Genomic DNA, 144179 nt, shown 5'->3' on the forward strand with positions numbered 1-144179 from the left:
CCACTATAAGTGACCTGAACACAGAACCATGGTCTGTTTCAGCAGGTTAATACTCAGGCAGGGCCGTCTGCTGGGTTAGGGTTTATCTGGTGGTGGAGTTATAGAAAATCAGAACCAATTTTATTATTGCTGACTGAGATGACACAAAATCAGTTGTTTTGCAGCCATGGAATGGCTCAAAGGCAGAAAAACACGAAAGAATTAAAAAATAAATAAACAGTGAAACAGAAAAGGAGTTAGTGACCATGGGTTCACAAACCATTCAGAAATCTGATGGCGGAGGGGAAGAATCTGTTGCCAAGTGATTAAGTGTATATCTCCAGGCTCCTGTTCCTCCTTCCTGATGGTGATAATGAGAAGAGGACAGGTCCAGGATGCTGATGGTCCTTAATGGTGGGTGCCACTTTCCTGAGGCACTGCCTTTTGATGATGTCCTTGATGGTGGGAAGGTTGTGCCTGTGATGGAGCTGCTGAGTTTACAATCCTCTTGTGACCCTGTGCATTGGAGCTTCCGTACCAGACAGTGATGCAAGCTGTCAGGATGCTTTTCTTCACATGTCAAGAGAAAATTGTAAGAGTATTTGGCAACGTACTGAATCTACTCAAACTCCTAACAGAGAGCTACTGGAGGGGAAGAGAAGATTAGTCCCATGGTGGATCTCCCTTTTTGTTATCTTAAACCTAAGGCAAAAAATAAAACTCATCAATGAAAATTAGTAGCAGAATGGTGCAATGTCCCACTCCACAGAGTGAATAAACTGTAGCTCCTCCTTCCCCTCTGTCCTCCATGTCTGATTCTTACACACACACACACACACACACACACACACACACGCATACTTCCCAAAACTTACTAAGGCCCGTCATCCCTACTGGTGCATGGGCCACTGACAGCAGCCTTTCAAGTTGTTCCCCAAGTGTAGTCCATCTACCCCTTCCAGGTGAAGATCCTTCCTTTCCCAGGGATGAGGTCTTCGGAGCTTGTGTTGGCGTTTTGGTAACTCTAGGGTTTTATGGGATGGGGTTGCCAGCACCATGTCCAAACCTCCTTCTTTCTCAGCCACGCTTGGGATGTTTCCCAATACCAATGAGAAATTAACCCTCCATAATGGTTCAAAACCTTCAAAAATATTCTCAAAACATCTAAGGTCGCTCAAGACAAGGGAGCCCATTTCATGCGATATCTGGTGACTCAGTGGCACATTTTTCCCTGCCATGGTCAACAATTGGGTTTGTGTTGTAATTCAAGTCTGAAAGGATGTCTACATTAAATTGAGTTGATACTGAAGAATAATCCTGTTGCACTACACTGAAGCAATGCAGGAGAGTATTGCCAATTTGCTTGGATATCATAAAATTGCTAAATCAGATGGTTTCTTCCAAAATTACAACAGTAACAAGATCTTAAAAGTTCTTAAAATATCTTTTGACAGATATTACCTGACCTGATGAGTATTTCCAGCATTGCCTGCTCTTTGTCTCTGACGACAGAGTTCACTGCCTGTAAAGTATTGATTGCTCAAGAATTCATTGCCTGTTAAGGGAACATCTTTATAAAGGTAAACAAGTTTACTATTGTCACTCGTACTGAGGTACAGGTAAAGCTTTGTTTCGCATGCCATCCATACGGATCATTTCACAACACCAGTCCACTGAGGTAGTACAAGGGAAAGCTGTAACAGAATGTTACGGTTACAGTTACAGAGAGAGTGCACTGCAGGTCGACAATAAGGCACAGGGCCAGAACCAGGTGGGCTGTGAATTTAAGGGTCCATTTGAACATGTGATGGAATTTGTCCAGCCTGGTAGTATGTACTTTCAGGCTTTTGTATAAGACTGTGAAATGTGCAATACAAACGTAAGACTTCTCCTCAAACCGCTTGAAACAGGATAACAACTCTCTTGGTTTCCGGGATGCGGAGAAGATTCCTCTTTCCTGATGGAATCAATGACAGTGTTCTGCAGATTGGGCACCATTTCTCTATCTGGAAATAAAGCTGCTAGTTTGCCTTATGTGCTGCTAGTGTGAAGTACTCCCAACACCTGCGCTTGACGCAGAGAATCTCTGGGGTAGCGCTATAATATTTACATAGATGAATTTATAAATAATTAGTTTTGGGCTTTAGAGTGTCACTGCGTTCAGGTGTTTAAACTTACAGGATAAGACTGCAGAATTTTCACTTCAACCGGAATGTTAATGGAGTTAATTGGTCCTTGTATGTTATCCTGTGATTAGGAGGGTTGAATAGATTGGCTGCTGGGTGGTGTGGCTTGTTGGACCAGAGGGGTCTGTTATGCACTGTGTCTCTAAATAACTAAAATATAATGCCAAAACCTATACAGTACATTTGTGGGTAAAAGGCAGGTTTACGTGCTGTGGATACAGCTTCATTTAAAAGTACTCTCATTGCCCTCTCATCCTCCTACCGTCATTGGAACGTTGCAGTGCCCAGGAAGAGTGGATAAGCACTGTGCTGTAAGTTTTACTCTGAATGTCACAAGTCACAACCTTTGATCTTTGAATGTGGGGATGGTGGGCAGTGAAATGGGTTTAAATATTGGGAAGAAAAACTAACAATAAAGTGGATAACTTCACAGCATCTGATGAGTCACATTATCTTGAAGAACAAAAGAAAATAGACACAGGAACAATCCAATTGGTCCTTGAGTGCCTTTTATAACAACAGCAAAACACCCACAGCCCACAGAATGCTTCAAGTGTAGTTACAATTGAAATGTAGGAAACCCAGCGCCCAGGCGAGCTTTCCCAAACAGCAAGGTGATTTTGCATTTTGCAGTGGTGATTGAGTCCAAAGTTCAAATTTCAAAGTACATATACGTCAACATATCCTGCCCTGAGATTCATTTTTCTTGTGGGCATTCAGAAAAACTTCACACACACACACACACACACACACACACACACGCACGCAGGCACACATGCATGCACATACAAATACACACACACGCGTGTGCGCGCGCACACACACACACACACACACACACACACAAAGACTGACAGACAGTCTGCAAGGTAAAGTGGAGCCAGGATTTACTGCTCATTCAAGAGGCAGTGACTCACAATGCAATTTCCACTGCAGTATCAGTCAAGATTTTACACACAAGCCTTTGGAGTGAATAGAACACACATAGAACATTGCAACACAGTACAGACCTTCGGCTCACTTGCTGTGCTGATCTAAGATCAATCTAACCCTTCCCTCCTCCATCGCCCTCCATTTTTCTATCATCCGTGTGCCTATCTAAGAGTTTCTTAAGTGTTCCAAAGATATCTGCCTCTACCACTACCCCCTGGCTGGGCACTCCATGCATCCACCAATCTGTGTGTGAAGTATTTACTCCAATCACTTTACATTTTTGCTTATAGTCATAGTCATACTTTATTGATCCCGGGGGAAATTGGTTTTCGTTACAGTTGCACCATAAATAATAAATAGTAATAGAACCATAAATAGTTAAATAGTAATATGTAAATTATGCCAGTAAATTATGAAATAAGTCCAGGACCAGCCTATTGGCTCAGGGTGTCTGACCCTCCAAGGGAGGAGTTGTAAAGTTTGATGGCCACTGGCAGGAATGACTTCCTATGACGCTCTGTGTTGCATCTCGGTGGAATGAGTCTCTGGCTGAATGTACTCCTGTGCCCACCCAGTACATTATGTAGTTGATGGGGGACATTGACCAAGATGGCATGCAACTTAGACAGCATCCTCTTTTCAGACACCACCGTGAGAGAGTCCAGTTCCATCCCCACAACATCACTGGCCTTACGAATGAGTTTGTTGATTCTGTTGGTGTCTGCTACCCTCAGCCTGCTGCCCCAGCACACAACAGCAAACATGATAGCACTGGCCACCACAGACTCGTAGAACATCCTCAACATCGTCTGGCAGATGTTAAAGGACCTCAGTCTCCTCAGGAAATAGAGACGGCTCTGACCCTTCTTGTAGACAGCCTCAGTGTTCTTAGACCAGTCCAGTTTATTGTCAATTCGTATCCCCAGGTATTTGTAATCCTCCACCATCTTCTTCATATTAGTCAGTTCTGCTCTGGAAAAAAAGTCTCTGTCGCTCCACCTGATCTATGCCTCTTATCATTTTGTACACCTCTATCGAGTCACCTCTCATCCAGAGCTTGTGCAATCTTTCTGAATCAGGAATCAGGATAATTGCATTACATAATAATAACTGTAAATTGCCGTAGGAAGTATGCACGCATTCAAAAAAGTAACATCAATTAAGTCGTGCAAAAAGAGAAAATTAAAGTAGTGAGGTGGTGTTCACTGTCCATTCAGAAATCTGATAACAGAGGGGAAGATGTCATGCTCATAAGTCGTAAGTTATGCTCTCCAATCCAGACGTTGGCACAAAATGGAGGTGATTCAATGATCCACATCTGGCACCAATTCGTGGATCTCCACTGAATGTATTTCAGTTTTCATGATTTCTTGCCTTTTCTCAGTTCCTTCATCTCCACCATTTCTGTTCCCAGGATGAGGTTTTCCTTTCCTAGACTTCCGTGATCAGAATCAGGTTTAATATCACAGGTATATGCCATGAGGTTTGTTAACTTAGCAGCAGCAGTTCAATGCAATAAATGAGGGGAAGAATTTTCTCCTGAATCACCGAGTGTATGCTTTTAGCCTTCTGAAGATGTTTTCTTCCTCCACTGATGCTGCCCTCACCCACATCTCCTCCCATTTCCGGACATACGCATTCACCCCATCTCCCCACCACCTTAACAGGGGTAGAGTTCCTCTTGTCCTCACCTACCACCCCATGAGCCTCCACATCCTGCACATCATCCTGCTCAACTTCTGTCATCTTCAATAGGATCCTATCATCAAGCACATCTTTACCTCCACCCCCCCACACACATCACTCTCTATTTTCAGCAAGGACCACTCCCTCTGTGATTCTTTGTCCATGTATCCCTCCCCATTAATCTCCCTCCCGGCACTTATCCCACCAAGCACCTCATTCACCTCTCATTCACCTCTTCTCTTACTTCCTTTGTAGGGTCCCACACTGTCCTTCCAAGGGAGGCAGCACCTCACCTGCGAATCTGTTGGAGGCATCTATTGTATTCAGTGCTCCTGAGGCAGCCTCCTCTACATTGATGAGACCCAACTTAAATTTGGGTCTGCTTTGTCGAGTAGCTGCCTTCCATCCGCCATAAAGGGAATTTCCCAGTAGCCATCAATTTAAATTCCTATCCCCATTCTCGTTCTGACATTCCATGGCCTCTTCTTTTGCCACAATGAGGCCACACTCAGGGTGGAGGAGCAACACCTCATTTTCTGTCTAGATAGCCTCCAACCTGATGGCATGAACATTGATTTCTCCTTCCAGTAAATTTTCCCCTCCCCTTCCGTCTTCTTCTATTCCCCTCTCTGGCCTATTACTTTGTTTCCCCACCTGCCTGTTACCTTCCCCCGTGCCCCTCCTCCATCTTTCGCCATGGTCCTCTCTCTTCTCCTATCAGATTTCTTCTTTTCCAGCCTTTCACCTTTCCCACATGCCCGGCTTCACCAATCACCTTCCAGTTAGTCGTCCTTCCCCTCCCTCTACCTTTCTGTCCTGGCCACTTCCTCCTTTCTTCCCAGACCCGAAGAAGGGCTCTGCCCATACCGCTGACTGTTCATTTCCATTTAATGCTGCCTGACCTGCTGAGTTCCCTTAGAATTTTGTGTGTGTGTAGCTCTGGATTTCCAGCATCTGCAAAATCTCTTGTGTTTTTTGATTAATTCCTCTACTCACTAACTCACCCCCACCATCCTTTCCTGTCAGAGTCATTTTATGTACAGACACTCCTGTGCCTAGCGTCTGTTTACGGATATACAATCAACCTATGTATACAAGATATCTTATGTATTTATAGTCGCTGCAGTAGACCCAACACTGAACCCTGCGGAACACTGTTGGTCACTGGCAGCCAACCAAAAAATGCCCCTTTTATTCTCAGTCTTTGCCTTCCGTCCGTCAGCCGGTCTGACATCCATGCTAGTATCTTTCTTGTAATACTTTGGGCTCTTATCTGGTTTAGCAGCCTCGTGTGTGGCACCTGGTCAACGGCCTTCTGAAAATCCAAGTAAACAGCATTCACTGACTATCCTTTGTCTATCCTGCCTATTATTTCCTCAAATAATTCCAACAGATTTGTCAGGGAAGATTTTCTCTTAAGGAAAGCATGTTGACTTTGGCTTATTTTATCATGTGCCTCCAAGTATGCTGTAGCAGGTAGCGAACCTTTGAAAGAATTAGTCCCAGCCTGGATTTTGTTTTCTTTTTCCATGTAGAGCCCACAGTTCCCTGCAGAATCTGTATCCACTGCCATGTTTGATAATCTATTTCAAATTTATTTTATTTGGTATTTTTTACCAGTTGTTTTTCATCTTTTATTGTTCTTCCTATTACCAATGGAAACAGTGCTCTTATCAAAACCTTTCTGAATTTTGAACACCCTTATCTTCCTAAAGTTTTGCTGTTGCAGAAGAATTGCGGGTTCCTCAAGGTTTTTGTTAAACACTGAGCAACCTCATCACAGGCAACGCTTCTTTGCAGTAGCTCCAAGGATTTGATATCTTTAAAGTTCAAAGTTCAAAGTTCAAAGTAGATTTATTATTAAAGTACATATACGTCACCAAATACAGCACTGAGATTCATATTCTCGTAGGAATCCGTAGTAGAACAAAGAAATACAATGGAATTTAAGAAAAACTATACATAAAAAGGGCTGATAAACAACCAATGTGCAAAAGAAGATAAATTGTGTACATAACTATACAGATGTTCAGACAGAGAGGCAAGTACATCCATATGTAAATACATATATACATATTGTAGAGCCCTTGAAAGTGAGTCCATAGGTTGTCGAATCAGTTCATGTTTGATCTGAGTGAAGTTATCCATGTTGGTTCAGGAGCCTGATGCTTATAGGATAATAACTACCTGAACCTCGTGGTGTGGGACCTAAGGCTTCTGGACCTCTCTTCCAATGGCAGCAGGGAGAGGAGAGTGTGGCCTGGATGGTGGGGTCTTTCTGATGGATGCTGCTTTCTTGTGGCAGTGCTCCTTGTAGATGTGCTCAGTGGTGGGGAATGCATTGCCTGTGATGGACTGGGCTGTGTCCACCCTTTTGCTTTCTTGGGCATTGGTGCTTCCATACCAGGCCATGATGAAACCAATCAGGACACTTACAATGTGCATCTATAAAAGTTTGTTGGAGTTTTAGATGATGTATTGAATCTGCACAAACTTTTCAGAAGATAGAGGCACTGTTGTGCCTTTTTGTGGTGGCACTTAACGTGCTGGTCCCAGAACAAATCCTCTGGCGTGATAATGGCAAAAATTATCACATCAGATCATTATTACTGAGAAAGAGTATCTAAAACTAGATGCAGTGAACCTTCAGAGTCCTCAGGCAGTGAATTATAAAACCTTAGCACAGCTCTCTTGTGTTTGTACTCAAGGTTTCTACTTATTAAGTCCAGGATTTCATATACTTTTAATCCTCACACATCAAAGTTGCTGGTGAACGCAGCAGGCCAGGCAGCATCTCTAGGAAGAGGTGCAGTCGACGTTTCAGGCCGAGACCCTTCGTCATCCTGTTCGTTATCCTTAATCCTGTTCGTTTTCTCTGGTAAGATGTGTGTACCTGCTGTCAGGTTTCTCTTTATCATGGTGATAATCAGTGCAATGACATAAGCACTGTAAAAATTAAATGGAGAAAGATATATTGGATGATGATTGAGCACATTAAATATATGGAAATTGAAGTAACAACAACCAGGTTGGAGGACATCTAAAACGTCAATAAAGTTGTTTAGATTCTCAGTGCACCCCACTGTGGAATTAGAGTACTTAAGCCACAGAGTGAGGTGTTGAGGAAGAGCTTAGGTTTATAAGGCAGGCCAGCCATCCAGGTATGGGTAGGAGAGGTAAAGTCAGAGGGTGAAAAGGTATGGCTGAGGGTCTGAGTAACATGTGGGTTAAGGTGATGTGACTGAGGTGGAACGAGGTGATCTTAGCAAAAGGTTATTGCGTTCACTCAACGTCAAACACAACACCCAGTTTTGGAGAGCTCTGGGTCTTCTGGCATCTGGCATCTACTAACGGTTGTGTGGGGAATGAGAGGTGACAATCTTAATGTTGAGGAGTATCATGTCAAAGTTCACTGTGCACTGAGTGTGGCGATACAGTTAGACAGGCAGGAGAAGAAGGCATTTGGAATGCTTGCCTTAATAGGTCAGAGTTCGGAGCAAAGCAGTTGGGACTACACGTGGGCACTGAAAAGTCGTTATAATGGCCACATTTGCATCCCCGCGTACAATTCCAATTGCCTTGCTATAGAAATTATGTCATTAAACCAGAGAGGTGCAGAAATGATTTACAAAGATGTTACTGGAGGGTGTGATTTATAAGGAGAAGCTAGTTAGGCTGAGAAAGGTACATGAGTAGAACATAGAATATAGAACACAGAACACAGAACATAAAACACAGGACACAGAACACAGAACACAGAACATAGAATATTGAGACAGGCCCTTTGGACCAATGTTGTGCCAAACCAATTATATTAGTAATCAAATATCCAACATTTCTCTTCTGCCTATACAGAGTCCATCTCCTTCCATTTTTCTCACATTCATGTGTCTATCTAAATCTCTGTTAAAAGCCTCTCATGTTTCTGGCCCTACCACCACCCCAGACACCACATTTCAGGCACCCGCCACTCTGTATGTAAAAACTTGCCCCTCACATCTCCTTTGAACTTACCTCCTCTCACCTTAAAAACATGCCCTCTGGTGTTAGCCATTTCAGCTCTGGGAAAAAGATTTTGTCTGTCTAACCTTATAGACCCTTATTAGATCTCCCTTCCGCCTCCTCTGCTCCAGAGAAAAAGCAACTACCTCTTGTTTAGCATGCACCCTGTAATCCAGGCAGCATTCTGGGAAGCCTGTTCTGCACCCTCTCCAAAGACTTGACATCCTTCCTATAATAGAGCGACCAGACCTGATAGGAAAGGTTTAGAACGGTATCTGGCAAAAGAGACCAGCTTGGATGGTTACCTTGGTTAGTATGAATCAGTTGGGCCGAAGGGCCTATTTCGTCGTTGTACAATTTCACCTTTCCCTCCCTCACCTGGCTCCATCTGCCAAATACCCTCTTCACCTGTCAGCTCTTGCCCTACCCCTTCAGCTCACCTCTTTACGCTGGCTGTCTCCCTTCTAATCTTTCAGTTCAGATGAAGAGTCTCTATCCAAAAGGCCAGCTGTCTATTTCCCTCCATGGGTGCTGCCTGACCCACTGAGTGATGGTCTGATAAATAATTGCAAGGCTTTACAAATGTACAACAAGCTACCAAGTTTTTGTGTTCAATTGTGTGCCTGAAACATCAGTTTTGATTTTAAAACATAGCCACCATGGGGTACAATGGCATAGTGGACCAGCAGCTGGAGTTCTCAACCATTGATCCAGGGTCAGAGTTCGAATCCCACCACTGCAGCTGCGAAACTTAAATTCAAGTAAATAATTAAATCTGGAATTTTACATGAAACAAGGAAGCCTACAGGACACATTGGCTCATGCTTGTGTGATAACCCAAGATGAAAATACAGGTGCTTTGAGAGTCTATCTGCCAGCTTTGACAAGCTGACTGTGCTTCTGGTCAGAGAGTGTGGTGGAGGGAAGCATTCTGGGAAATCCAACAAGGTCCTGGTGGTGTGTGGCTGGCTCACAATCACCAGACGTTTTGTCCCATTGTTGACGTTGTAAGGTTGGGGGAGAAGTTTCTCAGTCCCATAAACATCAGTGTGATAATCTGACCAAGTGCGCAGGTGTGACTCCATTTTCTTCACTCATTTCTCATGTGGGAAATCCTGGCCTGGCTTGCGTTTATTGTCCATCTCCATCTGCCCTTGAACGGAAATGCTTGCCAGGCTATTTCAAAGTCAGCTATATTAATGGAACCGGGGTCACAAATAGACCAGGTCGCTGATTTCCTCCTTTGCAGGCTGTAAGTGAATCAGGCGGGTGTTTATTACAGTGCAGTTCTTGTCATTAGTGCTAATGACTAACTTTTAAAAGTCAACAGCTGGCATGCTGGGATTTGACCTGGGATCTCCGGACTGGTAATCTGGGTGCCTGGTTACTCATCTGCAAGAAACTACTGCATATCCATGAAGCGCAACACATCTTCAGAGTGGGGCTTGAACCCCCACAACTTTGAGACTCAGAGGAGACAGCTGAAACAAGATTGACGTAAGGGCATGTGGGCAAGATCATAACTCCATCACAGCCCAACGAAGTTTTATGACAGTGGCTGGCATTTGGGATAAACAATGAGAGACTTCCAAGATGACACAGAAGATATATGGTGACAGGAAAGTGCAGGATAGTAACACCCCAAAGAAGAAGTATTTTGACGGGAGGATGAGGCAACCGTGGCTGACAAGAAAAGTCAAAAGCAGCATGAAAGCAAAAGAGAGGGCATCTAATATAGCAAAAATTAGTCAGAAGTTAGAGGAACTGGAAGCTTTCAAAAGCCGACAGAAGGCAACTAAAAAGCCATAAGGAGACAAAAGATGAAATATGAAGGTAAGCTAGCCGGTAATATGATAGAGAATACCAAAAGCATTTTCAGATAAATAAAGAGTTAAAGAGAGGCGACAGTAGACATCAGACCACTGAGAAATGGCTTTAGAGAGGCAGTAATAGGGGACAAGGAAATGGCAGATGAACATAAGTATTTTGCATCAGTCTTCACTGTGAGACACTGGCAGTATGCCAAAAATTTGACAGTGTTGTGGGACAGAAATGATTGTATTTGCTATTACTAAGGAGAAGGTACCTGCGAAGCTGAAAGGTCTGAAGGTAGATAAATCACCTGGACCAGATGCACCACACACCAGGATTCTGAAAAAGGTAGCTGAGGAGATTGTGGAGGCATTAGCAGTGATCCTTCGAGAATCACTACTTTCTGGAATGGTTCCAGAGGAGAGGAAAATTGCAAATGCCACTCCACTCTTTAAGAAGGGAGGGAGACAGAAGAAAGGAAACTATAGTCCAGAGACCCTGACCTCAGTGAGTGGGGAAGATATTGGAGTCCATTACTGAGGTTGATATTTCATGGTACATGAAGATATCTGATAAAATAGGATGGGAAATCTTGCCTGGCCAACCAGTTGGAATTCTTTGAGGAAATAACATACAGGATGTTGTACATATAAGACTGCTAAATAGAATAAGAGTCCATAGTATCACAGGAAAGGCACCAGTACGGATAGAGGATTGGCTGATTGGCAGGAGGCAAAGAGTGGGAATAAAGGGAGCCTTTTCTGATTGTCTGCCCGTGTCTAGTGATGTCCAACAGGGGTCAGTAGAGGGACCACACTTTTTCACATTATAAAGGAATTGATGGCTTCCTGGACAAGATTGCAGGTGTAATGAAGCTAAGTGTAGGGGTAGGTAGTGTCGAGGAAGCAGGGAGTCTGCAGAAGGACTTACGCAGATTGGGAGAACAGGCAAAAAGAAGTGGCAGATGGAATACAGTGCAGGGAAGTGTATGGCCAGGCACTTTGGTAGGAGGAATTAGGGCGTAGTCTATTTTATAATCGGAGTGAAAATTCAGAAATCATGAAAGCAAAGTGATTTAGGAGTCCTTGTGCAGGATTCCCTAAAGGTTAACTTGCAGGTTGAGTTGGTGATATGGAAGGCAATTGTGATGTTAGCATTCATTTTGAGAGGACTAGAATTTAAGAGCAAGCATGTAATGTCCAGTGTTTATGAGACATCAGTCAGACCCCACTTGGGGTATTGTGAGAAATGTTGGGTCCCTTATTTAAAAAAGGATGTGCTGGAAGTGGAGAGGGTCCAGTGGAGGTTCACGAGAATGATTCCAGGAATGAAAGTGTTAACATATGAGGAATGTTTGGTCGCTCTGGGCCTGTACTCGCTGGAATTTAGAAGAATGAGATGAAATCTCATTGAAACCTATCCAATATTGAAAGTCCTAGAGAGCGTGGATGTGGAGAGAATGTTTCCTATGGTGGGGGAGTCTAGGACCGGAGGGCACAGCCTCAGAATAGAGGGATATCCATTTAGAAGAGAGATGAGGAGAAATTTCATTAGCCAGAGGGTGGTGAATCTGTGGAATTTATTGCCACAAATGGCTCTGAAGGCCAAGTCATTGAGTATATTTAAAGCACAGGTAGATAGGTATTTGATTAGCCAGGGTGTCAAAGGCAGGAGATTGAGGTCATGTGGGATAATATTTCAGCCATGATTAGGCCAAATGATCTAATTCTGCTCCTGTGTCGTACGGTCTCCTAATGTCCAGTCGATACCCTCTTATCAACATGAAGAGTTAATGCCCACCTAACGTCCAGTCAATACCCTCCTATCAACATGAAGAGTTAATGCCCTCCTAATGTCCAGTCAATGTCCCCATACCAACATGAAAGGTTAATGCCCTTCTGTTTCAGTGTCGTAACTTACCTGCTCATCGAGAGCCACTGCCCTGTGGGAGGAGAGGACTGGTCCATGTACAGAGCATTTCAGCCCCTCCCACTAGCTTCCATTTTGCTGATGATGTCACAGTGCAGGTACGCTTTAAATCTAGTGCGCATTAGTAATGGGGTCTCCTTCCCTCTTGGCTGGCCTTGGAGCACATAGACAAGGGTTCCACAGACACAATAGACATAGAAACATAGAAACAGAAAATAGGTGCAGGAGTAGGCCATTCGGCCCTTCGAGCCTGCACCGCCATTTATTATGATCATGGCTGATCATCCAACTCAGAACCCTGCCCCAGCCTTCCCTCCATACCCCCTGACCCCCGTAGCCACAAGGGTCATATCTAACTCCCTCTTAAATATAGCCAATGAACTGGCCTCAACTGTTTCCTGTGGCAGAGAATTCCACAGATTCACCACTGTCTGTGTGAAGAAGTTTTTCCTAATCTCGGTCCTAAAAGGCTTCCCCTCTATCCTCAAACTGTGGCCCCTCGTTCTGGACTTCCCCAACATCGGGAACAATCTTCCTGCATCTAGCCTGTCCAATCCCTTTAGGATCTTATACGTTTCAATCAGATCCCCCCTCAATCTTCTAAATTCCAATGAGTACAAGCCCAGTCCATCCAGTCTTTCTTCATATTAAAGTCCTGCCATCCCAGGAATCAATCTGGTGAACCTTCTTTGTACTCCCTCTAAGGCAAGGATGTCTTTCCTCAGATTAGGGGACCAAAACTGCACACAATACTCCAGGTGTGGTCTCACCAAGGCCTTGTACAACTGCAGTAGTACCTCCCTGCTCCTGTACTCGAATCCTCTCGCTATAAATGCCAGCATACCATTCGCCTTTTTCACCGCCTGCTGTACCTGCATGCCCACTTTCAATGACTGGTGTATAATGACACCCAGGTCTTGTTGCACCTCCCCTTTTCCTAATCGGCCACCATTCAGATAATAATCTGTTTTCCTATTTTTGCCACCAAAGTGGATAACTTCACATTTATCCACATTAAATTGCATCTGCCATGAATTTGCCCACTCACCCAACCTATCCAAGTCACCCTGCATCCTCTTAGCATCCTCCTCACTGCTAACACTGCCACCCAGCTTCGTGTCATCCGCAAACTTAGAGATGCTGCATTTAATTCCCTCATCCAAGTCATTAATATATATTGTAAACAACTGGGGTCCCAGCACTGAGCCTTGCGGTACCCCACTAGTCACCGCCTGCCATTCTGAAAAGGTCCCGTTTATTCCCACCCTTTGCTTCCTGTCTGCTAACCAATTCTCCACCCACACCAATACCTTACCCCCAATACCGTGTGCTTTAAGTTTGCACACTAATCTCCTGTGTGGGACCTTGTCAAAAGCCTTTTGAAAATCCAAATATACCACATCCACTGGTTCTCCCCTATCCACTCTACTATTTACATCCTCAAAAAATTCTGAGATTCGTCAGACATGATTTTCCTTTCACAAATCCATGCTGACTTTGTCCGATCATTTCACCGCTTTCCAAATGTGCTGTTATCACATCCTTGATAACTGACTCCAGCAGTTTCCCCACCACTGATGTTAGGCTAACCAGTCTATAATTCCCCGGTTTCTCTCTCCCTCCTTTTTTAAAAAGTGGGGTTACATTAGCCACCCTCCAATCCTCAGGAACTAGTCCAGAATCTAACGAGTTTTGAAAAATTATCACTAATGCATCCACTATTTCTTGGGCTACTTCCTTAAGCACTCTAGGATGCAGACCATCTGGCCCTGGGGATTTATCTGCCTTTAATCCCTTCAATTTACCTAACACCACTTCCCTACTAACATGTATTTCGCTCAGTTCCTCCATCTCACTGGACCCTCTGTCCCCTACTATTTCTGGAAGATTATTTATGTCCTCCTTAGTGAAGACAGAACCAAAGTAGTTATTCAATTGGTCTGCCATGTCCTTGCTCCCCATAATCAATTCACCTGTTTCTGTCTGCAGGAGATGGTGGGAGTGTGCGGGATTGCAGTAGGCCTGGGCACAGGCTCACACTTTGGTTATGTATTTGCCGCTGTGTGTACATTCAGTGTCTGTTTTGCCCTGCCATATCAGGCACCCAGCTTAGTATCTGTAACCGAGTTTAGCTTGAAGGGTTTGCTGAATGATTACTGTCTGTAAATAAGTGGTTACTCTACTACTGGTAGTAGGTGCCTTCTGTCCCCATTCACCAAACTCGTGAACCAGATTTCCCACAAGTGGTGCTGTGAGCAGCGTTTGGTGTTTAAGAAGATGAGTTTCTTTAGAAGAAAAAAATAAGAGAGAGAACCCCTTGTATGAGGAGGGCAGAGTCCTGGGATAGACCGACAACACTGGGAGTCTTACCAAACTGGTTGTGGACTTCAGGACCTCTGTAGGCTGGTCAGACATGTTGGGCTCCAGTGGGGTGAAAATCAGACACCACGTCTTGTGCATACTTGACATGGCAGGGCTTCCCAAGGGGAAGGGGAGCTGGAGGGATGACTGTGGGTTTCCCAAGGGGAAGGGGAGCTGGAGGGATGACTGTGGGCTTCCCAAGGGGAAGGGGAGCTGGAGGGATGACTGTGGGCTTCCCAAGGGGAAGGGGAGCCGGAGGGATGACTGTGGGCTTCCCAAGGGGAAGGGGAGCCGGAGGGATGACTGTGGGCTTCCCAAGGGGAAGGGGAGCCGGAGGGATGACTGTGGGCTTCCCAAGGGGAAGGGGAGCCGGAGGGATGACTGTGGGCTTCCCAAGGGGAAGGGGAGCTGGAGGGATGACTGTGGGCTTCCCAAGGGGAAGGGGAGCTGGAGGGATGACTGTGGGCTTCCCAAGGGGAAGGGGAGCCGGAGGGATGGTTTCTGGCTGCTGGAAGCCGGAGTAAGACAGTGGCATGAGATAATCTCGCGAAAGGAGAAAGAGGGAGATAGTTTGAAGAATGAGATGGAATCAATAAACCAGCAATGTGTTACTATGGGGGAGGCTGCCCAGTCAGTGCAGACTTAGGCCAGGAAATTAGAGAACCAGCGCACAGAGATATTGAAGGACAGCAGTTCGAGGCTGGCCGCAGGGCTAATTGGCAACCAGACCCCCATTAGGTCTGAGTTCTGATGTTGCAGGGAGATCATCCCCAGCACGTGAATGGGATGGGGACATTTGGTTAGATATGAGGATGGGCATTAGAAGAGAACCTTGGTGTTCCTATTCTAAGGGAGTGCCCTTGCCCCTCTGCAGCCGCACCTCGAAAGACCAGGAGAGTGGCCACGTGGCTCCAGAGCCAACAGGGGGCCACCAGCCTCCAAGGAAAAGCAGCAGGCCGGGGGAGAGGGGCAGCAGGAGCAAGAGTGACCAGGAGAGGACAGCACAGCAGCTCGCACTGAGACAACTATCGCCAGGGAGTTCTCCGTTAAGGAGCTGGCGGAGATGGCAGGCAGGGATAGGCAGAACCCAGGGGAGCCTCTGCCCACACGCTGAGGATCTGGGATGCCAAGGGTGCTGGAGTGAGTCTACCTAGCAGGGATATGGGTTTCCAAGGGGGGGCTGTCACTGCATCACACGATCAGCAATGCCCTGAGAGTGCCACCGGCTTCCCACAGGGGTGGGGAATCACTGTGGGGCAGAGTGATAGCAGGAGTGAAGATCAGCTATCCCTCACTCTTCGAGTGGGATTTGCAGCCCCGGGAAGAGTGGAACACAATGGAGGAAGGGACCAGAGCCCTTCTGCAATGGGCTGTGATCACTGGGGTAAATCCCAACAGCGAAGACCCCCCAGAGGATCATCGGTTAACCTTGATCTCGGTAGGCATTTAGTTAAAGCAGCAGCTTTAAGATGGTGCCAGCAAACTACGTGACTAATGATGACATACTGCTGACAGTTCACAAAACTATTTCTTTTACTTCTTTGTCTTTCATACATGCATGTGTTCCTGGATCCTGGTTACTTTTTTTTTGCTGTTTCTGAGCATTTTGATGGGGACAATCAATGTGGTCTGCTGTGCTTCAGCAAAGAATACTTTGCTCTGCGACCTGCAGTGATCAAGGGGCGTGATGCTGAACTGATCTAAACTGAACCCTCCCGGTCTCCTGGGTTGATGTTCGATGTTCTATGTGTCGTCCAGTTGCTTTTTGCCATTTACGCAGTTTGTTCGGGTCATTATTGTTGGGTGTGCAAGTTAGATAAGTGCCCAGAGGGTGGGTAAGCAAGTGTTATTGGCATTGCTCAGAACTGGAGTCCCAAAGGAGTAGGTAAATTGTGTTTCCACTCTCATCCACTATGCCATGTCGAGGGAGAATATCCAGGGGAAGGGAGGTCGGGCGGCCATTAAGGGGGAAGGGTCATTCTTCAAACCCTCTCCTGATAAGAGCTCCTTCTATTCTCCACAGGATGCCTCACATTCCACTCAGAATTCCCTGTATTCCTTGCTGGAGGCTCCGCAAAAGGCACTGGAGAAGCTTCAGTGGCGGCAGGGGTGGGACGGCGGGTGGCAAATATCCATATCCTCCCCCTTGTTCCTTGAAAAATTTGTTAAAGTTTTCCACTGTGGAAATAAGTAGTTTGTTCTAAATTTGCAGTTACTTGCGTAGACTCTGAAGGAAGGAGAGTAGAAGCATGGATTAAATTTGTTTTTGGAAGGAGACGAGTCTGACAGTCTGTGGGTGGTTCACATCCGCTACTACTCACAGGTGCCAGAGATGACCTCGTGCATGAATGGGCTGTCGAAACAGCAGAAAAAGATCTATTGCTTTTTCTAGTTAAGTGATTAACCCTCAGGGGTGGCTGAGATGCACCACCCGAACTCCCGGCTGGGGTGCCCAAGAGGGTCCCTAGTGTTCTGCTGCCTGTCAGGGTCTGATCCTCCAAGGGCGGAAGAAGTGGAGTTGGAGAAGGAATCGGGTAAGGTTTGAGTGCAGCACCCACAGGGGGCACCAGGACGCAGGGAGATGGTGCACGCGGTCTGGGGAATAGGCGGTTGATGGCATTACTGGGAGCCCAAAGAATAAATACCCAGCCACGACCCAGAGGTGAGCGAGTTTGTATCTCTGTAGTTTACAGAATGGTAAAGTGGTGGTGATGATGGCGGTCGGTGTCAGACCCTACAATGCGTTCCTACAGATGGCGTAGGTGTATACGAACTACATCAGCGCTTTGGAGTGTTGGGTCTGCATGACGGCGTGATCACACGTTGCAGAAGGGGAGCCACTGATACCGATCCCCTTTAATGAAGATCAGGACTGTTGGAGGAACTTGTCCAGCGTCTCGGGTTCTGGCATTCTGTTTTGGGGAAAGCTGGGAGGGGATTGTCCAGTCCAGCCCATCACACCCCATAGTATAGGAATGGCCTTAAGGAACCTGAATCTCAGTAACCCGCGGTGGAGTAAGTGTTTTAAGGACTGGAACTTCCTTACTTATGATTTGTCTCATCTTTCCGTCACCATTGCCTGATCTGTGGCTGAGCCCCTTCTCCCTTATTCAGTAACAGTCAAGTCAAGTCAAATTTATTTATATAGCACATTTAAAAACAACCCACGTTGACCAAAGTGCTGTACAGATCAGAGCAGAATAGCTAAAATTACAAATACGAGAAACACAGACATAACCAACAAGGCAAACAGCTTACAGGCACAAAAGAAACAGCACCAGCCAAAAGTCAGTCACATCAGGAGGATTCAAACACCAGTGAATAAAAGTAAGATTTGAGCCTGGATTTAAAAGAGTCGATGGAGGAGGAAGATCGGATAGGGAGGGGAATGCTGATCTACAGTTTATGGCTACAATAGGAAAGGCGTGGTCACCCCTGAGTTTAAGTTTAGATCGCGGGACAGCCAGGAGTCCCAAGTCAGCCAGCCCGAGGGACCTGGAAGTAGAATAAGAGATTAGAAGGTCTGTGATATAAGAGGGAGCCAGTCCATTTAGGGCTTTATGTCGAATGTTTTCAGTTCTCCAGACCTCAGGCACCTCTCCCTGTGGCCTGATATGACTGGTACATCCTCCCCTTAGAGACACAGCGCAGAATGGGCCCTCCCAGCTCTTCGAGCCACGCTGCCCAGCAACCTCTGACAACCCCTGATTTAACCGCAGCCTAATCACAGGACCACTTACAATGACCGATTAACCTACTAACTAGTACTAACCTACTAACCGGTATGCCTGTGGACCGTGGGAGGAAACTGGAGCAGCTGGTGGAAATCTACGCGTTCCACGGGGCGGACCTACAGACGTCTTACAGAGGACGCTGGACTGAACTTTGAACCCCAGTGCCCCGAGCTGTAATAGAGTCGCGTTAAGCGCTGTGCCACTGATTCCTGTTGGAGTGCGCTACAAATTTTGATTCACGAGCAGCAGAAGAGTTAAAGCCCTAGGAGTGTCGATGCACATGCAGTGTTCTGGATCCTGACTCTGAGCAGCTGGTGATTTTACATTCAAGTCCTTAAGTCAATGTGGACTGTGTCACTCTTGGTAACAGTGACTAAGAAACCACTAGGTTGTTGTATAAAGCCACCTGGTTTACTGATGTCCTGCAGGGTAGGAAATCTCCCTCCTTGCCTGCTCTGGCAGAATGTGGCTCCAGACCCAGACACAGTAATGTGGTTGACTCCTGCATTTTGAGGGTAATTAGGGAATAAGGCTAGAGCTGTGGCTTTTAGGTCTGGGGATACCAGTCGCTACACGGGATCCAGGCGTGAACTCTGGAAAGCCATTAAGGGCGCCAAGAGGCAATATCGAGCCAAGTTGGAAGCCCAGGCTAACCACTGGGTTGCCAGTAGACTATGGCAGGGTCTAAATGAGATCATTGGGTGCAAAGAAAAGGCTGGGAATATCAATAACTGTGGTGCTTCTCTTCCTGATGAATTTAACGTATTCTACGCAAGATTCGAACAGGAGAGGAGCATCCCGCTCCCTCCGGATGAACCGGACCTGGTGGCATCAAGATTCATCATCACTGAGGAGGACGTTAGAAGGGCCTTCCTGAAGATAAATCCAAGGAAGGCGATGGGCCCAGATGCCATCCCGGGACGGGTTCTCTGGGCCTGTGCAAGCGAGCTAGCTGGAGTGTTTGCTGACATCTTCAACTGCTCCTTGCTTCAGTCCAAGATCCCCTCGTGTTTTAAGAAGGCAACGATAATCCCAGTGCCGAAGAAGAGCAAGGTGGCATGCCTGAATGACTATTGACCTGTAGCTCTGACATCAGTTGCTATGAAGTGCTTCGAGAGATTGGTTATGGCACACATCAACCACAGCCTACCGGTCAACCTTTGCAATTCGTCTACCGGCAACAGGTCAACGGCAGATGCCATCTCTCTGGCCCTACATTCCTCCTTAGAACACCTGGAGAATAAAGACGCATACATAAGGCTCCTTTTCATTGACTGCAGCTCTGCCTTTAATACCATCATTCCAAATAAACTGATTCCTAAGCTCTGGAACCTGGGCCTTAACACTCAGATCTGCACCTGGATCTTCAACTTCCTCACAGACAGGACCCAGGCTGTAAAAATAGGGGACAAGCTCTCCTCAACAATCGCTCTGAGCACCGGTGCCCCACAAGGCTGTGTACCCAGCCCCCTGCTGTACTCACTGTACACCCATGATTGTGTAGCCAAGTTTCCATCAAACTCAATATATAAGTTTGCTGATGACACAACAATTGTAGGCCGTATCTCGGGTAATGATGAGTTTGAGTACAGAGAGGAAGTTAAGAACCTGGTGGCATGGTGCAAGGAAAATAATCTATCCCTCAACGTCAGCAAGACAAAAGAATTGGTTGTTGACTTCAGAAGGAGTAGCGGACCGCACGACCCAATATACATCAGTGGTGCGCAAGTGGAACAGGTCAAAAGCTTTAAGTTCCTTGGGGTCAATATCACAAATGACCTGACTTGGTCCAACCAAGCAGAGTCCACTGCCAAGAAGGCCCACAAGTGCCTTTACTTCCTGAGAAAACTAAAGAAATTTGGCCTGTCCCCTAAAACCCTCACTAATTTTTATAGATGCACTGTAGAAAGCATTCTTCTAGGGTGCATCACAACCTGGTATGGAAGTTGTCCTGTCCAAGACTGGAAGAAGCTGCAGAAGATCGTGAACACGGCGCAGCACATCACACAAACCAATCTTCCGTCCGTGGACTCACTTTACACCGCACGCTGTCGGAGCAGTGCTGCCAGGATAATCAAGGACATGACCCACCCAGCCAACACACTTTTCGTCCCTCTTCCCTCCGGGTGAAGGCTCAGGAGCTTGAAGACTCGTAAAGCCAGATTTGAGAACAGCTTCTTTCCAACTGTGATAAGACTGCTAAACAGATCCTGACCCGGATCTGGGCCGTACCCTCCAAATATCCGGACCCACATCTCAGTTTTTTTGCACTACCTTACTTTCCATTTTTATATTTTCTATTTCTGATTTATAATTTAAATTTTTAATATTTACTATTGATGTGTAATCCAGGGAGTGGGAAGTGCAGATTCAAATATCGCTGTGATGATTGTACGTTCTAGTATCAATTGTTTGGCGACAATAACGTATAAAGTATAATAGGTATTAAATGCTGGCATGCACAGCAACCTCCACAACCTGTGAACGAATAAGTAAAACCAATACTGCTGCACAAGAGCATAAAATTGAGGAATCAAAACATGACCACCAACGTTACACACTCAGTGGCCATTTTACTAGGTACATTTGTACATCTGCTCATTATTACAAATATCTAAACATGGCAGCAGCTCAGTGCATAACAGCATGCAGGCATGGTCAGGAGGGTCAGTTACTGCTTAGAGCAAACACTAGAATGGTGAAGAAATGCGATCTAAGTGATTGTTTGTTGGAATGATAGTTGGTGCAAGGCAGGGTGGTTTGAGTATCTCAGAATCTGCTGACGGGTTCTTGCACAACAGTCTCTAGAGGTTACAGAGAACAGTACGAAAAACAAAATAAAAACATTTAGTGAGCGGCAGTTCTGTGGGTGAACTGTTAAGGAGTGACGTCAGAGGAGAATGGCCAGACTGCTTCAAGTTGACAGGAAATTGACAGTAACCCAAATAACCAAGTGCTATAACAGTTAGTGATGCTTGTTCGTACCATTGGACCCAGACCTCTGAGGGTGAGAGAGTGGAACTGCCCCAGGTTTCCCACTTTAAAATCTCTCCTGCACAGGTTTCCTGTCATCATCGAACATGAAGGACAACTACAAAAGTGATATGCAGAAGAGCATCTGTGGACACACAACACGTCAACCTTGAAATGGATGTCCACACTCAGTATCTTATTATGTACTCCTTGTACCTAAGAAAGTGTATGTTACATAATTGTACTGAAAGCAGAATAAAAACGTGAGTTTCCTGGGAAATTTATCAACTTGTTTTCTCCTTGTTTATCGTAGTTGATTCAACTGCTTCCTCCAGCTGATATTAAAATCGTGCACACTTATTGGCCAACTTGAGGCCCCGTGGGCAGTACAACATTGATCTTCAGACTTTAGTCCATTTTGCATGTAGTGATCTTGCATCTTTCTTTTGTACTTCCCTTCAGGATCTCTCTGAGCTCGCCTTGTCTAAGAGATCCATCTTCCTTGTAGAAGTTAACCATCACCCTCCTTTCTCCAGGCTCACACTACCAGTGGGTCAGGCAGCATCTGTGGAGAGGTATGGACTGTCAAAATCTTGGGTTGAGGCCTTTTATCTGGACTGAAAGGTAGACCATTACATATAGGTAGACCATTACTTAGAGCTGATTTCTCCCCCCAATATAATTTTCTCATCTTCACCCCATTACCAATAAAGAACCTATCAATCTCTGCCTTCAATGACTTGGCCTCCTCAACCATTGTGGCAATGAATTCCGAGACTCACCAATCTTTGGGTGAAAAAAATTATCCTCACCTCAGTTTAAAGTGACACCCTTTTATTCTGAGGCTGTGCCCTTGGATATTAGACTCTATTATTAATGGTAACATCGTCTCCACATCCACTCTGTCTAGGCCTTTCAGTATCAGGTAAGTTCCACTGAGATCCTCTCCTAATCCTTCCGAACTTTATTGAATGCAGGCCCTGACAAATAGTGCAAATTTAAAAAAATATATATACTGTCTATAATACTGAGAACATGAACTGCAGAGTTGTTGAAAGTGAATCTGTAGGTTGTGGAATCAGTTCAGAGTTGAGATGAGTGAAGTTCTTCATGCTCGTTGAAGAGCAATAAGTGCACCTGGACTGGGTGGTGTGGGGCCTAAGGCTCCTGTATTTCCTACCCGCTGACAGTAGCAAGAAGAAACAGCCTAGGTGGATGAGATTCTTGGTGACGGATGTTGCTTTCTTGTGGCCGTGCACCTTGTAAATGTGTTTAATGCTGCTTCGCCTGTGATGGATTGGCCTGTATCTACCACTTGGTGTCAAGTTTTCTGCTCCTTGTGTCACTCAGACCCTGATTATCTCCAGCCGAGCACACGTTTTCCCTCATATTTCTCCAACTCAGCAGCCCCGCCTTTTCTGTAACACATTTTATTGACCCAAACCAATAAAAAACAACAAACTTTCTCAGTTCAGATCAAAGGTCCTCGACCTAAAATAACTGTTTCTCTCCACTCAGACGTTGCTTCAGTTACCTGCAGTTTTCTTCTACTTCATGCATTTAGTTCTGAATTAAATATCAGCAATCAGAAGTAATTTAGTTTATAAGTAACCACACAGTGATTTTTAAGAGAACATATCTTTTGTAACTCAGCAACTGAGGGCCAGAAAATAGTGATTTTCTTTTCCCCTGGTCCATGACCAATTTTCCCTCATTTTGCATTCCCCACCAATGCTTCTTTCATTGCCTGTGTACTTGGCACAATCACAAGCCTCTTCTGTCAACTCGTAATTCTGATAGATAGATGATAAAATACCAGTTGTGGAGGCTTTATGTCAGCACCTGATACAATTAATAACTGACAGATGGGTCCAGACTTTGAGGAAGATTGAAGATGCACTTACTGAGTTCCTTTCATCATCTTGGTATATCACAAAGACCTTTACAGCTGTCACGGCTGTCAACTTTGGTTTCGATCAGGTAAGGGGTGCAGAGGAGAATGTTACAGAATAAACTGCCTTTTTTTTCCCTTTTTTCTGCTACGCCTTTTCCTATGTGTTCAGATTATGGTGAGAAACACAGACAAGGTAAAGTGCTTCAAAAGGGAGGTGGGTATTTGTGCACAGCTAACCAGAGCACAGACTGATTCGTTCACTCATGTCAGGTTTTGTATTTCTCTGAACCTCAGTCACATTGATGTTGGGTGGGGACCAAAATAAACTTGCCACAACCTACCAGCACCCTGACAACCCACAAACACCACCACAACCCACCAACACCCCTACAGCCCACCAACATCCACACAACCCACCAACACCCACACAACCCACAAACACCCCCACAACCTACAAACATCCCCACAACCCACCAACACCACCACAACCCACCAACACCCCCACAACCCACAAATACCCCCACAACCCACCAACACCCCTACAACCCACCAACACCACCACAACACAATAACTCATCAACACCCCCACAACCTACCAACATCCCCACAACCCACCAACACCACCACAACCCACAAATACCCCCACAACCCACCAACACCCCTACAACCCACCAAAACCCACAAACATCCCAAAACCCACAAACATCCCAAAACCCACAAACATCCCAAAACCCACAAACACCCCCACAACCTACCAAAATCCACAAACATCCCAAAACCCATAAACACCCCCACAACCCACAAATACCCCCACAACCCACAAATACCCCCACAACCCACAAACACCCCCACAACCCACAAACACCCCCACAACACAATAACTCATCAACACCCCCACAACCTACCAACATCCCCACAACCCACCAACACCACCACAACCCACAAATACCCCCACAACCCACAAATACCCCCACAACCCACAAATACCCCCACAAACATCCCAAAACCCACAAACACCCCCACAACCCACCAAAATCCACAAACATCCCAAAACCCACCAACACCCCCACAACCCACCAACACCCCCACAACACAATAACTCATTAACACCCCCACAACCTACCAACATCCCCACAACCCACCAACACCCCTACAACCCATAAACATCCCCACCACCCACAAACACCCCTACAACACACCAACACCACCACAACCCGCCAACACCACCACAACCCGCCAACACCACCACAACCCGCCAACACCACCACAACCTGCCAACACCACCACAACCTGCCAACACCCCCACAACCCGTCAACACCACCACAACCCGCCAACACCCCCACAACCTGCCAACACCCCCACAACCCGCCAACACCCCCACAACCCGCCAACACCCCCACAACCTGCCAACACCACCACAACCCGCCAACACCACCACAACCCACAAATACCACACAGCCCACCAACACCCCCAAAACCCACAAATACCCCCAAATCCCAACATCACCACAACACACCAACACCCCCACAGCCCACCAACATCTCCACAACCCACCAACTCCCCTACACTCCACAACCCCCCAACACCCCACTGCCCACTAACATCCCCACAACCCACCAACATCCCCACAACCCACCAACATCCCCACAACCCACCAACATCCCCACAACAAACCATCTCCACAACACACCAACACCCGCACAACTCACCAGTTTCTCCACAACCCACCAACATCCCTACAATCCTCTGACAATCCGGCAACCCACATGCACATCCGTATCACCCCAACATGCCCACAACCCCCCAATGAATCCACATCACACCAGCTCCCCCACAAACGACCAACATACCTACAACATGCCATCAGGCTGTTCCTGATTTGAACTGTGTTATGTGGATGAGAGTGATCAATAAAACTGTAGGCACACAAAATTGTGTTTGGATATGAAATTGGATGGGATGTTTGAAGAAAAATAATGAAAGTTGTCAAAGAGCATCAGCAAATGGACTGAGGGAGTAGGCACATTAGCATCCCTTCGTGTTGTATAATTACCATGCTCCACATTAAAATCTGAATCTTTATAGAGTCAAGGTCTTCAGAAGTAGAGAGGATTCTTGATATTTTCTGTTACAGTTCAGAGGGAAATTCAGGCCAGAAGAGAGTGAAGTATGACATTTATCTTGGTGAATATGTAGGGAGGCTTCAGGAAGACCTCATTCAGAGAACTATTGGAATTTTTTTGTGTTGATTCCCATGAGAGTATATTCTTGCCTTAAGACTATTAGACCATGATACACGGGAAACGAATTAGACCATTTCACTCATCTGCTCCAGTATTTCATCATAGCTGATTTATTATCCATCTGAACCTCATTCTCCTGCTTTCTCTCTATAACCTTTGATGTCCTGACTAATGAAGAACCTATCAATCTCCACTATGAACATACACATCTGTCCGTGGCAATGAATTCCACAGATTCACCACCCTCCGGCTAAAGAAATGCCTCCTCATCTCTGTTATAAATGGACATCTCTCTATTCTGAGGCTATGCCCTTTGGTTCTAGACTCCTCCACTATAGGAAACATCCTCTTCACATCCACTCTTATCTAGGCCTTTTAATGTTCCTCTTTTAAACTCCAGCAAGCACAGGCCCAGAGGCATCAAATGCTCCTCATACTTTCATTCCCAGTGTCATTCTCGTGAACCTCTTCTGAACCCTCTCCAATGACATCACATCTTTTCTTAGATAAGGGGCCAATAATTGCTCACAATTCTCCAAGTGCAGTCTGACCAAAGCCTCAGTCAGTCTTGGAGTCAGTGCAGCATTCATTCACAGCATGGGTCAAGGGTGCTGTCCGACAAAAGGCATTGTGGGACATTGCCCAACACGCACTCTCATTTAGAAGAATGATTGACCTCAGTGAAAGATAAGATTCTAAAAGGAGTCACTGAGAAGCAATCCAGGTGGTATATTCCTTGGATATGGATCGAGCCATTTAGTGTTTTCTACTTCAAGAGGCCTGTGAGCTCACATCACAGAGAATTTTCAAGCCCAAGTTGACACAGTAGATCAGCTTGGAGTATTTTGGAGGTCAAAAGCTTTAAGTTCCTCGGGGTCAATATCACAAATGACCTGACTTGGTCGAACCAAGCAGAGTTTGCTGCCAAGAAGGCCCACCAGCGCCTTTACTTCCTGAGAAAGCTAAAGAAATTTGCCCTATCTCCTAAACCCTCACCAATTTTTTATAGATGCACCGTAGAAAGCATTCTTCTGGGGTGAATCATAACCTGGTATGGAAGTTGTCTTGTCCAAGACTGGAAGAAGCTGCAGAAGATTGTGAACATAGCCCAGCACATCACACAAACCAATCTTCCGCCCGTGGACTCACTTTACACTGCACGCTGTCGGAGCAGTGCTGCCAGGGTAATCAAGGACACGACCCACCCAGCCAACACACTTTTTATCCCTCTTCCCTCCGGGAGAAGGCTCAGGAGCTTGAAGACTCATACGGCTAGATTTGGGAACAGCTTCTTTCCAACTGTGATAAGACTGTTGAATGGATCCTGACCCGGATCTGGGCCGTACCTCCAAATATCTGGACCTGCCTCTCAGTTTTTTTGCACTACCTTACTTTCCCTTTTCTATTTTCTATTTATGATTTATGATTTAAATTTTAATATTTACTATCGATCTGTACTCCAGGGACCACGAAGAGCAGAATCAAATATCACTGTGATGATTGTACGCTCTAGTATCAATTGTTTGGCGACAATGAAGTATAAAGTATTGTGATCAGGTCTTGTTACCCTACCATAGGAAGGATGTTTCAAGAGTTTGAGGGGCTGAGTTATTGAGTGAGATTGTACAGGCTAAGACTATATACCCTGGAACATAGAGAAATGGGCTTAGAAAGGGAGAATGCACAGCCTTTTCTCAGGGATGGGGAGTCACGAGCTAGAGAGCGTATATTTAAGGTGAGAGAAGAGAGATGTAATAGGAACTTGAGGGGAAACCATTTTTACACAAAGGGTTGTATGTATGTGGAATAAGCTTCTAGAGGTAGTAGCTAAGACAGGTACAATAACAACTTTTAAAAGACAGTCGTGTGGCTAGACATAGCTCAAATACCATCTATAAATTTGCTGACGATACAACCATTGTTGGTAGAATCTCAGATGGTGATGAGCTGGTGTACAGGAGTGAGATATGCCAACTAGTGGAGTGGTGCTGCAGCAGCAACCTGGCACTCAATGTCAGTAAGACAAAAGAGCTGATTGTGGACTTCAGGAAGGGTAAGACGAAGGAACACGTACCAATCCTCATAGAGGGATCAGAAGTGGAGAGAGTGAGCAGTTTCAAGTTCCTGGGTGTCAAGGTCTCTGAGGACCTAACCTGGTCCCAACATATCGATGCAGTTATAACGGAGGCAAGGCAGCGACTATACTTCATTTGGAGTTTGAAGAAGTTTGGTATGTTAACAAAAACACTCAAAAACTTCTATACATATACTGTGGAGAGCATTCTGACAGGCTGCATCACTGTCTGGTATGGAGGGGCTACTGCACAGGACCGAAAGAAGCTGCAGAAGGTTGGAAATCTAGTCAGCTCCAACTTTGTCATAAGGTGGGTGCTGGGAGCAGACCCAAATGCAAGACACAGACACTGAAGTATTAGGAACAGGACTAGGTGTTTCAGGAAAGCAAGGGAAGTAGGGAAGAAACGATGCTGGACGAGATTAGGATATAGGGCCTGTGCTAAGACTAGACTAGGAAAGTGGGACCTGGACAAAGAACTAGGAACTTGGAACCTGGACAAGGACTCCAAGCCAGAGACAGGACAGGGACCCGGAACCTGGGTCTTGACTTGGGCTCGGACTCCGGATCTAGGCGAGGGCAAGACATGGCAAGGCAATAGGACTGGATGTGGTTGCAGAACGTGGGACCAGAACTGGATGAGGACACGAAGCTCAGACTTGGTCTTGGGAGACAGGAATGCAAAACACAGAGCCTTGGTCTTAGGAGACAGGAACGCAGAACACGGAGCCGGGACCCCTCCTTAGGAACAGGATGTAGGGCTGGGACTCATACACAGAACGCTGAACACGATGAGACAGTCCCCAACACAAGGTAGCAGAAAACGGCTGGACCTACCTAGCAAAGGCATGGACACAGAGATAGTTCCCTACACAAGGTAGCGGCAAACAGCCAGACCTACCTAGCAAAGGCATGGACACAGAGACAGTTCCCAACTTAAGGTAGCAGCAAACGGCCTGACCTACCTAGCAAAGGCGAGGACACAAAGAGGCAGTTCCAAACAATGTAAGACAGTTCCTTATCTAGACACAGCAAAGCTCCAGTCTTGCTCCGGCGGTAGAACTTGACAGCGATACAGGTGAGGACAAGGCTTAGGCTTAGGTTTAGGCTTAGGCTTAGGCTTAGGCTTAGGCTTAGGCTTAGGCTTCAGGAGGAAGGGGAAGGGAAGGGAACAGTCCAGCAAATGAAGCCGAACCCAGGAGCTATTTATGTAGCCAGCCCGAAATGAGAATCAGGTGCCTCAATTAGAGCACCCAACAGAACAAGGGAAAACCAGAAAACCTGGAATAAGGAACGATGGACTGGACCATGAACTGGAATGCAGATTTCACGGACCAGACCATGACAATCTTGGGCACAAGCCTACAAAGTAGCCAGGACATCTTCAGGGAGCGCTGTCTCAGAAAGGCAGCATCCATTGTTAAAAACCTCCAGCACCCAAGGCATGCCTTTTTCTCACTGTTACCTTCAGGTAGGAGGTACAGAAGCCTGAAGGCACACCCTCAGTGATTTTGGAACAGCTTCTTCCCCTCTGCCATCCGATTCCTAAATGGACATTGAACCCTTGGACACTACCTCACTTTTTTAATATACAGTATTCTTTTTTTTGCACAATTTTTAATCTATTCAATATACATATACATTAATTGATTTACTTATTTATTATTCTTCTTCTATATTATGTATTGCATTGAACTGCTGCTGGTAAGTTAACAAATTTCACGATACATGCTGGTGATAATAAACCTGATTCTGATCCTGGCAGTTGGGCAGGTACAGTACAGTGCACAATCCTTAGGCACATATATATACAGTAGCTAGGGTGCCTGAGACTTTTGCACAGTACTGTAGTAATTTTATGTATTGCACTCTACTGCTTCCGCAAAGAAAACTAATTTCATGATATGTGTAAGTGATGATAAACCTGATTCTGAAACGGGTCTCCACTGTGGTCTGAGAGTGGGAAGGGAGCAGGGAGAGGGGAGTCATGGTTGAGAAAAGGGGAAGGGAGAGAAGGGAAGCACCAGAGAGACATTCTGTAATGATCAATAAACCAGTTGTCTGGAATCAAATGACCTTGCCTGGTGTCTCAGGACTGGGTGTGTCTGCACCCGCACACCCCCCCACCCCTCGTGCTCCTTCTCTGCCTTCTGTCCCACACCCCTCCCAAAGCACCCCACCTTCACCATTTCCAATGCCTTTGCTTCCGCCAGATTTACAAACTCGCTCTCTGCTCCGCGTTGACAAACACAGCACTGTACAAAAGTCTCAGACACCCTAGCTATATAGTATATATACAACTATTATTGGCAGAATTTCAGATGGTGACGCGGGGGCGTAAAGGAACAAGATATACCAGTCAGTTGAGTGGTGTCACAGCAATAGCCTTGCACTCAATGTCAGCAAGACCAAAGAACGGATTGTGGATGGCAGAAAGGGGAAGATGTGTGAACACACATAGAGAGATCAGAAGTGGAAAGGGAGAGCAATTTCAAGTTCCTGGGTGTTAGCCTCTCTGAGGATCTACCCTGGGCCCAACATATCAATACAGCTACAAAGAAAGCACTGCAGTACATATATTTTATAAGCAGTTTGAAGAGATTCAGTATGCCACCATAGACGCTGACAAATAGATGTACCTTGGAGGACATTCTAATTGGCTGTGTCACTGTCTGAAAAGGAGGAGGGGTGTCTACTGCATGGGATCAAAGCAAGCTGCAGGGAGTTGTAAATTTAGTCAGCTCCACCATGGGCACTAGCCTCCTTAGTATGCAGGACATCTTCAAAAAGCAATGCGTCAGAAAGGCGGCATTCATCATTAAGGACCCCCATCACCCAACTCATGTCCTGTTCTCATTGCTATCATCAGGAAGGAGGTACAAGAGCCTGAAGGCACACACTCAATGATTCAGGAACAGCTTCTTCCCCTCTGACATCCGATTACTGAAGTACTTTTTTATTTACAATTTTGTACTACTTATTTAATTTAACTATTTAATCTATATATACGTATCGTAATTCACATTTTTCTCTATTATTATGTATTTCGTTGTACTGCTGGTGCAAAGGCAACAAACTCAGTGACATATGCTGGTGATATGAAACCTGATTCTGAGACGGATAAGGACAGGAAAGGTTCAGAGGGATATGGGCCAATGTGGGCAAATGGGACTAGCTTGGATGTGGCATTTTGGTCAGCACGGAGCAGGAGGAACGAATGGCCTATTTCTGTGCTGTGTGACTCTATGTCTCCAAGGGGCCAGGTCAGCCACATTGCTGATGGATGGAGAAACCGAGTCGTCAATTCTCACTTATAATCCTTGTATAGGTGTTATCAAATATAAGAATCAAATAGAGTAGGTAATGTATAATTTATATGTCAGAGCTGGTGCATACAATATTTCTATCTCTGTGATTCACTTCCATTGAATAAAATTAATTGAAGAGTAGTGAAAGCATGTTGCAACTAATCCATCACACATACAGGCTCCCGTGGTACCTGCTTAGGCAGCAGGCAACACAGCAGGGCAGGTCATATTTCTGTTCCAATGCTCCTCACTGCTTCCTTCGGCCAAAGTGATGAAGAACTGCTGAATCAGGACCCTCCCCCTTCCCCTCCTCTTGCAGCCGTGTCCCTCAGAGCATTGCGTAGTGAACACAGGACCTGCTTCAGAGATTTTGATGCTCCAGTCTGAATCCAGATTGGGACACAAAGTCAATGTCACTGGCACCGGCCAGGACTATTCAATGTCCAAGTGAGAATGAAAGAACCCCAGGCAACAACAAGAGAAAGACATTCAGAACGGAGGTGAGGAGGTACTTCATCAGCCAGAAGGTGGCTAATCTGTGGTGTTCATTGTGGAAGACAAGATATCAGGAATATTGAAAGCAGACATTGATAGGTTCTAAATTAGCACAGGTGTTAACAGTTAAAAGGAGAAGGCAGGAGAACATGGTTGAGAGGGATAATAAATTGGTCATGACAGAATTTTGGAGCTGACATAACTCTGCTGCTGCATCTTACAGTGTTCAGACTGGATGAGTACTTGGCAGTGGCATAACCTACATTAGTCAATCAGCAGACTGCTTATCTGCAGGGTTATTATTAAGGCATCCGTAAGTCTTGCGAGACCATGGATCTGCACCTGGAAAGTCTTCACTCTCCAGGGTGCAGGCCTGGGCAAGGTTGTATGGAAGACCCGCAGTTGCCCATGCTGCAAGTCTCCCCTCTCCGCGACATTGATGTTGTCCAAGGGAAGGGCAAGGGCCAATATAGCTTGGCACCAGTGTCGTCACGGAATACTGTGTGGTTAAGTGCCTTGCTCAAGGACACAACACGCTGCCTCAGCTGGGGCTCGAACTCACAACCTTCAGGTCACTAGTCGAATGCCTTAACCACTTGGCCACATGTCCATGTGCAGGATACGGCAAGAATATACGGCTAACACCAGTACATAACCCAGACAGCTGCCAGGTCAGGACTGCAAAAGCGAAGGGGTGATGGAGTTTGGAGGAACGAGGGAAAGCAAATGGGGGGCAGAAAGGGAATGGTTAAACAGAATTACAAGAAATCAGTGTTTGTGCTATCTCATTGGAAATAACCCAGGAGGAATGTGAGGTCCCATTGCTTTATACCCTACTGAGCCCTCTCGATCTGTTCAAGACCCACATGATCCTCCCTTTGGTTCCTCTCCTCAACTCCTTGGCTGCATTCATCATCTCCCTCTCCAATCAGACTCCAGGTTCTTCAGTCCTCAGTCACTCTCCTAATGTATCCCATATTTTTCAGTCCTCAGTCACCGTCACCCATCGTACCTCAGATTCTTCAGTCCTCAGTCACTGTCACCCATCGTATCCCAGATTCTTCATTCCTCAGTCACTCTCCCATCGTATCCCAGATTCTTCAGTCCTTAGTCACCGTTACCCATTGTATCCCAGATTCTTCAGTCCTTAGTCACCGTTACCCATTGTATCCCAGATTCTTCAGTCCTTAGTCACCGTTACCCATTGTATCCCAGATTCTTCAGTCCTCAGTCACCGTCACCCATCGTATCCCAGACTCTTCATTCCTCAGTCACTCTCCCATCGTATCCCAGATTCTTCAGTCCTCAGTCACCGTTACCCATCGTATCCCAGATTCTTCATTCCTCAGTCACTCTCCCATCGTATCCCAGATTCTTCAGTCCTTAGTCACCGTTACCCATCATATCCCAGATTCTTCATTCCTCAGTCACTCTCCCATCGTATGCCAGATTCTTCAGTCCTCAGTCACCGTTACCCATTGTATCCTAGATTCTTCATTCCTCAGTCACTCTCCCATCGTATCCCAGATTCTTCAGCCCTCAGTCACCGTTACCCATCGTATCCCAGATTCTTCATTCCTCAGTCACTGTCTCCCATCATATCCCAGATTCTTCAGTCCTGTGTCACTCTCACCCATCACTTCCGAGCTTCTTATATCTTTCTCAATCTTCCCAGTGCCCACCTGCCCATCTTCCCCATCTACACTGGATTCTCCTATCTTCCACCAGGTCTTGCTCCAGCCCCTCTCCCTACTCTGATACCGGCTTCTTCACTTTCTTTCTGTCTTGATGAAGGCGCTCTACCTGAAATGTCAGCTGACCATTTAAATCCATTGACTGTTTATTCTTTTCCATGGATGATGCCTGAACTACCGCGTTCCTCCAGCATTTTGTGAGTGTTGCTTTGGATTTCCAGCACCTTAAGCATCTCTTTGGTTCATGATTTTCTGCTGTGATGTCCTTTCAAGGGACGTAGAAGTTTAAATCTTCCCTTTGATAGGTGTGATTTCGGCTTTCTGTCTCTTTGGCCATGTACTCACCCAGTCGGGCTACCACATTCATGTATGTAGCTCGTCCTCCTGCACCCTCCTCCCACCTTTCTATTCTGGTGTCTTTCCCATTCCTTTCTAATCCTGAGGAAGGGGCTCAGCTTGAAACATTGACTGGTCAGTTCCATAGCTGCTGCATTTCCTGGTGAGTTCCTACAGCAGTTTGCATATTGGGCCACAAATTATTGTGTCAGCTGCAAACTTATGGACTCCCCTGACATATTTGCATCCAGATCATTTATATATACCACAAAAATAGCAGAGGTCCCAGTATATATTCCAGAGGAATGCTACTCGGGACAGAATGAGACTCATTGACTACTAACCTCTGTCCTCTCTTGGTTCATCAATGAAGAATGGAATTATAGTTAATGGTCTTCAGCAAGCATGAAAACTCAAGACACTCTGATGGTTTATGACAGTGTTGAAGTTTTAATACTGAGTGTAAGTTGAAGTCTTAATACTGAGTGTAAATATAGCAGTGCTGCTCTGATAAGATCAAAACAGTTCCAATACCAAATCCACTTGTAAACATGGCAGCTGCTGGTTAATATGAGATGACAAAAGATATTTATTCATTGAGAAACAGAACCCTTTTGATTTTGGGCAACTTAAGAACAGATGCGCATGTAATTTCTGCCAGATTGGACACTTACCGACAGAACCACTCCATGACAGATCTCATAAAAACCAGGGTGTAACGTTGAGGCTTTATAAAGCACTGTTGAGGCCTCACTTGGAGTACTGTGAGCAGCTTTGGGCCGCTTATCTTAGAAAGGATGTGCTGACACTCGAGAGTGTTCAAAGGAAGTTCACAAAAATGATTCCAAGATTGAATGGCTTGTTTTATGAAGAGCGCTTGATGGCTCTGGGTCTGTATTCACTAGAATTCAGAAGAACGACCTCGTTGAAACCTATTGAATGTTGAAAGGCCTCAATAGGGTGGATTATACTTCCTATGGTGAGGGAGTCTAAGACCAGGGGACACAGCCTCAGAATAGAACTGTCCTTTTAGAATGGAGATGAGTAGAAATTTCTTTGGCCAGAGAGTGACGAATCTGTGGAATTCATTGGCCACAGGCGGCTGTGGAGGCCAAGTCTTTATGTATATTTAAGGCAGAAGTTGATAGATTTTTGATTGGTCAGATCATGAAGGGATACAGGGAGAAGGCAGGAGACTGGGGCGGAGAAGGAAATTGGATCAGTCATGATGAAATGGCTGAGCAGACTCGATGGGCCAAATGGCCTAACTCTCCTATATCTTATGGTCTTATCACATCTGTCATGCAGCTGGCCTTGACACACCTAGAAAACAATGACATTTATGGCAGGATGCTGCTTCTGGGTTTCAGTTCACCATTCAACACTATTGTCCCGCAGACCCTGGTGAACAAACTCCTTCTCCTTGGTCTAAATAGGCCCCTGTGCAACTGGGTGTTGGACCTCCTAAACAACAGACCTAAACCACTCTCCCTCCCCATCATCCCCAACACGGGTGCCTCCCCCCACCCCCCGGGCTGTGTGCTGAGCCCGTTGCTGTACACTCTGCTCACACACGACGGCACGGACAAACACCCGAGTGATCACATTGTCACGTTCACTGATGACACCAGAGTGGTGAGGCTCATCACCAACAATGACGAGGCAGCCAACACAGAGGAGGTGGAAGAGCTCGAGGCCTGGTGCCAGGCAAATAACCTCTTCCTCAACGTCAACAAGACAAAGGAGATGGTTACTGACTTCAGGAGAACTCGCACCATTCCCGCCCCTCTTTACATCGGTGCACAGCAGTGGAAACTGTGAGCAGTTTCAAATCCCTGGGAGTGCACATCTCACACAACCTCCCAAGGTCCCAGAGCACATCCGACACAATTAGGAAAGCTCACCAAAGCCTCTATTTTCTGAGGAGGCTGAAGGGAGCTGGACTATGCACATCTAGTCCTTCTACAGATGCACAGTAGAGAGCATCCTAACAAGCTACATCTCTGCATGTTACAGAAACTGCACAATGGTGGACAGGAAGGCTCTGCAAAGGGTAATCAAAACTGTCCCACACATCACCAGCCCCAGCACCAACCTACCCACATTCAAGGACAAGAAAGGAGCCGGAAAAGGGCCAGTAGCATCATGAAGGATCCCACCCACCCTGACCATGAAGTACTTGTCCCACTCCCATCAGGGAGGAGGCTACATAGAATCCACACCAGGACCACCAGGCACAAAAACAGTTACTGTTCCCAAGGAGTAAGGCTGATCAACACCTCTACCCACTAACCCACCCGTCTGCACCTCCAACTATCTCTTCTCTATCATTTCCTGTCACCTCACGTACAAACACCACTGTGCTTACCGTCGGTTGTAGACATATAACCAATCTCTCTGTGAAAATCTGTCTGGAAGGAAAAAAACCCCGGTTTGAATGTTGTATGAAAAAGGAGCAACATACAGTCTGCTCCAGGAACTCAGCAGGTGAAGCAGTGGGGTTAGGGAGGGGTGACAGGGTGTTGGGTTGTGGAATGATGTTTCCTCATTAGTTAAGTCTTGCTGATTCACAGTCCTATTTGTGACACTCTTCTCTCAGGTTAGCCTAGCCTATCCTCCAACCTGATGACATGAACAATAACTTCTGGTAATTTCTCTGCCCTCTCTCCTTCTCTCTTTTTTTCATTCCTTATTCTAGTTCCTCTCACACCCCTTCTCATTTCCTCACCTGCCTGGTACGGGAACACCAATGCCTTTGAAGGGAAAATCCGACAAAAGGTAGTGGATTCGGCCCAGTGCATCATGGGTAAAGCCCTCCCAACCATTGAGCACATCTACATGAAACACTGTCATAGGAAAGCAGCATCCAGCATCAGAGATCCCCCCCACCCAGGCCATGCTCTCTTCTTGCTGCTGCCATCAGGTAGAAAGTGCAGGTACCTCAGGACTCACACCACCAGGTTTGAAGAACAGTTACTACCCCTCAACCATCAGGCTCTTGAACAAAAGGGGACAACCACACTCATCTATTAAGATGTTCCTGCAACCAGTGATCTCACTTTAAGGACTTTTTATCTTTCTCATGCTCTCGTTATTTATTGCTATTAATTTATAGTTGAATTGCAAAACCTCGTTGTCTTCTATGTTCTTGCTCTTTCATTGATCCTGTTTACAGTTACTATTCTATAGATTTGCTGAGTATGCCCGCAGGAAAAAGAACCTCAGGGTTGTATCTGGTGACATATATGTACTCTGATAATAAATTTTCCTTTGAACTTTGAACCTGCCTGTCATCTCCCTCTGGTGTTCCTACTCCTTCCCTTTCTCCCTTGGTCCACTCACCTTTTTCGTCAGTGCTTTACTTTTTCCAGCTCCCAGGTTCTCAATCATCCCTCCCCTTCCCCACCCATCTATCTTCCCCCTCACCCAGCTTCACCTATCACCTGCCAGATTATACTCCTTCCACACCCCCCTCCCACCACTGGCTGCCTCCTCCCTTCCTTTCCAGACCTGATTCAGTGTGTCCGCTCAAAATGTCGCCAGTTTGTCCCTCAGCAGCTGAGTTCTAGCTCTTTTGTGTGTGGGTTGTCTGTCCTATCACCGCATAGCTTATGATTCTGTGAACTAAACTCTCACTGCTGACACCTCGGTGCACAAGCCAGGCGCACAAAGCAGAGCTTCTGACTTTCTAACTTATGGTTTGAACTTAAGCTTGACCACATAACTGAACAGATGCTTCATTCTCTCTTGGAAGAGTTTATTACGTGTACATGTGCATGTATATATGACAATAAATAATTGTGAGTGTTCATTCATTTATCCTGCTTGTTAAATATTGTGCTGCAGCCAAAACAGATTTCAGAATCAGATTCAGGTTTGTTATCACTGACACCTGTCGTGAAATTTGTCCCTTTGAGGCTTATGTCAGTGAATCAAATCCAATTCTTATTTAGAAGGTAAAAATTACATATCCACCCTGTTTTCCTCACAGTTAGCTTTACTATTTTTATTAAGATTAGGACGATTTGAAGGCTTGGCTGGAAGTGCAGGCTGAAGACGAGGGAGATACAAACTGGTGTGCAGCACTACGTCGAGAAGCAGGAAGTGTTTAAATCTAAGTTGCTGGTGAACGCAGCAGGCCTGGCAGCATCTCTAGGAAGAGGCACAGTCGACGCTTCAGGCCGAGACCTTTCGTCCTGAAACATCGACTGTACCTCTTCCTAGAGATGCTGCCTGGCCTGCTGCGTTCATCAGCAACTTTGATGTGTGTTGCTTGAATTTCCAGCATCTGCAGAATTCCTCATGTTTAAGTGTTTAAATCTGATACTTTAATTTCGGGGATGCCTATTATGAATATTTATAATGGGAAAGGTAGAACACAGTCAAACCCGTAGTCTGACGAATCACCAAGATTAGGAAATACTTCAATAGCAGCCGACCCTGACTCCCATCACTGCCTGATGGGTGTTGAGCATCTTCATTCACTTCGATACACTCTGAGATTAGAAACCAAGGATGGTGTGCTGGTGGCTACAGAAGCAACAAGGGATCGTGACTGATGGGAAACAGAGTTGTAAGCTGACCATGTTCGTCGGTGGTACTGTAAGTCAAACAGTTCATTACCACCCACAACCCCACCCAGCCCCCAGCCCCAGCTTCTGAATCCACAAGTCAGCAGGCGAGCCAGAGACTTGACTGGCATAAGTCAGCCCAGAGCTGAAAGGGGCCAGTCAGTCCTACAGCAACTGAAAATGAGTAAAAGCAAAGTACCTCATTGCGTTGAGGATGCTCAGGGGCTGCGGCCACTCGTGTGAGGCTGCTCCTGAATCTCTCAGCGGAGGGCAGTGAGTAGCCAGAGACGTATAGTCCACCCCAACAACTGGAATGGAAGCCTGCTGCTGCCACAAGGAGGCAGCGCCTGCAGGAGGAACATAATGCTATTCTCCTCGTTTCAGTGCAAGTAGCACTTCATTGATCTCACTGGTTCAGCCAAAGTGTGAACTGCAAATTTACTTACAATTTGCTGATCACATCACCTGCCATTCTCCCCACCAACCCACAAACTCTTAGAGCTGGTCCTCACGTCAGCCGCACCTACCTACCTCGCACGTTCAGCACTAAGGTGAGTGAAGTTGTCCACTCTGGTTCAAAAGCACAAATGGCTGAAGGGTAATAACAGTTCCTGAACCTGCTGGTGTGGGACCTAAAGCTCCTGGAGCTCCTTTCTGATGGCAGCAGTGAAAAGAAAGCATGGCCTGGATAATGCAGCTTTTGTGGTGTTGCTCCTGGTAAATGTGCTCAGTGATGGAGAGGGCTTCATCTGTATTGGACTGGGTTTTATCCACCACTGAATCTACCTTTATCGGGCAAAAATCTGATGCTATTCCATAGAAACCATAGAAACCATAGAAACTACAGCACAGAAACAGGCCTTTTGGCCCTTCTTGGCTGTGCTGAACCATTTTCTGCCTAGTCCCACTGACCTGCACACGGACCATATCCCTCCATACACCTCCCATCCATGTATCTGTCCAATTTATTCTTAAATGTTACAAAAGAACCCGCATTTACCACCTCGTCTGGCAGCTCATTCCATACTCCCACCACTCTCTGTGTGAAGAAGCCCCCACTAATGTTCCCTTTAAACTTTTCCCCCCTCACCCTTAACCCATGTCCTCTGGTTTCTTTCTCCCCTTGCCTCAGTGGAAAAAGCCTGCTTGCATTTACTCTATCTATACCCATCATAATTTTATATACCTCTATCAAATCTCCCCTCATTCTTCTACGCTCCAGGGAATAAAGTCCTAACCTATTCAACCTTTCTCTGTAACTGAGGTTCTCAAGTCCCGGCAACATCCTTGTAAACCTTCTCTGCACTCTTTCAACCTTACTTATATCCTTCCTGTAATTTGGTGACCAAAACTGAACACAATACTCCAGATTCGGCCTCACCAATGCCTTATACAACCTCATCATAACATTCCAGCTCTTATATTCAATACTTCGATTAATAAAGGCCAATGTACCAAAAGCTCTCTTTACGACCCTATCTACCTGTGATGACACTTTTAGGGAATTTTGTATCTGTATTCCCAGATCCCTCTGTTCCACTGCACTCCTCAGTGCCTTACCATTAACCCTGTATGTTCTACATTGGTTTGTCCTTCCAACGTGCAATACCTCACACTTGTCAGTATTAAACTCCATCTGCCATTTTTCAGCCCATTTTTCCAGCTGGTCCAAGTCCCTCTGCAGGCTCTGAAAACCTTCCTCACTGTCTACTACACCTCCAATCTTTGTATCATCAGCAAACTTGCTGATCCAACTTACCACATTATCATCCAGATCATTGATATAGATGACAAATAACAATACCCAGCACTGATCCCTGTGGCACACCACCAGTCACAGGCCTCCACTCAGAGAAGCAATTCTCTACCACCACTCTCTGGCTTCTTCCATCGAGCCAATGTCTAATCCAATTTACCACCTCTCCATGTATACCTAGCACTGTATTTTCCTAACTAACCTCCCATGCGGGACCTTGTCAAAGGCCTTACTGAAGTCCATGTAGACAATATCCACTGCCTTCCCTTCATCCACTTTCCTGGTAACCTCCTCGAAAAACTCCAACAGATTGGTCAAACATGACCTACCACGCACAAAGCCATGTTGACTCTCCCTAATAAGCCCCTGTCTATCCAAATGCTTGTAGATTCTGTCTCTTAGTACTTCCTCCAATAACTTACCTACTACTGACGTTAAACTCACCGGCCTATAATTTCCTGGATTACTTTTTGATCCTTTTATAAACAACGGAACAACATGAGCCACTCTCCAATCCTCCGGCACTTCACCCGTAGACAGCGACATTTTAGATATTTCTGCCAGGGCCCCCACAATTTCAACACTAGTCTCCTTCAAGGTCCGAGGGAACACTCTGTCAGGTCCTGGGGATTTATCCACTTTAATTTTCCTCAAGACAGCAAGCACCTCCTCCTTTTTAATCTGTACAGTTTCCATGGTCTCACTACTTGATTCCCTCAATTCCATAGATTTCATGCCAGCTTCCTTAGTAAATACAGATGCAAAAAACCTATTTAAGATCTCCCCCATTTCCTTTGGTTCCGCACAAAGCCGACCACTCTGATCTTCAAGAGGACCAATTTTATCCCTTACAATCCTTTTGCTCTTAATATACTTGTAAAAGCTCTTTGGATTATCCTTCACTTTGACTGCCAAGGCAACCTCATGTCTTCTTTTAGCCCTCCTGATTTCTTTCTTAAGTATTTTCTTGCACTTCTTATACTCCTCAAGCACCTGATTTACCCCCTGTTTCCTATACATTTCATACAACTCCCTCTTCTTCTTTATCAGAGTTGCAATATCCCTTGAGAACCAAGGTTCCTTATTCCTATTCAATTTGCCTTTAATCCTGACAGGAACATACAAACTCTGCACTCTCAAAATTTCCCCTTTGAAGGCTTCCCACCTACCAATCACATCTTTGCCAGAGAACAACCTGTCCCAATCCATGCTTTTTAGATCCTTTCTCATTTCTTCAAATTTGGCCTTCTTCCAGTTCAGAACCTCAACCCTAGGACCAGATCTATCCTTGTCCATGATCAAATTGAAACTAATGGTGTTATGATCACTGGAACCAAAGTGCTCCCCTACACAGACTTCCGTCACTTGCCCTAATTAGTTACCTAACAGGAGATCCAATACTGCATCCCCTCTAGTTGGTCCCTCTATATATTGATTTAGAAAACTTTCCTGAACATATTTTACAAACTCTAAACCATCTAGACCCCTAACAGTATGGGAGTCCCAATCAATGTATGGAAAATTAAAATCCCCTACCACCACAACTTTATGTTTCCTGCAGTTACCTGCTATCTCTCTGCAGATTTGCTCTTCCAAGTCTCGTTGACTATTGGGTGGTCTGTAATACAATCCCACTAATATGGCCATACCTTTCCTGTTTCTCAGCTCCACCCATAAGGACTCAGTAGACAGGCCCTCTAATCTGTCCTGCCTGAGCACTGCTGTAATATTTTCCCTAACAAACAATGCTACTCCCCCACCTTTCATTCCTCTGCCTCGATCACATCTGAAACATCGGAACCCTGGAATATTAAGCTGCCAGTCCTGCCCCTCCTGTAGCCAAGTTTCACTAATTGCTACAACGTCATAATTCCACGTGTCAATCCACGCCCTCAACTCATTCGCCTGCCCCGCAATACTCCTAGTATTGAAATATATACACCTCAGAAGATTTTTACCACCACTCACAACCTTTCTATCAGCGGATTTGCTTAAATCTTCAACATCATTTATTTTCACCCCAGCCACGCTGTCAGCTCTGGCACTCTGGTTCCCATCCCCCTGCAAATCTAGTTTAAAGCCTCCCCACTAGCACCAACAAACCTCCCTGAAAGGATGTTCAGCCTCATCTCTGGGCAATGTCATGCTTCTCTCTGATAAACATCCTTACAATCTTTCCATCACTGCGGGACCTGGCCAGGAAATTAGCTGAGCAGAAATAATTGGAAAGCGGGGATGCACTCGGCAAGTTGTGATGACAGATTCCCACAAGGATTCGTGTTAGCTCTGTATCAATTCATTTACATGGCTGAGAAGATAATCAACCATACAAAGGTAGTTGGCACTATGGGTTACAAAGAGTAATTAATAGCTTAAGTGACAGGGAGATACTGGGACAATTTCATGTACACAGGGAGACATGTGAGGCGGGTGAATTGGTAAGGTGGTTTGGTTCCATGTACTGAGATAGAGTGAAAACCTTTGTATTGCATGCCGACCAGACAGATCATGTCATCACATCAGTGCATTGAGGGAGTACAAGAGAATGCAGAATCCCACCGCTGTCTGTTGTCAGCGGTGCCGACGCAGGCTCCTCCTAGTCTCCATCCAGCTAATGGGAGTCACCTGGCACTCATCACCTGCAGCCTATTTAAACCCACCACTCATCCACAGTCCTTGTTCACCCATTGAACCAGCCAGCCTCATCCAGTTGCTCTAAATCTCTACTGCTCTGCCTTTGGGTCAAGCTTCCTCTACATTTCCTGACAGGATGGGCAAACCCTCGATTGACCCAGCTGAGTGTGTTCATCTAAAGGACATCATCCTTTGACAGAAGCAAACTGTCCAGAAACAGCAGGAAACCATTGACCACTCTCTTCCAACTCTCCATCTCGATATAGCAATCCCGTGACTGTCAGCCACCTCCCTGCAAACCCCAGATTCAGGTGGCCAAAACCTTCAAAGGATTCCCAGCCTGATGCCACAAGTTCCTGTCCTAGTACGTCATGCATTTCGAGCTCCAGTCTATCGACCGAGCCAAGATCGCCTTTGTCATCTCTCTCTTGACAGAGTGAGCTGTGACCTGGCTGCTGCTAACTAAAGCCATCATGTGAAGTTACCACTGAGATGTGCCGGGTTTTCGGCCATCCAGGAAAGCAAGGGGGCAGCGGATCAAATACTTCCCCTGCGTTAAGCGTCACACTCAGTGCTAGGTTGCACCGCAGAATTCAGGACTCTCACAGTGGAGTGCAGCTGGGACACAACACTGCTGGCCCATTATCATCCACAAAAGCTTCATCATTCTGGCCCTCTGAATTGACAAGCATCTTATGGAATGACCCTCTAAATCATCAGCCAGACCCTCAGTTCCATTCCCAGAACCATTTCAGACTGCAGGACCCTCATCATCAATGCCTCCAGAATGGGAGATAGGGAGAGCTTCCATAACCTCCCCAAGAGCTTGAGTTTCAGTGATGCCTTTCAGACTATCCAATAGTCCAGCCGTTTTCCGAGCCTTCATAAACAAGATCCTCTGAGACATATTACACAGCTATATATTCATCTATCTCAGCGATATCCTCACCCTCTCCAAGGATCCCCAAGACCATGTCTACAACGTCCATTCCATCCTTCAGCTCCTCCCCAAAAACCAACTGCGCTGCAAATTAGAAAACTTCCATTTCCATACCTCAGACATTTCCTGCACCCCCTCAAACAACTACTGTGCATCTTGGGGTTCTTGAATTTCTACTGCCATTTCATCAGAAACTACACCCAGATCACTGCTCCTCTCACCTCCCTCTCCAGGTCACCTTCCTCATGGATAACCTGGTCTGCTACCACGCTTTCAAGGAGCTCAAGAGATGTCTCACCACCTCTCCCACTTTCCATCACCTCAACACCTCCGGATTGTTTACGATCTGACATGGGCCATCCTCTCCCAGCAAGGACTGGATGGCAAGACACACCCTTGTGTCTTCTCCTTGCACGAGTTCAACTCAGTGCCTTTATGGAGTAAGAGACGGGGAGCTACTCGCCAATAAATGGGCCTTGGAGGAATGGGTACATCGGCTACTGGGAAGCACCAAGCCCTTCCTGATCTGGCTGGCCACCGGAACCTCATATCCAGACATCAAACCTGCCAACTCAACATACATCAGTCTCCCTGAGCCCTCTTCTTCGAACGATTCAACTTCAGCCTCTCCTACCAACCTGGCTCCAAGTACATGAAGGTGGATGACCTGTCACGACGATTTGACCCAGATGAAACTGAAAATGACCCCCAGTCCATTATTTCAGCCTCTCAGGCCCTCTCTCCAATCAACTGGGACCTTGAGAAGCAGATCTTCCAGGCCTTACAGAGCCGGATCCTGCTCCAGCCAACCCACCTGACAACTGCATATATGTGGTGGTGGCCATGTACTCTGAGGCATTCATGTGGACCCACTCCTCATCCCTCTCTGGCCACCCAGGTGCATGATGGACTCTGGATTTTCTGCCACACCAGTTCTGGTGGCTCACCATAATTGCAGATGTACTTCGGTTTGTTACTATCTGCCCTCAGTGTGCCTAGTCCAATTCCTCCAACTGGTGGCCTGCTGGGCTCCTGTGGCCCCTACCAGTCACTCAACACCTGTGGTCCCACATCACCATGAATTTCATCATGGGTTTGCCACCTTTCAATGGGACTATTGTGATCATGACAGTGGACCGGTTCTCCACCATGTACTTCACCTCCATAGCTTCCTTCAGGGCATTGTGTCAGACCAGGGCCCACAATTCATCTCCTGCTTCTGGCACCCCTTCTGCTTCCTCCTCCACACCTCAGTGAGTTTGTCCTCTGGCTGTCATTCACAGACCAATGGTCAGTCATAAAATCAGCAAGAGAAGAGGTTTCTGCGATGTTTCACTGCCTCTAATCCGTTCACATGGAAGAATTATCTGCTCTGGGGGAAGCTGTCTCACAATCCACCACCTCCTCTGCCACAGGCATGTCACACTTTTAAGGCTTTCATGGCTACCAATCCCCACTGTTCCCCACAGAGGAGCCAGCGAAGGAGACCCTGTCCGCCAGGACCCTGCTTTGCCAAAACCAGAATGCTCAGAAGAGGGCAAAAGGCCATCCTAGCTGCCAACCACCCATACCATTGCCAGACTAACCATCATCGGTGCTCAGGCAGATTCCTCCTGCCTGGAGACCGTGACTGGCTGACGACCCAAGATCTGTTCCATCGCAACAACTCCCACAAGTTCTCACCCTGGATCATTGGTCCTGTCAAGATTACCCATCACACCAATCCAGTCACTTACCATCACTGTCCCTCAGGATTACACCGTTCCACGTGTCCTACCTCAAGCCTGTTGCCATGGACCATTGATCTCACCTGAGCCTGTACCTCCAGAACCTAGGATGGTGGAGGGTGATCCAGTGTACACGGTTCACCAGATGATGGATTCATGTCATCGTGGATGAACTATGCAAGTACCTGGTCAACTGGGAAGGAGAGATCGCAAGTGCTGTCCTGTTAAATCTTGGATTCATCGCTCATCGAGGAGTTCCACCGGACACATCTGGATTGTCCTGGGCTATCAGGGGTTGGACGAAGGGGGAGGGATGGTCCCATCAGGCCTGCATATTCATGCTATTTCTAATCTTCATCCAGTAGCAGCAATCACCTGCCACTCATTTCCAACTCGTCACCTGCAGCCTATTTAAACCCAGTTCTCATCCACATTCCTTGTTCACTCATTGAACAAGCCACCCTCAACCAGTTGTTCCTAGACTTCAGTTACCTTGTTGTCAGTGTGTTAAGCATGTGTTCTCTCTTGTTTTGTGGCCCCCTCATGGCTTGTTATTTTTTAAGTTGATTATTAAAGTTAATGCTCACTGCTAAATCATCTCTGCTTCTCTAATTTTTGGTCAAACCTCCTCTACATGTTCTGACATCTGTAAGGAGTTTGAATGTTCTCCCTGTGACCATGTGGGTTTCCTCCAGATGCTCCGGTTTCCTTTCACATTCCAAAGACACATGAGTTAGGACATGCTCTCAGGCATTGGAAGCATGGTCACATTTTTGAGCTGCCCCAGCACACCCTTGGACTTTGTTGGTCTTTGACACAAACATTTCACTGTAAGTTTTGCTGTTTTGTTGTACATGTGACAAATAAGGCAAATCCTGAATTCGTTTACAGTGTTACAGCTACATAGAGAATGCAGTGCAGGTAGACAATAAGGTGCAAGATCAAGACCAGACAGATTCTGAGGTCAAGACTCTATCTTATCATACTAAGAGGATGTTCATTAGCCTTCCACAGTGTACTAGGAGCTGTTCTCCCAAGCTTGGTGGTATGTGCCTTCAGGCCTTTGTGTCTTCTGCCTGATAGTAGGGGAGGGAAGAGGAAATGTCCTGGGTGGTGGAATCTTTGATTATCATGGCTAGTTTACCAACAGAAGATCACCATGAAACTTCTATAACTTCTATAGATGCACAGTAGAAAATATCCTGACTCTTTTCATCACAGCCTCGTATGGAAACATTGATGCCCACATGCTGTAGAACTCAATGTTCTTGGGTCAAGGCTGCCTTCATGTAACTGTGTTCTCCAGTGACATAGAGGATAATCAGTTTACTCATATATGGGGTGTATGGGGTGTCAGGGAGGGGTAGCATCTTTGGTGGGGGAACATGTCGCGTCCTTTTCAGGACGTTTGTCCACCTTTAGTCCCCACCTGGCACTCAGCTCTCACCTGTGGCTCCCCGTAGCTGTTTGCATGCGACAGCAGCCACACCCCGGGCAACGGCTTCGACAAGCCGGCTAAACCAGGTGAGGGTAGCTGACGGGTCTCAAAACCTCGGTGAGATAGGGAGTTGTCTATCCCAGCATGGGAAGACAGACTCCGGTGGATTGAGCGGACGAGACCAATGGAAGGTCCAACAGTCAAGAAAGCGGTCTCTGCAAGCGTCGTGGAATGTGTAGAGCACGACAAGACACAGAACATGTCCTGGTCATCCACTGCACCTCGTGCCATCTCCAGCCGTCTCGACTCTTGTCTTGCCGCTGGATCCAGATGGGAATTGGGAAGAGAGAGTGAGGCTGACACTGTGCAACTCTCCATTACTTAACTCCAAATCAAGCGCTAGTCTCAATGCCATAAAAAGCTGGCTGGTGGCGCAGTGACATCAGCGCAGACTCTGGAGCGAAGGTTCCTGAGTTCGAATCCAGTTGGGCCGCTCCTGGGCACGCTTTCCATCCGTGCCGGGTTGAGTGTCAAGCTCGAAACTCGACCTCGTAAAAAGTACTAATGGTGTTGAGGTCTTCATTGATGACGATGGACGAACCTTAATCAGTTTACTCGTATCAGGCATGCCTAATACAAGTGCTGTGCATAATATTGTTTTCAAATTTGAAACACTTCCAACTTTTATTCATCAAAAGTCACAAGGTCATCTGAACACTTCCTGCCCTTCAGCAGATTGTTGAGTAGTTGTGCAGTTTCAGCATATGAATTGACCCATGTTCTACTGTAGTCAGACAAACCCAGAATTGATCGGAGTTGCTGGACCGTTGCAGATGAGTTTGCTGATTTGATAGCCTTTGCATAATATAATCCTCAGTAATTTCCCAATTACCTTTGGAAATGTTCGGTCCCAAGTAAATTACTTGTTGCATCTGTGCCTGATCCATACTGGCCTTGTGACCCTTGGAGTACATTTCGTTCAAGGTGGTCTGCAGGGTCAGATGCAATCAAGACGTCATCCACATATGGCCTGTTTCGCTGCCGCTGCTACTGTGTGATCCGAAATCTCCGGAGGAGAAGGCCCTGAGTCGTCGGCTTTGCTTGTTGCTCGGCAGCTGGGGTGGTGTCAAAGCGCTCGGCAGAGATAGAGCTCGGTGCTCGGTGTCGGAGGGCTGGTCGGAGGCTCGCAGTTTTTCAGACGGACTTGGAGTCGGCTGTGGTTGGGTGCTTCCAGGATTCTGAATCGGCAAGTTTGCGGTGCTGGAGGCTCATGGCAGGGAGAGTTTCTCCCTTCTACCGTCTGCGTGAGATGATGGGGCTATCGGAACTTTGAGACTTTTTTTTACCATGCCTATGGTCTGCTCTTTATCAAATTACGGTATTTGCTTTGCACTGTTGTAACTATATGTTATAATTATGTGGTCTTTGTCAGTTTTAGTCTTGGTCTGTCCTGTGTTTCTGTGATATCATACTGGAGGAACATTGTATCAGTTTTTAATGCATGCATTACTAAATGACAATAAACGAGGACTGAGTGTCCTCATAATCTAATCTAACCTAATATTATATGATAGTCGAATCAATGACTGGTGAATCTCAGAGCAATGTGGTAGACATAGGGAGTGCTGCGGAAGCCTTGTCCACTGGTATTGTCAGGAAACTGTAAAAGATAACCACGGTTGCCAGTGTTACCGCCCAGAATCCAATGGCCATGTGCGTGATAGCTTCAATGCATTTAAAGTCGTTGATGGATCGTCCATTAGAGGGTTGGCTTGTTTATGGATTGATTATTTATTTATTTATTTATTTAATTTAGAAATAAAACGCAGTACCGGCCCTTCCGGTCAAGTGAGCTGCGCCGGTCAGCAAACCATCTATTTAACCCTAACCTAATCCCTGGACAATTTACGATGACCAATTAACCTACAAACCGATACCTCTTTGGACTCTCTGGAGCGCCCAGGGTAAAGCCATGTGTTCACAGGGAGAATGAAGAAACTCCTTACAGACAGTGCCAGAACTGAACTCGGAACTCTGATCCCCAAGCTGTGCTAATCACTACACTACCGTGGTGTCCTGTAATTCACAGTAGGTCTTCAGGCACCATTCGTTTTCTTAACAGGACAGAACAGACTATTTGATGGACTGTGAGTTTTAGCAAGAATCCCTTGTTTCTCCAGCTGGTTACCAATAGGAAAAATACTTACTTGTCTCTGATCCATTCCAATTTGCTTTTGTCAACCAGACCACTTTGGTAACTTCTGGTTTCAGGCCATCCACAGAACTTTGCTTCAGTGGACCATATTCAAATTCCTCCTTGCAAACTTCATTTACTCCTGGAAGTCCTCAGTAGTCAACTACACAGGCACAAAAGTTCAAGGGTTCAGAAGTTCACTTAGTATCAAATTATGCAGCTCTGAGAGTCTTCAAATCTCTGTGTAGTCATAAAGCCTAGAAAGGCAGCACAATTTTCAGTCAACCCCAAAATCGCACCTCCCTGCAAAAAAAAGAACAAAAATGGAACAGGCATATCAATCCCCAAATCCTTCCCACCCACAGAAAAACCAAGCAAAAGGGATCAGGCATATTGATCCCCAAATCCTTTTTCCCGCGCAAAAAAATGAACAAAATGGATCAGGTGCATCGACTCCCAAAATCAACTCCCCTCACAAAAAATCTGAGAAGATCAGGCGAAAGACTGTAAGACAAAAAAAAGAGTCTATAGTCCAAAGTCCAAACACAAAAATGCAGAAAAAACCAGGACAACACTCTTCGCAGTGGCAGGCTCGTCCCTCTCTGGTATAGAGCAACCAATCAAAAGGCAAGCAGCCGGGGATCACCTTCTGGACTCACCTTGATGCTTCCATTCCCTTGTTGCTTTAATCGGCAAAAAATGAGGGCTTTAGTTAGTGAAGTGGAGCCAAGCATCAGCTTTGCACCCTGTCCTGCAGCTTGCCCACTACGAGGTTTGCACATGCTACCTCTGCCTCTTGAAATCCTTTGGTAGACTGCAGAGCTCTGGAACACCCAAACGATCTCCAAACTTCTATACTCGCCTTGATGTTTCTATCACCCTCGTCGCTTTAATCGACAACAATGGGGTCAAACATTGGCTCGCATGTCATCCTGCAGCCTTCTCACCACAAGTTTCACTCACGCTGCCTCTGCCTCCCGGAATCCTCTCGAAGACTGCAGAGTGCTGAAGCACCCAAACTAGATCCAAACAGCAAAACACAACCTTTTTGGACCACTTATCAATCTTTTCAGGTTCACATGCTGGTAAGAAACCACCTGTCTCCTTTCATAAGTTCCACTTGTTTTCTTGTGTGTCCTCACTTCCTTGGTCTTTGTTGGGGCAAGTTGTGACATGGCTGTAAACTCTTTTGGTCCATCGTTACCATCATCACTTGAGTCACTAGTGGTCATTGTGGAGCCCATGTCATATTCATCATGGAATTCCTCTGAGTTTAGGTGGTGAGGCTGCGTTGGAATACTATCCAATATAGGGGACATGTCCTAAGGAGAGTGACCAGGGACAGGGCTGCTCCACTGAGGTCCCTGTTGTGTTTTCTGATACCATTCCATTTTGCCTTTCAGGGTCGTACAATTGGTTTGATCTGACTACACTTGTTCTGTTGTTCTCTCACTCGTTCACTTAAGACACAGACTAGTTCTTTGGGCTGTTTTAATGTCTCTATCAAATTATAAAATGTGTGCACTAAAACTTTCTGCTTCATCTGCGATTCTTCCACGTCTTTAAGTCCCCTCAGCCACCTAGCCAACTATGCAAACTGTTTGATCTGGTGAGTTTTTGGTCCCGAGGTTCTTCAGAAGTCAAGAATGAGTCACAAAACCTGTTGCTTACGGCCATTTATTGAGTGTTGCAAGAACAAAGACAGAAATAAAGAAAAAAAGAAAGAACAAAGAAGTCATGGTCATCTTATACAAAAATTAGAAAGATAATCAGGACATTCCAGTGATAATAATTAACCTATAACTAGTCAGATTCGAACAGCATGACACCTGTGACAGGAAAACTAAAAAGCATCAATAAAAATACTAAAGCAACTATACTATAATTACTGGAAAATTTAATGAACAATTACACATATATACAGTAAGCGATTATATAAAAATACAAGTAGCATTAGAAAAGTTAAGCTGTGAGAAAAAGAAAAGCAGTTTTTAAAATACTGTAACAATTATCATCAGGGACTCTCACACACCCAGGACATGCTGTCTTCTCTCTGCTGTCATCAGGAAGAAGGTACAGAAACTTCAGGACTCACACCACCATGTTCAGGAACAGTTATTACTCCTTAAACTTCAGGCTCTTGAACCAGAGGGGTTAACTTTACTCAATGGACTCACTTTCAAGGGCACCTCATCTTATGTTCTTGATATTTATTTATTCCTTATCATGCCCTTCTTTTTGCATTTGCGCAGTTTATTGCCTTTTGCACAGTGGTTGAACGCCCAAGTTGGTGTGGTCTTTCATTGATTCTATTATGATTATTATTCTATTATGGATTAATTGAGTATGACCAAAAGAAATTGAACCTAATTGGTGACATATATATCCTTTGATAATAAATTTACTTTGAACTTTTAATCCAATCATTACTATGGGAACAAGGGAAGAGGTCGCTGTGTCTTTGACGATGTTCTTCATACCCTTGTTATCCACAGGAGTAGTAGCAGATGATTGGAGGGTAGCAAATTTTATTTCTTTCTTCAAGAAAGAGAGTAGGGATAACCCTGGGAATTATAGACCAGTGAGGCTTGCATCAGCAGTGGACTAATTATTGGAGAGTATTCTTGGAGACTCAATTTACAAATTGAATTGATTGAATTCTTTGACAATATGACAAGGTACATTGATGGAGGTAGAGCAGTGGACGAGGTGTATATGGATTTTAGTAAAGCATTTGATAGACTCCTTCAGAAAGTCCGGGCAGCATGGGATCCAGAGGAATTTGGCTGTGTAGATACAGAATAGGCTTACCCATAGAAGGCACAGGATGGTTGTAGATAGAAGTATTCTGCCTAGAAGCTGGTGACCAGTGATGTTCCACGGGTACCTGTTCTGGAACCCCTGCTCATTGTGATTTTAATAAATGACCTGGATGGGGAATTGGAAGGGTGGGTTAGTAAGTTTGCAGTTGACAAGAAGGATGATGAAGTAGTGGATGGTGTGGAGAGTTGTTTGTAAGTTACAACATGACTGACAGGACACAGAACTGTTCCTGTGTCTGTTGATCTGAACCAGCTCTGCACAGTGAAGAGGATCTATTAAATCTAATGGAAGTCCAAAGGCTAGTTGAACTGGTGCTTGCGGTTTCTGGATGAAACTCCAAAAGGTATCAGATTGGGTATACATTTGATTTGAGAGCAAAATTATGAAAATAACTTGATTGTATAACTTCTAGCCACAAAGCTTGCCGATGGCATGAGGGTTGGTGGAGTTGTGGATAGTGTGGAGGAATGTTGTAGATTGCAATGGGACATTGAGAGGGTGTAGAACTGGGCTGAGAAGGGGCAGATACAGTTCAACCCAGTGATTCATTTTGAAATTTGAAGGCAGAATGCTAAGTTAATGGCAGCATTCCCTGTAGTGTGGAAAATAGAAGGATCTTAGGGGTGATGTCCATAGATCCCTCAAAGTTGCTGCACTAGTTGATAGGGTAGTAAAAAGACATATAGTTTGCTGGTCTTCATTTGGTGAGGGAATTGAGTTCAAGAGCTGCAAGGTTATGTTATAGCTGAACAAAACCCTGGCTCAACCACACTTGGATAACCAGAGACTTCTTTCTAATACGAGGGGGCATAAATTTAAGATGATTGGAGGAATAAAAGAGGGGAGGGGCTGGATGACAGAAGTAAGGTTTTTACACACAGTGAGTGGTGAATACGTGGAGCACCCTGTCAGAACTGGTGGTAGAGGAAAATGTATTAGGGACATTTAAGAATCTCTTTGATAGGCACATGGATGATAAAAAAAATGAAGGGTTATGTAAGAAGGAAGGGTTGTCTTGATCTTAGAGTAGGTTAAAAGGTTGGCACAATGTTGTGGGCCGAAGGGCCTGTACAGTGCTGTTAGGTTTTATGTTCTGTTTTCTATGCTGTAAAGGATAAATTGCAGGCTTAGTTGATGGTAAGGAAGGCAAATGCAATACTAGCATTGATTTCTGGAAACCTAGAAAATACTGTAAAAGCAGGGCTGTAATGCTGAGGCTTTATAAGTCATTGGTCAGACCACAACCTGGTGTATTGTGAACAAGATTGGTCCCCATAGCTAAGGATGGATGTGCTGGCATTGGAGAGATTCCAGAGGAGGTTTATGAGAATGAAACGGTAACATTTGAGCAGCATTTGATGGTTCTGATCGTGTACACGCTGGAGTTCAGAAAAATTAGGGGAAGCCTCATTGAAAGTTACTGAATAGAAAAAGGCATAGATAGTGTGTACATGGAGAGGATGTTTCAAATGGGGTGGGGGAGTTGTCTAGGACCAGATAGCACAGCATCAGAATAGAAGGACATCCCTTTAGAAGAGTGATGAGGAGGAATTTCTGTAGCCAGAGGCTGGTGAATCTGGAATTCATTGCCATAAATAGCTGTGGAGGCCAAGTCTTTGGGTATATTTTAGCAGAGATTGATAAGTTCTTGATTAGTAAAGGTGTCAAACGTTACAAAGAGAAGGCAGGAGAATGGAGTGAAGAGGGAAAATAAATTCAGTCATCATTGACTGGCAAAGCAGGCTCGATGGGCTCCTATGTCTGATGGTTTTCTGCTCCTATTCTCTAAATGGAGAACAAAGTTGAATTCGAGCTTAGTGTCATATGCACATGTATGCACCTGCAATGAAAAACATATTTGCAGCAAAATAACATCAGAAAGGCAGCATTTACAAGAAACATCATAAATTAAACATTGGCTTAATGCTTATAGCATAAAGCTGATGCAATGTGGAAAGGGCTGGCAGATAATTTGTCTGCAGCAACCTTCCACAACAAAATCAATCTGCCAATGAGTTGATAAACTGTTTTAGTGGTAGTTACCTGATAAATATCCACCAGTGTTCTCAGACTTCTTGTCTGGGCCAGCGTGTACAGGCACAGAGCCATCAAACACTCCTCACGTATTAACCCTTTCATTCCTGGGATCCATCTGGTGAACCTCCTTTGGAATGGGAGAAAGTTCATCAAGTCAAAGTGAATGCTTTGCCCACTGAAAATCTTACTTGGGTTTTTGTGCTACAGTCCAGATTCCATTAGCCAGTTATACCTTGTTTACAATCTTACTTCAGTGATGAGCGTAGTGTTTACTAAAGCAGCAAAGGTGACCACCACTTTCTATTTGTGACCAGCAAGTACGGGCCAGTTGGCCCAGAAGTCAGACAGTAGCAAAGCACAGTATAAAGGTCACTGATGCTGTTGTCACACATAATTACTTTCTCCACAGTACCTGTGAGACAAGAAGAGTCCTGCAGATTCTGGCATGAGCATCAAGTTCTCTAACTTCTGGTAATTTCTCCTCTCTCCTCCTTCTCCCTTTCTGTCTCCTCTCTTAGGACTTCTCACCTGCCTCTCACCTCCCTCTGATGCCCATCCTCCTTCCCTTTCTCCCATGGTCCACTCTCCTCTCTTATCAGATTCCTTCTTCTTCAGCCCACCTATCACGTGCCTACTCTTCACTTCATCCCTCCCTCCCTCCCCCCATCCACCTGGCTTCACCTATCAGCTTCTAGGTTGCACCCCTCCCCCTCCCTCCCACTTTTAATTCTGGCTTCTCCCCCCCCCCCACCCTTCCCTTCCGTTCCTGATGAAGGGTCTCAGGCCAAAGTGTCACCTGTGTATCCCTCTCCATTGATGATGCCTGACTTGCTGAGTTCCCCCAGCATTGTGTGTGTGTGTGTGTGTGTGTGTGTGTGTGTGTGTTGTTCTGGATTTCCAGCATCTGCAGAACCTCATGTGTGTGGGTGAATCTTGCCGAGTGCAAGATTCTGGCAGGGACACCAAACAATTAATGGAACACGTGGGTACTGAAGGCACCATTGCAATAATTCCCACCTTGCAAATCTCATGTTGGGAAAGGCTTAATTTACCGAATGTCCAGCTGGCGTGTGATATCAGTAATCTTATCATATGACCGCCCACCTTCTCAGCCTTAACGACTTCTCACCACGTGTTTGATAACCAGGATTTTCTCCATCAGCCATCACTTAGAGATTGAAAACAGGTAGCAAGAGAAGTCTAATGGAATTTAAAAAAAAATCTACTGACAGTTCTGCTTTGTGTTCATGACTATACCTGACATGGTCCTGTGACACAGTGCAACAGGAATCTCAGTGGTGCTAGGGGATTCAGTAGTGATGGGAACAGGCAGGGGACTCCCAGATTCAGCCTCAGGGATGAGGGAGAATGAAACAAGGTCAGCGATCTGGAGGTGACCTGTCCTGGGATTGGACACTCTGTGGTCGAAGGTCAGTGATCCGGAGGTAACCTGTCCTGGGATTGGACAGGAGGTGGTTGAAGGTAACCTGTCCTGGGATTGGACACTCTGTGGTCGAAGGTCAGTGATCCGGAGGTAACCTGTCCTGGGATTGGACAGGAGGTGGTTGAAGGTAACCTGTCCTGGGATTGGACACTCTGTGGTCGAAGGTCAGTGATCTGGAGGTAACCTGTCCTGGGATTGGACAGGAGGTGTGTAAGGGATGGGGGGGGGGCGCGGTGCTTGTGTTCAAGTTCAAGCTTAAGTTTAATTGTCATACAACCACCCATGAATACAGCCAAATGAAACAGTGCTCCTCTGGTGCCAAGGTGGAAAATACAGTGCCAGCAGCACACAGTACAGAGCACATATCCAGTAGTTATGATAGAAGAAAAACATACAGGTACAAAAAAATATATGGCCCAAGTCCCTGAGTGTCATGCCCTGTAGATTGATGGTGCATTAGATGTTATCCTGGCTCAGTTTATCTTCAGAGCAAACACCAGAGGGTAGCACTGAGTGAACAAGGGAGGGCAGCAGCACTAATGGAAAGGGCCAGCTACCAACCAGCACACCAACAGAGACCTCTGCTCTCTCCCACATCACCTCCAGTGTTTCATCTGCTGGGCGGCTGCAACAGGCAACACTGTGCCATGAGGGCCTAGTCTGGGAACGCAGCTCCCCCATCGTCGATCTCGCCAATGAACTAGTGAACCGGACTTGCAGTATTCTACATTGCCACTGTCCAACAGGGTCTTGTGATCACAATAAAATCACCAAAGATGATTATTAGAATGCGTAACGTAACATCTCCTCCAACATTTCTGAAATCTACCCACACAGAAAACCCATGGAAATCATACCAAATAGCATGACAATCATGCTCCACCCTCTCTTTGCTGTGCATTGTACAGTTGAGCATTTTGCTAGAGTATAATATTTTGAGCCAAGTCTTTGTTATTGCTACCACACTAAAGTACATAGTGTTACTTCCATTCTCACTGGTAGATGGCCTTGCTGCTGGTTTTGGGCTGATTTGTTATATATAATTGGACTCTGCCTTTTACAAGACAGAATGCCTAAATAACTCACAGATTCAAAGTAAATTTATTATCAAAGTCTGCATATGTCATCATATACAATCCTGTGCAAAATTCTCAACTGCCTATATACTGTATATAGCTCGGGTGCCCGAGACTTTTGCACAGTACTGCACTTGTCAACATTGGACGAAGAGCGAGTTTGTAAATCCGGCAAGAGCAAAGGACGTTGGGAATGGCGAGGGTGGAGTACCGTGGGAGGGGTGGGGGAAAGATGGCAGAGAAGGAATGCCAGGGCGGGGGTATGGTGCGGGTGCAGTCACGCCCAGCCCTGAGACACCAGCCAAGGTCACTTGATTCCAAACATGCGGTTTATTGAACATTGCAGAATGTCTCCCTGGTTCTTCCCACTCACTCCCCTGTCCCTTCCATAGCTATGATTCCCTTCTCCCTGCTCCATTCCTATTCTCAGTCCACAATGGAGACCCATATCAGAATCAGATTTATCGTCACTCATGAAATTTGTTTTTTTAAATTGCGACAGCAGTACAGTGCAACACATAAAATTGCTACTATTCTGTGCAAAGGTCTTAGGCACCTTCGCTATATCTATGCACCTAACACTTTTGCATGGTACTGTACTTCCTTGAGATTAATTTTCTTTCAGACATTTACAGTAGAAGAAAGAAATACAATAGATAGAATGAAAAACCATACAAAGACTAACAAACAACCAAGGTGCAAAGGAAGACACTGTGCAAATACAAAAACAAAAATAAATAAATAAATAAACAAATAATACTCTGAACATGAGTTGTAGAGTCCTTGAAAGTGAAACTAAATGTTGTGGAATCAGTTCAGACTTCAGGTGAGAGAAGTTATCTACAGAAATAAATAACTGAAAACAGAATTATACCGATGACCTATACCTGGTTTCGTTACCATTATATCATAAGACCACAAGATGTAAGAGAAGAATTAGGCCAATTAACCCATCAAATCTGCTCCAACATTCTATCATGACAGATTTATTTTCCACCTCAACCCCATTCTCCTGTCATTTGCCCATAACCTTTGACATGTTTACTAATCAAGAACCTATCAACTTCTACTTTAAATAGGCCCAGTGATAGCCTCCACAGGTGCCTGTGGCAATGAATTCCACAGATTTGCTACCCTCTGGCTAAAGAAATTCCTCCTCATCTCTGTTCTAAAGCGATGCCCTTGATTTAAGAGCATTAGACCAGAATATAAATGTCGAGGAACCAACCAGAGAGCAGGCTATTCTGGACTGGGTTTTGAGCAATGAGGAAGGGTTAATTAGCGATCTTGTCGTGAGAGGCCCCTTGGGTAAGAGTGACCATAATATGGTGGAATTCTTCATTAAGATGGAGAGTGACATAGTTAATTCAGAAACAAAGGTTCTGAACTTAAAGAGGGGTAACTTTGAAGGTATGAGACGTGAATTAGCTAAGATAGACTGGCAAATGACACTTAAAGGATTGACGGTGGATATGCAATGGCAAGCATTTAAAGGTTGCATGGATGAACTACAACAATTGTTCATCCCAGTTTGGCAAAAGAATAAATCAAGGAAGGTAGTGCACCCATGGCTGACAAGAGAAATTAGGGAAAGTATCAATTCCGAAGAAGAAGCATACAAATTAGCCAGAGAAAGTGGCTCACCTGAGGACTGGGAGAAATTCAGAGTTCAGCAGAGGAGGACAAAGGGCTTAATTAGGAAGGGGAAAAAAGATTATGAGAGAAAACTGGCAGGGAACATAAAAACGGACTGTAAAAGGTTTTATAGATATGTAGAAATGAAAAGACTGGTAAAGACAAATGTAGGTCCCCTGCAGACAGAAACAGGTGAATTGATTATGGGGAGCAAGGACATGGCAGACCAATTGAATAATTACTTTGGTTCTGTCTTCACTAAGGAGGACATAAATAATCTTCCAGAAATAGTAGGGGACAGAGGGTCCAGTGGGATGGAGGAACTGAGCGAAATACATGTTAGTAGAGAAGTGGTGTTAGGTAAATTGAAGGGATTGAAGGCAGATAAATCCCCAGGGCCAGATGGTCTGCATCCTAGAGTGCTTAAGGAAGTAGCCCAAGAAATAGTGGATGCATTAGTGATAATTTTTCAAAACTCGTTAGATTCTGGACTAGTTCCTGAGGATTGGAGGGTGGCTAATGTAACTCCACTTTTTAAAAAAGGAGGGAGAGAGAAACCAGGGAATTATAGACCGGTTAGCCTAACGTCGGTGGTGGGGAAACTGCTGGAGTCAGTTATCAAGGATGTGATAACAGCACATTTGGAAAGCGGTGAAATGATCGGACAAAGTCAGCATGGATTTGTGAAAGGAAAATCATGTCTGACGAATGTCATAGAATTTTTTGAGGATGTAACGAGTAGAGTGGATAGGGGAGAACCAGTGGATGTGGTATATTTGGATTTTCAAAAGGCTTTTGACAAGGTCCCACACAGGAGATTAGTGTGCAAACTTAAAGCACACTGTATTGGGGGTAAGGTATTGATGTGGATGGAGAATTGGTTAGCAGACAGGAAGCAAAGAGTAGGAATAAACGGGACCTTTTCAGAATGGCAGGAAGTGACTAGTGGGGTACCGCAAGGCTCAGTGCTGGGACCCCAGTTGTTTACAATATATATTAATGACTTGGATGAGGGAATTAAATGCAGCATCTCCAAGTTTGCGGATGACACGAAGCTGGGTGGCAGTGTTAGCTGTGAGGAGGATGCTAAGAGGATGCAGGGTGACTTGGATATGTTGGGTGAGTGGGCAAATTTATGGCAGATGCAATTTAATGTGGATAAATGTGAAGTTATCCACTTTGGTGGCAAAAATAGGAAAACAGATTATTATCTGAATGGTGGCCGATTAGGAAAAGGGGAGGTGCAACAAGACCTGGGTGTCATTATACACCAGTCATTGAAAGTGGGCATGCAGGTACAGCAGGCGGTGAAAAAGGCAAATGGTATGCTGGCATTTATAGCGAGAGGATTCGAGTACAGGAGCAGGGAGGTACTACTGCAGTTGTACAAGGCCTTGGTGAGACCACACCCAGAGTATTGTGTGCAGTTTTGGTCCCCTAATCTGAGGAAAGACATCCTTGCCATAGAGGGAGTACAAAGAAGGTTCACCAGATTGATTCTTGGGATGGCAGGACTTTCATATGAAGAAAGACTGGATGAACTGGGCTTGTACTCGTTGGAATTTAGAAGATTGAGGGGGGATCTGATTGAAACGTATAAGATCCTAAAGGGATTGGACAGGCTAGATGCAGGAAGATTGTTTTTGATGTTGGGGAAGTCCAGAACGAGGGGCCACAGTTTGAGGATAGAGGGGAAGCCTTTTAGGACCGAGATTAGGAAAAACTTCTTCACACAGAGTGGTGAATCTGTGGAATTCTCTGCCACAGGAAACAGTTGAGGCTAGTTCATTGGCTATATTTAAGAGGGAGTTAGATATTGCCCTTGTGGCTACGGGGGTCAGGGGGTATGGAGGGAAGGCTGGGGCGGGGTTCTGAGTTGGAGGATCAGCCATGATCATAATAAATGGCGGTGCAGGCTCGAAGGGCCAAATGGTCTACTCCTGCACCTATTTTCTATGTGTCTATGTTTCTATAGGAGCATAATTAGGCCATTTGGCCCATCGAGTTACTCCGCCATTTCATCATAGCTCATCCATTTTTCCTTTCAGCCTTAATCTCCTGCCTTCTCCCCGTATCCCTTCATACCCTAATGGAAAAGCAAAAGATGTAGTGTATATAGATTTCAGCAAGGTATTTGATAAGGTAACCCATGCAAGGCTTATTGAGGAAGTAAGGAGGCATGGGATCCAAGGAGATATTGCTTTGTGGATCCAGAACTGGCTTTCCCACAGAAGCCAAATAGTGGTTGTAGACGCGTCATACTCTGCATGGAGGTGGGTCACCAGTGGTGTGCCTCAGGGATCTGTTCTGGGACCCTTTCTCTTCGTGAGTTTTATAAATGACCTGGATTGAAGAAGTGGAAGGATGGGTTAGTAAATTTGCTGATGACACGAAGGTTGGGGGTGATGTGGATAGTGTGGAGGACTGTCAGAGGTTACAATGGGACATTGATAGGATGCAAAACTGGGCTGAGAAGTGGCAGATGGAGTTCAACCCAGACAAGTGTGAGGTGGTTCATCTTGGTAGGTCAAATATGATGGCAAAACATAGCATTAATGGTAAGACTCTTGACAGTGTGGAGGATGAGAGGAATCTTGGGGTCCGAGTCCATATGACACTCAAAGCTACTGCCCATGTTGGCTCTGTACTTAAGAAGGCGTACGGTGTATTGGCTTTCATCAACTGTGGGAATGAGTTTAAGAGCTGAGAAGTAATGTTGTAGCTATTTAGGACCCTGGTCAGACCCCACTTGGAGTACTGTGCTCAGTTCTGGTCATCTCACTACAGGAAGGATGAGGAAACTATGGAAAAAGTGCAGAGGAGATTTACAGGGATGTTCCCTGCATTGGGCAGCATGCCTTATGAGAATAGGTTGAGTGAACTTAGCCTTTTCTCCTTGGAGCGACGGAGGATGAGAGGTGACCTGATGGAGGTGTATAAGATGATGAGAGGCATTGATCATGTGGATAGTCAGAGGCTTTTTCCCAGGGCTGAAATGGCTAACATGAGAGGGCACAGTTTTAAGGTGCTTGGAAGTAGGTACAGAGGAGATGTCAGGGGTAAGTTTTTTACACAGAGTGGTGAGAGTGTGGAATGGGCTGCTGGCGACGGTGGTGGAGGTGGAAACGACAGGGTCTTTTAAGAGACTCCTAGATAGGTACACGGAGCTTAGAAAAATAGAGAGCAATGGGTAACCCTAGGTAATTTCTAAGCAAGTACATGTTCGGCACAGCATTGTGGGCCGAAGGGACTGTATTGTGCTATAGGTGTTCTATGTCTCTATGTTTCTATGAAACCAGCTATAATGCTCTCCACGGTACGTACATCTGTAGAAATTTATGAGTGTCTTTGATACCATACCAAATCTCCTCAAACTCCTAATGGAACATAGCCACTGTTCTGTCTTCTTTCTAGTTGCATCAATATATTGGGACCAGGATAGATCCTTAGAGATGTTGACAACCTGGAATTTAAGGTTGCTCACCCTTTCCACTTCAGATCCCTCAATGAGAGCTGGTCTGTGTTCCTGTTTAACACTATTTCTTTCTCCCTGTAGGACCAGAGGGCACAGCCTCAAAACAGAGGGATGTCCATTTAGAACATAAATGAAGAAGAATATCTTTAGCTAGAGGGTGATAGAACTTTTTTGCCATGGATAGCTCTGACGGCCAAGTCATTGAGTATATTTAAAGCCGGGTTGGCAGACTCTTGATTAGTCAGGATGTCAACGGTTACGGGGAGAAGGCAGGAGAATGGGGTTGAGAGGGATAATAAATCAGCCATGATGGAATGGCAGAGCAGACTCAATGGGCTGAATGGCCTAATTCTGCTGCTATGTCTTATGGTCTAATGTTCTAACCCAGCAGGTCAGGCAGCATCTGTGGAGGGAACTGGACAGGAAAATTTCGGGTCGACAGCCTTCAGTTGGGGTGCCACTGAGATAGAAATGGGCAGTAAAGGGTGTTTCTCTCCTCGTGCTGTGAGAATTATACCCAAGAGATATCTACCTTCCAGCAACCTTTCCATTTGCCTCTCCACCATTACCTGTTGAGCTGGGCTGGTGAGGAACAGAGTGGATCATGAGAAATAGTTGCTCAGGCGTTTCTGGCCGCAGACCGTTTTCTCTTTAGAAAACACTGCTGTCAAATCAATGAGACAACCGTGTTTATCACAGGCGCCCGAGTATGCAGTCTGTACTTACATTTGCTGATGAGTAGAATAAACGAACTCAGCGTTATGCTACTCAAACAGAAGTGGAGCTGTCCATTGCCTTCATTTGTTCTGCTTAATGCATTTATGCTTTGAACTGTAATCCTCAGATTTAAGAAACTATTTGTTCATTTTTACTGTTATGCCAGCTTTAAACTAATTTATGTCTATCAGTCATCATTATGCCTAAGTCTAATCAGCCTCAACATTTCAGATGGTTATTAGCAATTCTAATTCAAGAGTTCTTCAGAAAACCATTTTTTCCATTATTATGTATTTTTTATATCATTGCTCTATTATTTCAGATTTTTCTCTATCATTATGTATTACATTGTACTGCTGCCACAAAGAAAACCAAATGTCATGACATATGCCACTAATATTAAACCTGATTCTGATTCTGAAAATTAAGTGTCTAGGGATAGGTCTGGCTAATCCAGAGAAATGGGGTCTGAGCAGGCTGACGGTGATGCTGTGGTTTTCCAGATATTCTGACAGTTAGCTTGGATCAGAGGAAGCTGGGGGGAAGGTGATCATAGCTATCGAGTCACACAGTTACACAGCAGAGAAGCAGACCTTTCAGCCCAATTATTATTAAATCTTATTTATCTCTATTTGCCCCTTATCCCTCTTAACCGTATCTCCCTTCACATACCAACTGCTATCATCCAGATCTTCACCTCCCTCAGCCCCCACTTTCCACCAACTTCCCAGTCATCATGGACTCACCTTCGCTACTGAGCCGGTGAGAAGGGCTCTGGGGAAACTGAGACCTGGCAATACAGTGGAATTGGATGGTGTGAACCCCAAGGTCCAGAAGGAGTGTGCTAAGCAGCTGTGTGGAGTTCTCCAGAGCATTTTCATTCTGAATCTCAGCCTGGAAAAGGTCCCGACTGTGTGCAAAGTATCACATGTGGTCCCAGCACCCAAGAAGGGCTAACCTAAAGTCTTGAATGACTACCGTCTAGTGGCCCTGACCTCACACATCATGAAGACTTGAGAGGCTGGTCCTGGCTCACCTCTGACCCTTGGTCAGATCAGCCTTCAATTCCCTGTTGTTTGCCTACCAGGAGCACATTGGAGTCAACGACGCTGTCATCTATCTGCTGAACAGAGCCTACTCCCATTTGGATAAGCAGGGCAGCTCTGTGAGGATCATGTTTTTTGATCCTCGAGTGCCTTCAATTCCATACAGACCTCATTGCTGGGGGAAAACCTCCGTTCAATGCAGTTTGGCACTTCCATTATATCCTAGCTAATGGACTACCTGATTGGCAGACAACAGTATGTGTAGCCTCAGAGCAGTGTGACAGACATGGCTATAAGCAGTACTGGGCACTGGGGCCCTACAGGGGACTGTATTGGCTCCCTTCCTGTTTCTCCTGTACACCTCAGACTTTAGAGGCAACACTGAGTCATGTCATCTGCAGAAATTCTCAGATGACTCCGCAATAGCTGGGTGTATAAAGGAGTATGCAGGCCTCTCCTTCACATGTTCTACCAGTCTGTTATCGCCAGTACAATCTTCCATATGGTGGTGTGCTGGGACAATAGTATCAATATGGGTGATGCCAACAGGCTCAATAAACCGATTAGAAAGGCTGGCTCTGGTATAGGAGTCAAACTGGACACACTGGAGGCTGTGATAGAGCAAAGGCCCCTACAGAAAATCCAGGCAATTCTGGACAATATCTCTCACCCTCTGCATGCCACCTTAGCTGAATAGAGGATCACTTGTAGTAATAGATTAAGACAACTGCACTGCTCCAAAGAGTGCTATATGAAGTAATTCTTACCCTCGACCATTAGGATCTATAATGAGTCAACCAATAGCCGGGGAAGTGATGACCCCCTCCTGTTAGACTGATGGAACTTATTTTTTATTCTTCCTACTTCTCTTCTGATATTTATATCTGTACCTTTGTAATGCTACTGTGACACTGTAATTTCCTTTGGGATCAATAAAGTATCTGTCTATCTATCCATCTAAACCTCTTTTAGCCATGAACCTCTCCAACTGGTTTTTAAACATTTTAATTTTACCAGCCTCTACCAGGTCATCTAGCAGCTTGCTCTGATCTAGCAGAGGAGATACAGAGGAGCAGATTGGGAGGCAGATTTTGGAAAGGTGCAAAAATAACAGGGTTGTTATCATGGGTGACTTTAACTTCCCTAATGTTGATTGGCACCTGATTAGTTCCAAGGGTTTAGATGGGGCAGAGTTTGCTAAGTGTGTCCAGGATGGATTCCTGCCACAGTATGTGGACAGGTCGACCAGGGGGAATGCCATACTAGATCTAGTACTAGGTAATGAACCGGGTCAGATCACAGATCTCTCAGTGGGTGAGCATCTGGGGGACAGTGACCACCACTCCCTGGCCTTTAGCATTATCATGGAAAAGGATAGAATCAGAGAGGACGGGAAAATTTTTAATTAGGGAAAGGCAAATTATGAGGCTATAAGGCTAGAACTTGCGGGTGTGAACTGGGATGATGTTTTTGCAGGGAAATGTACTATGGACATGTGATCGATGTTTAGAGATCTCTTGCGGGATGTTAGGGATAAATTTGTCCCGGTGAGGAAGGTAAAGAATGGTAGGATGAAGGAACCATGGGTGACAAGTGAGATGGAAAATCTAGTCAGGTGGAAGAAGGCAGCATACATGAGGTTTAGGAAGCAAGGATCAGATGGGTTTATTGAGGAATATAAGGAAGCAAGAAAGGAGCTTAAGAAGGGGCTGAGAAGAGCAAGAAGGAGGCATGAGAAGGCCTTGGTGAGTAGGGTAAAGGAAAACCCCAAGGCATTCTTCAATTATGTGAAGAAAAGAAGGATGACAGGAGTGAAGGTAGGACCGATTAGAGATAAAGGTGGGAAGATGTGCCTGGAGGCTGTGGAAGTGAGCGAGGTCCTCAATGAATACTTCTCTTTGGTATTCATCAATGAGAGGGAACTTGCTGATGGTGAGGACAATATGAGTGAGGTTGATGTTCTGGAGCATGTTGATATTAAGGGAGAGGAGGTGTTGAAGTTGTTAAAATACATTAGGACAGATAAGTCCCCGGGTCCTGACAGAATATTCCCCAGGCTGCTCCACGAGGTGAGAGAAGAGATTGCTGAGCCTTTGGCTAGGATCTTTATGTCCTCATTGTCCATGGGAATGATACTGGAGGATTGGAGGGAGGCGAATGTTGTCCCCTTGTTCAAGAAAGGTAGTAGGGATAGTCCGGGTAATTATAGACCAGTGAGCCTTACGTCTGTGGTGGGAAAGCTGTTGGAAAAGATTCTTAGAGATAGGATCTATAGGCATTTAGAGAATCAAGGTCTGATCAGGAACAGTCAGCATGGCTTTGTGAAGGGCAGATCATGTCTAACAAGCCTGATAGAGTTCTTTGAGGAGGTGACCAGGCATATAGATGAGGGTAGTGCAGTGGATGTGATCTATATGGATTTTAATAAGGCATTTGACAAGGTTCCACACGGTAGGCTTATTCAGAAAGTCAGAAGGCATGGGATCCAGGGAAGTTTGGCCAGGTGGATTCAGAATTGGCTTGCCTGCAGAAGGCAGAGGGTGGTGGTGGAGGGAGTACATTCAGATTGGAAGATTGTGACTAGTGGTGTCCCACAAGGATCTGTTCTGGGACCTCTACTTTTCGTGATTTTTATTAACGACCTGGATGTGGGGGTAGAAGGGTGGGTTGGCAAGTTTGCAGACGCCACAAAGGTTGGTGGTGTTGTAGATAGTGTAGAGGATTGTCAAAGATTGCAGAGAGACATTGATAGGATGCAGGAGTGGACTGAGAAGTGGCGGTTCAACCCGGAGAAGTGTGAGGTGGTACACTTTGGAAGGACAAACTCCAAGGCAGAGTACAACGTAAATGGCAGGATACTTGGTAGTGTGGAGGAGCAGAGGGATCTCGGGGTACATGTCCACAGATCCTTGAAAGTTACCTCACAGGTGGATAGGGTAGTTAAGAAAGCTTATGGGGTGTTAGCCTTCATAAGTCGATGGATAGAGTTTAAGAGTTGCGATGTAATGATGCAGCTCCATAAAACTCTGGTTAGGCCACACTTGGAGTACTGTGTCCAGTTTTGGTCACCTCACTATAGGAAGGATGTGGAAGCACTGGAAAGGGTACAGAGGAGATTTACCAGGATGCTGCCTGGTTTAATGAGTATGCATTATGATCAGAGATTGAGGGAGCTGGGGCTTTACTCTTTGGAGAGAAGGAGGATGAGAGAAGACATGATAGAGGTGTACGAGATAATAAGAGTAATAGATAGAGTGGATAGCCAGCGCCTCTTCCCCAGGGCACCACTGTTCAATACAAGACGACATGGCTTTAAGGTAAGGGGTGGGAAGTTCAAGGGGGATATTAGAGGAAGGTTTTTTACTCAGAGAGTGGTTGGTGCGTGGAATGCACTGCCTGAGTCAGTGGTGGAGGCAGATACACGAGTGAAGTTTAAAAGACTACTAGACAGGCAAATGGAGGAATTTAAGGTGGGGCTTATATGGGAGGCAGGGTTTGAGGGTCGGCACAACATTGTGGGCCAAAGGGCCTGTACTGTGCTGTACTATTCTATGTTCTATGTTCTATCATGGTTGAGTATGACAACTGTTCTGCTTGACAGTGCAAGAAACTCAGACTTGTGAGCCCTTTAAAGCGATTGTGCTAACCACTAATCCACCATGCCGGCAAGCATCTTCGCTCATACGTTGGACTTACACTTAGCTAGCAGCTGATGGCTCCCAGGCCACCCCAAATCCCTCGAGCTGAAGCAGGGTCTGACCGGTACCAGTGAGAGCTCGTGCGTTTCCCATCACAGCTCTGTGCTGCGACTGCTTTCTCTTCTGAGGGTGGAAGAGCTGTCGTGATGTCAGTACTTTGTTAAGAACTAGCTACCTAATTTTTGGAAGTTTTCGGAATCATATCAGGACTAAGACTACTAATTAACTATTCTAGTTAACCCCATCACTGCCCTGCACTGTAGACAGTTTAACTCACTGACCAACATTAGTTCCAGTCCTCTATCAGTACCGACCAGTATCAGCACCAATCCTCTATAAGTACAGACCAGTATCAGCACCAGTCCTCTATCAGTACCGACCAGTATCAGCACCAGTCCTCTATCAGTACCAACCAGTATCAGCACCAATCCTCTATAAGTACTGACCAGTATCAGCACCAGTCCTCTATCAGTACCGACCAGTATCAGCACCAGTTCTCTATCAGTACTGACCAGTATCAGCACCAGTCTTCTATCAGTACCGACCAGTATAAGCACCAGTCCTCTATCAGTACTGACCAGTATCAGTACCAGTCCTCTATCAGTACCAGCCAGTATCAGCACCAGTCCTCTATCAGGACTGACCAGCATCAGCACAAGTCCTCTATCAAAACCAAACAGTATCAGCACTAGCAATACCGACCAGTATCAGCACCAGTCCTCTATCAGTACCGACCAGTATCAGCACCAGTACCCTATCAGTACTGACCAGTACCAGCACCAGTCCTCTATCAGTTCTGGCCGGTATCAGCACCAGTCCTCTATCAGTACCGGCCTGTATAAGCACTAGTCCTCTATCAGTACCGACCAGTATCAGCACCAGTCCTCTATCAGTACCGACCAGTATCAGCAGCAGTCCTCTATCAGTACCAGCCAATATCAGCACCAGTCCACTATCAGTTCCGACCAGTATCAGCACCAGTCCTCCATCAGTACCGACCAGTATCAGCACCAGTCCTCTATCAGTACTGACCAGTATCAGCACCAGTCCTCTATCAATACCGACCAGTATCAGCACCAGTCCTCTATCAGTACCAACCAGTATCAGCACCAGTCCTCTATCAGTACCAACCAGTATCAGCCCCAGTCCTCTATCAGTACAGACCAGTATCAGCACCAGTCCTCTATCAGTACAGACCAGTATCAGAACCAGTCCTCTATCAATACCGACTAGTATCAGCACTAGTCCTCTATCAGCACTGGCTAGTATCAGCACCAGTCCTCTATCAGTACTGACCGGTATCAGCACCAGTCCTCTATCAGTACCGGCCAGTATCAGCACTTGTCATCTTCAGTACAGGCCAGTATCAGCACCAGTCCACTATCAGTACCGACCAGTATCAGCACCAGTCCTCTATCAGTACTGACCAGTACCAGCACCAGTCCTCTATCAGTACTGGCCAGTATCAGCACCTGTCCTCTTCAGTACAGACCAGTATCAGCACCAGTCCTCCATCAGTACCGAACAGTATCAACACCAGTCCACTATCAGTACCGACTAGTCTCAGCACCAGTCCTCTATCAGTACCGACCAGTATCAGCACCAGTCCTCTATCAGTACCAACCAGTATCAGAACCAGTCCTCTATCAATACTGAGCAGTATCAGCACCAGTCCTCTATTAGTACTGACCAGTAGCAGCACCAGTCCTCTATAAGTACCGACCAGTATCAGCACCTGTCCTCTTCAGTACAGACCAGTATCAGCACCAGTCCTCTATCAGTACCGACCAGTATCAACACCAGTCCACTATCAGTACAGACCAGTCTCAGCACCAGTCCTCTATCAGTACTGACCAGTCTCAGCACCAGTCCTCTATCAGTACTGACCTGTATCAGCACCACTCCTCTATGAGTTCTGACCAGAATTAGCACCAGTCCCTAATCAGTACCGACCAGTCTCAGCACCAGTCCTCTATCAGGACTGACCAGTATCATCACCAGTCCTCTATCAGAACTGACCAGTATCAGTACCAGTCCTCGATCAGTACCAAACAGTATCAGCACTGGTCCTCTAGCAATAGCGACCAGTATCAGCACCAGTCCTATATCAGTACTGACCAGTATCAGCACCACTCCTCTCTCAGTACCGGCCAGTATCAGCAGCAATCCTCTATCAGTACCGAACAGTATCAGCACCAGTCCTCCTCAGCACCGACCAGTATCAGCACCAGTCCTCCATCAGTACCGGCCAGTATCAGCACCAGTCCTCTATCAGTACGGACCATTTTCAGCATGAGTCCTCTATCAATACTGACCAGTATCAGCACTAGTCCCCTATCCGTACTGACCAGTATCAGCACCAGTCCTCCACCAGTACCGGCCAGTATCAGTGCCACTTCTCTATCAGTACCGACCAGTATCAGCATCCGTCCTCTATCAGTACCGACAAGTATCAGCACCAGTCCTCTATCAGTACCGAACAGTATCTGCACCAGTCCTCTATCAGTTCCGGCCAGTATCAGCACCTGTCATCTTCAGTACCGACCTGTATCAGCACCAGTCCTCTATCAGAACCGACCCGTATAAGCACCTGTCCTCTTCAGTAACGACCAGTATCAGCACCAGTCCTCTTTCAGTACCGAACAGTTTCAGCATCAGTCCTCTATCAATACTGACGAGTATCAGCACTAGTCCTCTATCAGTACCGGCCAGAATCAGCGCCAGTCCTCTATCTGTACGGACCAGTATCAGCATCCGTCCCTTATAAGTACCAACCAGTATCAACACCAGTCATCTATCAGTACCGACCTGTCTCAGCACCAGTCCTTATCAGTACCGACCAGTATTAGCAACAGTGCTCTTTCAATACTGAGCAGTATCAGCACCAGTCCTCTATCAGCACTGACCAGTATCAGCACCAGTCCTCTATCAGTACCGACCTGTATCAGCACCAGTCCTCTATCAGTACTGACCAGTATCAGCACCAGTCCTCTATCAGTACCCACCAGTATCAGCACCAGTCTTCTCTCAGTACCGGCCAGTATCAGCAGCAATCCTCTATCAGTTCCGGCCAGTATCAGGACCTGTCTTCTTCAGTACCGACCAGTATCAGCACCTGTCCTCTATCAGTACTGACCAGTATCAGCACCAGTCCTCTATCAGTACCCACCAGTATCAGCACCAGTCCTCTATCAGTACCGGCAAGTATGAGTAGCAATCCTCTATCAGTACTGACCAGTATCAGCACCAGTCCTCTATCAGTACCGACCAGTATCAGCACCTGTCCTCTTCCGTACTGACCAGTATCAGCACCAGTCTTCTCTCAGTACCGGCCAGTATCAGCAGCAATCCTCTATCAGTTCCGGCCAGTATCAGCACCAGTCTTCTTCGGTACCGACCAGTATCAGCACCTGTCCTCTTCAGTACCGACGAGTATCAGCACCAGTCCTCTATCTGTACGGACCAGTATCAGCATCCGTCCCCTATCAGTACCAACCAGCATCAGCACCAGTCATCTATCAGTACCGACCGGTATCAGCAACAGTGCTCTTTCAATACTGAGCAGTATCAGCACCAGTCCTCTATCAGTACTGACCAGTATCAGCACCAGACCTCTATCAGTACCCACCTGTATCAGCACCAGTCCTCTATCAGTACTGACCAGGATCAGCAGCAGTCCTCTATCAGTACTCTCCTGCATCAGCACCAGTCGTCTATCAGTACCGACCAGTATCAGCACCAGTCCTCTATCAGTACCTGCCAGAATCAGCACCAGTCCTCTATCAGTACCGGCCCGTCCTCTATCAATACTGTCCAGTATCAGCACCAGTCTTCTATCAGTACCGACCAGGATCAGCACCAGTCCTCTATCAGTACCGACCAGTCTCAGCACCACTCCTCTATCAATACTGACCAGTATCAGCACCAGTCCTCTCTCAGTACTGACCAGTATCAGCACCAGTTCTCTATTCGAACTGACCTGTATCAGCACCAGTCCTCTTTCAGTTCTGACCAGTATTAGCACCAGTCCTTTATCAGTACCGAATAGTCTCAGCACCAGTCCTCTATCAGTACTGACCAGTATCAGCACCAGTCCTGTATCAGTACTGACCAGTATCAGCACCAGTCCTCTATCAGTTCCGACCTGTATCAGCACCTGTCCTCTATCAGTACTGACCAGGATCAGCACCAGTCCTCTATCAGAACCGACCAGTATCAGCACCAGTCCTCTATCAGTACCAAACAGTATCAGCACTGGTCCTCTAGCAATACCGATCAGTATCAGCACCAGTCCTCTATAAGTACCGACCAGTATCAGCAGCAGTCCTCTATCAGTACCGACCAGTATCTGCACCAGTCCCCTATCAGTTCTCTCCTGTATCAGCACCAGTCCTCTATCAGTACCGGGCAGTATCAGTAGCAATCCTCCATCAGTACCGGCCAGTATCAGCACCCGTTTTCTTCAGTACCGACCAGTATCAGCACCAGTCGTCTATCAGTACCGACCAATATCAGCACCTGTCCTCTTCAGTACCAAACAGTATCAGCACCAGTCCTCTATCAGAACCGGGCAGTATCAGCAGCAATCCTCTATCAGTACCAGCCGGTATCAGCACCAGTCCTCTTCAGTACCGACCAGTATCAACACCAGTCCTCTATCAGTACTGACCAGTATCTGCACCAGTCCTCTGTATGTACTGACCAGTCACAGCATCAGTCCTCTATCAGTACCGACCAGTATCAGCACCAGTCCTCTATCAGTACGGGCCAACTTCAGCAACAGTCCTGTATCGGTAACGACCTGTATCAGCACCAGTGCTCTGTCAGTACCGACCAGCATCAGAACCTGTCCTCTATCAGTACCGGCCCGTCCTCTATCAATACTGTCCAGTATCAGCACCAGTCCTCTATCAGTACTGACCAGTATCAGCACCAGTCCTGTATCAGTACTGACCAGTATCAGCACCAGTCCTCTATCAGTTCCGACCTGTATCAGCACCTGTCCTCTATCAGTACTGACCAGGATCAGCACCAGTGCTCTATCAGAACCGACCAGTATCAGCACCAGTCCTCTATCAGTACCAAACAGTATCAGCACTGGTCCTCTAGCAATACCGATCAGTATCAGCACCAGTCCTCTATCAGTACCGACCAGTATCAGCAGCAGTCCTCTATCAGTACCGACCAGTATCTGCACCAGTCCCCTATCAGTACTCTCGTGTATCAGCACCAGTCCTCTATAAGTACCGGCCAGTATCAGTAGCAATCCTCCATTAGTACCGGCCAGTATCAGCACCCGTTTTCTTCAGTACCGACCAGTATCAGCACCAGTCGTCTATCAGTAACGACCAATATCAGCACCTGTCCTCTTCAGTACCGACCAGTATCAGCACCAGTCCTCTATCAGTACCGGGCAGTATCAGCAGCAATCCTCTATCAGTACCAGCCAGTATCAGCACCAGTCCTCTTCAGTACCGACCAGTATCAACACCAGTCCTCTATCAGTACTGACCAGTATCTGCACCAGTCCTCTGTATGTACTGACCAGTCTCAGCATCAGTCCTCTATCAGTACCGACCAGTATCAGCACCAGTCCTCTATCAGTACCGGCCAACTTCAGCAACAGTTCTGTATCGGTACCGACCAGTATCAGCACCAGTCCTCTATCAGTACCTGCCAGAATCAGCACCAGTCCTCTATCAGTACCGGCCCGTCCTCTATCAATACTGTCCAGTATCTGCACCAGTCTTCTATCAGTACCGACCAGGATCAGCACCAGTCCTCTATCAGTACCGACCAGTCTCAGCACCACTCCTCTATCAATACTGACAAGTATCAGCACCAGTCCTCTCTCAGTACTGACCAGTATCAGCACCAGTTCTCTATTCGAACTGACCTGTATCAGCACCAGTCCTCTTTCAGTTCTGACCAGTATTAGCACCAGTCCTTTATCAGTACCGAATAGTCTCAGCACCAGTCCTCTATCAGTACCGACCAGTATCAGCACCAGTCCTGTATCAGTATTGACCAGTATCAGCACCAGTCCTCTATCAGTTCCGACCTGTATCAGCACCTGTCCTCTATCAGTCTTGACCAGGATCAGCACCAGCCCTCTATCAGAACCGACCAGTATCAGCACCAGTCCTCTATCAGAACCAAACAGTATCAGCACTGGTCCTCTAGCAATACCGATCAGTATCAGCACCAGTCCTCTATCAGTACCGACCAGTATCAGCACCAGTCCTCTATCAGTACTGAGCAGTATCAGCACCAGTCCTCTATCAGTACTAACCAGTATCAGCACTAGTCCTCTATCAATACTGAGCAGTATCAGCACCAGTCCTCTAGCAGTACTGACAAGAATCAGCAGCAGTCCTCTATCAGTACCGGCCAGTATCAGCACCAGTCCTCTATCAGTACTGACCAGTATCAGCACCAGTCCTCTCTCAGTACCGACCAGTCTCACCACCAGTCATCTATCAATACTGACCAGTATCAGCACCAATCCTCTCTCAGTACTGACCAGTATCAGCATCCGTCCTCTATCAGTACCGACCAGTATCAGCATCAGTCCTCTATCAGTACCGACCAGTATCAGCACCAGTCCTCTATCAATACTGACCAGTATCTGCACTAGTCCTCTATCAGTACTGTCCAGTATCAGCACCAGTCCTCCATCAGTACCGGCCAGTATCAGTGCCAGTCCTCTATCTGTACGGACCAGTATCAGCATCCGTCCCCTATCAGTACCAACCAGTATCAGCACCAGTCATCTATCAGTACCGACCTGTCTCAACACCAGTCCTTATCAGTACCGACCAGTATCAGCAACAGTCCTCTATGAGTACCTGCCAGTATCAGCACCAGTCCTCTATCAGTACCGGCCCGTCCTCTATCAATACTGTCCAGTATCAGCACCAGTCTTCTATCAGTACCGACCAGGATCAGCACCAGTCCTCTATCAGTACCGACCAGTCTCAGCACCAGTCCTCTATCAGTACTGACCAGTATCATCAACAGTCCACCCTCAGTACTGACCAGTACCAGCACCAGTTCCCTATTAGAACTGACCTGTATCAGCACCAGTCCTCTTTCAGTTCTGACCAGTATTAGCACTAGTCCTTTATCAGTACCGAATAGTCTCAGCACCAGTCATCTATCAGTACCGACCAGTATCAGCACCAGTCCTCTATCAGTACTGACCAGTATCAGCACCAGTCCTGTATCAGTACTGACCAGTATCAGCACCAGTCCTCTATCAATTCTAACCAGTATCAGCACCAGTCCTCTATCAGTACTGAGCTGTATCAGTAGCAGTCCTCTATCAGTACTAACCAGTATCAGCACCAGTCCTCTATCAGCACTGACCAGTATCAGCACCAGTCCTCTATCAGAACCGACCAGTATCAGCTCCAGTCCTCTATCAGTATTGACCAGTCTCAGCACCAGTCGTCTAACAATACCGGCCAGTATCAGCACCAGTCCTCTATCAGCACCGGCCAGTATCAGCACCAGTCCTCTATCAGTACCGACCAGTATCAGCAACAGTCCTCTATCAGTACCTGCCAGTATCAGCACCAGTCCTCTATCAGTACCGGCCCATCGTCTATCAATACCGTCCAGTATCAGCACCAGTCTTCTATCAGTACCGACCAGGATCAGCACCAGTCCTCTATCAGTACCGACCAGTCTCAGCACCAGTCCTCTATCAGTACTGACCAGTATCATCAACAGTGCTCCCTCAGTATTGACCAGTATCAGCACCAGTTCTCTATTAGAACTGACCTGTATCAGCACCAGTCCTCTTTCAGTTCTGACCAGTATTAGCACTAGTCCTTTATCAGTACCGAATAGTCTCAGCAGCAGTCATCTATCAGTACCGACCAGTATCAGCACCAGTCCTCTATCAGTACTGACCAGTATCAGCACCAGTCCTGTATCAGTACTGACCAGTATCAGCACCAGTCCTCTATCAATTCTAACCAGTATCAGCACCTGTCCTCTATCAGTACTGAGCTGTATCAGTAGCAGTCCTCTATCAGTACTAACCAGTATCAGCAAATGTCCTCTATCAGCACTGACCAGTATCAGCACCAGTCCTCTATCAGCACCGGCCAGTATCAGCACCAGTCCTCTATCAGTACTGACCAGTATCAGCACCAGTCCTCTATCAGTACTGGCCAGTATCAGCACCAGTCCTCTATCAGTACAGGCCAGTATTAGCACCAGTCCTCTATCAGTACCGACTAGTATCAGCACCTTTCCTCTATCAGTACCGACCAGTATCAGCACCAGTCCTCTATCCGTACCAGCCAATATCAGCACCAGTCCTCTATCGGTACCGAACAGTATCAGCACCAGTCCTCTATCAGTACCGACCAGTATCAGCGCCAGTCCTCTATCTGTACGGACCTGTATCAGCATCCGTCCCCTATCAGTACCAACCAGCATCAGCACCAGTCATCTATCAGTGCCGACCTTCCTCAGCAGCAGTCCTTATCAGTACCGACCTGTATCAGCAACAGTGCTCTTTCAATACTGAGCAGTATCAGCACCAGTCCTCTATCAGTACTGACCTATATCAGCACCAGTCCTCTATCAGTACCGACCTGTATCAGCACCAGTCCTCTATCAGTACTGACCAGTATCAGCAGCAATCCTCTATCAGTACCGGCCAGTATCACTAGCAATCCTCCATCAGTACCGGCCAGTATCAGCACCTGTCCTCTTCAGTACCGACCAGTATCAGCACCAATCCTCTATCAGTACCGGGCAGTATCAGTAGCAATCCTCTATCAGTACCAGCCAGTATCAGCACCTGTCCTCTTCAGTAGCGACCAGTATCAGCACCTTTCCTCTATCAGTACCGGCCAGTATCAGCACCAGTCCTCTAACAGTACCGACATGTATCAGCACCAGTCCTCTATCAGAACCGACCCGTATAAGCACCTGTCCTCTTCAGTAACGACCAGTATCAGCACCAGTCCTCTTTCAGTACCGAACAGTTTCAGCATCAGTCCTCTATCAATACTGACGAGTATCAGCACTACTCCTCTATCAGTACCGGCCAGAATCCGCGCCAGTCCTCTATCTGTACGGACCAGTATCAGCATCCGTCCCTTATAAGTACCAACCAGTATCAACACCAGTCATCTATCAGTACCGACCTGTCTCAGCACCAGTCCTTCTCAGTACCGACCAGTATTAGCAACAGTGCTCTTTCAATAATGAGCAGTATCAGCACCAGTCCTCTATCAGCACTGACCAGTATCAGCACCAGTCCTCTATCAGTACCGACCTGTATCAGCACCAGTCCTCTATCAGTACCCACCTGTATCAGCACCAGTCCTCTATCTGTACCGACCAGTATCAGCACCAGTCCTCTATCAGTACCTGCCAGAATCAGCACCAGTCCTCTCTCAGTACCGGCAAGTATCAGCAGCAATCCTCTATCAGTACTGACCAGTATCAGCACCAGTCCTCTATCAGTACCGACCAGTATCAGCACCTGTCCTCTTCCGTACTGACCAGTATCAGCACCAGTCTTCTCTCAGTACCGGCCAGTATCAGCAGCAATCCTCTATCAGTTCTGGCCAGTATCAGCACCTGTCTTCTTCAGTACCGACCAGTATCAGCACCTGTCCTCTTCAGTACCGACGAGTATCAGCACCAGTCCTCTATTTGTACGGACCAGTATCAACATCCGTCCCCTATCAGTACCAACCAGCATCAGCACCAGTCATCTATCAGTACCGACCAGTATCAGCAACAGTACTCTTTCAATACTGAGCAGTATCAGCACCAGTCCTCTATCAGTACTGACCAGTATCAGCACCAGACCTCTATCAGTACCCACCTGTATCCGCACCAGTCCTCTATCAGTACTGACCAGGATCAGCAGCAGTCCTCTATCAGTACCGAACAGTATCTGCACCAGTCCCCTATCAGTACTCTCCTGCATCAGCACCAGTCCTCTATCAGTACCGGCCAGTATCAGTAGCAATCCTCCATCAGTACCGGCCAGTATCAGCACCCGTATTCTTCAGTACCGACCAGTATCAGCACCAGTCATCTATCAGTACCGACCAGTATCAGCACCTGTCCTCTTCAGTACCGACCAGTATCAGCACCAGTCCTCTATCAGTACCGGGCAGTATCAACACCAGTCCTCTATCAGTACTGACCAGTATCTGCACCAGTCCTCTGTATGTACTGACCAGTCGCAGCACCAGTCCTCTATCAGTACCGACCAGTATCAGCACCAGTCCTCTATCAGTACCGGCCAACATCAGCAACAGTCCTGTATCGGTACCGACCAGTATCATCACCAGTGCTCTGTCAGTACCGACCAGCATCAGAACCTGTCCTCTATCGGTACCGACCAGTATCAGCACCAGTCCTCTATCAGTACCTGCCAGAATCAGCACCAGTCCTCTATCAGTACCGGCCCGTCCTCTATCAATACTGTCCAGTATCAGCACCAGTCTTCTATCAGTACCGACCAGGATCAGCACCACTCCTCTATCAGTACCGACCAGTCTCAGCACCACTCCTCTATCAATACTGACCAGTATCAGCACCAGTCCTCTCTCAGTACTGACCAGTATCAGCACAAGTTCTCTATTCGAACTGACCTGTATCAGCACCAGTCCTCTTTCAGTTCTGACCAGTATTAGCACCAGTCCTTTATCAGTACCGAATAGTCTCAGCACCAGTCCTCTATCAGTACCGACCAGTATCAGCACCAGTCCTCTATCAGTACTGACCAGTATCAGCACCAGTCCTGTATCAGTACTGACCAGTATCAGCACCAGTCCTCTATCAGTTCCGACCTGTATCAGCACCTGTCCTCTATCAGTACTGACCAGGATCAGCACCAGTCCTCTATCAGAACCGACCAGTATCAGCACCAGTCCTCTATCAGTACCGACCAGTATCAGCAGCAGTCCTCTATCAGTACCGACCAGTATCTGCACCAGTCCCCTATCAGTACTCTCGTGTATCAGCACCAGTCCTCTATCAGTACCGGCCTGTATCAGTAGGAATCCTCCATCAGTACCGGCCAGTATCAGCACCCGTTTTCTTCAGTACCGACCAGTATCAGCACCAGTCGTCTATCAGTACCGACCAATATCAGCACCTGTCCTCTTCAGTACCGACCAGTATCAGCACCAGTCCTCTTTCAGTACCGGGCAGTATCAGCAGCAATCCTCTATCAGTACCAGCCAGTATCAGCACCAGTCCTCTTCAGTACCGACCAGTATCAACACCAGTCCTCTATCAGTACTGACCAGTATCTGCACCAGTCCTCTGTATGTACTGACCAGTCTCAGCATCAGTCCTCTATCAGTACCGACCAGTATCAGCACCAGTCCTCTATCAGTACTGACCAGTATCAGCACCAGACCTCTATCAGTACCCACCTGTATCAGCACCAGTCCTCTATCAGTACTGACCAGGATCAGCAGCAGTCCTCTATCAGTACCGAACAGTATCTGCACCAGTCCCCTATCAGTACTCTCCTGCATCAGCACCAGTCCTCTATCAGTACCGGCCAGTATCAGTAGCAATCCTCCATCAGTACCGGCCAGTATCAGCACCCGTATTCTTCAGTACCGACCAGTATCAGCACCAGTCGTCTATCAGTACCGACCAGTATCAGCACCTGTCCTCTTCAGTACCGACCAGTATCAGCACCAGTCCTCTATCAGTACCGGGCAGTATCAACACCAGTCCTGTATCGGTACCGACCAGTATCATCACCAGTGCTCTGTCAGTACCGACCAGCATCAGAACCTGTCCTCTATCAGTACCTGCCAGAATCAGCACCAGTCCTCTATCAGTACCGGCCCGTCCTCTATCAATACTGTCCAGTATCAGCACCAGTCTTCTATCAGTACCGACCAGTATCAGCAACAGTGCTCTTTCAATACTGAGCAGTATCAGCACCAGTCCTCTATCAGTACTGACCAGTATCAGCACCAGAACTCTATCAGTACCCACCTGTATCAGCACCAGTCCTCTATCAGTACTGACCAGTATCTGCACCAGTCCCCTATCAGTACTCTCCTGCATCAGCACCAGTCCTCTATCAGTACCGGCCAGTATCAGTAGCAATCCTCCATCAGTACCGGCCAGTATCAGCACCCGTATTCTTCAGTACCGACCAGTATCAGCACCAGTCGTCTATCAGTACCGACCAGTATCAGCACCTGTCCTCTTCAGTACCGACCAGTATCAGCACCAGTCCTCTATCAGTACCGGGTAGTATCAACACCAGTCCTCTATCAGTACTGACCAGTATCTGCACCAGTCCTCTGTATGTACTGACCTGTCTCAGCACCAGTCCTCTATCAGTACCGACCAGTATCAGCACCAGTCCTCTATCAGTACCGGCCAACATCAGCAACAGTCCTGTATCGGTACCGACCAGTATCATCACCAGTGCTCTGTCAGTACCGACCAGCATCAGAACCTGTCCTCTATCGGTACCGACCAGTATCAGCACCAGTCCTCTATCAGTACCTGCCAGAATCAGCACCAGTCCTCTATCAGTACCGGCCCGTCCTCTATCAATACTGTCCAGTATCAGCACCAGTCTTCTATCAGTACCGACCAGGATCAGCACCAGTCCTCTATCAGTACCGACCAGTCTCAGCACCACTCCTCTATCAATACTGACCAGTATCAGCACCAGTCCTCTCTCAGTACTGACCAGTATCAGCACAAGTTCTCTATTCGAACTGACCTGTATCAGCACCAGTCCTCTTTCAGTTCTGACCAGTATTAGCACCAGTCCTTTATCAGTACCGAATAGTCTCAGCAGCAGTCCTCTATCAGTACCGACCAGTATCAGCACCAGTCCTCTATCAGTACTGACCAGTATCAGCACCAGTCCTGTATCAGTACTGACCAGTATCAGCACCAGTCCTCTATCAGTTCCGACCTGTATCAGCACCTGTCCTCTATCAGTACTGACCAGGATCAGCACCAGTCCTCTATCAGAACCGACCAGTATCAGCACCAGTCCTCTATCAGTACCGACCAGTATCAGCAGCAGTCCTCTATCAGTACCGACCAGTATCTGCACCAGTCCCCTATCAGTACTCTCGTGTATCAGCACCAGTCCTCTATCAGTACCGGCCTGTATCAGTAGCAATCCTCCATCAGTACCGGCCAGTATCAGCACCCGTTTTCTTCAGTACCGACCAGTATCAGCACCAGTCGTCTATCAGTACCGACCAATATCAGCACCTGTCCTCTTCAGTACCGACCAGTATCAGCACCAGTCCTCTATCAGTACCGGGCAGTATCAGCAGCAATCCTCTATCAGTACCAGCCAGTATCAGCACCAGTCCTCTTCAGTACCGACCAGTATCAACACCAGTCCTCTATCAGTACTGACCAGTATCTGCACCAGTCCTCTGTATGTACTGACCAGTCTCAGCATCAGTCCTCTATCAGTACCGACCAGTATCAGCACCTGTCCTCTTCAGTACCGACCAGTATCAGCACCAGTCCTCTATCAGTACCTGGCAGTATCAACACCAGTCCTGTATCGGTACCGACCAGTATCATCACCAGTGCTCTGTCAGTACCGACCAGCATCAGAACCTGTCCTCTATCAGTACCTGCCAGAATCAGCACCAGTCCTCTATCAGTACCGGCCCGTCCTCTATCAATACTGTCCAGTATCAGCACCAGTCTTCTATCAGTACCGACCAGGATCAGCACCAGTCCTCTATCAGTACTGACCAGGATCAGCTCCAGTCCTCTATCAGAACCGACCAGTATCAGCACCAGTCCTCTATCAGTACCGACCAGTATCAGCAGCAGTCCTCTATCAGTACCGACCAGTATCTGCACCAGTCCCCTATCAGTACTCTCGTGTATCAGCACCAGTCCTCTATCAGTACCGGCCTGTATCAGTAGCAATCCTCCATCAGTACCGGCCAGTATCAGCACCCATTTTCTTCAGTACCGACCAGTATCAGCACCAGTCGTCTATCAGTACCGACCAATATCAGCACCTGTCCTCTTCAGTACCGACCAGTATCAGCACCAGTCCTCTATCAGTACCGGGCAGTATCAGCAGCAATCCTCTATCAGTACCAGCCAGTATCAGCACCAGTCCTCTTCAGTACCGACCAGTATCAACACCAGTCCTCTATCAGTACTGACCAGTATCTGCACCAGTCCTCTGTATGTACTGACCAGTCTCAGCATCAGTCCTCTATCAGTACCGACCAGTATCAGCACCAGTCCTCTATCAGTACTGACCAGTATCAGCACCAGACCTCTATCAGTACCCACCTGTATCAGCACCAGTCCTCTATCAGTACTGACCAGGATCAGCAGCAGTCCTCTATCAGTACCGAACAGTATCTGCACCAGTCCCCTATCAGTACTCTCCTGCATCAGCACCAGTCCTCTATCAGTACCGGTCAGTATCAGTAGCAATCCTCCATCAGTACTGGCCAGTATCAGCACCCGTATTCTTCAGTACCGACCAGTATCAGCACCAGTCGTCTATCAGTACCGACCAGTATCAGCACCTGTCCTCTTCAGTACCGACCAGTATCAGCACCAGTCCTCTATCAGTACCGGGCAGTATCAACACCAGTCCTGTATCGGTACCGACCAGTATCATCACCAGTGCTCTGTCAGTACCGACCAGCATCAGAACCTGTCCTCTATCAGTACCTGCCAGAATCAGCACCAGTCCTCTATCAGTACCGGCCCGTCCTCTATCAATACTGTCCAGTATCAGCACCAGTCTTCTATCAGTACCGACCAGGATCAGCACCAGTCCTCTATCAGTACTGACCAGTCTCAGCACCACTCCTCTATCAATACTGACCAGTATCAGCACCAGTCCTCTCTCAGTACTGACCAGTATCAGCACCAGTTCTCTATTCGAACTGACCTGTATCAGCACCAGTCCTCTTTCAGTTCTGACCAGTATTAGCACCAGTCCTTTATCAGTACCGAATAGTCTCAGCACCAGTCCTCTATCAGTACCGACCAGTATCAGCACCAGTCCTCTATCAGTACTGACCAGTATCAGCACCAGTCCTGTATCAGTACTGACCAGTATCAGCACCAGTCCTCTATCAGTTCCGACCTGTATCAGCACCTGTCCTCTATTAGTACTGACCAGGATCAGCACCAGTCCTCTATCAGAACTGACCAGTATCAGCACCAGTCCTCTATCAGTACCGACCAGTATCAGCAGCAGTCCTCTATCAGTACCGACCAGTATCTGAACCAGTCCCCTATCAGTACTCTCCTTTATCAGCACCAGTCCTCTATCAGTACCGGCCTGTATCAGTAGCAATCCTCCATCAGTACCGGCCAGTATCAGCACCCGTTTTCTTCAGTACCGACCAGTATCAGCACCAGTCGTCTATCAGTACCGACCAATATCAGCACCTGTCCTCTTCAGTACCGACCAGTATCAGCACCAGTCCTCTATCAGTACCGGGCAGTATCAGCAGCAATCCTCTATCAGTACCAGCCAGTATCAGCACCAGTCCTCTTCAGTACCGACCAGTATCAACACCAGTCCTCTATCAGTACTGACCAGTATCTGCACCAGTCCTCTGTATGTACTGACCAGTGTCAGCATCAGTCCTCTATCAGTACCGACCAGTATCAGCACCAGTCCTCTATCAGTACCGGCCAACATCAGCAACAGTCCTGTATCGGTACCGACCAGTATCAGCACCAGTGCTCTGTCAGTACCGACCAGCATCAGAACCTGTCCTCTATCGGTACCGACCAGTATCAGCACCAGTCCTCTATGAGTACCTGCCAGAATCAGCACCAGTCCTCTATCAGTACCGGCCCGTCCTCTATCAATACTGTCCAGTATCAGCACCAGTCCTCCATCAGTACCGGCCAGTATCAGTGCCAGTCCTCTATCTGTACGGACCAGTATCAGCATCCGTCCTCTATTAGTACTGAGCAGTATCAGCACCAGTCCTCTATCAGTACTAACCAGTATCAGCACTAGTCCTCTATCAATACTGAGCAGTATCAGCACCAGTCCTCTAGCAGTACTGACAAGAATCAGCAGCAGTCCTCTATCAGTACCGGCCAGTATCAGCACCAGTCCTCTATCAGTACTGACCAGTATCAGCACCAGTCCTCTATCAGTACCGACCAGTCTCACCACCAGTCATCTATCAATACTGACCAGTATCAGCACCAATCCTCTCTCAGTACTGACCTGTATCAGCATCCGTCCTCTATCAGTACCGACCAGTATCAGCATCAGTCCTCTATCAGTACCGACCAGTATCAGCACCAGTCCTCTATCAACACTGACCAGTATCTGCACTAGTCCTCTATCAGTACTGTCCAGTATCAGCACCAGTCCTCCATCAGTACCGGCCAGTATCAGTGCCAGTTCTCTATCTGTACGGACCATATCAGCATCCGTCCCCTATCAGTACCAACCAGTATCAGCACCAGTCATCTATCAGTACCGACCTGTCTCAACACCAGTCCTTATCAGTACCGACCAGTATCAGCACCAGTCCTCTATCAGTACCGGCCAACATTAGCAACAGTCCTGTATTGGTACCGACCAGTTTCAGCACCAGTCCTCTATCAGTACCGACCAGTATCAGAACCTGTCCTCTATCGGTACCGACCAGTATCAGCACCAGTCCTCTATCAGTACCTGCCCGTCCTCTATCAATACTGTCCAGTATCAGCACCAGTCTTCTATCAGTACCGACCAGGATCAGCACCAGTCCTCTATCAGTACTGACCAGTCTCAGTACAACTCCTCTATCAATACTGGCCAGTATCAGCACCAGTCCTCTCTTAGTACTGACCAGTATCAGCAGCAGTTCTATATTAGAACTAACCTGTATCAGCACCAGTCCTCTTTCAGTTCTGACTAGTATTACCACCAGTCCTTTATTGGTACCGAATAGTATCAGCACCAGACCTCTATCAGTACTGACCTGTATCAGCAGCAGTCCTCTATCTGTACCGGCCAGTATCTGCACCAGTCCTCTATTAGTACTCTCCTGTATCAGCACCAGTCCTCTATCAGTACCGGCCAGTATCAGTAGCAATCCTCCATCAGTACCGGCCAGTATCAGCACCCGTATTCTTCAGTACCGACCAGTATGAGCACCAGTCGTCTATCAGTACCGACCAGTATCAGCAACTGTCCTCTTCAGTACCGACCAGTATCAGCACCAGTCCTCTATTAGTACTCTCCTGTATCAGCACCAGTCCTCTATCAGTACCGGCCAGTATCAGTAGCAATCCTCCATCAGTACCGGCCAGTATCAGCACCCGTATTCTTCAGTACCGACCAGTATGACCACCAGTCGTCTATCCGTACCGACCAGTATCAGCAACTGTCCTCTTCAGTACCGACCAGTATCAGCACCAGTCCTCTATTAGTACTCTCCTGTATCAGCACCAGTCCTCTATCAGTACCGGCCAGTATCAGTAGCAATCCTTCATCAGTACCGGCCAGTATCAGCACCCGTATTCTTCAGTACCGACCAGTATGACCACCAGTCGTCTATCAGTACCGATCAGTATCAGCAACTGTCCTCTTCAGTACCGACCAGTATCAGCACCAGTCCTCTATCAGTACCGGGCTGTATCAGCAGCAATCCTCTATCAGTACCAGCCAGTATCAGCACCTGTCCTCTTCCGTAGCGACCAGTATCAGCACCATTCCTCTATCAGTACCGGCCAGTATCAGCACCAGTCCTCTATCAGTACCGACCAGTATCAACACCAGTCCTCTATCAGTACTGACCTGTATCCGCACCAGTCCTCTATATGTACTGACCAGTCTCAGCACCAGTCCTCTATCAGTACCAACCAACAACAGCAACTGTCCTGTATCGGTACCGACCAGTATCAGCACCAGTCCTCTATCAGTACCGACCAGTATCAGAACCTGTCCTCTATCAGTACCGACCAGTCTCAGCACCAGTTCTCTATATGTACTGACCAGTCTCAGCACCAGTTATCTATCAGTACCGACCAACAACAGCAACTGTCCTGTATCGGTACCGACCAGTATCAGCACCAGTCCTCTATCAGTACCGACCAGTATCAGAACCTGTCCTCTATCAGTACCGACCAGTCCTCTATCAATACTGTCCTGTGTGAGCACCAGTCTTCTATCAGTACTGACCAGTATCAGCATCAGTCCTCTATCAGTACCAGCCAATATCAGCACCAGTCCTCTATCAGTACCAACCAGTATCAGCAACAGTGCTCTTTCAATTCTGAGCAGTATCAGCACCAGTCCTCTATCAGTACTGACCTGTATCAGCACCAGTCCTCTATCAGTACCGACCTGTATCAGCACCTGTCCTCTATCAGTATTGACAAGTATCAGCAGCATCCTGTATAAGTATCGGCCTGTATCTGCACCAGTCCCCTATCAGTACTCTCCTGTATCAGCACCAGTCCTCTATCAGTACTGGCCAGTATCAGTAACAATCCGCCATCAGTACCGGCCAGTATCAGCACCCGTATTCTTCAGTACCGACCAGTATCAGCACCAGTCGTCTATCAGTAAAGACCAGTATCAGCACCTGTCCTCTTCAGTACCGACCAGTAACAGCACCAGTCCTCTATCAGTACCGGGCAGTATCAGCAGCAATCCTCTATCAGTACCAGCCAGTATCAGCACCTGTCCTCTTCAATAGCGACCAGTATCAGCACCATTTATCTATCAGTACCGGCCAGTATCAGCACCAGTCGTCTATCAGTACCGACCAGTATCAGCACCTGTCCTCTTCAGTACCGACCAGTATCAGCACCAGTCGTCTATCAGTACCGACCAGTATCAGCAACTGTCCTCTTCAGTACCGACCAGTATCAGCACCAGTCCTCTATCAGTACCGGGCTGTATCAGCAGCAATCCTCTATCAGTACCAGCCAGTATCAGCACCTGTCCTCTTCCGTAGCGACCAGTATCAGCACCATTCCTCTATCAGTACCGGCCAGTATCAGTAGCAGTCCTCCAACAGTACCGAGCAGTATCAGCACCAGTCCTCTATCAGTACCGACCAGTATCAACACCAGTCCTCTATCAGTACTGACCTGTATCCGCACCAGTCCTCTATATGTACTGACCACTCTCAGCACCAGTCCTCTATCAGTACCGACCAACAACAGCAACTGTCCTGTATCGGTACCGACCAGTATCAGCACCAGTCCTCTATCAGTACCGACCAGTATCAGAACCTGTCCTCTATCAGTACCGACCAGTCTCAGCACCAGTTCTCTATATGTACTGACCAGTCTCAGCACCAGTTATCTATCAGTACCGACCAACAACTGCAACTGTCCTGTATCGGTACCGACCAGTATCAGCACCAGTCCTCTATCAGTACCGACCAATATCAGAACCTGTCCTCTATCAGTACCGACCAGTCCTCTATCAATACTGTCCTGTGTGAGCACCAGTCTTCCATCAGTACTGACCAGTATCAGCATCAGTCCTCTATCAGTACCAGCCAATATCAGCACCAGTCCTCTATCAGTACCGATCAGTATCAGCAACAGTGCTCTTTCAATTCTGAGCAGTATCAGCACCAGTCCTCTATCAGTACTGACCTGTATCAGCACCAGTCCTCTATCAGTACCGACCTGTATCAGCACCTGTCCTCTATCAGTATTGACCAGTATCAGCAGCATCCTGTATCAGTATCGGCCTGTATCTGCACCAGTCCCCTATCAGTACTCTCCTGTATCAGCACCAGTCCTCTAACAGTACTGGCCAGTATCAGTAGCAATCCGCCATCAGTACCGGCCAGTATCAGCACCCGTATTCTTCAGTACCGACCAGTATCAGCACCAGTCGTCTATCAGTAACGACCAGTATCAGCACCTGTCCTCTTCAGTACCGACCAGTAGCAGCACCAGTCCTCTATCAGTACCGGGCAGTATCAGCAGCAATCCTCTATCAGTACCAGCCAGTATCAGCACCTGTCCTCTTCAATAGCGACCAGTATCAGCACCATTTATCTATCAGTACCGGCCAGTATCAGCACCAGTCGTCTATCAGTACCGACCAGTATCAGCACCTGTCCTCTTCAGTACCGACCAGTATCAGCACCAGTCGTCTATCAGTACCGACCAGTATCAGCAACTGTCCTCTTCAGTACCGACCAGTATCAGCACCAGTCCTCTATCAGTACCGGGCTGTATCAGCAGCAATCCTCTATCAGTACCAGCCAGTATCAGCACCTGTCCTCTTCCGTAGCGACCAGTATCAGCACCATTCCTCTATCAGTACCGGCCAGTATCAGCACCAGTCCTCTAACAGTACCGAGCAGTATCAGCACCAGTCCTCTATCAGTACCGACCAGTATCAACACCAGTCCTCTATCAGTACTGACCTGTATCCGCACCAGTCCTCTATATGTACTGACCACTCTCAGCACCAGTCCTCTATCAGTACCGACCAACAACAGCAACTGTCCTGTATCGGTACCGACCAGTATCAGAACCTGTCCTCTATCAGTACCGACCAGTCTCAGCAGCAGTTCTCTATATGTACTGACCAGTCTCAGCACCAGTCCTCTATCAGTACCGACCAACAACAGCAACTGTCCTGTATCGGTACCGACCAGTATCAGCACCAGTCCTCTATCAGTACCGACCAGTATCAGAACCTGTCCTCTATCAGTACCGACCAGTCCTCTATCAATACTGTCCTGTGTGAGCACCAGTCTTCTATCAGTACTGACCTGTATCAGCATCAGTCCTCTTTCAGTACCGACCAGTATCAGAACCAGTCCTCTATCAGTACCGACCAGTATCAACAATAGTCCTCTATCAGTACTGACCAGTCTCAGCACCAGTCCTCTATCAGTACCGGCCAACTTTAGCAACAGTCCTGTATCGGTACCGACCAGTTTCAGCACCTGTCCTCTATCAGTACCGACCAGCATCAGAAACTGTCCTCTATCGGTACCGACCAGTATCAGCACCAGTCCTCTATCAGTACCTGCCAATATCAGCACCAGTCCTCTATCAGTACCGGCCCGTCCTCTATCAATACTGTTTAGTATGAGCACCTGTCTTCTATCAGTACCGACCAGGATCAGCACCAGTCCTCTATCAGTACTGACCAGTCTCAGTACCACTCCTGTATCAATACTGACCAGTATCAGCACCAGTCCTCTCTCAGTACTGACCAGTATCAGCACCAGTTCTCTGTTAGAACTGACCTGTATCAGCACCAGTTCTCTTTCAGTTCTGACTAGTATTAGCACCAGTCCTTTATCAGTACCAAATAGTCCTAGCACCAGACCTCTATCAGTACCGACCAGTATCAGCACCAGTCCTCTATCAGTACTGACCAGTATCAGCAGCAGTCCTCTATCAGTACCGGCCAGTATCTGCACCAGTCCCCTATTAGTACTCTCCTGTATCAGCACCAGTCCTCTATCAGTACCGGACAGTATCAGTAGCAATCCTCCAGCAGTACTGGCCAGTATCAGCACCCGTATTCTTCAGTACCGACCAGTATCAGCACCAGTCCTCTATCAGTACCGGGCAGTATCAGCACCATTCCTCTATCAGTACCGGCCAGTATCAGCACCAGTCCTCTAACAGTACCGACCAGTATCAGCACCAGTCCTCTATCAGTACCGACCAGTATCAACACCAGTCCTCTATCAGTACTGACCTGTATCCGCACCAGTCCTCTATATGTACTGACCACTCTCAGCACCAGTCCTCTATCAGTACCGACCAACAACAGCAACTGTCCTGTATCGGTACCGACCAGTATCAGCACCAGTCCTCTATCAGTACCGACCAGTATCAGAACCTGTCCTCTATCAGTACCGACCAGTCTCAGCACCAGTTCTCTATATGTACTGACCAGTCTCAGCACCAGTTATCTATCAGTACCGACCAACAACTGCAACTGTCCTGTATCGGTACCGACCAGTATCAGCACCAGTCCTCTATCAGTACCGACCAATATCAGAACCTGTCCTCTATCAGTACCGACCAGTCCTCTATCAATACTGTCCTGTGTGAGCACCAGTCTTCCATCAGTACTGACCAGTATCAGCATCAGTCCTCTATCAGTACCAGCCAATATCAGCACCAGTCCTCTATCAGTACCGACCAGTATCAGCAACAGTGCTCTTTCAATTCTGAGCAGTATCAGCACCAGTCCTCTATCAGTACTGACCTGTATCAGCACCAGTCCTCTATCAGTACCGACCTGTATCAGCACCTGTCCTCTATCAGTATTGACCAGTATCAGCAGCATCCTGTATCAGTATCGGCCTGTATCTGCACCAGTCCCCTATCAGTACTCTCCTGTATCAGCACCAGTCCTCTAACAGTACTGGCCAGTATCAGTAGCAATCCGCCATCAGTACCGGCCAGTATCAGCACCCGTATTCTTCAGTACCGACCAGTATCAGCACCAGTCGTCTATCAGTAACGACCAGTATCAGCACCTGTCCTCTTCAGTACCGACCAGTAGCAGCACCAGTCCTCTATCAGTACCGGGCAGTATCAGCAGCAATCCTCTATCAGTACCAGCCAGTATCAGCACCTGTCCTCTTCAATAGCGACCAGTATCAGCACCATTTATCTATCAGTACCGGCCAGTATCAGCACCAGTCGTCTATCAGTACCGACCAGTATCAGCACCTGTCCTCTTCAGTACCGACCAGTATCAGCACCAGTCGTCTATCAGTACCGACCAGTATCAGCAACTGTCCTCTTCAGTACCGACCAGTATCAGCACCAGTCCTCTATCAGTACCGGGCTGTATCAGCAGCAATCCTCTATCAGTACCAGCCAGTATCAGCAACTGTCCTCTTCCGTAGCGACCAGTATCAGCACCATTCCTCTATCAGTACCGGCCAGTATCAGCACCAGTCCTCTAACAGTACCGAGCAGTATCAGCACCAGTCCTCTATCAGTACCGACCAGTATCAACACCAGTCCTCTATCAGTACTGACCTGTATCCGCACCAGTCCTCTATATGTACTGACCAGTCTCAGCACCAGTCCTCTATCAGTACCGACCAACAACAGCAACTGTCCTGTATCGGTACCGACCAGTATCAGAACCTGTCCTCTATCAGTACCGACCAGTCTCAGCACCAGTTCTCTATATGTACTGACCAGTCTCAGCACCAGTCCTCTATCAGTACCGACCAACAACAGCAACTGTCCTGTATCGGTACCGACCAGTATCAGCACCAGTCCTCTATCAGTACCGACCAGTATCAGAACCTGTCCTCTATCAGTACCGACCAGTCCTCTATCAATACTGTCCTGTGTGAGCACCAGTCTTCTATCAGTACTGACCTGTATCAGCATCAGTCCTCTTTCAGTACCGACCAGTATCAGAACCAGTGCTCTATCAGTACCGACCAGTATCAACAATAGTCCTCTATCAGTACTGACCAGTCTCAGCACCAGTCCTCTATCAGTACCGGCCAACTTTAGCAACAGTCCTGTATCGGTACCGACCAGTTTCAGCACCTGTCCTCTATCAGTACCGACCAGCATCAGAAGCTGTCCTCTATCGGTACCGACCAGTATCAGCACCAGTCCTCTATCAGTACCTGCCAATATCAGCACCAGTCCTCTATCAGTACCGGCCCGTCCTCTATCAATACTGTTTAGTATGAGCACCTGTCTTCTATCAGTACCGACCAGGATCAGCACCAGTCCTCTATCAGTACTGACCAGTCTCAGTACCACTCCTGTATCAATACTGACCAGTATCAGCACCAGTCCTCTCTCAGTACTGACCAGTATCAGCACCAGTTCTCTATTAGAACTGACCTGTATCAGCACCAGTTCTCTTTCAGTTCTGACTAGTATTAGCACCAGTCCTTTATCAGTACCAAATAGTCCTAGCACCAGACCTCTATCAGTACCGACCAGTATCAGCACCAGTCCTCTATCAGTACTGACCAGTATCAGCAGCAGTCCTCTATCAGTACCGGCCAGTATCTGCACCAGTCCCCTATTAGTACTCTCCTGTATCAGCACCAGTCCTCTATCAGTACCGGACAGTATCAGTAGCAATCCTCCATCAGTACTGGCCAGTATCAGCACCCGTATTCTTCAGTACCGACCAGTATCAGCACCTGTCCTCTTCAGTACCGACCAGTATCAGCACCAGTCCTCTATCAGTACCGGGCAGTATCAGCACCATTCCTCTATCAGTACCGGCCAGTATCAGCACCAGTCCTCTAACAGTACCGACCAGTATCAGCACCAGTCCTCTATCAGTACCGACCAGTATCAACACCAGTCCTCTATCAGTACTGACCTGTATCCGCACCAGTCCTCTATATGTACTGACCAGTCTCAGCACCAGTCCTCTATCAGTACCGGCCAACAACAGCAACTGTCCTGTATCGGTACCGACCAGTATCAGCACCAGTCCTCTATCAGTACCGACCAGTATCAGAACCTGTCCTCTATCAGTACCGACGAGTCCTCTATCAATACTGTCCAGTGTGAGCACTAGTCTTCTATCAGTACTGACCAGTATCAGCAGCTGTCCTCTTTCAGTACCGACCAGTATCAGCACCAGTCCTCTATCAGTACCGACCAGTATCAACACCAGTTCTCTATCAGTACTGACCAGTCTCAGCACCAGTCCTCTATCCGTACCGACCAGTAGCAGCACCAGTCCTCTATCAGTACCGGCCAACATTAGCACCAGTCCTGTATCGGTACCGACCAGTTTCAGCACCAGTCCTCTATCAGTACCGACCAGTATCAGAACCTGTCCTCTATCGGTACCGACCAGTATCAGCACCAGTCCTCTATCAGTACCTGCCAGTATCAGCACCAGTCCTCTATCAGTATCGGCCCGTCCTCTATCAATACTGTCCAGTATCAGCACCAGTCTTCTATCAGTACCGACCAGGATCAGCACCAGTCCTCTATCAGTATCGGCCCGTCCTCTATCAATACTGTCCAGTATCAGCACCAGTCTTCTATCAGTACCGACCAGGATCAGCACCAGTCCTCTATCAGTACCGACCAGTATCAACACCAGTCCTCTATCAGTACTGACCTGTATCCGCACCAGTCCTCTATATGTACTGACCACTCTCAGCACCAGTCCTCTATCAGTACCGACCAACAACAGCAACTGTCCTGTATCGGTACCGACCAGTATCAGCACCAGTCCTCTATCAGTACCGACCAGTATCAGAACCTGTCCTCTATCAGTACCGACCAGTCTCAGCACCAGTTCTCTATATGTACTGACCAGTCTCAGCACCAGTTATCTATCAGTACCGACCAACAACTGCAACTGTCCTGTATCGGTACCGACCAGTATCAGCACCAGTCCTCTATCAGTACCGACCAATATCTGAACCTGTCCTCTATCAGTACCGACCAGTCCTCTATCAATACTGCCCTGTGTGAGCACCAGTCTTCCATCAGTACTGACCAGTATCAGCATCAGTCCTCTATCAGTACCAGCCAATATCAGCACCAGTCCTCTATCAGTACCGACCAGTATCAGCAACAGTGCTCTTTCAATTCTGAGCAGTATCAGCACCAGTCCTCTATCAGTACTGACCTGTATCAGCACCAGTCCTCTATCAGTACCGACCTGTATCAGCACCTGTCCTCTATCAGTATTGACCAGTATCAGCAGCATCCTGTATCAGTATCGGCCTGTATCTGCACCAGTCCCCTATCAGTACTCTCCTGTATCAGCACCAGTCCTCTAACAGTACTGGCCAGTATCAGTAGCAATCCGCCATCAGTACCGGCCAGTATCAGCACCCGTATTCTTCAGTACCGACCAGTATCAGCACCAGTCGTCTATCAGTAACGACCAGTATCAGCACCTGTCCTCTTCAGTACCGACCAGTAGCAGCACCAGTCCTCTATCAGTACCGGGCAGTATCAGCAGCAATCCTCTATCAGTACCAGCCAGTATCAGCACCTGTCCTCTTCAATAGCGACCAGTATCAGCACCATTTATCTATCAGTACCGGCCAGTATCAGCACCAGTCGTCTATCAGTACCGACCAGTATCAGCACCTGTCCTCTTCAGTACCGACCAGTATCAGCACCAGTCGTCTATCAGTACCGACCCGTATCAGCAACTGTCCTCTTCAGTACCGACCAGTATCAGCACCAGTCCTCTATCAGTACCGGGCTGTATCAGCAGCAATCCTCTATCAGTACCAGCCAGTATCAGCACCTGTCCTCTTCCGTAGCGACCAGTATCAGCACCATTCCTCTATCAGTACCGGCCAGTATCAGCACCAGTCCTCTAACAGTACCGAGCAGTATCAGCACCAGTCCTCTATCAGTACCGACCAGTATCAACACCAGTCCTCTATCAGTACTGACCTGTATCCGCACCAGTCCTCTATATGTACTGACCAGTCTCAGCACCAGTCCTCTATCAGTACCGACCAACAACAGCAACTGTCCTGTATCGGTACCGACCAGTATCAGAACCTGTCCTCTATCAGTACCGACCAGTCTCAGCACCAGTTCTCTATATGTACTGACCAGTCTCAGCACCAGTCCTCTATCAGTACCGACCAACAACAGCAACTGTCCTGTATCGGTACCGACCAGTATCAGCACCAGTCCTCTATCAGTACCGACCAGTATCAGAACCTGTCCTCTATCAGTACCGACCAGTCCTCTATCAATACTGTCCTGTGTGAGCACCAGTCTTCTATCAGTACTGACCTGTATCAGCATCAGTCCTCTTTCAGTACCGACCAGTATCAGAACCAGTCCTCTATCAGTACCGACCAGTATCAACAATAGTCCTCTATCAGTACTGACCAGTCTCAGCACCAGTCCTCTATCAGTACCGGCCAACTTTAGCAACAGTCCTGTATCGGTACCGACCAGTTTCAGCACCTGTCCTCTATCAGTACCGACCAGCATCAGAAACTGTCCTCTATCGGTACCGACCAGTATCAGCACCAGTCCTCTATCAGTACCTGCCAATATCAGCACCAGTCCTCTATCAGTACCGGCCCGTCCTCTATCAATACTGTTTAGTATGAGCACCTGTCTTCTATCAGTACCGACCAGGATCAGCACCAGTCCTCTATCAGTACTGACCAGTCTCAGTACCACTCCTGTATCAATACTGACCAATATCAGCACCAGTCCTCTCTCAGTACTGACCAGTATCAGCACCAGTTCTCTATTAGAACTGACCTGTATCAGCACCAGTTCTCTTTCAGTTCTGACTAGTATTAGCACCAGTCCTTTATCAGTACCAAATAGTCCTAGCACCAGACCTCTATCAGTACCGACCAGTATCAGCACCAGTCCTCTATCAGTACTGACCAGTATCAGCAGCAGTCCTCTATCAGTACCGGCCAGTATCTGCACCAGTCCCCTATTAGTACTCTCCTGTATCAGCACCAGTCCTCTATCAGTACCGGACAGTATCAGTAGCAATCCTCCATCAGTACTGGCCAGTATCAGCACCCGTATTCTTCAGTACCGACCAGTATCAGCACCTGTCCTCTTCAGTACCGACCAGTATCAGCACCAGTCCTCTATCAGTACCGGGCAGTATCAGCACCATTCCTCTATCAGTACCGGCCAGTATCAGCACCAGTCCTCTAACAGTACCGACCAGTATCAGCACCAGTCCTCTATCAGTACCGACCAGTATCAACACCAGTCCTCTATCAGTACTGACCTGTATCCGCACCAGTCCTCTATATGTACTGACCAGTCTCAGCACCAGTCCTCTATCAGTACCGGCCAACAACAGCAACTGTCCTGTATCGGTACCGACCAGTATCAGCACCAGTCCTCTATCAGTACCGACCAGTATCAGAACCTGTCCTCTATCTGTACCGACTAGTCCTCTATCAATACTGTCCTGTGTGAGCACCAGTCTTCTATCAGTACTGACCAGTATCAGCATCAGTCCTCTTTCAGTACCGACCAGTATCAGCACCAGTCCTCTATCAGTACCGACCAGTATCAACACCAGTTCTCTATCAGTACTGACCAGTCTCAGCACCAGTCCTCTATCCGTACCGACCAGTAGCAGCACCAGTCCTCTATCAGTACCGGCCAACATTAGCAACAGTCCTGTATCGGTACCGACCAGTTTCAGCACCAGTCCTCTATCAGTACCGACCAGTATCAGAACCTGTCCTCTATCGGTACCGACCAGTATCAGCACCAGTCCTCTATCAGTACCTGCCAGTATCAGCACCAGTCCTCTATCAGTATCGGCCCGTCCTCTATCAATACTGTCCAGTATCAGCACCAGTCTTCTATCAGTACCGACCAGGATCAGCACCAGTCCTCTATCAGTATCGGCCCGTCCTCTATCAATACTGTCCAGTATCAGCACCAGTCTTCTATCAGTACCGACCAGGATCAGCACCAGTCCTCTATCAGTACTGACCAGTCTCAGCACCACTCCTGTATCAGTATTGACCAGTATCAGCACCAGTCCTCTATCAGCACTGACCAGTCTCAGCACCACTCCTCTATCAATACTGACCAGTATCAGCACCAGTCCTCTCTCAGTACTGACCAGTATCAGCACCAGTTCTGTATTAGAACTGACCTGTATCATCACCAGTTCTCTTCCAGTTCTGACCAGTATTAGCACCAGTCCTGTATCAGTACCGAATAGTCTCAGCACCAGTCTTCTATCAGAACCGACCAGTCTCAGCACCAGTCCTCTATCAGTACTGACCAGTATCAGCACCAGTCCTGTATCAGTACTGACCAGTATCAGCACCAGCTCTCTATCAGTACCGACTAGTATCAGCACCTTTCCTCTATCAGTACCGAGCAGTATCAGCACCAGTCCTCTATCAGTACCAGCCAATATCAGCACCAGTCCTCTATCAGTACCGACTAGTGTCAGCACTTTTCCTCTATCAGTACTGACCAGTATCAGCACCAGTCCTCTATCAGTACTGAGCAGTATCAGCACCAGTCCTCTATCAGTACCAGCCAATATCAGCACCAGTCCTCTATCATTACCGACCAGTATCAGCGCCAGTCCTCTATCAGTACTGAACTGTATCAGCACCAGTCCTCTATCAGTACCAGCCAATATCAGCACCAGTCCTCTATCAGTACCGACCAGTATCAGCAATAGTGCTCTTTCAATTCTGAGCAGTATCAGCACCAGTCCTCTATCAGTATTGACCTGTATCAGCACCAGTCCTCTTTCAGTACCGACCTGTATCAGCACCTGTCCTCTATCAGTACTGGCCAGTATCAGTAGCAATCCTCCATCAGTACCGGCCAGTATCAGCACCCGTATTCTTCCGTACCGACCAGTATCAGCACCAGTCGTCTATCAGTACCGACCAGTATCAGCACCTGTCCTCTTCAGTACCGACCAGTAACAGCACCAGTCCTCTATCAGTACTGGGCAGTATCAGCAGCAATCCTCTATCAGTACCAGCCAGTATCAGCACCTGTCCTCTTCAGTAGCGACCAGTATCAGCACCATTCCTCTATCAGTACCGGCCAGTATCAGCACCAGTCCTCTAACAGTACTGCCCAGTATCAGCACCAGTCCTCTATCAGTACCGACCTGTATCAGCACCTGTCCTCTATCAGTATTGACCAGTATCAGCAGCATCCTGTATAAGTATCGGCCTGTATCTGCACCAGTCCCCTATCAGTACTCTCCTGTATCAGCACCAGTCCTCTATCAGTACTGGCCAGTATCAGTAGCAATCCGCCATCAGTACCGGCCAGTATCAGCACCCGTATTCTTCAGTACCGACCAGTATCAGCACCAGTCGTCTATCAGTAAAGACCAGTATCAGCACCTGTCCTCTTCAGTACCGACCAGTAACAGCACCAGTCCTCTATCAGTACCGGGCAGTATCAGCGGCAATCCTCTATCAGTACCAGCCAGTATCAGCACCTGTCCTCTTCAATAGCGACCAGTATCAGCACCATTTATCTATCAGTACCGGCCAGTATCAGCACCAGTCGTCTATCAGTACCGACCAGTATCAGCACCTGTCCTCTTCAGTACCGACCAGTATCAGCACCAGTCGTCTATCAGTACCGACCAGTATCAGCAACTGTCCTCTATCAGTACCGACCAGTATCAGCACCAGTCCTCTATCAGTACCGGGCTGTATCAGCAGCAATCCTCTATCAGTACCAGCCAGTATCAGCACCTGTCCTCTTCCGTAGCGACCAGTATCAGCACCATTCCTCTATCAGTACCGGCCAGTATCAGTAGCAGTCCTCCAACAGTACCGAGCAGTATCAGCACCAGTCCTCTATCAGTACCGACCAGTATCAACACCAGTCCTCTATCAGTACTGACCTGTATCCGCACCAGTCCTCTATATGTACTGACCACTCTCAGCACCAGTCCTCTATCAGTACCGACCAACAACAGCAACTGTCCTGTATCGGTACCGACCAGTATCAGCACCTGTCCTCTTCAGTACCGACCAGTAACAGCACCAGTCCTCTATCAGTACTGGGCAGTATCAGCAGCAATCCTCTATCAGTACCAGCCAGTATCAGCACCTGTCCTCTTCAGTAGCGACCAGTATCAGCACCATTCCTCTATCAGTACCGGCCAGTATCAGCACCAGTCCTCTAACAGTACTGCCCAGTATCAGCACCAGTCCTCTATCAGTACCGACCTGTATCAGCACCTGTCCTCTCTCAGTATTGACCAGTATCAGCAGCATCCTGTATAAGTATCGGCCTGTATCTGCACCAGTCCCCTATCAGTACTCTCCTGTATCAGCACCAGTCCTCTATCAGTACTGGCCAGTATCAGTAGCAATCCGCCATCAGTACCGGCCAGTATCAGCACCCGTATTCTTCAGTACCGACCAGTATCAGCACCAGTCGTCTATCAGTAAAGACCAGTATCAGCACCTGTCCTCTTCAGTACCGACCAGTAACAGCACCAGTCCTCTATCAGTACCGGGCAGTATCAGCAGCAATCCTCTATCAGTACCAGCCAGTATCAGCACCTGTCCTCTTCAATAGCGACCAGTATCAGCACCATTTATCTATCAGTACCGGCCAGTATCAGCACCAGTCGTCTATCAGTACCGACCAGTATCAGCACCTGTCCTCTTCAGTACCGACCAGTATCAGCACCAGTCGTCTATCAGTACCGACCAGTATCAGCAACTGTCCTCTTCAGTACCGACCAGTATCAGCACCAGTCCTCTATCAGTACCGGGCTGTATCAGCAGCAATCCTCTATCAGTACCAGCCAGTATCAGCACCTGTCCTCTTCCGTAGCGATCAGTATCAGCACCATTCCTCTATCAGTACCGGCCAGTATCAGTAGCAGTCCTCCAACAGTACCGAGCAGTATCAGCACCAGTCCTCTATCAGTACCGACCAGTATCAACACCAGTCCTCTATCAGTACTGACCTGTATCCGCACCAGTCCTCTATATGTACTGACCACTCTCAGCACCAGTCCTCTATCAGTACCGACCAACAACTGCAACTGTCCTGTATCGGTACCGACCAGTATCAGCACCAGTCCTCTATCAGTACCGACCAATATCAGAACCTGTCCTCTATCAGTACCGACCAGTCCTCTATCAATACTGTCCTGTGTGAGCACCAGTCTTCCATCAGTACTGACCAGTATCAGCATCAGTCCTCTATCAGTACCAGCCAATATCAGCACCAGTCCTCTATCAGTACCGACCAGTATCAGCAACAGTGCTCTTTCAATTCTGAGCAGTATCAGCACCAGTCCTCTATCAGTACTGACCTGTATCAGCACCAGTCCTCTATCAGTACCGACCTGTATCAGCACCTGTCCTCTATCAGTATTGACCAGTATCAGCAGCATCCTGTATCAGTATCGGCCTGTATCTGCACCAGTCCCCTATCAGTACTCTCCTGTATCAGCACCAGTGCTCTAACAGTACTGGCCAGTATCAGTAGCAATCCGCCATCAGTACCGGCCAGTATCAGCACCCGTATTCTTCAGTACCGACCAGTATCAGCACCAGTCGTCTATCAGTAACGACCAGTATCAGCACCTGTCCTCTTCAGTACCGACCAGTAGCAGCACCAGTCCTCTATCAGTACCGGGCAGTATCAGCAGCAATCCTCTATCAGTACCAGCCAGTATCAGCACCTGTCCTCTTCAATAGCGACCAGTATCAGCACCATTTATCTATCAGTACCGGCCAGTATCAGCACCAGTCGTCTATCAGTACCGACCAGTATCAGCACCTGTCCTCTTCAGTACCGACCAGTATCAGCACCAGTCGTCTATCAGTACCGACCAGTATCAGCAACTGTCCTCTTCAGTACCGACCAGTATCAGCACCAGTCCTCTATCAGTACCGGGCTGTATCAGCAGCAATCCTCTATCAGTACCAGCCAGTATCAGCACCTGTCCTCTTCCGTAGCGACCAGTATCAGCACCATTCCTCTATCAGTACCGGCCAGTATCAGCACCAGTCCTCTAACAGTACCGAGCAGTATCAGCACCAGTCCTCTATCAGTACCGACCAGTATCAACACCAGTCCTCTATCAGTACTGACCTGTATCCGCACCAGTCCTCTATATGTACTGACCAGTCTCAGCACCAGTCCTCTATCAGTACCGACCAACAACAGCAACTGTCCTGTATCGGTACCGACCAGTATCAGAACCTGTCCTCTATCAGTACCGACCAGTCTCAGCACCAGTTCTCTATATGTACTGACCAGTCTCAGCACCAGTCCTCTATCAGTACCGACCAACAACAGCAACTGTCCTGTATCGGTACCGACCAGTATCAGCACCAGTCCTCTATCAGTACCGACCAGTATCAGAACCTGTCCTCTATCAGTACCGACCAGTCCTCTATCAATACTGTCCTGTGTGAGCACCAGTCTTCTATCAGTACTGACCTGTATCAGCATCAGTCCTCTTTCAGTACCGACCAGTATCAGAACCAGTCCTCTATCAGTACCGACCAGTATCAACAATAGTCCTCTATCAGTACTGACCAGTCTCAGCACCAGTCCTCTATCAGTACCGGCCAACTTTAGCAACAGTCCTGTATCGGTACCGACCAGTTTCAGCACCTGTCCTCTATCAGTACCGACCAGCATCAGAAACTGTCCTCTATCGGTACCGACCAGTATCAGCACCAGTCCTCTATCAGTACCTGCCAATATCAGCACCAGTCCTCTATCAGTACCGGCCCGTCCTCTATCAATACTGTTTAGTATGAGCACCTGTCTTCTATCAGTACCGACCAGGATCAGCACCAGTCCTCTATCAGTACTGACCAGTCTCAGTACCACTCCTGTATCAATACTGACCAGTATCAGCACCAGTCCTCTCTCAGTACTGACCAGTATCAGCACCAGTTCTCTATTAGAACTGACCTGTATCAGCACCAGTTCTCTTTCAGTTCTGACTAGTATTAGCACCAGTCCTTTATCAGTACCAAATAGTCCTAGCACCAGACCTCTATCAGTACCGACCAGTATCAGCACCAGTCCTCTATCAGTACTGACCAGTATCAGCAGCAGTCCTCTATCAGTACCGGCCAGTATCTGCACCAGTCCCCTATTAGTACTCTCCTGTATCAGCACCAGTCCTCTATCAGTACCGGACAGTATCAGTAGCAATCCTCCATCAGTACTGGCCAGTATCAGCACCCGTATTCTTCAGTACCGACCAGTATCAGCACCTGTCCTCTTCAGTACCGACCAGTATCAGCACCAGTCCTCTATCAGTACCGGGCAGTATCAGCACCATTCCTCTATCAGTACCGGCCAGTATCAGCACCAGTCCTCTAACAGTACCGACCAGTATCAGCACCAGTCCTCTATCAGTACCGACCAGTATCAACACCAGTCCTCTATCAGTACTGACCTGTATACGCACCAGTCCTCTATATGTACTGACCAGTCTCAGCACCAGTCCTCTATCAGTACCGTCCAACAACAGCAACTGTCCTGTATCGGTACCGACCAGTATCAGCACCAGTCCTCTATCAGTACCGACCAGTATCAGAACCTGTCCTCTATCTGTACCGACCAGTCCTCTATCAATACTGTCCTGTGTGAGCACTAGTCTTCTATCAGTACTAACCAGTATCAGCATCAGTCCTCTTTCAGTACCGACCAGTATCAGCACCAGTCCTCTATCAGTACCGACCAGTATCAACACCAGTCCTCTATCAGTACTGACCAGTCTCAGCACCAGTCCTCTATCCGTACCGACCAGTAGCAGCACCAGTCCTCTATCAGTACCGGCCAACATTAGCAACAGTCCTGTATCGGTACCGACCAGTTTCAGCACCAGTCCTCTATCAGTACCGACCAGTATCAGAACCTGTCCTCTATCGGTACCGACCAGTATCAGCACCAGTCCTCTATCAGTACCTGCCAGTATCAGCACCAGTCCTCTATCAGTATCGGCCCGTCCTCTATCAATACTGTCCAGTATCAGCACCAGTCTTCTATCAGTACCGACCAGGATCAGCACCAGTCCTCTATCAGTATCGGCCCGTCCTCTATCAATACTGTCCAGTATCAGCACCAGTCTTGTATCAGTACCGACCAGGATCAGCACCAGTCCTCTATCAGTACTGACCAGTCTCAGCACCACTCCTGTATCAGTACTGAACAGTATCAGCACCAGTCCTCTATCAGCACTGACCAGTCTCAGCACCACTCCTCTATCAATACTGACCAGTATCAGCACCAGTCCTCTCTCAGTACTGACCAGTATCAGCACCAGTTCTGTATTAGAACTGACCTGTATCATCACCAGTTCTCTTCCAGTTCTGACCAGTATTAGCACCAGTCCTGTATCAGTACCGAATAGTCTCAGCACCAGTCTTCTATCAGAACCGACCAGTCTCAGCACCAGTCCTCTATCAGTACTGACCAGTATCAGCACCAGTCCTGTATCAGTACTGACCAGTATCAGCACCAGCTCTCTATCAGTACCGACTAGTATCAGCACCTTTCCTCTATCAGTACCGAGCAGTATCAGCACCAGTCCTCTATCAGTACCAGCCAATATCAGCACCAGTCCTCTATCAGTACCGACTAGTGTCAGCACTTTTCCTCTATCAGTACTGACCAGTATCAGCACCAGTCCTCTATCAGTACTGAGCAGTATCAGCACCAGTCCTCTATCATTACCGACCAGTATCAGCGCCAGTCCTCTATCAGTATTGACCTGTATCAGCACCAGTCCTCTTTCAGTACCGACCTGTATCAGCACCTGTCCTCTATCAGTACTGGCCAGTATCAGTAGCAATCCTCCATCAGTACCGGCCAGTATCAGCACCCGTATTCTTCCGTACCGACCAGTATCAGCACCAGTCGTCTATCAGTACCGACCAGTATCAGCACCTGTCCTCTTCAGTACCGACCAGTAACAGCACCAGTCCTCTATCAGTACTGGGCAGTATCAGCAGCAATCCTCTATCAGTACCAGCCAGTATCAGCACCTGTCCTCTTCAGTAGCGACCAGTATCAGCACCATTCCTCTATCAGTACCGGCCAGTATCAGCACCAGTCCTCTAACAGTACTGCCCAGTATCAGCACCAGTCCTCTATCAGTACCGACCTGTATCAACACAAGTCCTCTATCAGTACAGACCAGTATCCGCACCAGTCCTCTATATGTACTGACCAGTCTCAGCACCAGTCCTCTATCAGTAACGGCCAACAACAGCAACTGTCCTGTATCGGTACCGACCAGTATCAGCACCAGTCCTCTATCAGTACAGACCAGTTTCAGAACCTGTCCTCTACATGTACCGACCAGTCCTCTATAAATACTGTCCTGTGTGAGCACCAGTCTTCTATCAGTACTGACCAGTATCAGCATCAGTCCTCTTTCAGTCCCGACCAGTATCAGCACCAGTCCTCTATCAGTACCAACCAGTATCAACACAAGTCCTCTATCAGTACTGACCTGTCTCAGCAAAAGTCCTCTATCAGTACCGACCAGTATCAGCACCAGTCCTCTATCAGTACCGGCCAACATTAGCAACTGTCCTGTATCTGTACCGACCAGTATCAGCACCAGTCCTCTATCAGTACCGACCAGTTTCAGAACCTGTCCTCTATCGGTACTGACCAGTATCAGCACCAGTCCTCTATCAGTACCTGCCAGTATCAGCACCAGTCCTCTATCAGTACCGGCCCGTCCTCTATCAATACTGTCCAGTATCAGCACCAGTCTTCTATCAGTACCGACCAGGATCAGCACCAGTCCTGTATCAGTACTGACCAGTATCAGCACCACTCCTTTATCAATTCTGACCAGTATCAGCACCAGTCCTCTCTCAGTACTGACCAGTATCAGCACCAGTTCTATATTAGAACTGACCTGTATCAGCACCAGTCCTCTTTCAGTTCTGACTAGTATTAGCACCAGTCCTTTATCAGTACCGAATAGTCTCAGCACCAGACCTCTATCAGTACCGACCAGTCTCGGCACCCCTCCTCTATCAATACTGACCAGTATCAGCACCAGTCCTCTCTCAGTACTGACCAGTATCAGCACCAGTTCTCTATCAGTACTGACAAGTATCAGCACCAGTCCTGTATCAGTACTGACCAGTATCAGCACCAGTCCTCTATCAGTTCCGACCAGTATCAGCACCAGCCCTCTATCAGTACTGAGCAGTATCTGCAGCAGTCCTCTATCAGTACAGGCCAGTATTAGCACCAGTCCTCTATCAGTACCGACTAGTATCAGCACCTTTCCTCCATCAGTACCGAGCTGTATCAGCACCAGTCCCCTATCAGTACCAGCCAATATCAGCACCAGTCGTCTATCAGTACCGAACAGTATCAGCACCAGTCCTCTATCAGTACCGACCAGTATCAGCGCCAGTCCTCCATCAGTACTGACCTGTATCAGCACCAGTCCTCTATCAGTACCAGCCAATATCAGCACCAGTCCTCTATCAGTACCGACCAGTATCAGCAACAGTGCTCTTTCAATCCTGAGCAGTATCAGCACCAGTCCTCTATCAGTACTGACCTGTATCAGCACCAGTCCTCTATCAGTACCGACCTGTATCAGCACCAGTCCTCTATCAGTACTGACCAGTATCAGCAGCATCCTCTATCAGTACCGGCCTGTATCTGCACCAGTCCCCTATCAGTACTCTCCTGTATCAGCACCAGTCCTCTATCAGTACTGGCCAGTATCAGTAGCAATCCTCCATCAGTACCGGTCAGTATCAGCACCCGTATTCTTCAGTACCGACCAGCATCAGCACCAGTCGTCTATCAGTACCGACCAGTATCAGCACCTGTCCTCTTCAGTACTGACCAGTATCAGCACCAGTCCTCTATCAGTACCGGCCAACATTAGCAACTGTCCTGTATCGGTACCGACCAGTATCAGCACCAGTCCTCTATCAGTACCGACCAGTATCAGAACCTGTCCTCTATCGGTACCAACCAGTATCAGCACCAGTCCTCTATCAGTACCTGCCCGTCCTCTATCAATACTATCCAGTATCAGCACCAGTCTTCTATCAGTACTGACCAGGATCAGCACCAGTCCTCTATCAGTACTGACCAGTCTCAGCACAATTCCTCTATCAATACTGACCAGTAGCAGCACCAGTCCTCTCTTAGTACTGACCAGTATCAGCAGCAGTTCTATATTAGAACTGACCTTAATCAGCACCAGTCCTCTTTCAGTTCTGACTAGTATTAGCACCAGTCCTTTATCGGTACCGTATAGTATCAGCACCAGTCCTCTATCAGTACCGGTCAGTATCAGTAGCAATCCTCCATCAGTACCGGCCAGTATCAGCACCCGTATTCTTCAGTACCGACCAGTATCAGCACCAGTCGTCTATCAGTACCGGGCTGTATCAGTAGCAATCCTCTATCAGTACCGACCAGTATCAACACCAGTCCTCTATCAGTACTGACCTGTATCCGCAGCAGTCCTCCATATGTATTGACCAGTCTCAGCACCAGTCCTCTATCAGTACCGGCCAACAACAGCAACTGTCCTGTATCGGTACCGACCAGTATCAGCACCAGTTCTCTATCAGTACCGACCAGTATCAGAACCTGTCCTCTATCAGTACCGAGCAGTCCTCTATCAATACTGTCCTGTGTGAGCACCAGTCTTCTATCAGTACTGACCAGTATCAGCATCAGTCCTCTTTCAGTACCGACCAGTATCAGCACCAGTCCTCTATCAGTACCGACCAGTATCAACACCAGTCCTCTATCAGTACTGACCAGTCTCAGCACCAGTCCTCTATCAGTACCGACCAGTATCAGCACCAGTCCTCTATCAGTACCGACCAACATTAGCAACAGTCCTGTATCGGTACCGACCAGTTTCAGGACTAGTCCTCTCTCAGTACCGATCAGCATCAGAACCTGTCCTCTATCGGTACCGACAAGTATCAGCACCAGTCCTCTATCAGTACCTGCCAGTATCAGCACCAGTCCTCTATCAGTACCGACCCGTCCTCTATCAATACTGTCCAGTATCAGCACCAGTCTTCTATCAGTACCGACCAGGATCAGCACCAGTCCTCTATCAGGACTGACCTGTCTCAGCACCACTCCTGTATCAATACTGACCAGTATCAGCACCAGTCCTCTCTCAGTACTGAGCAGTATCAGCACCAGTCCTCTATCAGTACCAGCCAATATCAGCACCAGTCCTCTATCATTACCGACCAGTATCAGCGCCAGTCCTCTATCAGTACTGAACTGTATCAGCACCAGTCCTCTATCAGTACCAGCCAATATCAGCACCAGTCCTCTATCAGTACCGACCAGTATCAGCAATAGTGCTCTTTCAATTCTGAGCAGTATCAGCACCAGTCCTCTATCAGTATTGACCTGTATCAGCACCAGTCCTCTTTCAGTACCGACCTGTATCAGCACCTGTCCTCTATCAGTACTGGCCAGTATCAGTAGCAATCCTCCATCAGTACCGGCCAGTATCAGCACCCGTATTCTTCCGTACCGACCAGTATCAGCACCAGTCGTCTATCAGTACCGACCAGTATCAGCACCTGTCCTCTTCAGTACCGACCAGTAACAGCACCAGTCCTCTATCAGTACTGGGCAGTATCAGCAGCAATCCTCTATCAGTACCAGCCAGTATCAGCACCTGTCCTCTTCAGTAGCGACCAGTATCAGCACCATTCCTCTATCAGTACCGGCCAGTATCAGCACCAGTCCTCTAACAGTACTGCCCAGTATCAGCACCAGTCCTCTATCAGTACCGACCTGTATCAACACAAGTCCTCTATCAGTACAGACCAGTATCCGCACCAGTCCTCTATATGTACTGACCAGTCTCAGCACCAGTCCTCTATCAGTAACGGCCAACAACAGCAACTGTCCTGTATCGGTACCGACCAGTATCAGCACCAGTCCTCTATCAGTACAGACCAGTTTCAGAACCTGTCCTCTACATGTACCGACCAGTCCTCTATAAATACTGTCCTGTGTGAGCACCAGTCTTCTATCAGTACTGACCAGTATCAGCATCAGTCCTCTTTCAGTCCCGACCAGTATCAGCACCAGTCCTCTATCAGTACCGACCAGTATCAACACAAGTCCTCTATCAGTACTGACCTGTCTCAGCAAAAGTCCTCTATCAGTACCGACCAGTATCAGCACCAGTCCTCTATCAGTACCGGCCAACATTAGCAACTGTCCTGTATCTGTACCGACCAGTATCAGCACCAGTCCTCTATCAGTACCGACCAGTTTCAGAACCTGTCCTCTATCGGTACTGACCAGTATCAGCACCAGTCCTCTATCAGTACCTGCCAGTATCAGCACCAGTCCTCTATCAGTACCGGCCCGTCCTCTATCAATACTGTCCAGTATCAGCACCAGTCTTCTATCAGTACCGACCAGGATCAGCACCAGTCCTGTATCAGTACTGACCAGTATCAGCACCACTCCTTTATCAATTCTGACCAGTATCAGCACCAGTCCTCTCTCAGTACTGACCAGTATCAGCACCAGTTCTATATTAGAACTGACCTGTATCAGCACCAGTCCTCTTTCAGTTCTGACTAGTATTAGCACCAGTCCTTTATCAGTACCGAATAGTCTCAGCACCAGACCTCTATCAGTACCGACCAGTCTCGGCACCCCTCCTCTATCAATACTGACCAGTATCAGCACCAATCCTCTCTCAGTACTGACCAGTATCAGCACCAGTTCTCTATTAGAACTGACCTGTATCAGCACCAGTTCTCTTTCAGTTCTGACCAGTATCAGCACCAGTCCTCTATCAGTACTGACAAGTATCAGCACCAGTCCTGTATCAGTACTGACCAGTATCAGCACCAGTCCTCTATCAGTTCCGACCAGTATCAGCACCAGCCCTCTATCAGTACTGAGCAGTATCTGCAGCAGTCCTCTATCAGTACAGGCCAGTATTAGCACCAGTCCTCTATCAGTACCGACTAGTATCAGCACCTTTCCTCCATCAGTACCGAGCTGTATCAGCACCAGTCCCCTATCAGTACCAGCCAATATCAGCACCAGTCCTCTATCAGTACCGAACAGTATCAGCACCAGTCCTCTATCAGTACCGACCAGTATCAGCGCCAGTCCTCCATCAGTACTGACCTGTATCAGCACCAGTCCTCTATCAGTACCAGCCAATATCAGCACCAGTCCTCTATCAGTACCGACCAGTATCAGCAACAGTGCTCTTTCAATCCTGAGCAGTATCAGCACCAGTCCTCTATCAGTACTGACCTGTATCAGCACCAGTCCTCTATCAGTACCGACCTGTATCAGCACCAGTCCTCTATCAGTACTGACCAGTATCAGCAGCATCCTCTATCAGTACCGGCCTGTATCTGCACCAGTCCCCTATCAGTACTCTCCTGTATCAGCACCAGTCCTCTATCAGTACTGGCCAGTATCAGTAGCAATCCTCCATCAGTATCGGTCAGTATCAGCACCCGTATTCTTCAGTACCGACCAGCATCAGCACCAGTCGTCTATCAGTACCGACCAGTATCAGCACCTGTCCTCTTCAGTACTGACCAGTATCAGCACCAGTCCTCTATCAGTACCGGCCAACATTAGCAACTGTCCTGTATCGGTACCGACCAGTATCAGCACCAGTCCTCTATCAGTACCGACCAGTATCAGAACCTGTCCTCTATCGGTACCAACCAGTATCAGCACCAGTCCTCTATCAGTACCTGCCCGTCCTCTATCAATACTATCCAGTATCAGCACCAGTCTTCTATCAGTACTGACCAGGATCAGCACCAGTCCTCTATCAGTACTGACCAGTCTCAGCACAATTCCTCTATCAATACTGACCAGTAGCAGCACCAGTCCTCTCTTAGTACTGACCAGTATCAGCAGCAGTTCTCTATTAGAACTGACCTTAATCAGCACCAGTCCTCTTTCAGTTCTGACTAGTATTAGCACCAGTCCTTTATCGGTACCGTATAGTATCAGCACCAGTCCTCTATCAGTACCGGTCAGTATCAGTAGCAATCCTCCATCAGTACCGGCCAGTATCAGCACCCGTATTCTTCAGTACCGACCAGTATCAGCACCAGTCGTCTATCAGTACCGGGCTGTATCAGTAGCAATCCTCTATCAGTACCGACCAGTATCAACACCAGTCCTCTATCAGTACTGACCTGTATCCGCAGCAGTCCTCCATATGTATTGACCAGTCTCAGCACCAGTCCTCTATCAGTACCGGCCAACAACAGCAACTGTCCTGTATCGGTACCGACCAGTATCAGCACCAGTTCTCTATCAGTACCGACCAGTATCAGAACCTGTCCTCTATCAGTACCGAGCAGTCCTCTATCAATACTGTCCTGTGTGAGCACCAGTCTTCTATCAGTACTGACCAGTATCAGCATCAGTCCTCTTTCAGTACCGACCAGTATCAGCACCAGTCCTCTATCAGTACCGACCAGTATCAACACCAGTCCTCTATCAGTACTGTCCAGTATCAGCACCAGTCTTCTATCAGTACCGACCAGGATCAGCACCAGTCCTCTATCAGGACTGACCTGTCTCAGCACCACTCCTGTATCAATACTGACCAGTATCAGCACCAGTCCTCTCTCAGTACTGACCAGTATCAGCACCAGTCCTCTATCAGTACCAGCCAATATCAGCACCAGTCCTCTATCAGTACCGACCAGTATCAGCACCAGTCCTCTATCAGTACTGACCTGTATCAGCACCAGTCCTCTATCAGTACCAGCCAATATCAGCACCAGTCCTCTATCAGTACCGACCAGTATCAGCAATAGTGCTCTTTCAATTCTGAGCAGTATCAGCACCAGTCCTCTATCAGTATTGACCTGTATCAGCACCAGTCCTCTTTCAGTACCGACCTGTATCAGCACCTGTCCTCTATCAGTACTGGCCAGTATCAGTAGCAATCCTCCATCAGTACCGGCCAGTATCAGCACCCGTATTCTTCAGTACCGACCAGTATCAGCACCAGTCGTCTATCAGTACCGACCAGTATCAGCAGCTGTCCTCTTCAGTACCGACCAGTATCAGCACCAGTCCTCTATCAGTACTGGGCAGTATCAGCAGCAATCCTCTATCAGTACCAGCCAGTATCAGCACCTGTCCTCTTCAGTAGCGACCAGTATCAGCACCAGTCCTCTATCAGTACCGGCCAGTATCAGCACCAGTCCTCTAACAGTACCGCCCAGTATCAGCACCAGTCCTCTATCAGTACCGACCAGTATCAACACAAGTCCTCTATCAGTACTGACCAGTATCCGCACCAGTCCTCTATATGTACTGACCAGTCTCAGCACCAGTCCTCTATCAGTAACGGCCAACAACAGCAACTGTCCTGTATCGGTACCGACCAGTATCAGCACCAGTCCTCTATCAGTACAGACCAGTTTCAGAACCTGTCCTCTACATGTACCGACCAGTCCGCTATCAAAACAGTCCTGTGTGAGCACCAGTCTTCTATCAGTACTGACCAGTATCAGCATCAGTCCTCTTTCAGTACCGACCAGAATCAGCACCAGTCCTCTATCAGTACCGACCAGTATCAACACCAGTCCTCTATCAGTACTGACCAGTCTCAGCACCAGTCCTCTATCAGTACCGACCAGTATCAGCACCAGTCCTCTATCAGTACCGGCCAACATCAGCAACTGTCCTGTATCAGTTCCAACCAGTATCAGAACCTGTCCTCTATCAGTACCGAGCAGTATCAGAACCTGTCCTCTATCGGTACCGACTAGTATCAGCACCAGTCCTCTATCAGTACCTGCCAGTATCAGCACCAGTCCTCTATCAGTACCGGCCCGTCCTCTATCAATACTGTCCAGTATCAGCACCAGTCTTGTATCAGTACCGACCAGGATCAGCACCAGTCCTCTATCAGTACTGAACAGTATCAGCACCAGTCCTCTATCAATACTGACCAGTATCAGCACCAGTCCTCTCTCATTACTGACCAGTATCTGCACCAGTTCTCTATTAGAACTGACCTGTATCAGCACCAGTCCTCTTTCAGTTCTGACTAGTATTAGCAGCAGTCCTTTATCAGTACCGAATAGTCTCAGCACCAGACCTCTATCAGTACCGACCAGTATCAGCACCAGTCCTCTATCAATACTGACCAGTATCAGCACCAGTCCTCTCTCATTACTGACCAGTATCTGCACCAGTTCTCTATTAGATCTGAGCTGTATCAGCACCAGTTCTCTTTCAGTTCTGACCAGTATTAGCACCAGTCCTTTATCAGTACTGACCAGTATTAGCACCAGCCCTGTATCAGTACTGACCAGTATCAGCACCAGTCCTCTGTCAGTTCCGACCAGTATCAGCACCAGTCCTCTATCAGTACTGAGCAGTATCTGCAGCAGTCCTCTATCAGTACAGGCCTGTATTAGCACCAGTCCTCTATCAGTACCGACTAGTATCAGCACCTTTCCTCTATCTGTACCGACCAGTATCAGCACCAGTCCTCTATCAGTACCAGCCAATATCAGCACCAGTCCTCTATCAGTACCGAACTGTATCAGCACCAGTGCTCTATCAGTACCGACCAGTATCAGCACCAGTCCTCTATCAGTACTGACCTGTATCAGCACCAGTCCTCTATCAGTACCAGCCAGTATCAGCACCAGTCCTCTATCAGTACCGACCAGTATCAGCACCAGTCCTCTTTCAGTACTGACAGTATCAGCACCAGTCCTCTATATGTACTGACCAGTATCAGCACCAGTCCTCTATCAGTACCGACCAGTATCAGCACCAGTCCTCTATCAGTACTGACCAGTATCAGCAGCATCCTCTATCAGTACCGCCTGTATCTGCACCAGTCCCCTATCAGTACTCTCCTGTATCAGCACCAGTCCTCTATCAGTACTGGCCAGTATCAGTAGCAATCCTCCATCAGTACCGGTCAGTATCAGCACCCGTATTCTTCAGTACCGACCAGCATCAGCACCAGTCCTCTATCAGTACCGACCAGTATCAGCACCTGTCCTCTATCAGTACCGACCAGTATCAGCACCAGTCCTCTATCAGTACCGGCCAACATCAGCAACTGTCCTGTATCAGTTCCGACCAGTATCAGCACCTGTCCTCTATCAGTACCGACCAGTATCAGCACCAGTCCTCTATCGGTACCGACCAGTATCAGCACCAGTCCTCTATCAGTACCGGCCCGTCCTCTATCAATACTATCCAGTATCAGCACCAGTCTTCTATCAGTACTGACCAGTCTCAGCACCACTCCTGTATCAGTACTGAACAGTATCAGCACCAGTCCTCTATCAATACTGACCAGTATCAGCACCAGTCCTCTCTCATTACTGACCAGTATCTGCACCAGTTCTCTATTAGAACTGACCTTAATCAGCACCAGTCCTCTTTCAGTTCTGACTAGTATTAGCACCAGTCCTTTATCGGTACCGTATAGTATCAGCACCAGTCCTCTATCAGTACCGACCAGTATCAGCACCAGTCCTCTATCAGTACCGGCCAGTATCAGCACCAGTCCTCTATCAGTACCGACCAGTATCAGCACCAGTCCTCTATCAGTACCGACCAGTATCAGCACCAGTCCTCTATCAGTACCGGGCTGTATCAGTAGCAGTCCTCTATCAGTACCGACCAGTATCAGCACCAGTCCTCTATCAGTACTGACCAGTATCAGCACCAGTCCTCTATCAGTCCCGGCCAGTATCAGCACCAGTCCTCTAACAGTACCGACCAGTATCAGCACCAGTCCTCTATCAGTACCGACCAGTATCAACACCAGTACTCTATCAGTACTGTCCTGTATCCGCAGCAGTCCTCCATATGTATTGACCAGTCTCAGCATCAGTCCTCTATCAGTACCGGCCAACAACAGCAACTGTCCTGTATCGGTACCGACCAGTATCAGCACCAGTTCTCTATCAGTACCGACCAGTATCAGAACCTGTCCTCTATCAGTACCGAGCAGTCCTCTATCAATACTGTCCTGTGTGAGCACCAGTCTTCTATCAGTACTGACCAGTATCAGCACCAGTCCTCTATCAGTACCGACCAGTATCAGCACCAGTCCTCTATCAGTACCGACCAGTATCAGCACCAGTCCTCTATCAGTACTGACCAGTATCAGCACCAGTCCTCTATCAGTACCGACCAGTATCAGCACCAGTCCTCTATCAGTACCGACCAGTATCAGCACCAGTCCTCTATCAGTACTGACCAGTATCAGCACCAGTCCTCTCTCAGTACCGGCCAGTATCAGCTGCAATCCTCTATCAGTACCGACCAGTATCAGCACCGGTCCTCTATCAGTACCGACCAGTATCAGCACCAGTCCTCTATCAGTCCCGGCCAGTATCAGCACCAGTCATCTATCAGTACCGACCAGTTTCAGCACCAGTCCTCTATCAATACTGACCAGTATCAGCACTAGTCCCCTATCCGTACTGACCAGTATCAGCACCAGTCCTCCATCAGTACCGGCCAGAATCAGCGCCAGTCCTCTATCAGTACCGACCAGTATCAGCACCAGTCCTCTATCAGTACCGACCAGTATCTGCACCAGTCCTCTATAAGTACCGACCAGTATCTGCACCAGTCCTCTGTAAGTACCGACCAGTATCAGCAACAGTCCTCTATCAGTACTGCGCAGCAGCAGCACCAATCTTCTATCAGTATCGAACTGTATCAGCACCAGTCCTCTATCAGTACCGACCAGAATCAGCACCAGTCCTCTATCAGTACCGACCAGTATCAGCACCAGACCTCTATCAGTACAGGCCAGTATCAGCACCAGTCCTCTATCAGTACCAAACAGTATCAGCACCAGTCCTCTATCAATACCGACCAGTATCAGCACCAGTCCTCTATCAGTACCGACCAGTATCAGCACCAGTCCTCTATCAGTACTGAGCAGTATCTGCAGCAGTCCTCTATCAGCACTAACCTGTATCAGCACCAGTCCTCTCTCAGTACCGACCAGTCTCACCACCAGTCATCTATCAATACTGACCAGTATCAGCACCAATCCTCTCTCAGTACTGACCAGTATCAGCACAAGTCCTCTATCAGTACTGACCAGTATCAGCATCAGTCAACTATCAGTTCTGACCAGTATTAGCACCTGCCCTTTATGAGTATTGACCAGTCTCAACACCAGTCGTCTAACAATAACGGCCAGTATCAGCACCAGTCCTCTATCAGCACCGGCCAGTATCAGCACCAGTCCTCAATCAGTACGGACCAGTATCAGCACCAGTCCTCTATCAGTACTGACCAGTATCAGCAGCAGTCCTCTATCAGGACTGACCACTACCAGCACCAGTCCTCTATCGATACTGTCCAGTATCAGCACCAGTCCTCTATCAGTGCCGACCAGTATCAGCACCAGTCCTCTATCAGTACCGACCAGTATCAGTTCCAGTCTTCTATCAGTACCGGCCAGTATAAGCAACAGTTTTTTATCAGTACGGGCCAGTATCAGCACCAGTCCTCTATCAGTACCTGCCAGTATTAGCACAATTCGTCTATCAGTACCAACCGGTATCAGCAGCAGTCCTCTATCAGTACCGACCAGTATCAGCACCAGTCCTCTATTAGTACTGACCAGTATCCGCACCAGTCCTCTCTCAGTACCGACCAGTATTAGCCACAGTCCGCTGACAGTTCCAACCAGTATCGGCACCAGTCCTCTATCAGTACCGACCAGTCCTCAATCAATACTGTCCTGTGTGAGCACCAGTCTTCTATCAGTACTGACCAGTATCAGCACCAGTCCTCTATCCATACTGCGCAGCAGCAGCACCAATCTTCTATCAGTATCGAACAGTATCAGCACCAGTCGTCTATCAGTACCGACCAGTATCAGCACCAGTCCTCTATCAGTACCGACCAGAATCAGAACCAGTCCTCTATCAGTACCGACCAGTATCAGCTCCAGACCTCTATCAGTACCGGCCAGTATCAGCACCAGTCCTCTATCAGTACCAGCCAATATCAGCACCAGTCCTCTATCAATACCGACCCGTATCAGCACAAGTCCTCTATCAGTAGTAACCAGTATCAGCACCAGTCCTCTATCAATACTGAACAGTATCAGCACCAGTCCTCTATCAGTACTGACCAGTATCAGCACCAGTCCTCTGACAGTACAGAACAGTATCAGCACCAGTCCTCTATCAGTACTGACCAATATCAGCAGCAGTCCTCTATCAGTTCCGGCCAGTATCGGCACCAGTCCTCTTCAGTACCGACCAGTATCAGCACCAGTCCTCTGTCAGTTCTGACCAGTATCAGCACCAGTCCTCTATCAGAACAGACTAGTATCAGTACCAGTCCTCTATCAGTACTAAACAGTATGAGCACTGGTCCTCTCGCAATACCGACCAGTATCAGCACCAGTCTATCAATACTGTCCAGTATCAGCACCAGTCCTCTCTCAGTACCGGCCAGTATCAGCAGCAATCCTCTATCAGTACCGACCAGTATCAGCACCAGTCCTCTTCAGTACCGACCAGTATCAGCACCAGTCCTCTATCAGTGCCGGCCAGTATCAGCACCAGTCGTCTATCAGTACCGACCAGTTTCAGCACCAGCCCTCTATCAGTACCGACCAGTATCAGCACCAGTCCTCTATCAGTACTGACCAGAATCAGCACCAGTCCTCTATCAGAACCGACCAGTATCAGCACCAGACCTCTATCAGTGCCGGCCAGTATCAGCACCAGTCCTCTATCAGAACTGACCAGTATCAGCACCAGTCCTCTATCAGTACCGACCAGTATCTGCACCAGTCCTCTATAAGTACCGACCAGTATCAGCACTAGTCCTCTGTCAGTACTGCGCAGCAGCAGGACCAGTCTTCTATCAGTATCGAACAGTATCAGCATCAGTCCTATATCAGTACCCCCCAGTATCAGCACTAGTCCTCTATCAGTACCGACCAGAATCAGCACCAGTCCTCTATCAATACTGACCAGTATCTGCACCAGTACTCTATCAGTACCCCCCAGTATCAGCACTAGTCCTCTATCAGTACCGACCAGAATCAGCACCAGTCCTCTATAAGTACCGACCAGTATCAGCACCAGTCCTCTATCAGTATCGAACAGTATCAGCACCAGTCCTCTATCAGTACCGACCAGTCCTCTATCAATACTATCCTGTGTGAGCACCAGTCTTCTATCAGTACTGACCAGTATCAGCACCAGTCCTCTTTCAGTACCGACCAGAATCGGCACCAGTCTTCTATCAGTAACGACCAGTATCAGCACCAGTCCTCTTTCAATACCGACCAGTATCAGCACCAGTCCTCTGTCAGAACCGACCCGTATCAGCACCTGTCCTCTTCAGTACCGACCAGTATCAGCACCAGTCCTCTATCAGTTCTGACCAGTATCAGCACCAGTCCTCTATCAGTACCAAACAGTATCAGCTTGGTCCTCTTGCAATACCGACCAGTATCAGCACCAGTCCTCTATCAGTACTGACCAGTATCAGCACCAGTCCTCTCTCAGAACCGACCAGTATCAGCACCAATCCTCTATCAGTACCGTCCAGTATCTGCACCAGTCCTCTATAAGTACCGACCAGTATCAGCACAGTCCTCTATCAGTACTGCGCAGCAGCAGCACCAGTCTTCTATCAGTATCGAAAAGTATCAGCACCTGTCCTCTATCAGTACCGACCAGTATCAGCACCAGTCCTCTATCAGTACCGACCAGAATCAGCACCAGTCCTCTATCAGTACCGACCAGTATCAGCACCAGACCTCTATCAGTACCGACCTGTATCAGCACCAGTCCTCTATCAGTACTGAGCAGTATCTGCAGCAGTCCTCTATCAGCACTAACCAGTATCTGCACCAGTCCTCTCTCAGTACCGACCAGTCTCACCACCAGTCATCTATCAATACTGACCAGTATCAGCACCAATCCTCTCTCAGTACTGACCAGTATCTGCACAAGTCCTCTATCAGTACTGACCAGTATCAGCATCAGTCAACTATAAGTTCTGACCAGTATTAGCACCTGCCCTTTATGAGTATTGACCAGTCTCAACACCAGTCGTCTAACAATAACGGCCAGTATCAGCACCAGTCCTCTATCAGCACCGGCCAGTATCAGCACCAGTCCTCAATCAGTACGGACCAGTATCAGCACCAGTCCTCTATCAGTACTGACCAGTATCAGCAGCAGTCCTCTATCAGGACTGACCACTACCAGCACCAGTCCTCTATCGATACTGTCCAGTATCAGCACCAGTCCTCTATCAGTGCCGACCAGTATCAGCACCAGTCCTCTATCAGTACCGACCAGTATCAGCACCAGTCTTCTATCAGTACCGGCCAGTATAAGCAACAGTTTTTTATCAGTACGGGCCAGTATCAGCACCAGTCCTCTATCAGTACCTGCCAGTATTAGCACAATTCGTCTATCAGTACCAACCGGTATCAGCAGCAGTCCTCTATCAGTACCGACCAGTATCAGCACCAGTCCTCTATTAGTACTGACCAGTATCCGCACCAGTCCTCTCTCAATACCGACCAGTATTAGCCACAGTCCGCTGACAGTTCCAACCAGTATCGGCACCAGTCCTCTATCAGTACCGACCAGTCCTCTATCAATACTGTCCTGTGTGAGCACCAGTCTTCTATCAGTACTGACCAGTATCAGCACCAGTCCTCTTTCAGTACCGACCAGTTTCAGCACCAGTCCTCTGTGAATACTGACCAGTATCAGCACTAGTCCCCTATCCTTACTGACCAGTATCAGCACCAGTCCTCCATCAGTACCGGCCAGAATCAGCGCCAGTCCTCTATCAGTACCGTCCAGTATCAGCATCCGTCCTCTATCAGTACCGACCAGTATCAGCACCAGTCCTCTATCAGTACCGTCCAGTATCTGCACCAGTCCTCTATAAGTACCGACCAGTATCAGCACCAGTCCTCTATCAGTACTGCGCAGCAGCAGCACCAGTCTTCTATCAGTATCGAAAAGTATCAGCACCTGTCCTCTATCAGTACCGACCAGTATCAGCACCAGTCCTCTATCAGTACCGACCAGAATCAGCAACAGTCCTCTATCAGTACCGACCTGTATCAGCACCAGACCTCTATCAGTACCGACCAGTATCAGCACCAGTCCTCTATCAGTACTGAGCAGTATCTGCAGCAGTCCTCTATCAGCACTAACCAGTATCTGCACCAGTCCTCTCTCAGTACCGACCAGTCTCACCACCACTCATCTATCAATACTGACAAGTATCAGCACCAATCCTCTCTCAGTACTGACCAGTATCAGCACAAGTCCTCTATCAGTACTGACCAGTATCAGCATCAGTCAACTATCAGTTCTGACCAGTATTAGCACCTGCCCTTTATGAGTATTGACCAGTCTCAACACCAGTCGTCTAACAATAACGGCCAGTATCAGCACCAGTCCTCTATCAGCACCGGCCAGTATCAGCACCAGTCCTCAATCAGTACGGACCAGTATCAGCACCAGTCCTCTATCAGTACTGACCAGTATCAGCAGCAGTCCTCTATCAGGACTGACCACTACCAGCACCAGTCCTCTATCGATACTGTCCAGTATCAGCACCAGTCCTCTATCAGTACCGACCAGTATCAGCACCAGTCCTCTATCAGTACCGACCAGTATCAGCACCAGTCTTCTATCAGTACCGGCCAGTATCAGCAACAGTTTTTTATCAGTACGGGCCAGTATCAGCACCAGTCCTCTATCAGTACCTGCCAGTATTAGCACAAGTCGTCTATCAGTACCAACCGGTATCAGCAGCAGTCCTCTTTCAGTACCGACCAGTATCAGCACCAGTCCTCTATTAGTACTGACCAGTATCCGCACCAGTCCTCTCTCAGTACCGACCAGTATTAGCCACAGTCCGCTGACAGTTCCAACCAGTATCGGCACCAGTCCTCTATCAGTACCGACCAGTCCTCTATCAATACTGTCCTGTGTGAGCACCAGTCTTCTATCAGTACTGACCAGTATCAGCACCAGTCCACTTTCAGTACCGACCAGAATCTGCACCAGTCTTCTATCAGTAACGACCTGTATCAGCACCAGTCCTCTTTCAGTACCGACCAGTATCAGCACCAGTCCTCTATCAGAACCGACCAGTATCAGCACCAGTCCTCTTCAGTACCGACCAGTATCAGCACCAGTCCTCTATCAGTTCTGACCAGTATCAGCACCAGTCCTCTATCAGAACCAAACAGTATCAGCACTGGTCCTCTAGCAATACCGACCAGTATCAGCACCAGTCCTCTATCAGTACTGACCAGTATCAGCACCAGTCCTCTCTCAGTACCGGCCAGTATCAGCTGCAATCCTCTATCAGTACCGACCAGTATCAGCACCGGTCCTCTTCAGTACCGACCTGTATCAGCACCAGTCCTCTATCAGTCCCGGACAGTATCAGCACCAGTCATCTATCAGTACCGACCAGTTTCAGCACCAGTCCTCTATCAATACTGACCAGTATCAGCACTAGTCCCCTATCCGTACTGACCAGTATCAGCACCAGTCCTCCATCAGTACTGGCCAGAATCAGCGCCAGTCCTCTATCAGTACCGTCCAGTATCAGTATCCGTCCTCTATCAGTACCGACCAGTATCAGCACCAGTCCTCTATCAGTACCGACCAGTATCTGCACCAGTCGTCTATAAGTACCGACCAGTATCAGCAACAGTCCTCTATCAGTACTGCGCAGCAGCAGCACCAATCTTCTATCAGTATCGAACTGTATCAGCACCAGTCCTCTATCAGTACCGACCAGAATCAGCACCAGTCCTCTATCAGTACCGACCAGTATCAGCACCAGACCTCTATCAGTACAGGCCAGTATCAGCACCAAGCCACTATCAGTACCAAACAGTATCAGCACCAGTCCTCTTCAGTACCGACCAGTATCAGCACCAGTCCTCTATCAGAACAGACTAGTATCAGTACCAGTCCTCTATCAGTACTAAACAGTATGAGCACTGGTCCTCTCGCAATACCGACCAGTATCAGCACCAGTCTATCAATACTGACCAGTATCAGCACCAGTCCTCTCTCAGTACCGGCCAGTATCAGCAGCAATCCTCTATCAGTACCGACCAGTATCAGCACCAGTCCTCTTCAGTACCGACCAGTATCAGCACCAGTCCTCTATCAGTGCCGGCCAGTATCAGCACCAGTCGTCTATCAGTACCGACCAGTTTCAGCACCAGCCCTCTATCAGTACCGACCAGTATCAGCACCAGTCCTCTATCAGTACTGACCAGAATCAGCACCAGTCCTCTATCAGAACCGACCAGTATCAGCACCAGACCTCTATCAGTGCCGGCCAGTATCAGCACCAGTCCTCTATCAGTACTGACCAGTATCAGCACCAGTCCTCTATCAGTACCGACCAGTATCTCCACCAGTCCTCTATAAGTACCGACCAGTATCAGCACTAGTCCTCTGTCAGTACTGCGCAGCAGCAGCACCAGTCTTTTATCAGTATCGAACAGTATCAGCACCAGTCCTCTATCAGTACCGACCAGTCCTCTATCAAAACTATCCTGTGTGAGCACCAGTCTTCTATCAGTACTGACCAGTATCAGCACCAGTCCTCTTTCAGTACCGACCAGAATCGGCACCAGTCTTCTATCAGTAACGACCAGTATCAGCACCAGTCCTCTTTCAATACTGACCAGTATCAGCACCAGTCCTCTGTCAGAACCGACCAGTATCAGCACCTGTCCTCTTCAGTACCGACCAGTATCAGTACCAGTCCTCTTTCAGTACCGACCAGAATCGGCACCAGTCTTCTATCAGTAACGACCAGTATCAGCACCAGTCCTCTTTCAATACTGACCTGTATCAGCACCAGTCCTCTGTCAGAACCGACCAGTATCAGCACCAGTCCTCTTCAGTACCGACCAGTATCAGCACCAGTTCTCTATCAGTGCCGGCCTGTATCAGCACCAGTCGTCTATCAGTACCGACCAGTTTCAGCACCAGCCCTCTATCAGTACCGACCAGTATCAACATCAGTCCTCTATCAGTACCGACCAGTATCAGCACCAGACCTCTATCAGTGCCGGCCAGTATCAGCACCAGTCCTCTATCAGTACTGACCAGTATCAGCACCATTCCTCTATCAGTACCGACCAGTATCTGCACCAGTCCTCTATAAGTACCGACCAGTATCAGCACTAGTCCTCTGTCAGTACTGCGCAGCAGCAGCACCAGTCTTCTATCAGTATCGAACAGTATCAGCACCAGTCCTATATCAGTACCCCCCAGTATCAGCACTAGTCCTCTATCAGTACCGACCAGAATCAGCACCAGTCCTCTATCAATACTGACCAGCATCTGCACCAGTACTCTATCAGTACCGACCAGTATCAGCATCCGTCTTCTATCAGTACCGACCAGTATCAGCACCGGTCCTCTATCAGTACCGACCAGTATCTGCACCAGTTCTCTATAAGTACCGACCAGTATCAGCACCAGTCCTCTATCAGTACTGCGCAGCAGCAGCACCAGTCTTCTATCAGTATCGAACAGTATCAGCACCAGTCCTCTATCAGAACCGACCAGTCCTCTATCAATACTATCCTGTGTGAGCACCAGTCTTCTATCAGTACTGACCAGTATCAGCACCAGTCCTCTTTCAGTACCGACCAGAATCGGCACCAGTCTTCTATCAGTAACGACCAGTATCAGCACCAGTCCTCTTTCAATACTGACCAGTATCAGCACCAGTCCTCTGTCAGAACCGACCAGTTTCAGCACCTGTCCTCTTCAGTACCGACCAGTATCAGCACCAGTCCTCTATCAGTTCTGACCAGTATCAGCACCAGTCCTCTATCAGAACCAAACAGTATCAGCTTGGTCCTCTTGCAATACCGACCAGTATCAGCACCAGTCCTCTATCAGTACTGACCAGTATCCGCACCAGTCCTCTCTCAGTGCCGACCAGTTTCAGCACCGGTCCTCTTCAGTACCGACCAGTATCAGCACCAGTCGTCTATCAGTACCTGCCAGTATCAGCCCCAGTCATCTGTCAGTACCAACCAGTTTCAGCACCAGTCCTCTGTGAATACTGACCAGTATCAGCACTAGTCCCCTATCCGTACTGACCAGTATCAGCACCAGTCCTCCATCAGTACCGGCCAGAATCAGCGCCAGTCCTCTATCAGTACCGTCCAGTATCAGCATCCGTCCTCTATCAGTACCGACCAGTATCAGCACCAGTCCTCTATCAGTACCGTCCAGTATCTGCACCAGTCCTTTATAAGTACCGACCAGTATCAGCACCAGTCCTCTATCAGTACTGCGCAGCAGCAGCACCAGTCTTCTATCAGTATCGAAAAGTATCAGCACCTGTCCTCTATCAGTACCGACCAGTATCAGCACCAGTCCTCTATCAGTACCGACCAGAATCAGCAACAGTCCTCTATCAGTACCGACCAGTATCAGCACCAGACCTCTATCAGTACCGACCAGTATCAGCACCAGTCCTCTATCAGTACTGAGCAGTATCTGCAGCAGTCCTCTATCAGCACTAACCAGTATCTGCACCAGTCCTCTCTCAGTACCGACCAGTCTCACCACCACTCATCTATCAATACTGACAAGTATCAGCACCAATCCTCTCTCAGTACTGACCAGTATCAGCACAAGTCCTCTATCAGTACTGACCAGTATCAGCATCAGTCAACTATCAGTTCTGACCAGTATTAGCACCTGCCCTTTATGAGTATTGACCAGTCTCAACACCAGTCGTCTAACAATAACGGCCAGTATCAGCACCAGTCCTCTATCAGCACCGGCCAGTATCAGCACCAGTCCTCAATCAGTACGGACCAGTATCAGCACCAGTCCTCTATCAGTACTGACCAGTATCAGCAGCAGTCCTCTATCAGGACTGACCACTACCAGCACCAGTCCTCTATCGATACTGTCCAGTATCAGCACCAGTCCTCTATCAGTACCGACCAGTATCAGCACCAGTCCTCTATCAGTACCGACCAGTATCAGCACCAGTCTTCTATCAGTACCGGCCAGTATCAGCAACAGTTTTTTATCAGTACGGGCCAGTATCAGCACCAGTCCTCTATCAGTACCTGCCAGTATTAGCACCAGTCATCTATCAGTACCGACCAGTTTCAGCACCAGTCCTCTATCAATACTGACCAGTATCAGCACTAGTCCCCTATCCGTACTGACCAGTATCAGCACCAGTCCTCCATCAGTACTGGCCAGAATCAGCGCCAGTCCTCTATCAGTACCGTCCGGTATCAGTATCCGTCCTCTATCAGTACCGACCAGTATCAGCACCAGTCCTCTATCAGTACCGACCAGTATCTGCACCAGTCTTCTATAAGTACCGACCAGTATCAGCAACAGTCCTCTATCAGTACTGCGCAGCAGCAGCACCAATCTTCTATCAGTATCGAACAGTATCAGCACCAGTCCTCTATCAGTACCGACCAGTATCAGCACCAGTCCTCTATCAGTACCGACCAGATTCAGCACCAGTCCTCTATCAGTACCGACCAGTATCAGCACCAGACCTCTATCAGTACCGGCCAGTATCAGCACCAAGCCACTATCAGTACCAAACAGTATGAGCACCAGTCCTCTATCAATACCGACCAGTATCAGCACAAGTCCTCTATCAGTAGTAACCAGTATCAGCACCAGTCCTCTATCAATACTGAACAGTATCAGCACCAGTCCTCTATCAGTACTGACCAGTATCAGAACCAGTCCTCTGACAGTAGAGAACAGTATCAGCACCAGTCCTCTATCAGTACTGACCAATATCAGCAGCAGTCGTCTATCAGTTCCGGCCAGTATCGGCACCAGTCCTCTTCAGTACCAACCAGTATCAGCACCAGTCCTTTGTCAGTTCTGACCAGTATCAGCACCAGTCCTCTATCAGAACAGACCAGCATCAGTACCAGTCCTCTCTCAGTACCGGCCAGTATCAGCAGCAATCCTCTATCAGTACCGACCAGTATCAGCACCGGTCCTCTTCAGTACCGACCTGTATCAGCACCAGTCCTCTATCAGTCCCGGACAGTATCAGCACCAGTCATCTATCATTACCGACCAGTTTCAGCACCAGTCCTCTATCAATACTGACCAGTATCAGCACTAGTCCCCTATCCGTACTGACCAGTATCAGCACCAGTCCTCCATCAGTACTGGCCAGAATCAGCGCCAGTCCTCTATCAGTACCGTCCAGTATCAGTATCCGTCCTCTATCAGTACCGACCAGTATCAGCACCAGTCCTCTATGAGTACCGACCAGTATCTGCACCAGTCTTCTATAAGTACCGACCAGTATCAGCAACAGTCCTCTATCAGTACTGCGCAGCAGCAGCACCAATCTTCTATCAGTATCGAACTGTATCAGCACCAGTCCTCTATCAGTACCGACCAGAATCAGCACCAGTCCTCTATCAGTACCGACCAGTATCAGCACCAGACCTCTATCAGTACAGGCCAGTATCAGCACCAAGCCACTATCAGTACCAAACAGTATGAGCACCAGTCCTCTATCAATACCGACCAGTATCAGCACCAGTCCTCTATCGGAACAGACTAGTATCAGTACCAGTCCTCTATCAGTACTAAACAGTATGAGCACTGGTCCTCTCGCAATACCGACCAGTATCAGCACCAGTCTATCAATACTGACCAGTATCAGCACCAGTCCTCTCTCAGTACCGGCCAGTATCAGCAGCAATCCTCTATCAGTACCGACCAGTATCAGCACCAGTCCTCTTCAGTACCGACCAGTATCAGCACCAGTTCTCTATCAGTGCCGGCCAGTATCAGCACCAGTCGTCTATCAGTACAGACCAGTTTCAGCACCAGCCCTCTATCAGTACCGACCAGTATCAGCACCAGTCCTCTATCAGTACTGACCAGAATCAGCACCAGTCCTCTATCAGAGCCGACCAGTATCAGCACCAGACCTCTATCAGTGCCGGCCAGTATCAGCACCAGTCCTCTATCAGTACTGACCAGTATCAGCACCAGTCCTCTATCAGTACCGACCAGTATCTCCACCAGTCCTCTATAAGTACCGACCAGTATCAGCACTAGTCCTCTGTCAGTACTGCGCAGCAGCAGCACCAGTCTTCTATCAGTATCGAACAGTATCAGCACCAGTCCTCTATCAGTACCGACCAGTCCTCTATCAAAACTATCCTGTGTGAGCACCAGTCTTCTATCAGTACTGACCAGTATCAGCACCAGTCCTCTTTCAGTACCGACCAGAATCGGCACCAGTCTTCTATCAGTAACGACCAGTATCAGCACCAGTCCTCTTTCAATACTGACCAGTATCAGCACCAGTCCTCTGTCAGAACCGACCAGTATCAGCACCTGTCCTCTTCAGTACCGACCAGTATCAGCACCAGTCCTCTTTCAGTACCGACCAGAATCGGCACCAGTCTTCTATCAGTAACGACCAGTATCAGCACCAGTCCTCTTTCAATACTGACCTGTATCAGCACCAGTCCTCTGTCAGAACCGACCAGTATCAGCACCAGTCCTCTTCAGTACCGACCAGTATCAGCACCAGTTCTCTATCAGTGCCGGCCTGTATCAGCACCAGTCGTCTATCAGTACCGACCAGTTTCAGCACCAGCCCTCTATCAGTACCGACCAGTATCAACATCAGTCCTCTATCAGTACCGACCAGTATCAGCACCAGACCTCTATCAGTGCCGGCCAGTATCAGCACCAGTCCTCTATCAGTACTGACCAGTATCAGCACCAGTCCTCTATCAGTACCGACCAGTATCTGCACCAGTCCTCTATAAGTACCGACCAGTATCAGCACTAGTCCTCTGTCAGTACTGCGCAGCAGCAGCACCAGTCTTCTATCAGTATCGAACAGTGTCAGCACCAGTCCTATATCAGTACCCCCCAGTATCAGCACTAGTCCTCTATCAGTACCGACCAGAATCAGCACCAGTCCTCTATCAATACTGACCAGCATCTGCACCAGTACTCTATCAGTACCGACCAGTATCAGCATCCGTCTTCTATCAGTACCGACCAGTATCAGCACCGGTCCTCTATCAGTACCGACCAGTATCTGCACCAGTTCTCTATAAGTACCGACCAGTATCAGCACCAGTCCTCTATCAGTACTGCGCAGCAGCAGCACCAGTCTTCTATCAGTATCGAACAGTATCAGCACCAGTCCTCTATCAGAACCGACCAGTCCTCTATCAATACTATCCTGTGTGAGCACCAGTCTTCTATCAGTACTGACCAGTATCAGCACCAGTCCTCTTTCAGTACCGACCAGAATCGGCACCAGTCTTCTATCAGTAACGACCAGTATCAGCACCAGTCCTCTTTCAATACTGACCAGTATCAGCACCAGTCCTCTGTCAGAACCGACCAGTTTCAGCACCTGTCCTCTTCAGTACCGACCAGTATCAGCACCAGTCCTCTATCAGTTCTGACCAGTATCAGCACCAGTCCTCTATCAGAACCAAACTGTATCAGCTTGGTCCTCTTGCAATACCGACCAGTATCAGCACCAGTCCTCTATCAGTACTGACCAGTATCCGCACCAGTCCTCTCTCAGTGCCGACCAGTTTCAGCACCGGTCCTCTTCAGTACCGACCAGTATCAGCACCAGTCGTCTATCAGTACCGGCCAGTATCAGCCCCAGTCATCTGTCAGTACCAACCAGTTTCAGCACCAGTCCTCTGTGAATACTGACCAGTATCAGCACTAGTCCCCTATCCGTACTGACCAGTATCAGCACCAGTCCTCCATCAGTACCGGCCAGAATCAGCGCCAGTCCTCTATCAGTACCGTCCAGTATCAGCATCCGTCCTCTATCAGTACCGACCAGTATCAGCACCAGTCCTCTATCAGTACCGTCCAGTATCTGCACCAGTCCTTTATAAGTACCGACCAGTATCAGCACCAGTCCTCTATCAGTACTGCGCAGCAGCAGCACCAGTCTTCTATCAGTATCGAAAAGTATCAGCACCTGTCCTCTATCAGTACCGACCAGTATCAGCACCAGTCCTCTATCAGTACCGACCAGAATCAGCAACAGTCCTCTATCAGTACCGACCAGTATCAGCACCAGACCTCTATCAGTACCGACCAGTATCAGCACCAGTCCTCTATCAGTACTGAGCAGTATCTGCAGCAGTCCTCTATCAGCACTAACCAGTATCTGCACCAGTCCTCTCTCAGTACCGACCAGTCTCACCACCACTCATCTATCAATACTGACAAGTATCAGCACCAATCCTCTCTCAGTACTGACCAGTATCAGCACAAGTCCTCTATCAGTACTGACCAGTATCAGCATCAGTCAACTATCAGTTCTGACCAGTATTAGCACCTGCCCTTTATGAGTATTGACCAGTCTCAACACCAGTCGTCTAACAATAACGGCCAGTATCAGCAAGAGTCCTCTATCAGCACCGGCCAGTATCAGCACCAGTCCTCAATCAGTACGGACCAGTATCAGCACCAGTCCTCTATCAGTACTGACCAGTATCAGCAGCAGTCCTCTATCAGGACTGACCACTACCAGCACCAGTCCTCTATCGATACTGTCCAGTATCAGCACCAGTCCTCTATCAGTACCGACCAGTATCAGCACCAGTCCTCTATCAGTACCGACCAGTATCAGCACCAGTCTTCTATCAGTACCGGCCAGTATCAGCAACAGTTTTTTATCAGTACGGGCCAGTATCAGCACCAGTCCTCTATCAGTACCTGCCAGTATTAGCACCAGTCATCTATCAGTACCGACCAGTTTCAGCACCAGTCCTCTATCAATACTGACCAGTATCAGCACTAGTCCCCTATCCGTACTGACCAGTATCAGCACCAGTCCTCCATCAGTACTGGCCAGAATCAGCGCCAGTCCTCTATCAGTACCGTCCGGTATCAGTATCCGTCCTCTATCAGTACCGACCAGTATCAGCACCAGTCCTCTATCAGTACCGACCAGTATCTGCACCAGTCTTCTATAAGTACCGACCAGTATCAGCAACAGTCCTCTATCAGTACTGCGCAGCAGCAGCACCAATCTTCTATCAGTATCGAACAGTATCAGCACCAGTCCTCTATCAGTACCGACCAGTATCAGCACCAGTCCTCTATCAGTACCGACCAGAATCAGAACCAGTCCTCTATCAGTACCGACCAGTATCAGCACCAGACCTCTATCAGTACCGGCCAGTATCAGCACCAAGCCACTATCAGTACCAAACAGTATGAGCACCAGTCCTCTATCAATACCGACCAGTATCAGCACAAGTCCTCTATCAGTAGTAACCAGTATCAGCACCAGTCCTCTATCAATACTGAACAGTATCAGCACCAGTCCTCTATCAGTACTGACCAGTATCAGAACCAGTCCTCTGACAGTAGAGAACAGTATCAGCACCAGTCCTCTATCAGTACTGACCAATATCAGCAGCAGTCGTCTATCAGTTCCGGCCAGTATCGGCACCAGTCCTCTTCAGTACCAACCAGTATCAGCACCAGTCCTCTGTCAGTTCTGACCAGTATCAGCACCAGTCCTCTATCAGAACAGACTAGTATCAGTACCAGTCCTCTATCAGTACTAAACAGTATGAGCACTGGTCCTCTCGCAATACCGACCAGTATCAGCACCAGTCTATCAATACTGACCAGTATCAGCACCAGTCCTCTTCAGTACCGACAAGTATCAGCACCAGTTCTCTATCAGTGCCGGCCAGTATCAGCACCAGTCGTCTATCAGTACCGACCAGTTTCAGCACCAGCCCTCTATCAGTACCGACCAGTATCAACATCAGTCCTCTATCAGTACCGACCAGTATCAGCACCAGACCTCTATCAGTGCCGGCCAGTATCAGCACCAGTCCTCTATCAGTACTGACCAGTATCAGCACCAGTCCTCTATCAGTACCGACCAGTATCTGCACCAGTCCTCTATAAGTACCGACCAGTATCAGCACTAGTCCTCTGTCAGTACTGCGCAGCAGCAGCACCAGTCTTCTATCAGTATCGAACAGTATCAGCACCAGTCCTATATCAGTACCCCCCAGTATTAGCACTAGTCCTCTATCAGTACCGACCAGAATCAGCACCAGTCCTCTATCAATACTGACCAGCATCTGCACCAGTACTCTATCAGTACCGACCAGTATCAGCATCCGTCTTCTATCAGTACCGACCAGTATCAGCACCGGTCCTCTATCAGTACCGACCAGTATCTGCACCAGTCCTCTATAAGTACCGACCAGTATCAGCACCAGTCCTCTATCAGTACTGCGCAGCAGCAGCACCAGTCTTCTATCAGTATCGAACAGTATCATCACCAGTCCTCTATCAGTACCGACCAGTCCTCTATCAATACTATCCTGTGTGAGCCCCAGTCTTCTATCAGTACTGACCAGTATCAGCACCAGTCCACTTTCAGTACCGACCAGAATCTGCACCAGTCTTCTATCAGTAACGACCTGTATCAGCACCAGTCCTCTTTCAGTACCGACCAGTATCAGCACCAGTCCTCTATCAGAACCGACCAGTATCAGCACCAGTCCTCTTCAGTACCGACCAGTATCAGCACCAGTCCTCTATCAGTTCTGACCAGTATCAGCACCAGTCCTCTATCAGTACCAAACAGTATCAGCACTGGTCCTCTAGCAATACCGACCAGTATCAGCACCAGTCCTCTATCAGTACTGACCAGTATCAGCACCAGTCCTCTCTCAGTACCGGCCAGTATCAGCTGCAATCCTCTATCAGTACCGACCAGTATCAGCACCGGTCCTCTTCAGTACCGACCTGTATCAGCACCAGTCCTCTATCAGTCCCGGACAGTATCAGCACCAGTCATCTATCAGTACCGACCAGTTTCAGCACCAGTCCTCTATCAATACTGACCAGTATCAGCACTAGTCCCCTATCCGTACTGACCAGTATCAGCACCAGTCCTCCATCAGTACTGGCCAGAATCAGCGCCAGTCCTCTATCAGTACCGTCCAGTATCAGTATCCGTCCTCTATCAGTACCGACCAGTATCAGCACCAGTCCTCTATCAGTACCGACCAGTATCTGCACCAGTCTTCTATAAGTACCGACCAGTATCAGCAACAGTCCTCTATCAGTACTGCGCAGCAGCAGCACCAATCTTCTATCAGTATCGAACTGTATCAGCACCAGTCCTCTATCAGTACCGACCAGTATCAGCACCAGTCCTCTATCAGTACCGACCAGAATCAGCACCAGTCCTCTATCAGTACCGACCAGTATCAGCACCAGACCTCTATCAGTACAGGCCAGTATCAGCACCAAGCCACTATCAGTACCAAACAGTATGAGCACCAGTCCTCTATCAATACCGACCAGTATCAGCACCAGTCCTCTATCGGAACAGACTAGTATCAGTACCAGTCCTCTATCAGTACTAAACAGTATGAGCACTGGTCCTCTCGCAATACCGACCAGTATCAGCACCAGTCCTCTATCAATACTGACCAGTATCAGCACCAGTCCTCTCTCAGTACCGGCCAGTATCAGCAGCAATCCTCTATCAGTACCGACCAGTATCAGCACCAGTCCTCTTCAGTACCGACCAGTATCAGCACCAGTTCTCTATCAGTGCCGGCTAGTATCAGCACCAGTCGTCTATCAGTACAGACCAGTTTCAGCATCAGCCCTCTATCAGTACCGACCAGTATCAGCACCAGTCCTCTATCAGTACTGACCAGAATCAGCACCAGTCCTCTATCAGAGCCGACCAGTATCAGCACCAGACCTCTATCAGTGCCGGCCTGTATCAGCACCAGTCCTCTATCAGTACTGACCAGTATCAGCACCAGTCCTCTATCAGTACCGACCAGTATCTCCACCAGTCCTCTATAAGTACCGACCAGTATCAGCACTAGTCCTCTGTCAGTACTGCGCAGCAGCAGAACCAGTCTTCTATCAGTATCGAACAGTATCAGCACCAGTCCTCTATCAGTACCGACCAGTCCTCTATCAAAACTATCCTGTGTGAGCACCAGTCTTCTATCAGTACTGACCAGTATCAGCACCAGTCCTCTTTCAGTACCGACCAGAATCGGCACCAGTCTTCTATCAGTAACGACCAGTATCAGCACCAGTCCTCTTTCAATACTGACCAGTATCAGCACCAGTCCTCTGTCAGAACCGACCAGTATCAGCACCTGTCCTCTTCAGTACCGACCAGTATCAGCACCAGTCCTCTTTCAGTACCGACCAGAATCGGCACCAGTCTTCTATCAGTAACGACCAGTATCAGCACCAGTCCTCTTTCAATACTGACCAGTATCAGCACCAGTCCTCTGTCAGAACCGACCAGTATCAGCACCAGTCCTCTTCAGTACCGACCAGTATCAGCACCAGTTCTCTATCAGTGCCGGCCTGTATCAGCACCAGTCCTCTATCAGTACCGACCAGTTTCAGCACCAGCCCTCTATCAGTACCGACCAGTATCAGCACCAGTCCTCTATCAGTACCGACCAGTATCAGCACCAGACCTCTATCAGTGCCGGCCAGTATCAGCACCAGTCCTCTATCAGTACTGACCAGTATCAGCACCAGTCCTCTATCAGTACCGACCAGTATCTGCACCAGTCCTCTATAAGTACCGACCAGTATCAGCACTAGTCCTCTGTCAGTACTGCGCAGCAGCAGCACCAGTCTTCTATCAGTATCGAACAGTATCAGCACCAGTCCTATATCAGTACCCCCCAGTATCAGCACTAGTCCTCTATCAGTACCGACCAGAATCAGCACCAGTCCTCTATCAATACTGACCAGCATCTGCACCAGTACTCTATCAGTACCGACCAGTATCAGCATCCGTCTTCTATCAGTACCGACCAGTATCAGCACCGGTCCTCTATCAGTACCGACCAGTATCTGCACCAGTTCTCTATAAGTACCGACCAGTATCAGCACCAGTCCTCTATCAGTACTGCGCAGCAGCAGCACCAGTCTTCTATCAGTATCGAACAGTATCAGCACCAGTCCTCTATCAGAACCGACCAGTCCTCTATCAATACTATCCTGTGTGAGCACCAGTCTTCTATCAGTACTGACCAGTATCAGCACCAGTCCTCTTTCAGTACCGACCAGAATCGGCACCAGTCTTCTATCAGTAACGACCAGTATCAGCACCAGTCCTCTTTCAATACTGACCAGTATCAGCACCAGTCCTCTGTCAGAACCGACCAGTTTCAGCACCTGTCCTCTTCAGTACCGACCAGTATCAGCACCAGTCCTATATCAGTTCTGACCAGTATCAGCACTAGTCCTCTATCAGAACCAAACAGTATCAGCTTGGTCCTCTTGCAATACCGACCAGTATCAGCACCAGTCCTCTATCAGTACTGACCAGTATCCGCACCAGTCCTCTCTCAGTACCGGCCAGTATCATCTGCAATCCTCTATCAGTACCGACCAGAATCAGCACCGGTCCTCTTCAGTACCGACCAGTATCAGCACCAGTCGTCTATCAGTACCGGCCAGTATCAGCCCCAGTCATCTGTCAGTACCAACCAGTTTCAGCACCAGTCCTCTGTGAATACTGACCAGTATCAGCACTATTCCCCTATCCGTACTGACCAGTATCAGCACCAGTCCTCCATCAGTACCGGCCAGAATCAGCGCCAGTCCTCTATCAGTACTGACCAGGATCAGCACCAGTCCTCTATCAGAACCGACCAGTATCAGCACCAGTCCTCTATCAGTACCGTCCAGTATCTGCACCAGTCCTCTATCAGTACCGACCAGTATCAGCACCAGTCCTCTATCAGTACCGACCAGTATCAGCACCAGTCCTCTATCAGTACCGACCAGAATCAGCACCAGTCCTCTATCAGTACCGACCAGTATCAGCACCAGACCTCTATCAGTACCGACCAGTATCAGCACCAGTCCTCTATCAGTACTGAGCAGTATCTGCAGCAGTCCTCTATCAGCACTAACCAGTATCTGCACCAGTCCTCTCTCAGTACCGACCAGTCTCACCACCACTCATCTATCAATACTGACAAGTATCAGCACCAATCCTCTCTCAGTACTGACCAGTATCAGCACAAGTCCTCTATCAGTACTGACCAGTATCAGCATCAGTCAACTATCAGTTCTGACCAGTATTAGCACCTGCCCTTTATGAGTATTGACCAGTCTCAACACCAGTCGTCTAACAATAACGGCCAGTATCAGCACCAGTCCTCTATCAGCACCGGCCAGTATCAGCACCAGTCCTCAATCAGTACGGACCAGTATCAGCACCAGTCCTCTATCAGTACTGACCAGTATCAGCAGCAGTCCTCTATCAGGACTGACCACTAACAGCACCAGTCCTCTATCGATACTGTCCAGTATCAGCACCAGTCCTCTATCAGTACCGACCAGTATCAGCACCAGTCCTCTATCAGTACCGACCAGTATAAGCACCAGTCTTCTATCAGTACCGGCCAGTATCAGCAACAGTTTTTTATCAGTACGGGCCAGTATCAGCACCAGTCCTCTATCAGTACCTGCCAGTATTAGCACCAGTCATCTATCAGTACCGACCAGTTTCAGCACCAGTCCTCTATCAATACTGACCAGTATCAGCACTAGACCCCTATCCGTACTGACCAGTATCAGCACCAGTCCTCCATCAGTACCGGCCAGAATCAGCGCCAGTCCTCTATCAGTACCGTCCAGTATCAGTATCCGTCCTCTATCAGTACCGACCAGTATCAGCACCAGTCCTCTATCAGTACCGACCAGTATCTGCACCAGTCTTCTATAAGTACCGACCAGTATCAGCAACAGTCCTCTATCAGTACTGCGCAGCAGCAGCACCAATCTTCTATCAGTATCGAACAGTATCAGCACCAGTCCTCTATCAGTACCGACCAGTATCAGCACCAGTCCTCTATCAGTACCGACCAGAATCAGCACCAGTCCTCTATCAGTACCGACCAGTATCAGCACCAGACCTCTATCAGTACCGGCCAGTATCAGCACCAAGCCACTATCAGTACCAAACAGTATGATCACCAGTCCTCTATCAATACCGACCAGTATCAGCACCAAGCCACTATCAGTACCAAACAGTATGATCACCAGTCCTCTATCAATACCGACCAGTATCAGCACCAGTCCTCTATCAATAATGAACAGTATCAGCACCAGTCCTCTATCAGTACTGACCAGTATCAGAACCAGTCCTCTGACAGTACAGAACAGTATCAGCACCAGTCCTCTATCAGTACTGACCAATATCAGCAGCAGTCCTCTATCAGTTCCGGCCAGTATCGGCACCAGTCCTCTTCAGTACCAACCAGTATCAGCACCAGTCCTTTGTCAGTTCTGACCAGTATCAGCACCAGTCCTCTATCAGAACAGACCAGCATCAGTACCAGTCCTCTATCAGTACTAAACAGTATGAGCACTGGTCCTCTCGCAATACCGACCAGTATCAGCACCAGTCTATCAATACTGACCAGTATCAGCACCAGTCCTCTTCAGTACCGACCAGTATCAGCACCAGTTCTCTATCAGTGCCGCCCAGTATCAGCACCAGTCGTCTATCAGTACCGACCAGTTTCAGCACCAGCCCTCTATCAGTACCGACCAGTATCAACATCAGTCCTCTATCAGTACCGACCAGTATCAGCACCAGACCTCTATCAGTGCCGGCCAGTATCAGCACCAGTCCTCTATCAGTACTGACCAGTATCAGCACCAGTCCTCTATCAGTACCGACCAGTATCTGCACCAGTCCTCTATAAGTACCGACCAGTATCAGCACTAGTCCTCTGTCAGTACTGCGCAGCAGCAGCACCAGTCTTCTATCAGTATCGAACAGTATCAGCACCAGTCCTATATCAGTACCCCCCAGTATCAGCACTAGTCCTCTATCAGTACCGACCAGAATCAGCACCAGTCCTCTATCAATACTGACCAGTATCTGCACCAGTACTCTATCAGTACCGACCAGTATCAGCATCCGTCTTCTATCAGTACCGACCAGTATCTGCACCAGTCCTCTATCAGTACCGACCAGTATCTGCACCAGTCCTCTATAAGTACCGACCAGTATCAGCACCAGTCCTCTATCAGTACTGCGCAGCAGCAGCACCAGTCTTCTATCAGTATCGAACAGTATCAGCACCAGTCCTCTATCAGTACCGACCAGTCCTCTATCAATACTATCCTGTGTGAGCACCAGTCTTCTATCAGTACTGACCAGTATCAGCACCAGTCCTCTTTCAGTACCGACCAGAATCGGCACCAGTCTTCTATCAGTAACGACCAGTGTCAGCACCAGTCCTCTTTCAATACTGACCAGTATCAGCACCAGTCCTCGGTCAGAACCGACCAGTATCAGCACCTGTCCTCTTCAGTACCGACCAGTATCAGCACCAGTCCTCTATCAGTTCTGACCAGTATCAGCACCAGTCCTCTATCAGTACCAAACAGTATCAACTTGGTCCTCTTGCAATACCGAGCAGTATCAGCACCAGTCCTCTATCAGTACTGACCAGTATCCGCACCAGTCCTCTCTCAGTACCGGCCAGTATCATCTGCAATCCTCTATCAGTACCGACCAGAATCAGCACCGGTCCTCTTCAGTACCGACCAGTATCAGCACCAGTCATCTATCAGTACCGGCCAGTATCAGCCCCAGTCATCTGTCAGTACCAACCAGTTTCAGCACCAGTCCTCTGTGAATACTGACCAGTATCAGCACTAGTCCCCTATCCTTACTGACCAGTATCAGCGCCAGTCCTCTATCAGTACCGTCCAGTATCAGCATCCGTCCTCTATCAGTACCGACCAGTATCAGCACCAGTCCTCTATCAGTACCGTCCAGTATCTGCACCAGTCCTCTATAAGTACCGACCAGTATCAGCACCAGTCCTCTATCAGTACTGCGCAGCAGCAGCACCAGTCTTCTATCAGTATCGAAAAGTATCAGCACCTGTCCTCTATCAGTACCGACCAGTATCAGCACCAGTCCTCTATCAGTACCGACCAGAATCAGCACCAGTCCTCTATCAGTACCGACCAGTATCAGCACCAGACCTCTATCAATACCGACCAGTATCAGCACCAGTCCTCTATCAGTACTGAGCAGTATCTGCAGCAGTCCTCTATCAGCACTAACCAGTATCTGCACCAGTCCTCTCTCAGTACCGACCAGTCTCACCACCACTCATCTATCAATACTGACAAGTATCAGCACCAATCCTCTCTCAGTACTGACCAGTATCAGCACAAGTCCTCTATCAGTACTGACCAGTATCAGCATCAGTCAACTATCAGTTCTGACCAGTATTAGCACCTGCCCTTTATGAGTATTGACCAGTCTCAACACCAGTCGTCTAACAATAACGGCCAGTATCAGCACCAGTCCTCTATCAGCACCGGCCAGTATCAGCACCAGTCCTCAATCAGTACGGACCAGTATCAGCACCAGTCCTCTATCAGTACTGACCAGTATCAGCAGCAGTCCTCTATCAGGACTGACCACTACCAGCACCAGTCCTCTATCGATACTGTCCAGTATCAGCACCAGTCCTCTATCAGTACCGACCAGTATCAGCACCAGTCCTCTATCAGTACCGACCAGTATCAGCACCAGTCTTCTATCAGTACCGGCCAGTATCAGCAACAGTTTTTTATCAGTACGGGCCAGTATCAGCACCAGTCCTCTATCAGTACCTGCCAGTATTAGCACAAGTCGTCTATCAGTACCAACCGGTATCAGCAGCAGTCCTCTTTCAGTACCGACCAGTATCAGCACCAGTCCTCTATTAGTACTGACCAGTATCCGCACCAGTCCTCTCTCTGTACCGACCAGTATTAGCCACAGTCCGCTGACAGTTCCAAACAGTATCGGCACCAGTCCTCTATCAGTACCGACCAGTCCTCTATCAATACTGTCCTGTGTGAGCACCAGTCTTCTATCAGTACTGACCAGTATCAGCACCAGTCCACTTTCAGTACCGACCAGAATCTGCACCAGTCTTCTATCAGTAACGACCTGTATCAGCACCAGTCCTCTATCAGAACCGACCAGTATCAGCACCAGTCCTCTTCAGTACCGACCAGTATCAGCACCAGTCCTCTATCAGTTCTGACCAGTATCAGCACCAGTCCTCTATCAGAACCAAACAGTATCAGCACTGGTCCTCTAGCAATACCGACCAGTATCAGCACCAGTCCTCTATCAGTACTGACCAGTATCAGCACCAGTCCTCTCTCAGTACCGGCCAGTATCAGCTGCAATCCTCTATCAGTACCGACCAGTATCAGCACCGGTCCTCTTCAGTACCGACCTGTATCAGCACCAGTCCTCTATCAGTCCCGGACAGTATCAGCACCAGTCATCTATCAGTACCGACCAGTATCAGCACCAGTCCTCTATCAATACTGACCAGTATCAGCACTAGTCCCCTATCCGTACTGACGAGTATCAGCACCAGTCCTACATCAGTACCGGCCAGAATCAGCGCCAGTCCTCTATCAGTACCTTCCAGTATCAGCATCCGTCCTCTATCAGTACCGACCAGTATCAGCACCAGTCCTCTATCAGTACCGACCAGTATCTGCACCAGTCTTCTATAAGTACCGACCAGTATCAGCAACAGTCCTCTATCAGTACTGCGCAGCAGCAGCACCAATCTTCTATCAGTATCGAACTGTATCAGCACCAGTCCTCTATCAGTACCGACCAGTATCAGCACCAGTCCTCTATCAGTACCGACCAGAATCAGCACCAGTCCTCTATCAGTACCGACCAGTATCAGCACCAGACCTCTATCAGTACAGGCCAGTATCAGCACCAAGCCACTATCAGTACCAAACAGTATGAGCACCAGTCCTCTATCAATACCGACCAGTATCAGCACCAGTCCTCTATCGGAACAGACTAGTATCAGTACCAGTCCTCTATCAGTACTAAACAGTATGAGCACTGGTCCTCTCGCAATACCGACCAGTTTCAGCACCAGTCTATCAATACTGACCAGTATCAGCACCAGTCCTCTCTCAGTACCGGCCAGTATCAGCAGCAATCCTCTATCAGTACCGACCAGTATCAGCACCAGTCCTCTTCAGTACCGACCAGTATCAGCACCAGTTCTCTATCAGTGCCGGCCAGTATCAGCACCAGTCGTCTATCAGTATAGACCAGTTTCAGCACCAGCCCTCTATCAGTACCGACCAGTATCAGCACCAGTCCTCTATCAGTACTGACCAGAATCAGCACCAGTCCTCTATCAGAACCGACCAGTATCAGCACCAGACCTCTATCAGTGCCGGCCAGTATCAGCACCAGTCCTCTATCAGTACTGACCAGTATCAGCACCAGTCCTCTATCAGTACCGACCAGTATCTCCACCAGTCCTCTATAAGTACCGACCAGTATCAGCACTAGTCCTCTGTCAGTACTGCGCAGCAGCAGCACCAGTCTTCTATCAGTATCGAACAGTATCAGCACCAGTCCTCTATCAGTACCGACCAGTCCTCTATCAAAACTATCCTGTGTGAGCACAAGTCTTCTATCAGTACTGACCAGTATCAGCACCAGTCCTCTTTCAGTACCGACCAGAATCGGCACCAGTCTTCTATCAGTAACGACCAGTATCAGCACCAGTCCTCTTTCAATACTGACCAGTATCAGCACCAGTCCTCTGTCAGAACCGACCAGTATCAGCACCTGTCCTCTTCAGTACCGACCAGTATCAGCACCAGTCCTCTTTCAGTACCGACCAGAATCAGCACCAGTCTTCTATCAGTAACGACCAGTATCAGCACCAGTCCTCTTTCAATACTGACCAGTATCAGCACCAGTCCTCTGTCAGAACCGACCAGTATCAGCACCAGTCCTCTTCAGTACCGACCAGTATCAGCACCAGTTCTCTATCAGTGCCGGCCTGTATCAGCACCAGTCGTCTATCAGTACCGACCAGTTTCAGCACCAGTCCTCTATCAGTACCGACCAGTATCAGCACCAGTCCTCTATCAGTACTGACCAGTATCAGCACCAGTCCTCTATCAGTACCGGCCAGTATCAGCACCAGTCCTCTATCAGTACTGACCAGTATCAGCACCAGTCCTCTATCAGTACCGACCAGTATCTGCACCAGTCCTCTATAAGTACCGACCAGTATCAGCACTAGTCCTCTGTCAGTACTGCGCAGCAGCAGCACCAGTCTTCTATCAGTATCGAACAGTATCAGCACCAGTCCTATATCAGTACCCCCCAGTATCAGCACTAGTCCTCTATCAGTACCGACCAGAATCAGCACCAGTCCTCTATCTATACTGACCAGCATCTGCACCAGTACTCTATCAGTACCGACCAGTATCAGCATCCGTCTTCTATCAGTACCGACCAGTATCAGCACCGGTCCTCTATCAGTACCGACCAGTATCTGCACCAGTCCTCTATAAGTACCGACCAGTATCAGCACCAGTCCTCTATCAGTACTGCGCAGCAGCAGCACCAGTCTTCTATCAGTATCGAACAGTATCAGCACCAGTCCTCTATCAGAACCGACCAGTCCTCTATCAATACTATCCTGTGTGAGCACCAGTCTTCTATCAGTACTGACCAGTATCAGCACCAGTCCTCTTTCAGTACCGACCAGAATCGGCACCAGTCTTCTATCAGTAACGACCAGTATCAGCACCAGTCCTCTTTCAATACTGACCAGTATCAGCACCAGTCCTCTGTCAGAACCGACCAGTATCAGCACCAGTCCTCTATCAGTACTGACCAGTATCAGCAGCAGTCCTCTATCAGGACTGACCACTACCAGCACCAGTCCTCTATCGATACTGTCCAGTATCAGCACCAGTCCTCTATCAGTACCGACCAGTATCAGCACCAGTCCTCTATCAGTACCGACCAGTATCAGCACCAGTCTTCTATCAGTACCGGCCAGTATCAGCAACAGTTTTTTATCAGTACGGGCCAGTATCAGCACCAGTCCTCTATCAGTACCTGCCAGTATTAGCACAAGTTGTCTATCAGTACCAACCGGTATCAGCAGCAGTCCTCTTTCAGTACCGACCAGTATCAGCACCAGTCCTCTATTAGTACTGACCAGTATCCGCACCAGTCCTCTCTCAGTACCGACCTGTATTAGCCACAGTCCGCTGACAGTTCCAACCAGTATCGGCACCAGTCCTCTATCAGTACCGACCAGTCCTCTATCAATACTGTCCTGTGTGAGCACCAGTCTTCTATCAGTACTGACCAGTATCAGCACCAGTCGTCTTTCAGTACCGACCAGAATCTGCACTAGTCTTCTATCAGTAACGACCTGTATCAGCACCAGTCCTCTTTCAGTACCGACCAGTATCAGCACCAGTCCTCTATCAGAACCGACCAGTATCAGCACCAGTCCTCTTCAGTACCGACCAGTATCAGCACCAGTCCTCTATCAGTTCTGACCAGTATCAGCACCAGTCCTCTATCAGAACCAAACAGTATCAGCACTGGTCCTCTAGCAATACCGACCAGTATCAGCACCAGTCCTCTATCAGTACTGACCAGTATCAGCACCAGTCCTCTCTCAGTACCGGACAGTATCAGCTGCAATCCTCTATCAGTACCGACCAGTATCAGCACCGGTCCTCTTCAGTACCGACCTGTATCAGCACCAGTCCTCTATCAGTCCCGGCCAGTATCAGCACCAGTCATCTATCAGTACCGACCAGTTTCAGCACCAGTCCTCTATCAATACTGACCACTATCAGCACTAGTCCCCTATCCGTACTGACCAGTATCAGCACCAGTCCTACATCAGTACCGGCCAGAATCAGCGCCAGTCCTCTATCAGTACCTTCCAGTATCAGCATCCGTCCTCTATCAGTACCGACCAGTATCAGCACCAGTCCTCTATCAGTACCGACCGGTATCTGCACCAGTCCTCTGTAAGTACCGACCAGTATCTGCACCAGTCCTCTATCAGTACTGACCAGTATCAGCACCAGTCTTCTATCAGTATCGAACTGTATCAGCACCAGTCCTCTATCAGTACCGACCAGTATCAGCACCAGTCCTCTATCAGTACCGACCAGAATCAGCACCAGTCCTCTATCAGTACCGACCAGTATCAGCACCAGACCTCTATCAGTACAGGCCAGTATCAGCACCAAGCCACTATCAGTACCAAACAGTATGAGCACCAGTCCTCTATCAATACCGACCAGTATCAGCACCAGTCCTCTATCGGAACAGACTAGTATCAGTACCAGTCCTCTATCAGTACTAAACAGTATGAGCACTGGTCCTCTCGCAATACCGACCAGTATCAGCACCAGTCTATCAATACTGACCAGTATCAGCACCAGTCCTCTCTCAGTACCGGCCAGTATCAGCAGCAATCCTCTATCAGTACCGACCAGTATCAGCACCAGTCCTCTTCAGTACCGACCAGTATCAGCACCAGTCCTCTATCAGTGCCGGCCAGTATCAGCACCAGTCGTCTATCAGTACCGACCAGTTTCAGCACCAGCCCTCTATCAGTACCGACCAGTATCAGCACCAGTCCTCTATCAGTACTGACCAGAATCAGCACCAGTCCTCTATCAGAACCGACCAGTATCAGCACCAGACCTCTATCAGTGCCGGCCAGTATCAGCACCAGTCCTCTATCAGTACTGACCAGTATCAGCACCAGTCCTCTATCAGTACCGACCAGTATCTGCACCAGTCCTCTATAAGTACCAACCAGTATCAGCACCAGTCCTCTTTCAATACTGACCAGTATCAGCACCAGTCCTCTGTCAGAACCGACCAGTATCAGCACCAGTCCTCTTCAGTACCGACCAGTATCAGCACCAGTTCTCTATCAGTGCCGGCCTGTATCAGCACCAGTCGTCTATCAGTACCGACCAGTTTCAGCACCAGCCCTCTATCAGTACCGACCAGTATCAACATCAGTCCTCTATCAGTACCGACCAGTATCAGCACCAGTCCTCTATCAGTACCGACCAGTATCAGCACTAGTCCTCTATCAGTACTGACCAGTATCAGCACCAGTCCTCTATCAGTACCGACCAGTATCAGCACCAGTCCTCTATCAGTACCGACCAGTATCAGCACCAGTCCTCTATCAGTACTGACCAGTATCAGCACCAGTCCTCTATCAGTACTGACCAGTATCAGCACCAGTCCTCTATCAGTACCGACCAGTATCTGCACCAGTCCTCTATCAGTACCAACCAGTATCAGCACCAGTCTATCAATACTGACCAGTATCAGCACCAGTCCTCTCTCAGTACCGGCCAGTATCAGCAGCAATCCTCTATCAGTACCGACCAGTATCAGCACCGGTCCTCTATCAGTACCGACCAGTATCTGCACCAGTTCTCTATAAGTACCGACCAGTATCAGCACCAGTCCTCTATCAGTACTGCGCAGCAGCAGCACCAGTCTTCTATCAGTATCGAACAGTATCAGCACCAGTCCTCTATCAGAACCGACCAGTCCTCTATCAATACTATCCTGTGTGAGCACCAGTCTTCTATCAGTACTGAGCAGTATCAGCACCAGTCCTCTATCAATACCGACCAGTATCAGCACAAGTCCTCTATCAGTACTGACCAGTATCAGCCCCAGTCCTCTATCAATACTGACCAGTATCAGCACCAGTCCTCTATCAGTCCCGGCCAGAATCAGCACCAGTCCTCTATCAGTACTGACCAGTATCAGCACCAGTCCTCTATCAGTACTGACCAGTATCAGCACCAGTCCTCTATCAGTACTGACCAGTATCAGCACCAGTCCTCTGTCAGTACCGGCCAGTATCAGCACCAGTCCTCTATCAGTACCGACCAGTATCAGCACCAGTCTTCTATCAGTACCGGCCAGTATCAGCAACAGTTTTTTATCAGTACGGGCCAGTATCAGCACCAGTCCTCTATCAGTACCGGCCAGTATCAGCACCAGTCCTCTATCCGTACCAACAGGTATCAGCACCAGTCCTCTATCAGTACCGACCAGTATCAGCACCAGTCCTCTATTAGTACTGACCAGTATCCGCACCAGTCCTCTCTCAGTACCGACCTGTATTAGCCACAGTCCGCTGACAGTTCCAACCAGTATCGGCACCAGTCCTCTATCAGTACCGACCAGTCCTCTATCAATACTGTCCTGTGTGAGCACCAGTCTTCTATCAGTACTGACCAGTATCAGCACCAGTCCTCTATCAGTACCGACCAGTATCAGCACCAGTCCTCTATCAGTACCGACCTGTATCAGCACCAGTCCTCTATCAGTACCGACCAGTATCAGCACCAGTCCTCTATCAGTACCGACCAGTATCAGCACCAGTCCTCTATCAGTACCGACCAGTATCAGCACCAGTCCTCTATCAGTACTGACCAGTATCAGCACCAGTCCTCTATCAGTACCAAACAGTATCAGCACTGGTCCTCTAGCAATTCCGACCAGTATCAGCACCAGTCCTCTATCAGTACTGACCAGTATCAGCACCAGTCCTCTCTCAGTACCGGCCAGTATCAGCTGCAATCCTCTATCAGTACCGACCAGTATCAGCACCAGTCCTCTATCAGTACCGACCAGTATCAGCACCAGTCCTCTATCAGTACCGGCCAGTATCAGCACCAGTCATCTATCAGTACCGACCAGTATCAGCACCAGTCCTCTATCAATACTGACCTGTATCAGCACCAGTCCTCTATCAGTACTGATCAGTATCAGCACCAGTCCTCTATCAGTACTGACCAGTATCAGCACCAGTCCTCTATCAGTACCGACCAGTATCAGCACCAGTCCTCTATCAGTACCGACCAGTATCAGCACCAGTCCTCTATCAGTACCGACCAGTATCTGCACCAGTCCTCTGTAAGTACCGACCAGTATCAGCAACAGTCCTCTATCAGTACTGCGCAGCAGCAGCACCAATCTTCTATCAGTATCGAACTGTATCAGCACCAGTCCTCTATCAGTACCGACCAGTATCAGCACCAGTCCTCTATCAGTACCGACCAGAATCAGCACCAGTCCTCTATCAGTACCGACCAGTATCAGCACCAGACCTCTATCAGTACAGGCCAGTATCAGCACCAGTCCTCTATCAGTACCGAACAGTATCGGCACCAGTCCTCTTCAGTACCGACCAGTATCAGCACCAGTCCTCTATCAGAACAGACTAGTATCAGTACCAGTCCTCTATCAGTACTAAACAGTATGAGCACTGGTCCTCTCGCAATACCGACCAGTATCAGCACCAGTCTATCAATACTGACCAGTATCAGCACCAGTCCTCTCTCAGTACCGGCCAGTATCAGCAGCAATCCTCTATCAGTACCGACCAGTATCAGCACCAGTCCTCTATCAGTACTGACCAGTATCAGCACCAGTCCTCTATCAGTACCGGCCAGTATCAGCACCAGTCCTCTATCAGTACCGACCAGTATCAGCACCAGTCCTCTATCAGTACCGACCAGTATCAGCACCAGTCCTCTATCAGTACTGACCAGTATCAGCACCAGTCCTCTATCAGTACCGACCAGTATCAGCACCAGTCCTCTATCAGTACCGGCCAGTATCAGCACCAGTCCTCTATCAGTACTGACCAGTATCAGCACCAGTCCTCTATCAGTACCGACCACTATCTGCACCAGTCCTCTATAAGTACCGACCAGTATCAGCACTAGTCCTCTGTCAGTACTGCGCAGCAGCAGCACCAGACTTCTATCAGTATCGAACAGTATCAGCACCAGTCCTCTATCAGTACCGACCAGTATCACCACCAGTCCTCTATCAGTACTAAC

The sequence above is a fragment of the Mobula hypostoma genome, chromosome 8 (genome assembly GCF_963921235.1).
Source record: "Mobula hypostoma chromosome 8, sMobHyp1.1, whole genome shotgun sequence".
NCBI classification, from domain to species: Eukaryota; Metazoa; Chordata; class Chondrichthyes; order Myliobatiformes; family Myliobatidae; genus Mobula; species Mobula hypostoma.